Genomic DNA, 132785 nt, shown 5'->3' with positions numbered 1-132785 from the left:
ACAGCAGAATTAGCAGTATCTGTGACTGTCATCAATAGAAATCAGGTGCTTTTATATCACATCACCTTCCAGTTGCAGAAATCTTAAAATGTCATGTGTGCTCATCATTGCTTTATAGTTTTGATAGTGGTTAGACTTACCCTGAATGTTATTATCTATCACACATTTTTTAATTTATTTTTTATTTTTGCTGCTCGGAACTATGCCATCGCGTACAAAATAATCCCCACTTGACATGGCTTCCTATAAGGACTCTCAATCTGGTAGAGGAGATGAACTGTTTATTCACATGGGTCACCTGGGCTGCAGCTTACTGACAGCAAGCAGAGGGAGAAGTTGCTCCAGTGCAGGAGCAAGAGGATGTGTTGTCTGTAGAAAATGTTAAAATAATACTGAAACTCACTTTTTATTGTTCTCATCATGCACCAACAATTCTATAAACAGTGTTAGTGACAAAACACTTCTCTCTGTGGTCCTGCCCTCTTCCACTTCACCCCAGTTGGTATCCCACTGCACACACAGGGGTTTAACAATTAACAGTGTCTATTTTACACACACACACACACACACACACACACACACACACACACAGCCTTTTGAGACTTCTCTTTCCCTCCCTCAACCTCCCCATCCCAAATCTCATCTCACTCCACTTAGGGTGGGATCTGTAGGCTTTTGGACCAGTCTACTCCGGGGCTAGGATCCAAGCTGTCTTTGAGCCTCGTGTCCACCTGTCCTGAGTGATAATAATGTGACTGCCACATATCCAGGGCTTGTTCTTTACAAGGCACTGCTTTTCTCCCTCACTTTGTTGAATTTCTTCATCGGACATTGCTTTTTCTATTTTATTAATGCCATCTCTTTATTATTTCTTCAATTTGCTGTGTTTGGGTTTGATATGCTAGTCTTTTTTTTTTTTTTTTTAGTTAAGATGAATTTCGAATCATTGGTTGTCAGCCCCGTCTCCTTTTCTAACAGGACTTAATGCTATAACCTTTCCCTCTAAACACTGTTTAGGTGTATCTCACAAGTTCTTATATCTTTTATCTCTTTCTATTGTTATTCAATTCAATAGATTTCCTAATTTCTATTGTGAAGGCTTCCATAATCCAAGGATTATGTAGGAGTATGTGGCTTGATATCTGAGCAGTTCAGTATTTTTTTTATTATTTTTTTTAGTTCAGTATTTTAAAAATTTTATTCTTGATTTCTATCTTCCAGGAAACATATACTGAATGGGTTCAATCCTTTGACACTTTTTTTGAAGCTTGTTCTGTGACATAGCATGGGGTTATTTTTAGTAAGTAAAATTCAATATACAAAAGAATGTGGATTTTTTTTTTTTTTGCTGTTGGGGGAAGTGTATATTTGTCGAATAGGTCAAGTTGTTAATTGTGTTCTTCAGATGTTCTATATAGTTACTGATTTTTTCCTTGTGTTTTTTTCCTATCAGTTATTGAGAATTCCAAAGTCACACACTATGAACATGGATTTTTTTTCATTTAATTTTGCTGAATTCTGTTTTGTGTATTTTAACACACTTTGGGTGTACCTTACACTGGGTTTGGGGAAGGGAAGGAGTCATATGTCTATGGAACTGCAATATCCTATTGTCTCTAAAATGGAATTAGGATCAGAGTCAACTTTAAGTTCAGGATCAGATCAGAGTCAGAGGAGGTTGACACTGTTCCTGGGAGGTGGGCTGTGGTGGGAGAAACCCAGGACACAGCTACAGAGATAATCATCATTATTGGAGAAGCCACAAGTGGCCTTATGTGTAGCAATATAACCTCCTGTGATCTCAGGGAATGAAGCCTTCTCATCCAGATCCCACTTATAGGAGGTATCAGCCAGCTGCTACCTGAAAGAATCCATCTTTTCATTAGGATCTTCTTGATATCTCCATGTAATTCTTGCATTCCCAACTGCTCATGCAACTTGTCCTTCCAATCCAAGTGTTTGCCGCTTGTGCTTTCTACCTAGCACAGGGGCAGGGTCCAAGTGGGGAAACAGGGTGCTGTGCCAGGCTTGGGAGCTACAGCCAAGTGTATGTGAGGCAACTACCCAGAGATTTAGCACAGGAAGTCATTTAATCCCCACAGCAGCCCACTGAGGTCAGTACTCTTGTCATCTCCATTTTATAGAAGAGGCCCACCTACTCTACACTACAGCGTCTTTGTCTCCATGACACCCTGTACTCTGGTCCTGACCCAGCTCTCCACTTGCCCCTCCCTGAGCTACCCTCATGGGCTCTAATAAACTGCAGACCCCCTCATTCCTTTAGCTTCTCCTTAGAGGGCTCCCTTCAGTTCCCGGCTTTGGATGAAACATAACTCTCCCCTGGGGGCACTACCTCCTCTGCTGTCTTCTGAAATAAGAGCTGTTTATTTTCTTATAGGTGAGGGTACTTTCCTTGCTCTAGATGGCTGCCTCCAAACTACACCTCCTCCAGGCTCCAGTTTTGAGTTTAAAATTACCCTCTCCCTCTGTGGCTCGGGCATTCAACTAAATTGCCCTCTCCTCTCTGCTTACCATCTGCCACCTGCCAGACCACCTTACCTCGCTTTACCTCTCTCAAGGGGACACTGGCACCCAGTGGATTGTGTCTTCCCATCTCATTGCCCACATGGAGGACCCATTCCCCACCTGGCCTCTTAGCAACTCAATGACATCATCCCAGGACCTTCTGCACTCTAAACCAGCCACCACTCCCTTTGTCACACCCCAGACATCTGAAGGAGCCCCTCTTTGAAAATCCCTTGTTCAAGCAACCTGCATGACGTGGCCTCCATGTTCTGACCTTGCAGCCATCACCCTGTCTAGCCCCTCACCACTGTTTCTCAGCCTCCCAGTACCTTCAGGTCAATGATATTTCCCTCTTCCAACCCATCAGTCCGTCCTTTTCACTTTCAGCTGCATGGCCTTTCTTTTCTTTTCTTTTTGTTTTTAAAGATTTTATTTATTCATGAGAGACACACAGAGAGGCAGTGACATAGGCAGAGGGAGGAGAAGCAGGCTCCATACAGGGAGCCTGATGTGGGACTCCATCCCGGGACTCTAGTATCACATCCTGAGCAGAAGGCAGACATTCAACCACTGAATCACCCAGGCGTCCCTGCATGGCCTTTCATTTCAGCAACTGTCTTGACAATGTCCCGAACTCCCTTGCCCCTCTAATATTTTCACCTTTTGCTCCTACCTGGCAAAGCCCCACCCCTAGATGAGTCCAGGGATCTATTTTCTTCAGGCTTTTACTCTGATGGCCAAGAAACATTGAAGGAAGATGCACAACTGGGAAATAGTTACCATGCCTTATTTGTGGCCACCAGCCCCAGCATTCCTTAGTGATCCAACCACATTGCTCTGGTCAGTGGCTACTTTAAACTCCCGGATCTTGGGACCTGTGAAGCTCTTCTCTGTCTCACCTCTCTCACTTGATAATCTCACTTATGTCATGGGGGAAATTGAAGCCCTCAGAGGTGAACTCCCTCAAACATCTGTTACCAAATTTATACTATCCCCTTGTTCCTCACGTGAGAGCATAAGTTCAATTTCTGTGTGTCACAATTGCCTCGAGGGCATGTTAACCATGTATTTCTGTTTCATTAGTTTGGGCGAGGGGGGCTAGAATTTTCATTTATAACTAGTTCCTAGGTGATGCTTATGGCTGCTGGTGTGGGGCCCCCGCTTTGAGAACCACTGATGTAGAGGAGCTGCCTTTCTCCCACCCAAGGCCATTCTCTCTACCATGTTCTGGATCCCTTTCCCCCTCCTTTATCTTCAACTTCTCCCTCCTCCCCCTCTCCTTCCACTATTCCCAGCACCTCTTAATCACCTTATCCAGCCTGACTCACACGCAGTGTGTGTGTGCCTTGATTGCATCCCGGTTGGGAGGGGGGAACAAAAGACATTTGCAGATGAATTGGGGTGAATTTGAATATATTTTGCATATGAGATGATATTAGGGACCAATGGTGATTTTCCTGTTGTAACGATGGCATTGTGTTTACCATAGGAGAAAGTCTCCAGTTTAAGGATGTATATGCTGAAGTATTAAAGTGTGAAGGCTCATGATTTCCTAAATTTTCACAAGGTTCAAGAATATATATAAGTACTGGTGTGTCTGGGTAGCTCAGTTGGTTAAGTGTCCGACTCTTGGTTTCAGCTCAGGTCATGACCTTGGGGTTTTGGGATTGAGCCTCACATTGGGTTCTGCACTCAGCATGGAGTCGGCTTGAGTCTCTCTCCCTCCCCCTCTACCCCTCCCCTGACTTGTGTGCGTGCTGTCTCTCTCAAATAGATAAATAAACAAACAAAATCTTTTAAAAAAGTATATAAACACATAAATATTTGTATGTATGTATAAATAAGAACTGTTAAATCTAAAAAAAAAAGAACTGTTAAATCTAAGTAAAGTAGTGGACGCACAAATGATAATTGTAGTATACTTTCACCTTTTATCTATGTTTGAAACTTTTCATGATAAAAAATTGGGAAAAACTTATCCATTCCCTCACTTCCACTCATTCCTCAGCCCCTGCAGGTGAGTGTCCACCTCTCTCATGCCACTTGACTGCTTTTGCAATGATTTCTGCCATTAAATCCATTTTTCCCGTTTTCCCCTGCTTGAATTCATCCCAGTAGTCAACTGTGTTGACCAATTCTTTCTTGAAACGTTATCTTCATTTAGTTTCTAGGACTGAGCACTTTTCTGATTTTCTTCCTTTCCCTCTGGCTGCTCCTTGCTTCTTTGTGGGCTCATCCTGCACTATCTAGCCATAGTAGAATTCATCAAGGGCAGTGGGTCCCAAATCCCTCTTCTCATGCTATATCCTCCCTTCAGGGGACTCATCACACCTGACCCATGGCTTCAACTGCTATCAGCTGATCACTCTAAAATTTGTATTTTTCCTCTGATCTCCAGTCTTGTGTATCTGACTGTTTACATTGGGAACCCTACTTGGATGTCTCAAAGGTACCACAAACATAGCATATTTTTTTTTAATTTTTATTTATTTATGATAGGCACACAGTGAGAGAGAGAGAGAGAGGCAGAGACACAGGCAGAGGGAGAAGCAGGCTCCATGCACCAGGAGCCCGACGTGGGACTCGATCCCGGGTCTCCAGGATCACGCCCTGGGCCAAAGGCAGGCGCCAAACCGCTGCGCCACCCAGGGATCCCAAACATAGCATATTTGAAACTAAATCATGATCTTCCCCCACAGTGTCATCATCATATCCGGACCACAAGGGCCTTGCCCTGGCCCACATACTTTAGCGGTCCTTATCACACACAAAAATTATTAAATGACACCCAGGCACTTGGAATCTGGCCCTCAGTGCTGGCACAGCACAACCTGAAACCCTGAACATCTGCTCTCAATAATTAACACCATTTGGGCCCCAGGGAAATGTTTCTGCAATCTTTTGCCCTGTATCCTGGAAACAAAAGATGACCACAACCGAGTCCTGTGAAAATTTAGGCTATGCCTCTGCCAGATTCAGAGATGCACACTGGGTTGCTGTGTAGGCAGGATTTAAGTGGCAGAAACACTTAGGTAAGAGAAAATGCAACTTAATTAATTTGTCAAATATTAGCTTTCAAATGGCATGATAAAGTATCATTTCCCAATAGTGTTGAGTATCCATTTTTCTTGCTTCTCTTTGTGTTCCAGAGGTATTGATTTATATTATGCTGCTTTCACAATAGTTGCAAATGACAACTGAGGAACATTTTGCAATATTAAATGATTTTTATTACTGTTAAACTAGTATGCATGTATGTCTAGGCATAACTTTTGTGAAGTATCATATTGATTTTCTGTTTGGTAAGCGAATGAACATTGAATACTAGATTGCAAATAGTTTGATTTCTATAAAGCTATTTGATAGGATTTTTAAAGTAAGCAGAAAAGAGTTTATTTAAATTAGTTTGATTTAGAATATTAATAGTCATTAGTTATAATTTTTATTTTGCCTTTTTCAATCATAATTTTGATTATTTTAGAAGAAAATATAACATCTAAAATGATTTTAAGTTTTTTTACATTTACATATTTTGATAAAATACATTTAAATTTTGTAAACGTTGGCTATAATTATATGCATATATATATATTTAAATCATAGATGATTGAGAATGAGTACACCTTCAAATCATGATAGAAGTAGAGGGATGCCTGGGTGGCTCAGCGGTTGAGTGTCTGCCTTTAGCTCATGGTGTGATCCTGGAGTCCTGAGATGGAGTCTCACATCAGGCTCCCTGCATGGAGCCTGCTTCTCCCTCTGCCTGTGTCTCTGCCTCTCTCTCTCTCTGTCTCTCATGAATAAGTAAATAAAATCTTTTTAAAAATGATAGAAGTAGAAACTATGAATGTGGAACTCAAAGAAAAATGGAGCATCTCCAAGGAAGCAATTTACTGAGATTTTTAAAAAGTGAGAAAAGAGTACAAATGGAGACCATGTGTATCTTCATTGTTGTGATCTGTAACTAAATCAATAAAGAATATGAAGTTGTGTAATTTTATCTGATTTGTTCAAGCTGAAGATTTGATAAAATCATTTTCTTGTTCATTTTTCTCAAATCCACAAGCTGAACCAGAAGATTAAGTCCTTGCAACTTCATATTCTTTATCTGTACCCTGTATCCAGACCCCTCAAATGTCAGGGCTTCTCTCTCTTCCCCTCAGGAGGCTTGCTCCCCAGGAACCCAGCCATCAGGGGTGGGAGCCTACAACCTCAACTAAGGTTTCAACCAACTACCAGCATTGGCTGGCAGACATGCAAGCAAAAGCCTTCAGACAATTTTAGCTCCCAGCCGTCCAGTCACTTTCAGTGCAGTCCCAGGACATTGTAGGGAAGACACAGGAGGCCCTAGCTATGCCCTGCCCAAATTCCTACCTGTAGAATCCACAGGATAATGTATGGTTATTGCTGTTGTAAACTATTAAGTTGTAACCAGCTACTGTTTGTTACTTTGTTATGCTGCGTGGGTAACTAATACAACCTCCTCAATTCACTGTCATCCACTCTACTTCCTTCCCTTCCACTGAACCTGCTTTCACACAGTAGATCTTCTCTTTGCCAAATCTAATGGACATTTTTTCACCTTCGTTTTGTTTTTCTTTCTTGGAGCAGTTGACCCTGTTGACTACCCTATAAAATTCTTTTCTCTGCTGGTTTTTGTAAAATCACTCTGTTGCGTTCTCTCCCTCTCATTTGCCCTTCTGCCTGTCTTCCTGGCCTTTCTCAAGCTACTTTCTATCTCTTGGTCCAGGCTCTCTTCTCTCCTCATCTGCACATTTTCCCTAGGCACTCTCATGCCCATTGCTATGCTGGTTGACTCTGAAATGTGTATTTTTAACCCAGATCTCTCCTTTGACCTTTACTCTCAAATACCTGATTCTCATGAATCAGATTCTCATGAATCTTTCCATTTGACTGTCCCCAGTTGCTTAAAAATTAATGTTTCAGTTTCAACCTATTGAGCAGACATTCCCTAATTTGCAGTTTGTGCCTTCTCCCACACCTGCTCCTTCTTCCTTTTTTTTTTAATTTTTATTTATTTATGATAGTCACAGAGAGAGAGAGAGAGAGGCAGAGACACAGGCAGAGGGAGAAGCAGGCTCCATGCACCGGGAGCCCAATGTGGGATTCCATCCCGGGTCTCCAGGATCGCACCCTGGGCCAAAGGCAGGCGCCAAACCGCTGCGCCACCCAGGGATCCCAACAGAATCATCAACCACCTAGTTGCCCATGCCAGAAACCTGGAAGGATTCCCAAGTCACACTCTTTCTTGACTCACCTCATCCCACTCCCATTCTATAACCAAGTCCTAGTGATTTTACTGTCTAGCTAATCAGCATATCATTACATTACCAACGCTGCTACCACTGCCTGCCTACCAACCTCTGGCCTTCCCCAAGCCCCTAGCACCATGTGCCCACCCACTTCACAGATGAATCACAAGCTCTCCTTGGGCTTTGGGGCCTCTGCTTAGGACCCTTGCTGGTCATTTTTTTTTTAAGATTTCCTTTATTTATTTGACAGAGAGCGCATGAGAGAGCACAAGCAGGGGGAGCGGCAGGCAGAGGGAGAGGGAGAAGCAGGCTCTCCGCTGAGCAGAGAACTCAATGTGAGGCTTGATCCCAGGACCCCAGGATCCCAGGATCATGATCTGAGCCAAAGGCAGAAGCTTAACTGACTGAGTCACCCAGGTGCCCCTCTCCTACTCCTCCAGTCTTGCTTCTTTCCAGCTCCTAACTCTCAGCTCTAGAGCTCCAACCTAAATCTCATCTCTGGACTTCTGGATTCTAGGGCTTGACTCAGTTTTCACTGTTGGACTGTGGCATGGCTTTCAGTGTTCTATGAGCTTCGGAGACAATCTTCTTCCTACTTTTTCCCCTGAAACTAGCCCCCAACTTAGCCACTTGGTCAGCCACAGGTGTCCTCTGCTAGTCCCCATGAGGAAGGAAAGCAGCACTCCCCACCCAGACCTTTGAAGATGTCTCTTTACTGGTCCTCTGCTTCTAGTTTGCCACCCCCTCTTTAGCCCTTGCTCTTCCCAGCTGCTAGAGAGATGCTTCTAAATCATTTTTTAAAAAGATTTTATTTATTTATTCATAAGAAACACACACAGAGAGAGAGGCAGAGATACAGGCAGAGGGAGAAGCAGGCTCTATGCAGGGAGCCTGCATAGACGTGACTTGATCCCTAGTCTCCAGGATCATGCCCTGAGCTGAAGGTGGCACTAAACCACTGAGCCACCTGGGCTGCCCTAGAGAGATGCTTCTTTTTTTTTTTTTTTTTTTTTAAATTTTTTTTTAATTTTTTATTTATTTATGATATTCACAGAGAGAGAGAGAGAGAGAGAGGCAGTGACATAGGCAGAGGGAGAAGCAGGCTCCATGCACCGGAGCCCGACGTGGGATTCGATCCGGGGTCTCCAGGATCACGCCCTGGGCCAAAGGCAGGCGCCAAACCGCTGCGCCACCCAGGGATCCCTAGAGAGATGCTTCTAAAGTGAAAGCCAGAGCCTCTCACTTACTCACAGTTCCTTAATGGCTGTGTCTCCCCTTCAGGTAAAATCCCCACTTGTTCACCTGGCACACCAGGACCTTCAGGATCTGACTTACTATATGAAGTATGGTGGGAAGAGCACACTTTTACGAGTGGCTTTAAACCTTGCTCTGCCATTTCTAGGCTCTGTGATCTTTGGTAAGTTAGTCTGGACCGCAACCTCATGTGTAAAATGGAGATAGGGATGTTGTGAGGATTAATGATTTATTTATTTTTTAAAAGATTTTATTTATTTATTCATGAACGACAGAGAGAGAGAGAGAGAGAGAGTCAGAGACACAGGCAGAGCAAGAAGCAGGCTCCCCACAAGGAGCCCAATGTGGGACTCGATCCCAGATCCTGGAATCACACCCTAAGCCAAAGGCAGGCGCTCAACCGCTGAGCCACCCAGGCATCCCAGGACTCATGATTTATGATTCTGTGAAGTGTGTGTCACTGAGCCTGGCAGGTAGTAAGTGCTCAAGAAATGTTTGTGATTGTTCCCTGCCTGCCCGCCTCCCCCACCCCAGTCCTTGCACTTTATGTTCCAATCAGCAAAACTGACTTAATTGGGAATCACAGGGTATGTCATGCTTTTCGTTGTCCATGCTGTAGGCATGCTTTTTCCTCCTTCTGGAAAGTTCACTACTTTTGATTCACTCCCCCTCCGCAAAAAGGGCCAATGTATGTCTTTTTCAAGGATTAGCTCAAAACTCAAGTGCTATGAACCCATCTCTGACTCTTCTAGGTAAAGTGACACCTTTTTTCTAATGCTGCCTTGTTTTGGTTACCTATCCCTGTTCTGCAAGCCACCCTAAATATTAGTGTTTTAACAGAAGTGTATTGTTTCTCACAATTCTGCAGGTTGCCTGGGCAGTTCTGCTTCACTAAGTGTTGGCCAGGGCCCTGGGGTGGTTGCATGTTCCAAAGCAGCCTCATCACTTGGCAAGTAGTTGATACTGGCTGCCAGCTGCAGCTCAGCCACTGCTGGCATCTGGGGGCCTTAGGTCTAATTCATATGGGTCTCTCAGTGGCTGCTCTGGCTCCTCTCAGCATGTTGACTGGGTTGGTTCCAAGGAGAATGTTCCAGGTGGCAAAAGTGGAAGCTGCAGATCTCATAAGACCCAATCTCAGAAGTTACACATTCACTCCTGCCACATTCTGTAGGTCAAAACAGGTCACAGGGTCAGCCTGGACTCAAGAGAAGGGAAGATAGGCTGTACATCTTAATGGAAAGAGTGACAAAGAATCTGCTGCCATCTTCAATCCTCCATGCTCCAAGTGCACTCGTCACTTGCCTTTATTGTAGCTTTAATTACACTGTATTTTTTAAAGATTTATTTATTTTTTATTTATTCATGAGAGAGAGAGAGAGAGAGAGAGAGAGAGAGAGAGAGAGAGAGAGAGAGGCAGAGACACAGGAGGAGGGAGAAGCAGGCTCCACATCAGGAGCCTGACGCAGGACTCCATCCCGGGACCCCAGGATCATGCCCTGGGTCAAAGGCAGGCACTAAACCACTGAGCCACCCAGGGATCTCCCTAATTACACTGTATTTTTAAGACCTGCTCCTACATCTGTCTCTGTGGTAGCCTCCATCTCAGAGCCCAGAAACTGGCAACCCACTCAAATATTTCATCTGGTTCACAATGTGCTTTTATGATTCTTTTAAATTAACTGCAACACTTCAAAATGGAGAAATCTGGGATCCCTGGGTGGCGCAGCGGTTTGGCGCCTGCCTTTGGCCCAGGGCGTGATCCTGGAGACCCGGGATCGAATCCCACGTCGGGCTCCTGGTGCATGGAGCCTGCTTCTCCCTCTGCCTGTGTCTCTGCCTCTCTCTCTCTCTCTCTCTCTCTCTCTCTCTATCATAAATAAATAAAAATTAGAAAAAAAATTCTAAAAATAAAAAAAAAAAAACAAAATGGAGAAATCTTACAGAAAAATTGGGACTTATAGTATTGCAAAAAAAAAAAAAGTTTTAAATGTGGCAATGCTAGCTCTGAATTCCTACAAGGCAACACCGAACCACGAGCTGTTGCCTCTCTGGACAACCTTGCACTTGGCACATTACCTGCCTGGCTTTCACAGAGATGGGAGTTTGCAGGCCTTAATGTAGCTCCTTGAAGGCAGAGTCTGGGGCATCTCAGATAGCGGGCACTTTCATTGCAAGATAAGGTTCTTAAGAGACTTTAAAACCTGAGATTAGGGCAGCCCCGGTGGCGCAGCGGTTTAGCGCCGCCAGCAGCCCAGGGCGTCATCCTGGAGACCCTGGATGAGTCCCACATCAGGCTCTCTGCATGGAGCCTGCTTCTCCCTCTGCCTGTGTATCTGCTCTGCCTGTGTCTCTGCTTGTGTCTCTGCCTCTCTCTCTGTGTCTCTATAAATAAATAAAATATTTAAAAATAAATAAAACCTGAGATTAAAAAATAATTTACACATGGGCAGTCAGTGAATCCTCCAACTCTTGGTCTCAGCTCAAGTCCTGATGTTGGGATCCTGGGATGGAGCCTCACGTCGGGCTCTGCACTCAGCAAAGGGTCTGCTTCTCTGCCTCTCTCTCCTTCTCCCGCTGCTCCCCAACTCTACCCCCCCCACTGCTTGCATGAATACACTCTCAAATAAATAAATAAATAAATAAATAAATAAATAAATAAATAAATAAATCTTTTTTAAAAAAGAATTTATATGCAGCTGAAGGTGATCCCCAAGAACACTGATATCATCATCAACAGCAACAACCACCTTCTAGTGTAGTTACTCTAAGCTAGGAACTGTTCCAAGCTCTATTAACCTACTTAAATCTCACAGCAAAGCTAGGAGACAGGCACTTTTAACATGTGCATCTTATAGATGAGGAAACTGAGGCATGTAGCAAAGATCAACTTGCCTAAGATTACCAGGCATAAATAGGAGTGAGACCTCATGTGGTAAGAGAGGAGATGAGAATAGGTAGGGATGCCAGCTCTCTCCACCTACTTAGCATCAGGCATAAGAGTCTTGTTTTTTTTTTAATTTTTAAAAAGATTTTATTCATGTATTCATCAGAGAGACACACACAGAGGCAGAGACACAGGCAGAGGGAGAAGCAGGCTCCACGTAGAGAGCCCGACGTGGGACTCGATCCAGGATCTGCAGGATGACGCCCTGGGCTGCAGGCAGCGCCAAACCGCTGCACCACCGGGACTGCCCTCCACTCACTTTTCTTTTCTTTTTTTTTCTTTTTATTTTTTATTTATTTATGATAGTAACACACACACACAGAGAGAGAGAGAGAGAGAGAGAGAGAGAGAGAGAGAGAGAGAGAGGCAGAGACACAGGCAGAGGGAGAAGCAGGCTCCATGCACCGGGAGCCCGACGTGGGATTCGATCCCGGGTCTCCAGGATCGCGCCCTGGGCCAAAGGCAGGCGCCAAACCGCTGCGCCACCCAGGGATCCCTCCACTCACTTTTCTTGACAGTGAAATCATCCTGCTGTGCCTATTCTGATTCTTGCCTTTTTGTGCACGTGTAGAAATACTTTTCTGAGGAACACATATCAAAGCAAGGTTGCTGGGTATTAGGATATGTGTATTTTTAGCATTAAGTATGTTGACTCTTGAACAACGTGGGTTTTAACTGTGTGGGTCCAGTTACATGCAGATTTTTTTACATTATATACTGTAAATACATCTTCTCTTCATTATGATTTTATTAATAACATTTTCTTTTTTCTGGCTTACTTTACTGTAAGAAAGATTGTACAAAATATGCATTGATCAACTGTTTATGTTATTGGTAAGGTTTCTAGTCAACAGTAGGCTATTTAGTAGAGGTTAAATTTTGAGGAATCAGAAGTTGTATGTGGGTCTTCCGCTGTGTGGTGGGTCAGCAACCCTAACCCCTGTGTTGTTCAAAGGTCAACTATATTTATAGCCACATTTCTCTTCAAATGTCTCCTAGCTGTCTACATTTCAACCCAAAATGTGGGAGTTTCTAATTGTCCCACATTTTGGTCAATTCTTGGCATTTTCGGAGTTATTTTGTTTTTTCAGAGATTTTATTTTTAAGTAATCTCTACACTCAACCTGGGGCTCGAACTCATAACCCTGTGATCAATAGTTGCAAGCTCCATGGACTGAGCCAGCCAGGCACCCCTATCAGAGAGATTTTTATTTTGCTGAATTAGTATGTGTAAAATAGTGTCTCATGGTTTTGATTCGCATTTGTTCATTACGAATGAAGTTAAGCATCTTTTCATGTATTTATTAGTCATTTGGGTTTCCTTTTTTGGTGACTTGCCTGTATGTAACTTTTGCTCATTTTCTACTGCCTTGTCCTTTTCCTAGTGAGCTGCAAATGTTCTTTATACATCTTGGATACCAAACCTTAATTGATCTTTTAGGTTGTAAATATTCTCCAAGTCTGTGGCTTGCTTGTATTTTTATTTTGTTGTGATGTCTCTTGTAAAAGTTAAAAAAAAATAAAGATAGAGTCATATGTGTCTTTATTTCCTTTTATTTCTTCTGTTCTTTGTATCTTAAGAAATCCTTCCCTACTCTGATACCATTAATATATTATCTTAGAGTTTCTTCAAGCAGTTTAAAATTTTGTTTTTCACATATTTAAGCTCTCTGAAATTGGTTTTGGTGTATGTTGTAATGTAGGGATCTGTTTTTTTTCTATTTGGATAGTCAATTAACCCAAGATAATCTAACAGACAGTCCATCTTTTTCCACTGATTTATGTCACTTTTGTCATATACCAAGTTCTCATATCTTTGAAGGTCTGAGCCAAGAAGTTCTACTCTGTAACAGTAGTTTATGTACTTGCCCATGTGCCAGGACTACATGCTTTGATCACTCTGGCTTTCTATAGCAAAGTTGTGATATATGATATATGGCATGAGTAGCCCCTCTGGTATTCTTCTGCTTCAAACTCATGTTGGCTTTTCTTGGTCATTTACTTCTTTATAAGAATTTTAAGAACAGTTTGTCAAGTGCCATGAAATATATTGTTGTGGTTTCAATTAGAACTGAACTGACATGGGATCCCTGGGTGGCACAGCGGTTTGGCGCCTGCCTTTGGCCCAGGGCGCAATCCTGGAGACCCGGGATCGAATCCCACATCGGGCTCCCGGTGCATGGAGCCTGCTTCTCCCTCTGCCTGTGTCTCTGCCCCCCCCCTCTCTCTGTATGACTATCGTAAATAAAAAAAAAAAAAGAGACTGCCACTGAAAGCCCTCAGTGGCATCTCTCACTAAAAAAAAAAAAAAAAAAAAAAAAAAAAAAAAAAAAAAAAAGAACTGAACTGACATTTTTAGATTTGAGACAAATTCCCAGCTTTATATTGAATTTTCCTCTTCTTGAGCATAGAATATCTCTCCATTCTTTTTTGTCTTCTTTTCAACATGTTCTCCAATAAGGTTTTATAATTTTCTCCATAAAGATCATGCACATATTTTGTCATATATACTTCTCAGTATTCTATAGTCCTTGTTGCTATTATAAACGGCATTTTCTTAAGACAAAATCTTCTATTTGTTTATTGGTGTGGTATGGACAAATTGATGTTTGCATGTTATCTTGTCCCTGGAAAGGGATATATTAGTTCTAATTGTTTGTGGCTTCTCGTAAATTTTGTCATTAATTAATTATCTATGTATAATGACGACTTTGATTCTTCTTTTTCTTTTTTTTTTTAAAGATTTTATTTATTTATTCGAGAGAGAGAGAGAGAGACAGGCAGAGACACAGGGAGAGACCCAGGCAGAGAGAGGGAGAACCAGGCGGGACTTGATCCAGGGACTCGATCCCAGGACTCGATCCCAGGACTCCAGGATCATGCCCTGGGCTGAAGGCAGGCGCTAAACTGCTGAGCCACCTGGGGATCCTCCTGATTCTTCTTTTTCTTATTGCTCCATTTCACACCCGTTAGCACAAGTTGAATAGAAACAGTAAAAACTAGGGAGGCATCTGGCTGGCTCAGTCAGAAAAGCATGTGACTATTGACCTCAGAGTCATGAGTTCAAGCCCCATGTTGGGTCTATGTAAAGATTTCTTAAATTAATAAAACTTTTTAAAAAGAATTAAGTGTTTTGATATACAACTGATGAATCACTGAACACTACCTCTGAAACTAATAATACACTATATGTTAATTAATTGAATTTAAATTAAAAAAAAGAAATAGTAAAAACTAGTATACTTGACTTTGGAAGTTATTTTCGAGTCTTAGTTAGGTAGATTTAAGAAGAATGAATTCGTGTTAAACATTACCCAGTATGTTCTCTGCACCTACTGAGACAATCATATTTTCCCTTTAGTATGAAAGAATGTAAATATCATTAATAGATTTTTAAAGTACACCATCCTTGCATTCCTGCAGTAAAGTCTGCTTGGTCAAGCATACACACACACACTCTCTCTCACACACACACAGACTTGCACAAACTCCACCACATTCAGTTTGCTAATATCTTATTTAGGATTTTAGTCTTATAAGTGCTATTGTCCCTTTTTCCATTGTCTGTGACAGTTTGTATAAGTAGATAAACAAATGGTTCTTAAGAGTTGGCAAGATAGGGACCCCTGGCTCAGTCTGTGGAATATGTGACTTGATCTTGGGGTCGTGAGTTCAAGCCTCACATTAGGTATAGAGCTTATTTAAAGAAAAGAAAAGAAAAGAAAAGAAAAGAAAAGAAAAGAAAAGAAAAGAAAAGAAATAGGGATGCCTGGGTGGCTCAGTGGTGATCTTGGGGTCTTGGGATCAAGTCCCACATCCGGCTCCCTGCAGGAAGCCTGCTTCTCCCTCTGTGTCTCTCATGAATAAAAACATAAAAATCTTAAAAAAAAAGAGTTGGCAGGATAATACATCCATAAAACCATCTAGATGGGGGCATGTGTGTGTTTTAACCTCTCATTCAATTTGTTAGAATTTATAGATCTGCTCAGGTTTTCTAGTTCTTGAGTCAACTTTGATCACTTGTCATCTAATTTCTACACCTCGTCAGAACCAAGACCTCCGGCAGCCTGGGTGGCTCAGCAGTTTAGAACCACCTTCGGTGTGATCCTAGAGACCCAGAATCGAGTCCACATCAGGCTCCCTGCATGGAGCCTGCTTCTCTCTCTCTCTCTCTCTCTCTCTCTCTCTCTCTCTCTCTCTCTGTCTCTCATGAATGAATAAATAAAATCTTAAAAAAAAAGAACCAAGACCTCATCTCTCATCCTTTGGTGGCTAGTTAAAACACTTTTTGGTTAATAGAACCAATTCTCTCCCAGTCCCCTTCTAGCAACCATTGCCATGATCCGCTTATTCTCTGGCTTTCAGTTTTCTCTTTGTCTAGCACTTGGGATCTTTTTTTAGCACTTGGGATTTTAGTTTCCTTTTGAGAACTCAGTCTTGCTTACCTTTCTCCATATTTTATCCAGTATTTCCAGGTGATGGTGTGTTTAGATTTTTTTAAAAGATTTTGTTTATTTATTTATGAGAGACCTACAGAGAGAGGCAGAGACACACACAGAGGGAGAAGCAGGCTTCCCATGAGAAGTCCAATGTGTGACTTGATCACAAGATCCCAGGATCACACCCTGAGCCCAAGGCAGATGCTCAACCACTGAGCCACCGAGTCGTCCCTAAAATCTTTTTTTAAAAAAACAAAATAAGATGTCAGAAATAAATAAATAAATAGAAAGAAAGAAGAAAGAAAGAAAGAAAGAAAGAAAGAAAGAAAGAAAGAAAGAAAGAAAGAAAGAAAATGGCATATGGAACTCCTGGGTTGCAGCTGCTGGAGGGAAGGAAAATCATGGCCTCAAACCATTGTCTCTGAGATCCTGGAATATTTGGCCCTCTACTCCGGATCCTGGCACCCATGCCTCCGTTAAACCAATATTTTGACTCAATATTTATGGAGTGGCCAGTTCAGGGTCCCCCCTGTATGACAAGAGTGAGCATCTGCAGCCACAATCCCTGCCCTCAGGGAGCTTACATCCTCTGGGGAAACGAGGCCTCCATCAAATAATGAACAAATACAGAACTGCAATCGTGCCGAGTGCCTCTGAGGGAAGGTGCCCCTTGGTGTGGGAGCTCAGAAGAGGGGAATCTGATCCAGGAAGGAAGGGCAGGGTACCTTTCCTGAGGATGTGGCAGAGACGCCGAGATCTGAAGAATGAAGAGGAGCTAGCTAAAAGAGAAATGGGAGAAAGAGGCTCTCAGGCTGAGAGCCCAGCCTGCATGAATGCTCTCTGCAGGAGGAAGCACGGGGCAGACAGGAAGTGGACCCTCACACAGAGGGTGAGAGTGACGGGAGAAGAATCTGGAGAGACCAGCAGAGCTACACCTGACAGGGCCTTAGGGGCCAGGGTAAGGACTTGGGTCTTTAACCTAAGATCAATGGGAAGCCGCTGGCTGGGGTTAAGCGGAGAGCCTAAAACAATCAGATTTGCATTTCAAAAAGGCCTCTAACTCACGTGTGCGGCACGCGTTAGAGATGGCCATTCCCAGGCTCTCTCACTACCGCGGGGATTCAGAGGAGAGCCAGATGTTTCAGCTGGTGGCGGGACCAGGGAAGTGGAGGGACGGAGAAGGGGAACAGACTTGAGAGAGAGTATAGTGGATACAACTGATCAGAGTGCAGGTGGCTCACATCCCATCCCTCCAGGGCAGGGGCCAATCACACACCTGTTTGTAATCCCCAGGTCCCAGAACAGCCCCCTTTAGGTGGTGGCATCAGTAGAACTTCCTGAAAAGGTGAAACTGACTAGTCGTCTCCCAAGTGATCCTTTTACCTCTAAAGTTCTTTCAGTCCTTCTTGCCTGAGTCAGTAATCAGCCTCTTGGATGCCTCAGTAGGGAGAAATTTTCCAAATTCTAAAGAGTATACTTAGGGGCAGTTAATGCAAGAACTCAGGTCTACCTTATCTTTTAACATGAATAGTAACAATAATGTCACTGCGAGTGTTGCCCAAGGGAGTAACTCCTCCAACAGAACCTTCTACAAGGGTGAATGGTAATAGCACCCTCCCCGGCGCCAGGCTGGGGCCAAGGGCACCATCTGGAGGGACGCTTCTGTGGGACTCCCTGCTGACTGGCCAAAATCAGTTGCCCAGCATGAGAAGAGGACAGTGAGCAAACAATTTTGTAGAAGAAGTACAAATAGCAGGGCAGGAAGTGCTAGTTTTGGAGCGTGACAACATGGGGTGGGGGTGGGGAGAAAACAGAAGAAGGGATGAGCCGTCTCCCTGGCGACATTTGTACCCGAGGCGGTCCTAAGTTTTTCTGAGATGTCTCATGTGTGTCATCTCATACAGTGCTCTCACTGCCACGTCCAGACACATGATCTGCTATGGTTTGGGGACTGAGAAGCCCGGCGAGGGAAGAGGTGGGATTATGGAAGAGTAAGGGAGAGAGGGGCTCCCCACCCCCTCCAGACTCTCTTCTTCCCTTCAGGTGGATCCCGGCCGAATCCCACCTCCTCTGTGAGGCCCTTCCCAGCCACCCCAAGGGTTCCCAGCAATCCCCCTGCTCCAGAGGTGTGGAGCCCCTTCTGTATGGGGCGCTTGCGTTCACCCTTTAAGGACAGAGCTAACATGTCAAGGAGCATCTGCTCTACTGCTTCTCTCTGCCTTGGTGCACATCAGAATCCCCGGGAGGGGTTGTTATAATGTCCCCCCACCCCGAGTTTCATGCTGGCAGGGTGGAGATTTAATCCCAGGTCTCCCTGCCTCCAGTGACCTCTCTTTCTCTACCTTGCTCCTTTGCAACGTTATTCTCCTGCATGTATCTGGGTCCTCAACAAAATAGTCCAGTTCTTTTTGTATACTTTGTATTTCTGGCTTTGCCTCGCCTATATATGCGGGCTTAACTGACATGAGACATGAATGATTTGGGGAAACTAACCCAGGGAAGCTCAGGGTGCAAGAGAATCTGAGCTGCTGCTCCCCCCCCCCGCCCCCAACAGTTCCTTCTCCGGGCACTAGGGAAGGAGAACACCTGCTTAAGGAGGGTAGTTATTTTTCCTTCCTGCGTGGGTGAGGGAGACACCTAGGGCAACAGTTTGGGCTGTCTCCCACATGATGTCACGGAAATAAACGGGCGCATCTTCGAAGTGCAGTCCAGGAGGCTGCAGAGAAGGGACAAGCGGCAGAAATGTGAGAAGGGGAGGGTGGGGTGCTGTTGTGTGGGGTCCGAGGAGGGATCGAGGGCCGGGACAGGGACCAGGGGCCTCGGGCTGTTCCAGGACTCAGGGGAGGGCGGGGACGGAGGCAGAAGAGGCTGCGGGTCCGTCAGGCCTGGAGAGAATGAGGAAAGTGAGGGGGTGACGCCCAGCAGTCCCTGGCTCCAGAGGAGAAGCCGGGCTCGTTCCCTACTCTCCATCCTCCACCTCGGTATCCTTCCCGACTCCTCCGCGGCTGTTTCTCTCCGAAACTCCGGGAGCGACGCCCACCTCCCTCCCGCGCCCCACCGTCCCGGGAACGCTGGGCTTGGGCAGGAGGGGAGCCGGGATCAAGGGTCTCGGGGCGAGGGTATAGGAAGGGGCTCCTGCAAGGGTGAAGCGTGTGTCTATGTCTGCAGGGCAAGAGGGCCGTGGGGGTGAGCTCCGGGCCGCCAGGGCTGCGGGACCTGCGCGGGCGGGAGATGCCCGGTCGGTTCTGAAGGTCCTAGGGATCAGGGGAAAACCAGGAAACCCCAAGCGTGGGGTGGGGCGCCCTCGGGTCTGTGGGTCGCACCGAGGCTGACTCCTCTGCCAGCGGGGCAGAGAACTGAGGAGCCGCAGGAATTTGAGGCGGATCGGGGTGGGGGCACGAAGGGCGACGGAAACAGGAAGTGATGGGCAGAGAGGCTGAAGGGGGTGGGGGAGCATCGGCCTCCCCGACCCCCGCACTGCCCGGGGCCCGCGTGCAGCCGAGCTCCCCTGTCCCCCGGGAGGACCCCGCCGCGCGCCTCGAGGCGACGGCCTCCCCGGAGGCCCCCACCACCCCTCGGCTCTCGGCCGCGGCGCTCTGGCCGGGACAGCAGCAGAACCGCGCGGCGCGGCGCGGCGGGCACCCTCTCGCGCACTCCTGGGAGCTGTAGTCCCCGGCCCTGCCCGCCTTCGAAGGGCGGCCAGGATGCCCAGCAGGGAGGTTCGGCGGCCCTCCCCGCCTCTCTCCAGCTTCTCGCAGCCGTGAGGAATTACGCTTCCGAACTGCAGGTCCCGTTGGCGTCTACAAGCATGCCTTGCTGTCTTGAGCCACTCTCCTATTTTCCCTTTGATATCGAAACCCCGGGTTTCAGGCAGGGCGATTCAGGTTTCAGGGGACAGGTTTGAGATCTGACTTCAGACACCGCTCGGCTCTCCATCCTGTCTCTTCCAGCTTCATGGATTGTGCCCCACTATTTTCATACATATATGCTGACTTGGGATTCATAAAATTGGGATTTACACACCTGAATAACCTTTGACATTTCCTCCCCATTTCCCAGGCTGATTCCACATGATTTCCAGGCTTGTCTCCCCCACCTTTTTTCGTTTTTGTTTTTCCCCTTCTAGTACATCCCTGATGAACAGAGACACAGAACTGCAGGTTTCAAAGAGGAAAAGAAGCAAATTTGTTGTTGTTGGTAGGAGGGCATGAAGGGGAAGGTTCTTCACCTTCCCCAACATCTTAGATAGCTGGGAGGTTGGGGGGGGGGGCGATAGAAAAGGCAGTAGATGGGGGCGCATGCCCCGTTCTGTACAATATAGAAGAATCTGATATAGATACTTTGTATAAAAGCCACTTGTCCTCATTTGTGTCCTCTTGCTGGCTGGCCAGGTTGGGGGACCCTGGGGGACAAAGAAGCTGGGGGCGGTAGGCCAGGACAAAGGGACATCCCATGGTCCCCATCCTCTGGCTGTCCCTTTGTGGGGTCACTTTGGATCCTTGGTGGGGGCATAGCAGAGCTCCAGTGGCCGGGACACCTTCCAGAACTTCTCATTCACCAGTTCCAGGGTCAGCGAGCCATTCAGTGTCTACAGAGGGGTTGGGAGAGAGAGGCAAGGTAAGAAAAAAGAAAGTTGGAGAAGGTGGTAAAGGATATGAATAAGGCAGAAAGTGATCAAGGGAGGAAGAAAGAAAAAAGAGAAGCAAGAGATGGGGCAAAGCCGGGGCACAGGGAGTGATGGGGGGAGAAGAAAAGACAGAGATGGGCGACGCAGAGGGAGAGGGGAGGGTGGGCCAGTTAGAAGTCCGAATCTATGGTTCCGTGTGGCCCCAGGCCACCCTCCCCGCCTCTCTCCTCTTATAGCACCGCTCTCAGAGGCTCTCACCGTGAAAGCTCCGCCCCCAGGGGCGATGTAGATGGTGTACTGCTTTTCACTGACACCTTCCAGACTGGGCAAGGCAGGCTCCTCAGGGCCGTCACCACCTCTGGTACCCCCACCCTCCCCGCCACCCCCATCAGGTCCCCCGGCATCAGAGGCGCCCCCTCCAGGCCCTCCTGGCTCCCCGGCCTCTTGCTGCTGCCTCCGCTCAAGGGCAATACGCAGGGCCAAGTACTTGGAAAGATGGTCCACTGTGGCATTCCCGGTTGTCTTCACATACCTAAAGTGGGAAAGAGGGCAGGTTTAGGCCACAGAAGTCTTTAAATGGACAAGGGAAGCAGGGGGCTTTCCAGCAGGGCCTCTGAGCTAGGGGTCGTTGCTGGATTTGGGTGAAGCCCCCTTCCGATGGAAGGCTAGGCGCTGTCTGGTTTCTCAGAGGTCGGGAAGACAGGGCTCTCACCTAGTCTGGCAGTATTCTCCCTTCTCCACGAGCAGGGGGTGGGGCCGGAACACGAGCTCAATTTCTCCACCTGGCTCCGGGGGGCTGGGGGCCCCGGGAGGGCTCGGGGGGCCTAGGGTTCCCCCTCCCAAGGTCCCTCCTCGGTCGCCAGAGTCTTCAGAACCGGCGCCCCCACCCACCCCACCAGCGCCGCCTCCCCCCGTCCCTACACTGCTCCCGCCCGCGCCCCCGCCACGGGGTCGCTTGGGAGCAGGGCCTGGGGCAGAGTCAGGGGCGGAGTCTGAGCTCACATCCTCTCCATCCCCCTCTCCCTCCCCAGGCTCTCCTTCCCCCCCACTCATCGTGGTGGTCTGATCTGACCCAGGCATCGGCCGCCTCACACGCTGGGCCCTGTAGAAAGAAGTGGTTGAGGTTAGAAAGCGCCAAGGATAAGGAGTTTAAACTTAGGAGAGAACAAGAGATCAGGGACATCTTACAGATGACACCCAACGTTTATTAAACACTAACTACAGGCCAAGCACGCTGCGAAGTATTTTGCACTTATTGCCTCACATAGTACAAATCCTAGAAGCAGGTGATTATTATTCTATTTATGGTTGAGGAAACTGAGGCTTAGAGAGGTTAAATAACTTGGTTCGATCACAGCCCCTTGCCGCTCCTCATGAATTCCCAGAAAAAGTAGCATAGATTTGTAGAAATGCAGAATTTCAGGCTCAACTCCAGACCTACTGAATTAGAATTTGCATTTTTAACAAGACCTTCAGGTAATCTGGATTCACATTAAAGACTGAACAATGCTGGCTTCTGAGGTCATTTAATTCCCAGAGTTTATGCTCAAAGTCACTCCACTGTTCTAACTTCTAGAAAGTTAGAGGGTGAGATAATTTCTCCTTAAGAATAGTAGTGCTGGTTGCTAAGAAGCTTCAATTTGCATCCCTGACTTCCAGGCTTCGACAATCAGGGTGTGGCTAGCTATTAGGATGCTAAGGCTTAGAGGCTGGCAGGTGGCAGAGACAGCACCAGGTGTTTGACCCACACATCTGTCCCACCAGCCCTGCTACAGCCTCTCCCCCAGCTCGAACCTGTGCATGGCCTGCATGCGCAGCCCCTCCTCAATGCTGGAGCTCAGTGCCTGCTGGTTGTGCAGGCGACTGAGGCGGATGAGCACCCGGTCTTGATGGGCCTCGTATTCCTCCCGGCTGGGATAGATCTTAGAGATCAGGGCATCAAAGTTGGGGTCTGGCCGCAGAGACCGCTTGGATACCAGCTTCTTGCGGCAGGTGGGGCACTCCTTGTTCCTGGGGTAGGAGAGAGGAGGCTCTGAACAGTCAGTCACCGGGGCAATGAGGTTCCAAGTCTGTACCCTTCACCCCATCTCAAACACATCCCTCCTGTTACCCGCTCCGCAGGGCGGTGACAATACAGTCAGAGCAGAATCGATGGAGGCACTCCTTGGTGGTCATGGTATTCTTCAGCATGTCCAGGCAGATGGGGCACATGAGTTCTGAATGCAGTGACCGAGGGGAAACCGCGATCTCTGTGCCATCCATGATGGCTTCCTGGAGGCATCAGTGAGTGGAAATGTGATGGTGGGTTGGGGGGGAAGGGATTTAGAAAAAATGGTCCATGAAATGGGAATTTTGAGAAGTACAGTGAAATAGCAGAATCTGAGTACCCCATGTTGGCCCACTGGGGAAGATGGTAATTCTGAGAGGAGCTTTGACTTGGGAGAGAATGAAAACAGAAAGGATTAGTGTCCATTAACTAAAAGTAGGAGCTTCGAAACAGGAGGATCTGAGGTTTGGTGAGAGGTCTGGGGCTGGTGGTGGCACAGACTTGGAGTTTGGGGAGGACTTTTTCATTAGGATTTCTTATAGCATGGTCCAGGTTCAACCTATATTAAAATCCCCTAGGGGACTTGTTTAAAACGCAGATTCCAGGGCCCCATCTCTATAGTATCAGAATGTTGGGAGGTGGGGGAAGGCCTAGAGGCTCTATTTTCACTAAAATTGGAAGGAGAGTCTTCTGTGCGCTGACGTGTGACATTGAGCTGAGGAACAGTGAAGGTAATTTGTTTACTACCTTTCAGATGAAGGCAGTCATACTTGCGGTAAATCCGTGGGACTAGCTGATGGGAGGATTAAACGAGATAAATGTGAAGTGCTCGTAAAAGATTAAGATGATTCAAAGGTAGGGCCAAGGGAGTCTGTGACATCGGGCAGGGTCGGCAGAATAGGGCAAAAAAAATGGAAAAGAGGCCGTGAGATGGGGTCTGTGGATGGAAGGGTCTGGGAAAGGGAGTGAGCTGTGGAGGGAGAGTCCTTGTCACCTGCGGGGTCCGGTGGAGCTCGTACAGACTCAGTTCCCACGTTTTGCTGGCATTCTGGGCATTCGCCGGCGTCGTCATGGTGACCGGGCACAGACCCCCACCGGGGCTCCGCTGCGGGGGAGGAGGAGGAGAGGTAGGCTGGGGAGCGGGGGCAGAGGGAAGGGGTGTTAGGGGGGCCGCCGTCGCGCAGACCCCGCCCCTCCGGGGGCTCCCCCCGCCCCTCCGCCCCGCGCCGCGCCGCGCCGCCCCTCACCCGGCTCCAGCCGAACGCGCCCCGCTGCCGCAGCGCCTCTCTCCGGGCCCGGGCTCCCGGCCCCAGTCCGCTCGGTCCGCAGCCGCTGCTCAGACAGCAGCTCCCGCCGCCGCCGCCGCCATGGCCCGGGCGCTGGGGCCTACGTCACTTCCGCCTGTCCCTCCGCTACACCCCCCACCCCGCCGGCGGAGACGTCACCCGCAGCTCGGGGCTGGCGGGGTGGGGGTGGGGGACGCGACGTGGGCGCCGGGGTACCCCGCCCTCGGGACGCGCCTGCTTCGCGAGAGAGCGGGCGCCCCCGGAGTCCCGAGCTCCGTGGGGACCGCAGTCTCAGTCCCCAGGCCCGCACCGTCGCGCTGCCCACCCTGGCCGCCGTTCCCCGCCCGAGGTCCCCACCCGGGGCCTCCGCTCCGGAGGGCGGGGCCTGGGAGCTCTAGGACCCCGGGAGGGGGCCGAGGGGGTTGGAAAAGGGGCCACATCCCCCACTCCTCGTCCCCTAGCGGCCCTGGGGAGCAGCCGTCCTCCTCCCCACAACTTCTCCGTCACCGCAGCCCGGCATTCCGGGGAGCGGGGGGGGGGAGGCTGCAGAGGATCCCCTGCCGCTTCAGTCCTCCCGTCCAGCGAATGCCCGGGATTCCCCTCACCGCCCTGGGGACTTGCTCCACCCTCCGCTTGGGCTCTCCCTGGACCCTCCGACCCGCTCTCCCCTCGAGGTTTGGGGGCGGCGGCTCGGGACGTCCAGACTCAACTCTCGGCCAGAGCCAGAGACTCGAGAATTGCGTTTGGACAATCAAGAGCCGCGGCCCGGGGCGGGGGAGGGAGGCGCACGGGAGGAACGGGGGAAGGGAGACACCACGCGGAAGCGGGGACACACACAGGATGGGGCCCCTACGGGGGGGGGGTGTGCGCGTGTGGGTGGGTAGGGGCACAAGGGGCAGAATGTCTGGAGTGGGAAGCGGGCAGAGGCCTCCTCCGGGACTTTGCAGTAAAGGAAGGGGTCGGGGAGGAGAGAGAAGAGGAAGGGGCAGAGCGATCCCCATTGAGGGCAGGGGATGAGATACCAAGGGGAAAGAGGCCGCGGTGGGCGTCCTGTCTCCTCTAGCCTAAGCTGGGGTTCCCGGACTTGGGCTGCAGCTGCCAGGGGGTAGCCTGTTTCTGGGACAAGGCAGCAGTGGGTCCCCTCTCCCCCTCCCCCAGTTCCCCCCTACTTCCCTGTCCTCTCCTTCAGTCCGTGGCCAGTCCTTATGTGGGCTCCAGAGTCGATTAGCTCGGACCCCCTCCCCTTCCTCCTCCTCCTCCCAGCCCCCTCCCAGCCCCCTCCCTTCTGCTCTCCTCCAGCCCCTTTCTTCGGCTGGTCCATTCCCCTAATCCTGGCCCCCTCCCCTAATCCCCCCCACCCGACCCCAGGCCGGCTGCAGCTATTGTAAGGTGGAGAGAAAGGGGAGGGGGTACTGAGAGAAGGGAGACCGGTGGGGGAGGGCCACCTGTTCCAAGACCCCCTCCCAAGGCCATACTGGACACTGCGATGGGGCCACCAACAAACCACCCTTGGGGACCATAAGGACCCAGGGAATTGGGGGGAGGGGACTGAGGCTGCATGACCAGTGGAAGGGGGTGGGGCAGAGACCCCCCCTCTAAAAAAACCCCATAATGTCACACATACACAGTGACACACACTCTCTCCTCTCACACCCGGCGGCGGGGGTTGCCCTGGGAGACCAGGCAGTGAAAGGGAACAATCCTTTGGGAAAGGCAAAGGAGGGGGAGGTGGGAAAGGGTCTGAGGGCTTAGACACAAGAAGAACCGGAGGTGGCAGGGAAGAGGATTTGGAATTTATTAGGGTCACAAGCACCCCTGCCTCCCATATTCAGCATTCCAGAGCCATACACTGCTGCGCCTTTTGTAGCCTGGGAACTCAGAGTCCTCATCAGCAGGAGGCCGGTTGGAGTGGTGGGGGAGTGAGCAGAGTCCAGGGTCCGTGAGGCAGTTACATGAAAAGACCTCCTGGCAGGGGCAGAAACATTTGGACAGATGCATAGGTGGAGACAAATGGGCTGGGCGGCACCCACTGTGGTCCCTCGCCTGTGGGAACTTCTGCTCTTCCCTCTGGCTCCAGACTCCCTTCATCTGCTTTCTCTTATCATCTGGGTTCCACTTCTCTGCCCTCTCCCTCCCCACGATGGCCTCATACCAGTGACTTCCACTGAGGCGCCTGTGATGTATCCACTGTCTTCAGACGCCAAGAATGTGACCGCATCTGCGACATCTATGAGAATGGTGGTGGTGGGGAGGGGGTGGAATCCTACTCACTCTCATAGATCCAAAGTCATCACCTCCCACCAGAACCCCTCCCCACCAACACACACGCTCCCAACCACCAATCCTAGTGAAGTCCTCTCAGATACCACAAACTTTGGTATTTCTTCATTTGGGGCCCCTCCCTAGGGCCTCCTCCTCGTTCAGTGCTCACCCTCAGGATCCCCCAAATGTCCCATCGGAATCATTCCAATCACCTGTAAGAAAATACTCCTAAGTGACTGAAAGTTTCTTTTATGGAATTTTGTTGTTGTTGGTTAAGTTTGTGACTCTTTTTTCTTTTGTTTTCATTCCTTGTACACTTATTGAATATCTACTATTCGCCTGGCCCTGTGCCCAGATTCTCTCTGAAGCCCAGAGAGACTGAGTATCTGAATGATTCTGTCCTCTGCCCTCTACCCACAGCCTCCTACCTTGTCCAGCACTTTCTGTGGCACTTTCTGTGTCATGGGTGTTGTAATGAACCCTGGGAGGACAGAGTTACAGCGGATCCCGTGTCTGTGGAAAGGAGATTGGCTGCTGACTCTGGAAAGGACTGAGCACTGACCTGGCCCCCAGACCTCCCACATACCTCAGCAAATCCCTCTGTACCCCCAGGGGTGTCTGACCAACCGTCCAAGCTCCCGAGCTGCAGTCTGGGTCAGGCCAATCACTCCAGCCTTGGATGCTGCATAGTTTGTCTGTCCCACGTTCCCTACCTATAGGTAAGTCAGAGATTTGGGATGAGTCAGGAGTCCCAAGGACGGGTTCTTCTCTCTATGCCCAACTAGCTGACTGACCTCATCCCAGCTCAACCTGACCTTCCCTACGATGCTACTGATGTTGATGATGGACCCACGGCAACCACTGGACACCAGGGCTTGGGCTGCAGCCTGAGTGACTAGAAAGATGCCCTGGTGAGGAAAGAGTAACAAAACAGAAGGGATCAGCTGGGGTGACAGTCCTCTCCCAGCTGGTGGAGCAAGAAGTAACAGATTCAGAGGTCGCCACCTTGAGGTTGACAGCTATGACTCTGTCCCAGTCATCCTCAGACATGCGGAGCAGAAACTCATCCCTGGTGAGGCCTGCACAGGAGACGACGACAGATGGCGGGCGAGAAAAGCAGGCCTGTGGAAGGGGGCGGTTACACACCAAAACCCAAAACCCAAGCCCGGGCAGTGGAGGCCATGCCAGCTCGTTAAAGAGAGCGAGGTCGTGTCGCGTTCACCTGTACTTGTTCCAGCAGGCGCCTGACCGCCCCGGCCTCAGACACGTCAGCCTGGAAAGCGGTGTGGGCCCCGCCGGGCGCCACCTTCTCGCTCCCCTGCCCGCCCAGCAGCCACACCGTCTCGCAAGCCGCCGCCCGGTCCAAGTCGCAAGCGGCCACAGTGGCCCCCTCTTTGGCCAGGCGTACACTGACGGCCCTGCCGATGCCGCTACCCGCGCCTGAAGTGGGAGACAACACGCGGAGGGGGAGAAAGGGAGGAGTGGGCAGGGGTCACAGGTCAACAGGGCGCAAAATTAGGAAAATCTGGACCAGGGGCCAGAGGTCACAGAAGCTGCAGGCGCCGAGGGCATGACCCCGACAACACTCCGGCACCCCAACCCGCCCGGGGGTAACATCCCCTCAACCTGTGACCAGGGCCAGCGCGGAGCGGAGCCTGAGCTGAGACGCCATGTCAGGCGGGCGGGTGGGCGGACACCCAGCACTCGGCCAATCCCAGCCAGGGGGCGTGGCCAGGGCGCAGCCGCGCCAATCTAGGCCGGACCAGCGCGGGGCCATCTGCGGCCACCAGCGCAGGCCGACCTCCCACCGCGGGGGCGTGGCCAGACACCACCACTTGGGGGCCTGGGCAGTCGCGAGATGAGGGGCCCCCATTCTCCCAAAAAAGACAAAGACCGCATGTGGGGCGGAAGATCCGAGGACTTTATTTCCGGTCACCACCCCTACCCCTCGATTCTAACAGTGATATCAATAGAAAAAAAAAAAAAAAATCAGGCCATGAGATTAGCAACCCACCTCCTCCCTCAATCACTCCCAAATCAGGACACACGATTGATGTTCAATTGATGTATATCCCCGACTCCTCCTGCTACTCCCTCTTTCCAGGGCTCTGATCTTCCCTGAAGCTTCCACCAACAGGTGAGAGGGGGAGGCGGACCGTGGAGAAACCCGTGTGGTTGGCTTGGTCCTCTAAAACAGGTTGCGTAGGGTACACCGAGTAGGCTGTCAACACCCCCTCTCTTTTCCAGTCTTCATGGCCCCAATTAGCCTCAAACCCAAGATGGTCAGCACATTACTAACACTATGGTCGCTCTGACTTTTCACTCTCACTTCTGCAGCTCCTTTAAGACTGCAAAATCTTGATGGCCCAAATGCCAAAGTTAACACTTCCCTAGGATACAACTTCCTTCGGCAGATGTCCCTGGCCAGGGCCCCCAAACTCCACAGACCCCTGACCTGGAGGGCTTACAGAGGCTAGAGGTTTGGGATTGGGGTGGGGGTGGTTTACCCCACCTCTCACTCGAGGTGGGCAATCAGCACCATCATGACAACTCCTCCCAGCAGCCCCAGCACCTCCAGAAGTGACTGCAATGGTGATGCCTCCCTCAACAGCTCAGGCAACACAGACACCGTTGCTACGTAGATAAAGCCACCTGCAGTGAATGGCAGAACCCAACCAGAACCTGTTCCACTCGCAACTTCACTTCCCACTGCCCCTCCTTCAGTTAGGAGGGCACAGGCTGTGCCTGCCAGTGCCCCTATCGCCGTCAGTAGTTGCAGACGCATCGCCTGGTGGGCAGAAAAAAACAGAAGACACTCAACAACATCTAAAGATGATCAGTGGTTAGGCATGGCTGGTAGGGTATAGGTATATATGGACAAGGTGGATGTCTCTGGGAACTAAAGAGGAAGGCAAAAAGAGAAGGATCTAGAATAGACACTTTCCGTAAAATTTTAAAATACCAAGGAGATCCTTTCCAGACCTTCTGATTGAGTAGGTCAGGGTCGAGAGCAGTGTGAAAGACCCTCAAAGTATTCAGATGGAGTGTGGACCACAGTTCAAGAAATAGCCAAAGGACAAAAAACCAGAATTTATCTGCCCTCATTTCTGGAGAATTTGTTGTTCTTAACAGTACAACTTGTTTGGAACTACTGAGAGGCGATTCTGAGTTTTGGGTGGGTGAGTAGGAGGTGGAGTTCGAGGCAATCATGTCTGATGCACATCATCACCAACCTGCTTTTTGCTGCACCCAGATTGGACCAGGATGGCGAAATCCCCCACTTCATGGGGCACTTCGTGTAGCAGGACAGTCATTGTGGTCAGGATCCCTAGCCCCCGACCTCCTCTAAATGAAGCACCAATGGCCAGACCATCTGTGAAGTTGTGTGCCAGGTCAGCAGCCAGATTCAGGTACCCTGATACACGTAGGTCTTGTACAAGTGGAAAGGAAGACAAAATGATTAGAGGCATCAAACACCCCTAGTTGGGATCCCTGGGTGGCGCAGCGGTTTGGCGCCTGCCTTTGGCCCAGGGCGCAATCCTGGAGACCCGGGATCGAATCCCAGATCGGGCTCCCAGTGCATGGAGCCTGCTTCTCCCTCTGCCTATGTCTCTGCGCCTCTCTCTCTCTCTCTGTGACTATCATAAATAAATAAAAATTAAAAAAAAAAACCACCCCTAGTTCTAGCCCTTATCAGCCATTATTACCTCTTCCCCCCAAGAGACCACTTCACACCAGCCCCTTCATGTTTTCCAGACAGCTGCCATTACCCACAGTGCATACTCCAAGTAAAACATGATACACTTTACCCAAGTTTATCAATAACCCTGGCTCTCACCTGAACCTGTTTTTTCTTCTTCAGAATTCTGAGGTCTCAGTGGCCCATCTTTGAGCCTCGTGCTCCCTCCTTTCCTCTTCCGAGACCCATTTGCTTCCTTTTCTTCTTCCTCTGAGCTCTGTTTCTCCTTTGAAGGATACTCTGAGGGAAGAAGTTGTTTAAGAGTAGAGAACAGAGATCTCCAAAAATATCCCCAAAAAGGAAGTCTCTTCCCTTTTGCAGCCAAGGTGTTTTTCAAGGAAAGTTCTTCCTAGACTTACTCTGTGTTCCATGCCCATGACTTCCTTGTGTATGACCATGAGCGTGTCCATGTCCATGACTGTGTCCATGTCCTCCTTTCACATGTCTCACAAATTTCTCCACCACCAGAAAGGCAACAATTCCACTGAGGACCCACAGTCCCACAGACAGAATAGGGCCCTGGCCTGGAAACAGAGGCATTGAGACATTAAGGGAGATGTGGACTCCAGACTCTTCTTCCCCAAGTGCAAGAGGAGAATAGGGAGGGAAAATTGGCCCCATTCTGGGAGGGAAACATGGTCCTTATTCGGCAACATTCCAACACATCTTCATCCACCCCTTCCTCACCACTGTGGGAATGTCCATGTCCAGGCTGTTCCAGAGGGTGGTGTGAATGAGGTTCTAGAGAAAGGGGGAGAAAAGGCCAAATGAGGGAATAGCCTGCCCAAGTAGCGTGCATTTGGGGGAATATTGCAAAATCAGGGGTGACAAAGATGAAAGAAGCCTTTTGCCTAAAGAATAAAATACATTAAGATTTGCAGTAGTTGCCAAGGATCACTTACCCAGGGCATGAGGGATGAGGTGCAGAAAGGCATCTCCTAGGAGCCCACCCGAAGCAAAACTCAGCAAGATCTGGAGCAGAGAGCGGTGCCGGGGAGAGTTTGATTCCACAGGAATAAGGAAGAGGACAAAAAATGGAGCTGCAGAGATCAGAACTGTGGCCCCCAGTGCCTGGTGAGGGGAAAGTCAGGGGTCAAGTGGTGTGGAGATTCCCAACAATCCAGAACCAGCCCCTCTCTCCCCTATCCCTTGGGGACTCACATAGGCCCAGAGAGTGACAGTGTCCAGGTCCTGCTTGATGCCTGGAGCCCCAGATTCCCCATAGCCTCCATGGCTATGCTCATGGTCATGTCCATGTCCTCTGTGGTAGAGGCTCTCATGTGATTGGCCATGGCTATGGCCATGGTGCAAATCCTCATGTGCATGTCCATGTTCGTGACCGTGGGTATGCCCATGCCAGATGCTCTCGTGCGTGTGGCCATGGCCATGGGCATAACTGTGTCCATGGTGGAAATCCTCATGTGAGCGCCTGTGGCTGTGGCCATGGAAGTCCTCGTGCAGGTCCTCGTGCAGGTCGCCATGACCCCCGTGTCCGGCCACTAGCAGCCCCAGGGCCGCCCACGTCAGCAGTCCCACGGCCACCCAGTGGGGGGCCCCCAGGCCTCTGGCCATCACGCTGACCAGAGGGGACAGAGACAGTGACTCCACTTGACCCTCAACTCTATACCTATGCGGGGTCAGCTTTACTCCGTTCGTGCCCTCCGTCCACTTCTATGGGACGCTCCCCCATTCCGCTCTATGCCCACCCACATTGCTCCCAAGACTTGGTTTCTTCATCTCCAACCCCCTCCCGGATATAGGGCCCCCGGGACATCGCTCTAGGCTTCTTTGATCCTTCACTTTACGGACTCTCTGGGCCCTAGTCTCTATGACCCACTAGGTAGTGGAAAAGGCCTGGAAAGACAGTAGGGCAAGGCAGGGAATTCTCACCGGCTTCGGGATCCTCTCCTTTCCCGGTTTGCTCGGACGTGGCAGTCCTACCTCTGGCTCCCGCGAGAACAGGAAGTTCCGTCGCCCCTCCGTCCCAATACCTTTACCAATATGGCTGCACTCTGGAGGCCGCCAAGCCGCCCTACTCTGGCGCGCATGCGCAAGTCTGGAGGTTATTTGAGGGGAGGCTGGGCGAGGCCGGCTAACAGGGCTGAGGAGACCGCCTCCTCCGTTTCCAACTAGACGAGGGGGCGGGAACTAGCGCGGAGACTTCCCGTCTACACCAAGATGGCTGCCATATCGTCGCTGTCATTTTGGTACAGAGCCGAGCGAAGTGCTTAATTCGACCCGGTTCAGGCTAGAGTCTTTTTCTCTGGGGCTTCCTTGTGCTCGTCTGGTCCCCCGGTCAATATCTGGGAATCCCTGGTACCTCTTCGGTATCCTTGCACTCAGCCAAGAATCATGTCTTGGGCCGCTCGCCCGCCCTTCCTCCCCCAGCGGCATGCCGCAGGGCAGTGTGGGCCGGTGGGGGTGCGAAAAGAAATGCATTGTGGGGTCGCCTCCCGGTGGCGGCGGCGACGGCCCTGGCTGGATCCCGCAGCGGCGGCGGCGGCGGCAGCAGCCGGAGAACAACAAACCCCGGAGCCGGAGCCGGGGGAGGCTGGACGGGACGGGATGGGCGACAGCGGGCGGGGTGAGTGTCCTAGCGGACGGACAGGCGAACCAGTGACCGCGTTATCTGCGACCCCTCCCCCCCGTCCCCTGGCGCTCCTTCCCTGGCGCTCCCGCCTCCTTGTTTGTAAACACGCGTCCCCTCCCTCCGGAGGGCCCTAGCGCCCTCCCCCCCCCCGGGGCGGGGCGGGGAGGGGGAGCTTCCGCCCTCCTGGCTTTGGCTGTTTGAGGCCCTGCAATCCTGAGGTCCCGTGCGTGGGACACGAGTCCTCGAGTTTGGGGACTCTGGACGTTTGAAGGCAGATCCTGCGTCCGAGGAAGGGTCTCTTCCGCCCCTTTCCATTGTACGATCCGGCTTCAAGCTGGGAATGGAGGGGCTGTCCGTTCCACCCCACGTGCTGCCCCACCCACATAAGATCTGCCTAGCTGGGGGTGACCAAGTATATTGCTTGGAATTCTTTCTCACCCGAACTCTCCTGTCTTTTGTCAACCCCCTCTTCTCACCACAATTAGGAGTTAAACCGTTGTTTGACAACCGGGTGTTTCTGGACACGAGGATGGGTGGGGTGGGAGGGGTGCAGTGGGGGTTAGAGAATTAAAGTCTCCAGTTGGATGATCTAAGACTCATTTTCTCTTTTTGTCTTTCTGTCTGTGTGTCTCTGTGCCTCTATGTACCCTTCCCTCAGACTCCCGAAGCCCAGACAGTTCCTCCCCGAATCCCCTTTCCCAGGGGGCTCCTCCCCCTTCTCCCCCTGGGTTACCCCTCCCCCCTCCATCAGCCCCAACCCTTGGAGGCTCCGGGGCCCCACCCCCACCCCCGATGCCACCCCCCCAACTGGGCTCCCCCTTCCCAGTCATCAGCTCTTCCATGGGGTCCCCTGGTCTTCCCCCTCCAGCTCCCCCAGGATTCTCCGGGCCTGTCAGCAGTCCCCAGGTGAGAGGTCATGGCTCACTGACTGCCTCTCCACTTTCATTTCCTTGTTTTCCTTGTGACCCCAGATCCTTGTGTGAACTTCCCCATGGCCCACTGACCTTCCAGTCCTCTAATCCTGGCAGGCCTGTGGTCCTTGTGAGACCCCTTGCCCTTCCTGAGGTGACTGATCTTTCAGTGCATGCTTCCTTCCCAACCCTATAAAAGAACCCTGATATGCTGACGTCCCACTCATCTATCAGTTATTTTTGCCCTTTGTGACCCATCTGTTGTCCTGAGATACGTGCCCTTCAGGGCTCCTGTATTACACAGTCTCAGGGAGAACTGTATGTCTAATCTCTTTGGGGTTGTGCTCCAGGGGTGGCCCTTCACAGAGACTACAATGTAAATAATGTTCTCTGTAATGTGCAATGCAGGCCCTGCCTAGGTGGTAGGGGATGATTTCCATGACCTTTGAGAGATTCTCCTTCCCATTGAGTCTCCCTGTGACTTCCCTATTTCCCCCATCCCAGATTAACTCAACAGTGTCGCTCCCTGGGGGTGGGTCTGGCCCCCCTGAAGATGTGAAGCCACCAGTCTTAGGGGTCCGGGGCCTGCACTGTCCACCCCCTCCAGGTGGTCCTGGGGCTGGCAAAAGGCTGTGTGCAATCTGCGGGGACCGAAGCTCAGGTACGAGGCTCAGGTGATCACCAAAAAGGAAGAAAGAGAGCATCTGACATTTACCATCACCTGTGGGATTGCCACAGGCTCACAGGGTTGCATTGGAGCAAGTGGGTGGGGGGAAGCTTGATGATAGTTAAGGGACCTGAAGCTCAGATGTGGGATGGGGGATGGTCAGAGAAAAGAGAGGGCTGGTATAGGGTTTGAACAGTGAGGAGAGTGGAACTGGATCATCCCTCATTTCCAGGTTCCCCATCTCTCTATTTGGCAAACACAGTGGATTTAAACGAAGTTTGCTGAGGGGAAGTTGGTGAGAGACTTAATGGTGAGGGATCTACATGGCAGCCTTGTTGCTCTTCCCCTCTCCTCGTAGGCAAACACTATGGGGTTTACAGCTGTGAGGGCTGCAAAGGCTTCTTCAAGCGCACCATCCGTAAGGATCTGACCTACTCATGCCGGGACAACAAGGACTGCACCGTGGACAAACGCCAGCGAAACCGCTGTCAGTACTGCCGCTATCAGAAGTGCCTGGCCACTGGCATGAAGAGGGAGGGTAAGGGTCCACATCAGCCGGGCTTCCTTGGCTACCCTGTGGGAGAGGAGGGAGGAGGTGGAGGGAGACTGCAGGAAACCTTAGTCTACATCTCTCTGTAGGACTGGATTGTTCTCTCTCCTCCTCCAGGGGGCGATATTTGATTTCTCTCTCCCCTCCTCATCAGCTCTTCTTCCTGGTATCCTGCTCTGTTCTCATTTCCTTCTTCATGGGGGTGCTTTTCTGTGGCCTGCACCACTGACGTGCCCCCCCCCCCCCGCCCAGTACTAGGGTAGGATAGCTTTTCCTTACCTGTGATGGGCTTCTCTGTCTCCTCTTCACTAGCTTGAATAGTCCCTCCTCTTTGACCCAAATGATTGTTTATCTGTGGTCCTTCCTCCAAAGTCTGGAACTCTACTCTCTTAAGTTGCAGACTTTATTGAAGACCTCAGGGCTGCCTTCCCTTTTCTTTGTCTTGTCTTAAGTCTGATGCTGGAATTTTCAGACACTTTAGAGTATCTTAGTCAAATCCCTCCTTTTAGAGAAGATGGGCTTGAGGCCTGGTTTTCCTGAGGTCATGGAACAAAAGCGGGGCAGGGCTGGGATCAGAACCCATCCTTGAAGACCCAGGCTGGTGATCCTTTCTCTGTCTCTTCATTGAATCAGAAGAGCATCACTTTGGCAGTCAGGCAAACTTGGATTTAGATGGATGACTTGCCGGGCATTATGTGAACTTGGGCAAGCTATCTAACTTCTCCAAGCCCTAAATTCTTCATCTTAGCAACAGGGGTAAGAGATCACATGATTCTTAAAATAATTTGAGGGAACTTTAAAATGTTTCACATTTTACATTTCTTTTCACATTTCTTAGAACGTAGTTGGGCCTCAGTTTAAATGTTAGCTTTCTCCCTAATTCCTTTACCCTCCCATCCCCTCCTCCTTCTTGGCTTGTTTATCTGCACTTGTATAACTCCTGTTTCCAGACTGCTCCTAGTCCACTGTTGCTAGTAACTTCCCCAGTTCCTGTAAATATCTCCTAAGGGCCATAAGAACCCTGATGAGACCTAAGGACATTTCAGAACCCTTCGTGGCTGACTGTTGACTTTCCACTTTTTCTTCTCTTCCCCTTCCCACTTGCAGCAGTTCAGGAGGAGCGTCAGCGGGGGAAGGACAAGGACGGGGATGGGGAAGGGGCTGGGGGAGCCCCGGAGGAGATGCCTGTGGACAGGATCCTGGAGGCAGAGCTTGCTGTGGAGCAGAAGAGTGACCAGGGCGTTGAGGGTCCTGGGGGAACCGGGGGTAGTGGCAGCAGCGTGAGTGATGGGGTCAATCCAGTCTCTTTCCTGATGGGGGATGGGGGGGATGGGAGTCTAGGTTGGTTCTATTTCCCTCTCCACTCCCTTTCCCTCCCAACCCTACCCCCACCTCCCCCCGCAACACTGCTTGGGACTGGAAGTGCTGCCAAACAAGGTTTGTCAAACATCTGAGGTGGGTGTGATAGTTTTCTGTCCCCATCCCAAAACAACCCAGTGGCAGAACCACAGGCAAGTCCTAAATACTTAATTGTTTTCACAAATGCCAGAGGAGAAGCCTGACTTACAGGGATTGGTTCAGATGGTTTTGAAGGGAGACTCTGTATGAGGAGGTGATATCAGAAACCTCTTAAAACTGGGGGGGTTCCATTGTATTTCCAGACCTTCTGTAACTCTTGCACCCCCCCATCCCCTGCAGCCAAATGACCCTGTGACTAACATCTGTCAGGCAGCTGACAAACAGCTATTCACGCTTGTTGAGTGGGCGAAGAGGATCCCACACTTTTCCTCCTTGCCTCTGGATGACCAGGTCATATTGCTGCGGGCAGGTCAGTGACCTTGCATCCCCTTGAGCTCTTGACATTTGACCCCTACTTGACCTTCTGGCCTTCAGGTGACCCCAGTGGATACTTACTTACCAAGGGGGCCAGGTTCATTGACCTCACCACTTCTTCTCTTCCCCTGATATGCTTTGACTCCCATGGTCTGATCCCTGGCTCCTGACCCTTGCTGCCCCCTACCCAGGCTGGAACGAGCTCCTCATTGCTTCCTTCTCCCACCGATCCATTGATGTCCGAGATGGCATCCTCCTTGCCACAGGTCTTCATGTGCACCGCAACTCAGCCCATTCTGCAGGCGTGGGAGCCATCTTTGATCGGTCAGTGGCCCGTTGCTGGGCTGGCCTGTAGGTAGAGGGGGTGGGGCTATAGGCTGGTCCGTGTCCAAGGCTGGCTGAGCTGTGACCTTTGAGTGACCTGCAGGTCCCTCTCCAGGGTGCTGACAGAGCTAGTGTCCAAAATGCGTGACATGAGGATGGACAAGACAGAGCTTGGCTGCCTGAGGGCAATCATTCTGTTCAATCCAGGTAAGAGGAGGATTACCCTTGTCTTTTAAGACCAAGGCAACCTTGGAGCCTCCTCTTCTCCAGAGACTCCTAAGTTACCCAGCTATCCCCCCCCCCAACCTGGAAACCTCCCAGCTGACCAAGAAAAACCCACATCCACTGATACATTCCCTTTTTACCCCATTCCATAACTTGACCTGCTTCCTTGCCAGGCATCTGGTGAAGAGGCTTTAGGTGGGGCCCAAAGAGGGTATTGTGTGGGCCACATCTCCACATTTGTCCTGACTTGATTTGTCCTGCTGCTTCTTCCTCCTCTTTTCCTTGCCATCCCAGATGCCAAGGGCCTTTCCAACCCTAGTGAGGTGGAGGTTCTGCGGGAGAAAGTGTATGCATCACTGGAGACCTATTGCAAGCAGAAGTACCCTGAGCAGCAGGGACGGTGAGAAGGAGCTGTGGGGGCAAGGAATTGTGGGGTGCCATCAGAGCCCATGTGGTTCCAGCTGTCTTTTCCCACCTCTACCTCAGGTTTGCCAAGCTGCTGCTACGTCTTCCTGCCCTCAGGTCCATCGGCCTTAAGTGTCTAGAGCATCTGTTTTTCTTCAAGCTCATTGGAGACACCCCTATTGACACCTTCCTCATGGAGATGCTTGAGGCTCCCCACCAGCTGGCCTGAGCCCAGACCTAAATGTGGTGCTCCTCACACCTGAGGAGTATACATGAGGGGGACTCCAGACTTGGGGCATGGTGGGAGGGGCCGTGCCCTAGAACCTTGGTGAGGTGAGGAGTACAGGGCAGAACTGAGCCCTCCAAGGGGATCCATAAACCTTCCAGGGGATTTGCGTGATGTCCCAAATCAGAGGGGACCCCCGATCCTTGTGAGGGCTGGACCTCTCCCTTCAGTGGCCTTGAGTCTCTGAACTTGTGTGGGTCTGCCATGATTTGGGGTGAGTTCTCACGCCCTGCCTGGAACGATCTCTCCTTCCCCTAGCACAAAGCACTGGCCTTGCTCACAGGACCTTGCTTCCTTCTCATCTTGCCTCACTTAGCTACCCATGTGAAGAGAGAAAATGGGAACTCGCCCAGAGATGGATGTTGGGGGGCAGGCCCCTCAAACTGATGGACATGGGAGTAGCACTCTGACAGGCCTTCCTTGAGGCCTTGACAGCCTTGACAGTAGCCCGGCAGGTGGGGGCTACTCTGGTAGAAGGAGCCCTGTCACTGTCTCCTGTCCAGAGTCTGTCTCACACTTCACCTCCTGCTGCAGTCAGACTGAAAAATGAAAAGGTAGTAGTGGTTGAGGGGTGGGTGGAGATGTAGGAACCCATCTGCTATTTTTAATTTCCTCTGAGGATAGAGACTTGCAGTTAGACTCAAAGAAGTACTGTACTTTCCCAGATTGACTAAGAAATGCCAGTGGTGGAGGTGGTGTTTGGGAAAGGCTGGGCCCTGAGATGGTCTGTCCCTGGGGCCCTTCAAACCCTGGCTTTCCCAACCCCCTCCCCATCTCTTCTTGTCTAAGTAGAGGTAGGGGCCTGGGATGGTTTGGTGAGCAGTCCTCAGGCCCTTCCTTTGATAGCCTTCCCCCAGACCTGGGCACACACAGTGTAGACTGGGGTGGGGGGAGCACAGGACCCTGGCCTGAGAACTGAGGGGGGATGGTTAGCCTGCAGAGATGAGGTGCTGGGGCTGCATGATTTTTGCCCTGCAGGTCTTTTCTCTGGGGTTCCTTTCCCTTCTCTTTCACTCACACATACACTAGCTTTCAAATTAAAATCGCTGTTTTCTGGACTGAGGTGACTGTGTTGAGGGGAGCAGCACTGCAACGGGGCACCCGCCGCGTGGTGGGGGGCAGGGAGGGTATCCAGTCGGGAGCTCAGGCCGGCCGCGCTCCCTTGACGCTGCCGCCACCGAGGTTCCCTGGGGCCCGAGAGGCAGACACCGGGTGGGGGACACAAGGCGCGCTTTGTCGGGGAGGGGGGAGAGGGTGTGCCAGGCTGGGGGCGGGGCCGGCCGGAGGAGGAAGAGGGGGGCGGCTGATTCTCAAAGGCGCCTTGTTCGCCCGCGCCCTCCTAGCGCCAGCGGGCGGCGGCGCCTCGGCTAGCTCCAGCCCTCGCCGGCCGCGCCGCGGGCTCTGGGCAGACCCGGCGCCGTGCCCGTCGGTGGGGGCGCGCTGGGTGCGGAGAGCGGAGGCCCCCTCAGGCATTGCCCGCCCGGACCGGCGTCTCGTCCCCGAGTGACCCTGTTCCCCGCGCTCTTCCAGCTAGCTTCGACGGCCCCTCGTCTCTCCGCGGGGTCCCTTGCCACCTGGGCTCCCGGACTCCCTGGCCTCCTCCCGCCGCCGCCCTCTTCATCTCCTTGGACCTGATTATCCTGTGCGTGGCGGGCTGTCCAGCGTCTGGCTCTCACCGCCCCCACGCCGCACCCCCCCCCCTCCCCGCTTCCCCTGTAACCACCTGCCCCGCTCCCCACCACTCGCAGCTGTCGGGTAGCAGGTACCCCATTGCTATCTATAGCCTTGTCTATAAATACCCCATCCCAGGCCACCCCTGTAATTACACTGGGCGGGGCGAAAGGAAGTAATTATGGAGACTTGATTGGGGGGGAGAGAGAGACCCCCCCAGGCCCGCCTCTCCCCTCCCACTGTGTCCTAAGTCCCGCCCAGGACTGCTGAAAAGAGGCTCTGGGCAGCCAGGTGGGAGGGAGTTGAGGTGGGGGCTTCGACTGGAGGTCTGGGTCCTAGAAAAGGAAGGGGCCGGGGAAGAGATATTGGGGTTCCCAAAAAGGTAATCTTGGGTACAGGCCATTCAGTCTGCAAGGAGCAGAGGAAAGCAGCCCGAGGGGCAGGGAACGAGGGCTCCTGTCCCCCCACCCCAAACCAGGTGGAGATCGAGGGTGGGGTTTCCCCTCGGTGCCTGTGGGCGGGCGGCTGGAGGCGGGGGCTGGGCCAGGGACGGGGGCGGGGTGGGGGCTCTGGGCCGCAGGGGTGGCCGGGGACACACAGGAGCGGCGGCCACTGAGGAAGGAGCAGTGCTGAAGCCCCGACGGCGCCCGGTTGCATGGAGCTGGGCCACTGAGAGCTGTTGCTACCCGACAGCCCCTGATCTCTACGGGACCCCAGCGTCCGAGGCTCAAAGCCTGCTTTTCTCCCTTGTCAGCCTTGGGCCGTACAGCGCCTCTGGCCCCCCCTAGGTCCCTGGGACCCGGCGTTAGGGTCGCAAGCCATGGAGCGGTGCAGCCGCTGCCATCACCTCTTCCTGCTGGTACCGCTGGTGCTGGGGCTGAGCGTAGTCCCTGCCTGGGCAGGTAAGAGGAGTCCCGGCGCTGGATCCTCAGAGTCAGGCGGTAGCTCTCAGTAACCCCTGGCTAGGGGACAGCTGATGCTGGGGGCCAGGTTTTCAGTTTAAGAAGGGGATTTTGGGGGCCAAGGATCCAGGCTGGAGGGCAGGTCACCTTGGAACCACGGTAGGGATCTCTTTGCCTCCTTGCAGTGACTGGGCCAGAGCAGGTAAGGCTGAAAGGTGGAGGCTCACCTTAAAGAGTGGGACTGGATGCTGAGGGACTCCAGGGAGAGCCGAAGATGGCCAGTGCTGGTGAAGTCCAGCTGATGCTGGGGTGAGGAGGCAGATGTCAGTGTTGAAGGGTGAGGATTGTGTGTGTGTCTTCTGGGCTTTCTATGTCTGGGGTGAGAGGGGAGGAGCATCTGTGGGTCAGAGCAGAGCAGTAAGTAAGGAAAGAAGGGACGCCTGGACTATTTGTCCCCCTGGCTTCCCCGATAGGATCCCCTTCCCCCTCCCTGTGCCCTCGATGCTGCCACGCGGCTGGCTCTGGGGAGCACTGGGGCTGGCTGCCAACAGGACGGCCGCTGGACAGGCTGGGATCAGGTGTCTGAGGCGGGAGCCAACTCTTTGCATTCCTGCCTCACCCCTCCCCCTCTGGCCAGCAGGGCTCCCCTGGGACCCCGGTGTCCACATCCCAATATTTTCCTTCTTTTTTCTCAGGATCCAGAAGTCCTGGGACCTAGGTAAGGGATTTGATGCCAGACAGCAGGGGGCTGGGAGCGCCTTGGTCCTAGGCAGGCAGGAGCTAACCTCCCACTCCTGGCAATGCTGGAAGCTGATTTGCCTCCAGCTGATTTGCGTATAACTCCACTATTCATTTCTTCTCTCTTCTGGAGAGAAAATGGTCAGAATAGCAGCATAAAGGATTTAGATTAGATCACAGGAGGAAGAACTTCCAAGATGCAAGGAGCATGAGACTAAGGGACAGGAAATTGAAGCGTGTGATGTCTGTGGATTCTTGGAGCCTTTCTTAGGGAGGAAAGGAATCCTCTAGCATGGAGGCTTGGCATGGCTGAGATGATTCTCTTATTTTGGGGCTGAGTGGCCAGAGATGGGACTCTACAGGGAAATGGGCTACTGTGGAATTCATAAGAGTAAAAAAATGGGGCAAAGGTAGACTGATGGGGGAGATGGGGCTACCAGTGGGGAGCCCGTGGGACAGATTGAGGCCAGAGCCAGTGGGGCACATATGTGGCTTGAGGTTGGCAGATGGGTGGGCAGACCTGTGGGTAGATCGTCTATAGGATGGAACCATACTCCTGTGGGATTTGGTGAAGGGGCGGGGGCTCTGAGGTCTCTTTGGCCTGGGGTCTCTGTGAGTCTCTGTCTCTGTCTCACTCACCCTTCCTCTCTCAAAGCGGCCCTTGTGTGTTGGTGTTTGTGGAGCTGCCACACTCAGGGGCCAGGCTAGGGCGAGGCGGGGTGGTGGTGAAGGGGAGGGCAAGGCCGTGGTTTCCCAGCTCCTGGACTCAAAGGGCCTTTTCTCTGCCTCTCTGCTGCACCTCACCCACCCCACCCAGCCCTACTCTTCTGATCGCTCTGGCCCCTGCCCTGCCCACCCTGTGCTTCTATGAAAATTTTGCTGGACTTTCTCTGGGATTTTTCCAATCTGGAGCTGATGGTGTGAGGAGTGGGTGTATGGAGGAACAAGAGAGGGAAAGGTGACCTTTGTCTTCCAGGGAGTTTGAGCCTGAGGAAGCTGAATTCTAGCTGGATAGGACAGATACCCTGGGTCTTGAATCTTTGGATCCAAGAGTTGGGGGGGGGGGCAGTGTTGAAGTTCCAGGTGTGGGGAGCTTGCCTGGTTTTGGGCAAGGACTCTGATGGGATCCACAGATGTGTGGCTTGGGGCCCTGGACCTGCTCCGGCTCCTCGTGGCAGCTTCAGTCCTCCCCTCTGCCCCCGCCCCCCCCCCCCAGCCCATCTCCTGAGCCAGGGGTATAGGCTCCTGGGGTGGCTCTTTCTGCTATCTCTTTCCTCAGCATGGTCAGAGTTGTCCCCAACTCCCCAAATGCGGGAACTGAAGCAGCTTGAAGCCCCATCCCCATAGGTCTGCCTCTCCACTCTGCCTGGTGGTCCCTCTGCACCTCCTATGCCCAGGATGATCGATTTCCCAGATGTTGTTTCTGCTGGAGATACGGGAAGGAGGCCAGAGACCCAGAGATATGGAGAGGGAGTGAGAGAGGGAGAAAGGGAAGAGAAAAGCACAGACAGAGTGTAAGAGAGGTGGACGAAACCAGAAGACACAGGGAGAGAGGAAGATCTACAGAGCCAGAGACAGGAAGAGTGAGAGAGAAGGGGGGATGGTGGAGAGTAGAGAGGATTCATAGTTTGAAAGACAGAGATAGGGAGAGACTGAGCGAGACACACTGGGAGGCAGAGGGCCATGTGGAGCTGAATACACAGGTAGTGCCACCCTCTTCCAGGTGACTCTCGATTCCCATCCACTCAGAGCCCATTCAGAGGCAAGTTAAGGGAGAGGTGACCTTTGCCTTCAGAGAGCTTGAGCCCTAGGAGGTTGAGTTCCAGACTCCAAATGTCCCCATGTCTTGGCCCTCCTGAGGATGTGTCCCTTTTCCTGACTCTCATGGACTTTCCCAGGTGCACCCCCTGTGGATGTGCTCAGGGCCCTGAGGTTCCCCTCCCTTCCTGATGGCGTCCGGAGGGCCAGAGGCATCTGTCCGGCTGATGTGGCCTACCGAGTGTCCCGACCTGCCCAGCTCAGTGCACCCACCCGCCAGCTCTTCCCAGGTATGGGTGACATGGTGGAATAGAGAGAGCTGGGGCAAGGTCACGGGGTGGGGTCTAGAATCAGACACCAGGAGGGGAGGGTTTTATGGCTCTTTTTGCTCTCATTGCACCTGGTTGTGTCTCTTTCGGGTACCAGGAGGTTTTCCCAAAGATTTCTCATTGCTGACTGCTGTCCGGACCCGTCCTGGCCTTCAGGCTCCCCTCCTGACACTCTACAGTGCCCAGGGTGTCCAACAGCTGGGCCTGGAGCTTGGCCGACCCTTCCGCTTCCTGTATGAGGACCAGACTGGACGGCCTCAACCCCCAGCTCAGCCAGTCTTCCGAGGCCTCAGCCTAGCAGATGGCAAGTAAGTCAGTTTGCTCCTCTGGTCTGCCTGCACTGCCCCTTCGGGAGCTCCCCTCTGGCCACTGCCCCAGAACACCCAGTCCCTACACTAGGAAACCCTGCCAACCCTTTTGGCCGCACCTCATCTACCTACTGCCCAAAGTTCAGACATTGTTGGTTTAGGGTTTGGACTTCAGAGTTTAGATCCTTGCATGTGGTACTAGCCTGTGCCTTGGGCAAGTTAACTTTTTTAAGCCTCAGTTTCTATGGCTATAAAATAGGGATGGTAGGATCACGAGAATCAAATGAGAAAAGTATTGCCTGGTGCATTGTAAACACTCAATAAATAGTAGCTACTGTGATTCCTATTATCGTTATCCTTGGCTCCAACCTCTCCATCAACTAACTGTTCTCTGGCCCTGTTGAGCCCACCCCCTCAGTCACTTGAACCACTCCCCCACCCCCCATGACCAGGTGGCACCGTGTGGCTGTGGCTGTGAAGGGCCAGTCTGTCACTCTCATAGTTGACTGCAAGAAGCGAGTCACCCGGCCTCTCCCCCGAAGTGCTCGTCCATTGTTGGACACCCATGGAGTGATTATCTTTGGTGCCCGTATCCTGGATGAAGAAGTGTTTGAGGTAACCAGAACAGAGAACAGAGTGATTTCTTATCCCATATATTGTGTCTATTCCCCTTCTGGCCCCAGGTCTCCATCTTCTTATACCCTGGCCCTTCATTTGAGCTCTCATGAATTTATATTTCCATTTTCTATCCTCAAGGCTAATTTTCTCTGTAGGAGAATTAGGCACCCACTTCTATGGCAGGACAGCTGTCTTCATCAGTCCACCTATCCATTTATCCCTTCAACTAATCTCTCTATCTACACCCACCCATTCATGTACTCATCTAAAATCCACCCACCCATTTATGCACTTACCCACCAATCAAGCATTCAAGTTTGTATCCACCCATTGCCCATTTTCCTCTGCCCAGCCACTTTCTTCTTCACTCATCCGTCAATCTATTCACCTTTAACCCATCCATTTATTCAATCATTCATCCACCCATCTAGCCCATCTACCCATGCATATGAGGATGCATGTATTCATCCGTCCCCTCATTCACCCACGCACTCCCCATCTGTTTATTCATTCATTCATTCATTTATTCATTCACATATTCACTTCCACCCATCTACCTACCTATCAATCTGTTCTCTCTACTCCATACCTCCATTTATCTACCCACCAACCCTCTCATTCATTCATTCACCATCCATTAACCCTCCCATTCAGTCAGTCATGCATCTGAGCCCCATCCATCCATCCATCCATCCACCCACCTCGCTAGTCAATATTCTTTGAATACTTGCTGTCCCAGTCTCAAGAGGGAACACAGAAGAATACTGTAAGATCTCTGTCATCCTCAGGAGCTCCCAGGTCCTCTTTGAAGATGAGACAATAACTCCAAACTATAATATAAGGCAAGGTGTGCTAAGCACCACATGTGGGCACAGATAAATGCCATTGGAATTCAAAAGTGGCTTCCCTCTCCCCCATTTCTAGAGGTCCCGAGAATTCTCATCATTTCAGCCATTGGAAGGTTCAAGCAAGTAAGGCTGGGACACTGTTTTCAGAAGCCTTCTGGAAAGTTTCATGCATTACCACAAGGGGCCGGGGATAGGCAAACAATGTTGGATTTAGAGTTGGAATATTTGAATTTCTAGTCTGAGTCCATCATTGCAAGCGACCTTGTGCCAGTCATTGTCTCTCTGAGCTTTCCTGAGTGGAATATATCAAACAATAGGCATAAATATCCTTGCCCTACTGATTTACCCAGTTGTGGTGAAGGTCCAGTGGGATCATGGATGAGAAGGTCCTTTGAAAACTGAAAAGGGCTATGTACATGGGAGGGCTGATAATGATCTTCTCCCATTATGTTGTTTTACCTAGGATGGGCTGGTAGCCCTTGTTCCAGATTTAACCCTCTGTCTATTTCTGAACCCTCCTCTGCCTCCCTCCATTGATGTTCCTTCCTCATGTCTTTGCAGGGTGACATCCAGGAGCTTGTCATTGTCCCAGGGGTACAAGCTGCCTATGAATCCTGTGAACAGAAGGAGCTGGAGTGTGAGGGGGCTTGGAGGGAGAAACCTCAGAAACACAGAGCCCAGAGATCTCCAAAGCAGCAGCCATCAAGACTTCATAGGCCACAAAACCAGGAACCTCAGCGACAGGTGAGGGAGCTGGGTGAACCCCAGACTACAGCACACTCCAGGGAGGGAAGGCACCCAGACACCTCCCCAGGGAATTCCCCCAATGTCTCAGAGCTCCTCATCCTATTTTGGGCTCCTGTCCTCCCCTCCATTAGAGCCACTCTCCAACCATGCCTCCCTCTTCCAACCACCACTCCTCCTCCCAGTCCTCATTCATCAACCTTTTTATTTTCAATAAAAAATAAAAAGAGTCATTATGAAAGAATCCATGGCTGGGAGCTGTGTCCCCTGCTCATGTCTTCTTTCCTTTGCCATTCTTTTCTGTAACTGTGTCCTTGGGTTTCCCGTCCCTTTTTTTGGATTAAGAGACTGGGAGGCATTGTGTGTGTGGGATAAGATGCAGGGACAGAGGATGGGAGAGACAGAACAAGGGAGAAAAGTTGAAATGGTAAGACTTAGGAGGAGAAATGGGGAGGAGCAGGAGATAGGGAAAATCTTGAAAGAGTGCTGGGCCTGTGGAATTCTGTGGAATTCTATGGAATTCATGGGAAGGTACAGGGTAAAGGGCTGGGGAGAGGGGGAAGGAGGAGGCTCGGGTTCCAGATGGTTAGGGTGACAGATATGATCTGGGATCAGTGGTCTGAAGTTTGGAAGGTCAATCTCTTAATCATGTCTGCTTCTGTCCCACATGTGGGACCCACCCCCTCCTTTCTACCTCTCCTCTTCTCTCTCCTGACCCCTAACCTCTCCTTTCATCCCCAACTCCTACCCTATGTCCAAACTCCCACACCATCCCCTTGTCTCCCTCTCCTCACCCTTACACTCCTACCTCTTCCTACTATTCCCATTGCCCTTTCCCAAATCCTAGTCCACTGAGTCTTTCTACTATAACTACGAGACCCCCTATTACGATGTGATGACTACAGAGACGACCCCTGATTATCAGGTAAACATGAGGGACCCCTTAATTTCTTCCCTTTCTCCCATCACCCCTTGTAAAGATCTCCTAAGACACCTTCCTTCCCTCTTAACATGTAGGGAGAGACATCATTTATTTAGATTATGGGAGTTTCCTCACTGCCCCTTCCCATGTCTCTCTGCTGCAGAGGCCATCAAGCCCCAACCGCAGGGCTCCCCCTCCCCCAGGGGGTGTCGGACCCCTCCCAGAAAGCCTACCAAGAGATCAGCAGCCTGGCAGGCGCCCCCCTCACCAGGCCGGAGGTCCTCTAGAATTGGAGGTTCTGGCCCAGCACGGCACTTGACTACCCCCTTCCGATGCCCAGCTTGGCAGGCATCTTCCCCCCACTGCCCAGGCCCCACCCCAGGTCCAGAGGAAGCGGTTACTGGCAGGTAGAGCTGGGGCATCCAGATCTGTGTCCCCAGACACATCTGTGTCTATGACCTGGAGATTTACTCTCCCCAAACTGTCCCCCCTCCAAAGGGGCTGCAAGATCTGAGATTGCCCCCACCCCCCAGTACAGACAGATACTGCGCACGGTGGGGGACAAGATGCTGCTTTGCCTCCCCTCCCGCTAACCTCTCTCCTTCCTTTCCACCCCATGTTACTCTTCTCCCCACTCTCCTTGGGGTTAGGACCCCACCCCAGGTGAAGAGGAAGGAATCCTGGAATCAAGTCCCTTGCCATCCCCTGAGGAGGTAACTCCATCCCCCACCTTCACCCCAGCTGGGGGCAGTGGGCATCTGTGACCCACCCCCCTTGCCCCATGATATCTTGGTGAATCAGCCCTTCCTCTGGCCGGAGGGCTCTTTGTCATCTCCATTTGTGGCCTTCTAGTCACTCCAGACCTATTGGTCTGCTTGTCTTTCTAAGTACAGCCATTTTTCTTCAGTGTCCATGTCTCCTGCCATTATTCTTTGATTCTGGGACAACCTCCTTCCCATGTTGGTGTTTTTATCATATTTTTCTTCCCAGGAGTTATCTGCTGTCCAGTGCTGTTATCACTTTTTTTCTTCTCTGTTTTTTCCCTCCATTTCTTTGATTATTCTCTGGATTCCCTTGTCTCCGCAGACTGTCTGTCTACTCTGTGTCCAGCCCTCCGGCCACCCTTCTTCCTACTTGTAATTCATCATTTCTTCCTTCCAGGCCCAATTTTGGGGGCATCCCTCCTCATTTCAGGCCTTTGATGGCCCTCCCCTTTCTATACAACCACTTCCCTTGATCTTCTTGGGAGAAAATCTCTGGTCCCAGTTACCCCCAGAATCCTTTGGGCCAGAAATTGCCACACCATCGGGGTCCAGGGAAAACCTCCTCTCAGCCCTAATGCCCCCATCTACCCCTCTCCCTCCCCATCCCCGGGAAGGAGCAGACAGATCTCCAGGTCCCCTCCACAGCCGACAGGTTCCTGACAGAGGAATATGGGGAGGGTGGCACAGACCCCCCAGCAGGGCCCTACGATTACACCTATGGCTATGGGGATGATTATCGTGAGGAGACGGAGCTTGGCCCTGCCTTGTCTGCGGAGACAGCCCCCTTGGGAGCCGTAAGTGAAAGGAGCTCCTCTTCCATTCTTGATCTCCAGTGGGAGCTGTAAGAATTGCTTCCTGTTGTTTCTGATTAATGTCTGTTGGCTGCAAGCTACTTCCCATTGATGACTTGCCATTTTCTGTTCATGTAAGATGTATATGTTGCTTAAAAGGATAACTTCCTGCTTTCCCTCGCCAAATATCTTGCCCTGTATCACTTTGTGGATCCCTCCGCCCAGGGCAATTGGGATTTTTTTTTTCTTTTTTAATTCTATGGCCACTTCCTGTCTTTCTTGGCCACTTTCTATCTTAACCAAACTGTATTTCATAAAGCTTTTGGTCAATAAGCCCCTACTTTTTGTCCATTGTCAATCTGTCCCCATCATTTCTTCTTAATAAAAACAGTTTCTTATCCATGTTGCTGTCAAATATTCTAACTTCCTATGTCACGTTTTCTAACTGATAGGCCACTCCCTGTCTGTCCTTTCCTGTCTTTCTTGGCCATGGCATCCATCTTGGTGACTGTGACAGTTTGTACTGAAAGGGACTTATTTATGTTTTGGCTCTAGTTTTTCATGCTGTCTTGTAACAATTTCCTTTGCTAATAAGCCACTTCCTGTGTGTTTCAGGACATCCAAATCATGAAGTTTCCATTACGGGCCTAGATATTTATCATGGCTATTTCCTCTGTGTACTAGCCTTAATGTTTGTGTTTTCTGGAAGAATTGCCTTTCATTGTCATAATCCCCTCTCCAGGAGTCACTTTTTGTCTGTTTTGTGAGCTTTCTTCTTTCTCTTGGTCATGGTAGCCATGTTGTTGTTGAAGGTCCACTTCCTGGATCCTCTTTTCTTGGCTGCTTCCTGTCTGTCCAGCCACTTCCTGTTTGTCTAGTTCATTTTCTAGCCCTCTTGGCCATGTTTAATTTTTCTTGGCCCTGACCTCATTTTTGCTTCCAAGTGTTTGTCCCTTTGAAATGTCTCCCTTAATTGTTTTCCATGTCTTCAACCACTTCATCTCAGTTGGAATATTTCCTGCCTATTCCATTCATCTTTTGCTTGCCTTGCAATTAGAGCTGCCTCCTCTACCCTACTACCTCACCCTACACTTCCCTTCTCTAATATTGCCACCCTGACTCTATGCTGCCTTTCCCTTTTGCTGCCTTCTGGAAATTTGGGGTTGATCTGGGATATGGGGGAGTTTGGAAATTCATCATTGCTGTTGGGTCAGGATGGAGGTGGAGGGGACATTCTGAAGATCTTTGTTGGGAGAGTTGGAGAGTGGTGGAGAGTAATTTCCATTCTTCCCATCCTTATTTTGGTTCTGGCCTTAGTGTTGGGGGTGGGCATCTGAGAAGTATGAAAAAGAAAGAACTAGTTGGGTTTGGAATATAAATGAGGGCCAGATGAAGAGTGTAGTATCCTTGCTGGGAGGGGAACTAGGGAGTCTGTTCTGGGGCTTAAGCAACAGCCCAAGAGCTATATTTTTCCAAAAACTAGTTATGAGATCTGAGTTTGGGATATCAGTAGGGACTGCCCTCCAATTCTCTTACAGTATGGATGTTTAATTTCTGGAGAGTTTTTAACTTGTGAGCCCCTTGAAATTCTAAGAAAAATTCTGTGCATAAGGGCATATACTTTTTCTTTCCTGGAAAAGACTTCATGGATTATATCAGATTCTTTTTTTTTAATTTTTTATTTATTTATGAGAGAGAGAGAGAGAGAGAGAGAGAGAGGCAGAGACACAGGCAGAGGGAGAAGCAGGCTCCATGCACTGGGAGCCCGACGTGGGATTCGATCCCTGGTCTCCAGGATTGCGCCCTGGGCCAAATGCAGGCGCCAAACTGCTGCACCACCCAGGGATCCCTTATATCAGATTCTTATATGGATTCATGGCCTCCCTTTAAACCCCAATAAAAATCAATCCACAATCTTAGAGAAATGCTTATTTGGTGGCTTGCAGTAAGGTGGAGGAAGTTGATAGTTTCTTAAAGTTCTAAGGATTCCTGGACTCAGAGGGAGTTTGGGGAATAGGGTAAAGTTCTCCAGAAGAGAGTATGGGAAGGTTGAAGGGTTTGGGATTCCAGGAAGGGTGTGAAGACCTTCCTGAAAGAGGTCCACAAGGATATGAGGAAGTTTATTTGCTAAGATGGGACTGCGAATTGGGAGGTGGAGAGCCCTGTGGTCTCCTTGGAAGGCCTGAGTGGTCTGTGAAGAGGGAGTCTTAGGGGAGGGCTGGGGGATTTTATACGTAGGGTTGGAGAGGTCTCCAGAGGATCTGAGAGAGAAGGAAGGTGGGAGTTGGGATGGGGGCAGCCCTGGTGTCCTGGCTGCTCACAGGCCCCACTGGGGGTTACATGTGTGTCTCCTTCAGGCTGCCCATGGACCCCGAGGGCTGAAGGGAGAGAAGGGAGAACCCGCAGTGCTGGAGCCTGTAAGTCACTGTTAGTCACTAAAGGCAGGGGGAAGAGGAAAAGGAGGTGGGGGTGCTAGCCCTGTAGTCTCTGACTTTTAACCTTTGACTCTACAGGGAATGCTAGTCGAGGGGCCTCCTGGCCCAGAAGGCCCTGCGGTAAGTGTAGTTGTGACCCATTAGCCTTTTCTCAGAGACCCTTCTTACACACTCACCTATGCCTTCCCCCACATATACCCAGGCCTCCTTCTCAGAACTCTGGAGAATCCTTCCAAAGCTTCCCAGATCCTCAAATCTCTTTTATAGAGACCACCCCGCAGCCACATATCCCTCTTCTATCTGAATGCCCTCAGCTGACTCACTTGTTTTTTGTTCCTCAGGGGTTGATTGGTCCCCCTGGCATCCAGGGCAACCCAGGCCCAGTTGGAGACCCTGGCGAGAGGGTAAGAGAGTAGCCTCTGTGTCTGTGTGTCTCTGTGTTTGTGTAGGACTTCAGTGGAGCCTCTAGTACCCAACAGGGCACCAAGCTCAGCAGTTCCTCATTAGCTAGCTGATTAATGAACAAGGGTGCTCCCTAACACCCAGAAAGGAGGACAGGCTCTGGTTACAGAGGGGAGTAATCTGGTGTCTCACTCTCATTTTCTGTATGGGGTGGGGGGGTTTAGGAAAGATGTAAATAAGTCTATATTTATTCTGTAAGAGGCTCTTATAATGATGCCAGGACCCTAACATTAACATTCCCTAACTCTCACCTATGTTCATTTTCTCCCTATTCCAGGGCCCCCCTGGCCGGGCAGGACTCCCTGGATCAGATGGGGCACCTGGCCCTCCTGGCACATCTCTTATGCTCCCAGTGAGTTGTCTTCTGCGGTTTGGAATGGGAACAGCAGGAGAACTGTGTTCTATCACCAAAAACCAGGAGACCAGGAAACTAAGGAGGAATCTCTAAAGAACATCAACACAAAGAAATTGATCTTTGGGTTGGATGGACTAGGCCTCATTAGATGACCTAGAACAAAACATGGATCATCTAGAACTGGGCAGAAAACCCTATGTTTCAGGGACTCTAGAACCAAAGGAGAGTTTTTCTAGAGGAAGAAGCCAGAGAGTGGGGGAGGAAGACAGGAGTAGAGTTTCTGAAAACTGCTGCATGATTCTCCAAAACCTTCCATGGAGACACTCGAGGAGGGTATGGGGTGGGAGGTATCCCTGAACCTGGGAGATGGGGCAGAAGTGTTGGATGAAGCCTTGGGCTGGGAGGGTCACATGGGTTTCCTGGGAGAGAATCTGGACCTTTCTTTCTCTCTACCCCTCAGTTCCGGTTTGGCAGTGGTGGGGGTGACAAGGGTCCTGTGGTGGCAGCCCAGGAGGCTCAGGCCCAGGCGATTCTGCAGCAGGCACGGGTGAGCAAGGCTAGAAGGGATCTTGGTGAAGGGAGGGATATGGAGAGCAAGTGAAGACTTTAGGAGGGGTTGGAAGGGTAGGTTGGAGTCAATGTGGGGTAGGGCAAGGTCTGGGTTGATTTGGAGCTGAGGGAGGTTGGGGAGAATCCAAGACCGTAAAGTGAGGATTAGGAGTGAAGGGGTGAATTTGGAGGGTGTACTGGGGTTGGGAGTTCTCCTGCTGCCTCTTCCTCAGCTGTACTGTGTCCCCTGCTCCCGTAGCTGGCGCTCCGGGGACCCCCTGGCCCCATGGGATACACAGGCCGCCCTGGACCCTTGGTGAGTGAGTTGGGTATTGGGATAGGGAGTTCTTTATTTGTGTGTGTGGGTATGGAGAGTTCTGGAAAGGGACCAGTTTGAAAGTTATTTTGCTACTTTTGGGGAGGGCTTTGAAGTCCTTGTTGGGTGTGTCCTTCAACTTAGCCAACCTCTCTTCTTTGTCCCAGGGACAACCTGGGAGCCCTGGCCTGAAGGGAGAATCTGGAGACCTAGGACCTCAGGTGACAAGTCCCACCCATCTGATTCCCCCATCCAGTGCCTCCCTTTTGGTCCATGCTCTTTAACCCTGCTCCTGACTCTCCCTCCCCAGGGCCCCAGAGGACCTCAAGGCCTCTCAGGCCCTCCTGGCAAGGCTGGGCGAAGGGTGAGTGGGGTGTGGTGGGTATCGGTAGGAGACAGGGATCGGAGTGTGGGGGACTGTGCCTCTGTTTGCTCTGAGCCTTGCTTTGCATCCCTAGGGCCGAGCAGGTGCTGATGGAGCCCGAGGAATGCCTGGAGAGCCTGGAGTGAAGGTACCAGGCATGGGTCCCTTTCTGATGCCTGTGACTTCAGCCCCATCTAAGCTTATTTGTTTCTTTGGGGTGACCAAGGTTTCCCATGAAGTGGCACCTCTCCATGCAGGACACAGTAGGGGTGGATGGGGTGGGAAAGCGGCTGGGACCTCATTAGGCCTGCCCCTCTTTCCCTAGGGTGACCGAGGTTTTGATGGACTCCCAGGGCTACCTGGAGAGAAGGGACACAGGGTGAGTATCTTGGGGGTAATGCATTGTGAGTGATGAGGGGGTGAACTTTCTATGGAGTGGTGTAGAGGAGGGATCTCAAGGTGAGTGAAGGAGGCTGAGCATGCCAGCAGGAGCTTAATGGATGAAACTAGTTGGTTAATTTAAGAGGGTCAGTGTCTGGCTGTACTGGGGGCTCTGGGGTCCTTACCTCTTACACCCCATTTTCCAGGGTGATACTGGTGCCCAGGGCCTTCCTGGCCCACCTGGTGAGGATGGAGAGCGGGTAAGTATTGTGGCCAGGACAGGGGCTCGGTATGGGAGAAGTGTGGAGGGTGAAGCTGATTTACTATGTCCTCCTCCTCCAGGGAGATGATGGGGAGATTGGGCCTCGGGGACTGCCTGGAGAGTCGGTGAGAGGGGGTTGGGTTGGGGTTGGCTCTGGGGGCTGCCAGGGGAGGGGTATGGACACAGGAGGGACCCATTATCTCTTTCCCACACATACCATATCTTCCCCTCACCTTATTGCAGGGACCTCGAGGTCTCCTGGGCCCCAAAGGCCCACCTGGTATTCCTGGACCCCCGGTATGTGACTATCCTTGACTCCTGACCCTGGCCTCACCCCCTGACCTTTCCAACACTCCACCCTTCCTAGCTGCCTCTCTTCCCTCACCTCCAGGTCCCCCACCCTGCCCCGACCTAGCTCTGCTCCAGCATCTAAGCCCAGGTGCCCTTCTAGGGTCATATGATACAGTGCGCCAAAGGCTCTGAGCACAGCTTAAAACATTTTTTCAAGAAAAACAAAACAAAACCCTACAAACCCACAGACCCATAGACCTATGCCCTGTAGATCTGGGCTGGCTGTGTTTGCTTAGCTTTGGGATGATCTGGAGGTCTGACCAATGTAAGGCTGCCCCGTCCCACCCTCTGGAATGACCAGGTCTCTCAGAAACCACAGGTCTGCCCAGGGCCCTGGCCCCAGGGCCCAGGCCCCATCTTCCAGCCTGCTCATGCCCCTCTCCTGTTTCAGGGGGTCCGAGGCATGGATGGTCCCCATGGTCCCAAAGGGAGCTTGGTGAGTAATGGGCATGGAGGCACCACCTGAATGTTAGCCAAGGTCCTGTTTCCTTGGTGATCATTTTGACAACCCCCACCCCCCCACCCCCCGCCACCTGCTTCTGGTTCTTGCCCTCCTGCTGTCCCTGTTGGGACTCAGGTCTCTACCCTAAGTTTGTTCTGTCCCCATCTTCTTTTGACCTCTACCTGGTTGCTTGTTTTTAGGGACCCCAGGGAGAGCCAGGACCTCCTGGACAACAGGGCACTCCTGGAACCCAGGTGAGCCATCCTGTGCAACCTGTCCCCATCCGGGCTTCCCCAGTGGGTCAGACCTTGGATGGAAATTAAGGGTCTCAAGCCCCACCACTCATGCCCTGAACAGGGATGTTGGCTACAGGAGAGAGCAGCCCACCCCTGTGAGGCCCCCTGTAACCTCTCTCTCTCTCTCTCTCTGTCCCTGTAGGGTCTTCCCGGCCCCCAGGGTGCCATTGGCCCTCATGGAGAGAAAGTAAGTGACTAAGTGATTTGAGGGACAGGGCATGTGCTGGAGGGATGTAGGAAGAGCCTTAAATGTATGGCTAGGACTTCAGCCATGGTCTGATCTGATCCTTCCTGTGACCCTGAGCCTCCTTGTCTTCCTGCAGGGTCCTCGAGGGAAACCAGGGCTCCCTGGCATGCCTGGCTCAGATGGACCTCCGGTGAGTAGGCGCCCACCTCTTAATCCAAATTCGACTTGACTCTCCACCCCAGTGAATGACCTCCAGATGTCTTTGGTGACCATTTATGCAGTGTGTCCTTCACACTGGGGGGTCCACTGGTGGTGCCTGCCCGTGGTCAGTTGGCTTCATCAGGGTCACAAGGAGAAGTTGGGTTAAAGAAGTAAAGGGAGGCATGCAGGGAAGGTGACAGTGGCCAGTGGTCACATTCTCCTTTCCCTATCCCCAGGGTCACCCTGGGAAGGAAGGTCCCCCTGGAACCAAAGGAAACCAGGTGAGATCTTCCATACCTGCTTTCACCCCTGAGGGAGTTTCCACCCAGACTCTAGGGCCTCAAAGTCCTTGGAATTTCCTTGTTTTATCATTCATGTGGCTCTGAAGTATTCTAGGTATCCAGACTCCAAGGTTGTCTCTACTGTTTCTTCCACCCCTTGAGGGCTCCACCCCTTTTTAGATACCTTTCTTTCTTCTTCCAGGGTCCATCTGGACCTCAGGGTCCTCTAGGATACCCAGGACCTCGAGGTGTTAAGGTAATGGACAACTAGGCTGGGAGATAAAGGACTGTGTCGGGGCAGCCAGCTGAGATCTCAGGAGCTTGATCCTTCCAACCTAACCTCCGTCCTCAATCTCTCTCTCTCTGTCTGTCTCCCTTGTAACTCTAGGGTGTGGATGGAATTCGTGGTCTAAAGGGTCATAAGGGTGAAAAGGTGAGTGATGTGCCCCCAGCTACCCAGCACCTCCATCCTGCCCTATCACCTCTTCTGCCCAGCTCTTCCCCCCACTTCCTTCCATCCAGCCTGCCCTGCACTGCTCTCCAGCTTTGAAATCTACCCTTCCACCCATGTTTTCTGAAATGCTTCATTTTATCTCCTGACTGCCCCCTATCATCTCTGGTGACTTCTCATCCTTGTCTTTCTCAGGGCGAGGATGGCTTTCCCGGGTTCAAAGGGGACATGGGTGTGAAAGGTGACAGGGTGAGTAGAAACGCACACATGGCCCCCAATGCTAAGTCCTGATGTTCCTCCATATTGGAGCCCCCAATTACCAGCCTAGTTCCCAAAACCCCAGATTCCCCATCTCCCGTGCTCTTCTCCTCTTAGAGCCTGACCCTGCAGTCTTCATCTCACCAGCCCAATAGTCACAACACTCTTCCTGTTTCTGTGGGGCTTCCTGTCCTGCAGTAGCTTCTGGGACCCTACTCAGCCTCACCGGGGCCCACCTCTCCTCTTGGGGCCCAGCCAATGCCACCAATCCCTGACACCTCTTCAACCTTCTTACCCAGGGAGAGGTTGGAGTTCCTGGTTCCAGGGGCGAAGATGGACCTGAGGGGCCGAAGGGGCGTACTGGACCCACTGGAGACCCTGGCCCACCGGGGCTCATGGGTGAAAAGGTGACGGGAACGTGGAGGGGATGAGGGCCTAGGCACTGGATCAGGATGGGCGTGGGATGCCAATAGCTGGAGTCAATGAGGCATTTGAAGACCATTATATATTAATTATGCTCCTCTCTGTAGAAGGCATCGCCTTCCACTGACAGTTGGAGTGGAGGTGGGGTTATAGAAGAGGTCATGGAATAGTCTGTTGTGAGAATTTACGTGATACAGAGGTGGGGACAAGGCATGAAGCTAGCATAAGGAATGTAGGTATGAGGCAGAATGGAAATGAGTCCAGACTCAGAGCAGCAGGAATTCCAAGAAGGGGGAGTCAGAGGAGGTAAGAACACACCTGCAGAGCTGTCAGTAAGCCCTCACTGAGTGCCAATACTGCACCTGCTTGTCCTATGAGTCCTGTGGGGCAGCCACCCTACAGCCTCCTGTTGCAGACAGCTTTCACTGAAGTTCCAGCAAGTGAAGATGCTTCTTAGTAACCCAGCCCATGAAGGGCATAGCCTTGACCCCCAGTAGTCAGGCTGCAGAATCCCTCCACCTAACCTCTGCTCCGCAGCTGGCTGGGCAAGGCAGGCCCTGAAGCATCAGGAGGAAGGGGGTGCGTGCCAGACGTACTTGGGGTGGTATGGGGACATGGCCAGAGGCCATCCTGAGCATGGTGTGTGCGGGCCTGCCAGGGGACTGGTCTTGGTGGAGTAGGAGTGTGTGCCGGAGAAGGGAAGCTGAGGTCCACAGGTAGGCAAGGGCTAGATCACAATCCCCAGGAACTTCATGGAGCCACAGATCTAAAGACACAGAAGAGGTGAGATGCCCAGCATCGGTGGGGGAACATCCACTCTCAGGAAGGAGAGATTACCAAAGCCAGGCAGCCCGTGGAGTATGAGATGAGGGGCCAGGGGGCTGGAGGTTTGCTGGGGAGCCTTGATGGGTAGGAGCTGGCTCCTGTCTCTGGGACTTGGGATCTCCATGGATAGATTGTCTGTGACTCCTCTTGCCCCTAATTGCTCCCTGTCTCTCTACAGGGCAAGTTAGGTGTTCCTGGTCTGCCCGGCTACCCTGGACGCCAGGGTCCCAAGGTGATATGATGCCCCATGTGTGTCTCCTCCTCTTCCTCCCTCCTCTGACTCCTGATTCCAGGAAGAAGAGACTGACAGCAGTGGGGGGCCCTAGAGCGAATTTAGCCTAGCCCCATTCCACAGATGGGAGAATAGAGAGCCAGAGAGCAGCAGGGGTGGACTGAGGGTTGTCCAAGGCTGCCTAGTTACTGGTAGAGCCCAGACTTCCCACCCTGCTGCTCCCTTTTCAGGACTTCTCAAATCTTTCCTTCTCCACCTCATCAGGGGTCCCTGGGATTTCCTGGTTTTCCCGGCGCCAGTGGAGAGAAGGGAGCCCGGGTAAGCCCGGGGAAGGGAGAGGGTGTGGAGTGCAGGGCTGCTCTGTTGGTGGAATTGGCCCCGGGTGAGGTGTTGTTTCTGCTTCTTTCCCACCAGGGCCTGTCGGGGAAATCAGGGCCTCGGGGAGAGCGGGGCCCCACGGTGAGTGTGGAGGGCAGACATGGAAATCAAGAGCCAAAGAGGTGCATTTGGGTTTTTCTGACAACTCCCCTCCCCTCTCTTTAGGGTCCACGGGGTCAGCGGGGACCCCGAGGTGCCACTGGGAAGTCTGGAGCTAAGGTTAGTGGTCTTGGCAGGGCTCCTTCTGCCATCTGCCGCTTAATCCAGCTCCCTGTGGTCTCCTCTGACCTCCAGATGCTAGAAGGCAGTGCCTCTTTCCCCCTGACTCTCTTCCCCCAACAGGGAACATCAGGTGGTGACGGCCCCCATGGACCCCCTGGAGAAAGGGTGAGTGCAGCTGAGTCTCCTGCTCCCTAGCGCTTCCTGAGGGGCCTGAGTGAAGCCCTCATCTCTCACCCCTGGGGTAGGATGGGGGAAGCTGCACCCCCTGTTTATTCTCCTGATTCAACCCGGCTCTGTCTCTAGGGTCTCCCTGGACCCCAAGGCCCCAATGGATTTCCTGGCCCCAAAGGACCTCCGGTAAGATGACCTCTGACCTCTGACGGCCTCTGGTTCTATGAATCCTTCTTCTCCATCCTCCTTCCCAGCCCAGAGTTTGCTTGACATCTAAACCCCTTCCAGGGTCCCCCTGGGAAGGATGGGCTGCCGGGACACCCAGGCCAGAGAGGAGAAGTGGTAAGTAACGACCTGGCCCCCTCGGACCTTCACAGTCCAGAGCCGTCTAGAAGGCCCACCAGGGAGGTTGTTCTGGCAGAGTCAGAAGCTGGTGCTGCTCAGACCCATGACCAAGGACTCGGTGGTGACTCTGCCTTTCCTCCAGGAACCTGGGGTCTATCCCAGTGTCCATGCCTGATGTGCTTTGACTGCTCTCTCACCTTCCTCTCTCAGGGTTTCCAAGGGAAGACTGGCCCCCCTGGCCCTCCAGGGGTGGTGGGACCTCAGGTATGTCTACCCTCGGGGCAGAGTGGACCCCAGACTGTGGAGGTCATCTGCTCCTCTTTTCCCTTTTCCTGATCACATGGCCTAGCCCCTGCTCTACCTGCCCCAGATGCCCTGAGCGGGGATTTGGAGCAGGGATCTCAACTTCAGCCTGGTTCCTGGGCCAGTTCTCATCTCATTGTGTCCCAGAGGGGCAGTTCCGCAGTGGGGACCCTGGGTGGTGCAGTTATTGCAAACTGGCGAATTAGGCCCCAGCACAGCGGCCTAGGAGAGCCCCAGGAATTCCTCAATAGCCTTGGGGCAAGGATAAGGGCTCCAGGGGGCTTATCTTAGGGTGGCCTCTTTGGGCCGAGGGGCAGAGGATGAGCTTGGAGTCTTTTTGTCTCATCCCCAGGGAGCAGCAGGAGAGACGGGGCCCATGGGGGAGCGAGGTCACCCAGGGCCCCCAGGACCCCCTGGAGAGCAGGGACTGACTGGAACAGCTGGAAAAGAAGGGACAAAGGTGAGTAAAGGGTCAGGCAGAGAGGAACTTGTGAGGACTAGGGTCGGGGGTGGGGGGGCGTTGCTGAAGGGAACAGATAATTGGGGATTTGACAAAGGCCAGAGATCTCTCTGTCCAATTTGGGAGCATGGCTATGTGGCTCATCACATTTTGTTTCATTTTAGGGTGATCCTGGTCCCCCAGGGGCCCCAGGGAAGGATGGACCTGCTGGTCTGAGGGGCTTCCCGGGAGAGAGAGGCCTCCCCGGCACTGCCGTGAGTGTAATCCCCGTCTCCCAGCAGGAGAAACAAATCACTGGGCATCACCCCCACTCCTGTTTCCCTGAGCCTGTCTCCCCTCCCTCCCCTCGTCCTTCCCTGTGTGTCCCTTGGACCCTCATTCTTAAAATATCCCACCTTCCCATCTCATATCTGTTGCTTAAATCTCTGGTTCATAGGGTGGACTCGGTTTGAAGGGAAACGAAGGTCCGGCTGGTCCCCCTGGCCCTGCAGTGAGTCTGGGGGCTTTGGGGGGCAGGAGGGAGGAACCAGGAAAGAGTGGGTAAGGAAGGATGAAGAGTGGCGAGTGGCATCTGGATCTAGGCAGGCTGTGGGACTGGGCAGAGGGTATCTAGGATCAGCCATAGTGTGTTCAATTTTGGGCTATTCTCCTGGGAACCATGGTCAGGGCTCCTCTGATGTGGGTGGGCTGTGATGTCCTCTTTGGGGGTCTGACTCCATTTCCTGTCTCAGGGCTCCCCTGGGGAGCGAGGTGCAGCAGGATCTGGGGGACCCATTGGCCCCCCAGGGCGACCAGGCCCACAGGGTCCCCCTGGAGCCGCAGGAGAGAAAGGTGTCCCGGTGAGTGCGGGATCCCCAGGTTGGTGGGGGGAGACACTGGGGAGGGGTCTGTGAGCTGTGAGCTGCTGGGCCATGGAGGGTGAGTGTTGTCTCCGGGTCATGACTTCTTTCTTCATTTCCTACAGGGTGAGAAAGGCCCCATTGGTCCAACTGGCCGAGATGGGGTACAGGGTCCCGTGGGGCTCCCTGGCCCTGCTGGACCCCCGGGCGTGGCAGGAGAGGATGGAGACAAGGTGTGGGGACTTACAGACCCTGGGCCAGTCTTTCCAGATGAGATCATTGATCTGTGCACGCCTCCTACCCCCCCACCCCTGCCTTATTTTCCCTGCCTACCCAGATCCTTTTGCTAATATCTCACCTGCCTTGTCCCTGCAGGGTGAGGTGGGAGATCCCGGACAGAAGGGCACTAAAGGGAATAAGGGTGAACATGTAAGTGACCGTGACTTTTGACTTCTGACCTCTCGCCTTTAACCTCATTTCCACCTGGTCTCTCTCCCTGTCCTGGTCTCTCTGACTCTCCTTTTCTCCCCAGGGCCCTCCTGGACCCCCTGGGCCCCTGGGTCCTGTGGGGCAGCCTGGAGCAGCGGTGAGTGACTGATGCCTCATCCCCACCCTCAGGGGTGTGGGCAGCCTCCAATCTGCCCCCAGTTCCCCTTTGCCCCTGGGGCTAAGTGTGGGGACGGGGCTCTGGGCCTAGTGCACAGCTCGATGTGGGGTTTGGGAATAGAGATCTCCTGACCCAGGACCATCTCTGTGTCCTTGCCCCTGCCCTCCCTCCACCTCAGGGAGCAGATGGGGAGCCCGGAGCTCGGGGACCCCAGGGACACTTCGGGGCCAAAGGCGATGAAGGAACAAGAGGATTCAATGGGCCCCCGGGACCCATTGGCCTGCAAGTGAGTTGGGGGCTAGAGGCAGGGGCTGGGAGGTGAGGTCAGCATGGGTCTGCTGCCCCCTACTGGCCCCTGCTGCTGAGGACTGGGGGGCATGTGGGATGGAAGGGAAGGGCACTGCAAGGTCTGTCTACTTGGAGTTGTGCTCTGGTGGCTTGGTCATCTGGGTCTGTACCCTGTCCCCCTCCCCGCCCCCCGCACAGGGTTTGCCAGGCCCCTCGGGTGAGAAGGGAGAAACCGGAGATGTGGGCCCTATGGTGAGTGCGACCCCCTGGCCCCAACCCCACCTACTAGTCACCCCTATCCAGCACCTCCAGCATCCCCTGCTCCGTGCCGGCTGCTCTCTGGCGTGGCTGCCCCTCTCTCTTGCCACCCTCTCAAGATGTCTGCCTCCCCCAACCCTCTGGCATTCTTATGTGCCTAATGCTCTTTCTTTCTCTTCGCTTCCCCATCTTTGCTGTATCTGTTTCCCCAGGGACCACCCGGCCCCCCAGGACCTAGAGGCCCAGCTGGACCCAATGGAGCTGATGTGAGTCCTTTCAGCCTCTCTCCCTGCAGATCACCATGGCCAGTCCTGCCTCTCTTTCCCCAGACTATAAACTCTAGTCTCATCTCAGCTGCCACGAGAAGCCACCTGCCCTGGAAGGCCTCCCACTGTCTCACTGCTATGACTCGGGTGTTCATTCAGGCTCTGCCCCTGGAATGGCACCTCCTCCTTTAAGCAATGACTCCTATTTCTGTTCCTCTTCCAGGGCCCACAAGGTCCCCCAGGAGGTGTTGGGAACCTGGGTCCCCCTGGAGAGAAGGTAACAGGGAAGGGAATGAGTGAATGGACTTGTTTTCGGGGTGGTATGAGTGTTGGGTTTCTGCCAGTTTGGGCAAGAGAGAATAATATGTGAGAGACTGAAATATCAGGATTTTTTTGGGGGGGGTTGTGGAAGGAAGTGTTTGACCCCAGTCTCCTTGCAGGGGGAGCCAGGAGAGTCAGGATCTCCAGGGGTCCAGGGTGAGCCAGGTGTCAAGGTGAGTGAAAACTCTGAGACCCTGCTCCCTAATCCCCATCACCCTAATCAACCCCAGCCCCTGGCTGCTGTGATCTCTTGGAGCTGGAGCCCCTCTACAGCCTAGGAGCCTGTGCCCCTGACACTCTATGAGGCTCTGGACCTCTGGGTCTGAGTGAGCCCCACGCTCTTTCTTTGAAGGGAAGAGGGACCAGAGGATTCCCTATGGGCTTGACTTGATGTATGCATCCCGCTGTCACTGAGGGGGTAGAGGGGAGGCTGAAGGTGTCTTGGAAGCAGGGGCTGCATCCTTGACCTTCAAGAGCCCTTTGGGACCATCTGTACCCTCTACTCATCCTTCAGGGTCCACGCGGGGAGCGTGGGGAGAAAGGAGAGTCCGGGCAACCAGGAGAGGCAGGACCACCAGGGCCCAAAGGCCCCACTGGTGATGATGGCCCCAAAGGGAACCCTGTGAGTTTGGGGGGGCAGGGATGGAAGGGGGGGCTTGTGAATGAGAGACCTGGGAATGTGGGTGTGTTTGAGTGAGAGGATCTTGGAGTAGGGGGAGCCCAAGAGTGGGGGATACTTGGGTGGGAGGCTCTGGGAATGAGGTCTTCTGGAAGGGACATAGGGGATCTGAAATCCAGAGAGAGAAAGTGAGAGATGCCTTCTGATTGCCTGAAAGCATCGGAAAGCATGAAGTGCAGGAAGTGAGGAAAAGCAAGTGCAGGAGACCATCTTCGCAGGGCATGCAGGCGGGCACTATGGGCAGAGAAGGGGAGGTGTGACATGGGGGTCTGTGTTAGTTCTGGGTAGGCTTAGGGACTTGTGACCTTGACCTTGTTCTCTGCATTAGGGTCCTGTTGGTTTTCCTGGTGATCCTGGCCCTCCTGGAGAAGGTGGCCCTCGGGTGAGTCTTCCCGAGGGATAGAATGGGGGATAGAGAGTAGGTACCTGGACAGGACTTTGTGTGGCTGATGGGCTTGAGTATGGGAAGCTGGGGGGTATGGCAGGGCAGGCAGAGAGTTGGAAAGATTGGCACTTTTGGGGGTGATGCCAGCCAGGTTGTGGCAATCCTTGACCTTGCTTCGTCCTTGCAGGGCCAGGATGGTGCGAAGGGTGACCGAGGAGAAGATGGCGAGCCAGGACAGCCTGTGAGTGACTAGTGCCCTCTCCCTTCACCACTGAGCCCAAGCCTTCAGGCCCATTACCCCCTTTTGATGCCCTGCTCCTGAAAGTTCCATGGACCGGAAGCTAAATGCTCACGCATCCTTATTCCTCCCTCCATAGGGATCTCCTGGTCCCACTGGGGAGAATGGACCCCCTGGACCACTTGGAAAGCGGGTAAGTGAGGTGGACATCCAGGACCTTGAAGTGCAGTCCCTGGGCAGGGTGGATAGAGGGCAGTGGCAAATGGGATGGGCAGGGAGGTGCCTGGGATGGGGTGCATATGTGTGTGAACATTTGTATTTGTGAGTGTGCCCTATATAAGTGAGTTCATCCATTCCTGGGTTTTGCTATGTATCTTCTTGCCAGGGGTGGTGGGAATCACCAACTGATCAGAGTGGACACTGGAGGAAGGGGCTAGCTTTCCCAGCAGGCTTCCCCACCCCGCCCCCGCCCCCGGCTAGGCCCAGGATTAACTCTCCAGTTGCTGCGGTAGAAGGGCACTAGATGGTGTGGGGGCAAGTGGCTCTTCGCAGAATACACAGAACCCCTCAGTATTTTAACAAGTGGTACAGCTATACCAGCTTGTCTGTGAATCAGCTTCTGTGACTCTGCATGCACAAGTGTGTGTGTGTGGGCACAAGGAAGTCTGTGTGTGCATGCATGCTCACATGCGCACAGTCACTGGAGGCCAGAAGGACAGGAGGGGAAAGCAGTTGAGCCTGGCAACTCCCTACCTATCAACTTTTCCTTCTTGTCTTCATCTGCAGGGTCCCGCTGGCATGCCTGGTCCTGAGGGGCGGCAAGGAGAGAAGGGAGCCAAGGTGAGGGAGAGGCCATCCTGAATGCTGGAGTGTTGTTCCCTCTATCCCCTGGGACTTCTGGTTTCTCAGATTCCTCTCTCCAGACATCTATGGCATGTCGAGCTCCTCCATGTTGAGCCTCTTGCCCTGATGGGGGTTCCCTATACTTATTCCTGCTCCAGGGGCTCCTGGGGACTAGCCTCTCCTTTCTGCCTCATCCCATCTGCCTTGAACTCCTTACCCCCAACCATATCCCTTTCCTCTGCTTTTTAAGACTCATTCCGTGCACATGTTTCAGGGGGATCCTGGTGCTGTGGGTGCCCCAGGGAAGACAGGCCCTGTGGGTCCAGCAGGCCCAGCGGGGAAAACTGGTCCTGATGGTCTCAGGGGACTCCCAGGCTCAGTGGTAAGTCATGGAGTGGAGAGGCTTGGCTGGGGTAGGAGGGGTCAGGGGCCTTTGGAGGGTGTCCATGTGAGGACAGTTCTCTTGACCTCTGTGGTCCCTTTGGCTCTGCAGGGTCAGCAAGGCCGTCCTGGGGCCACAGGCCAGGCTGGACCTCCAGGTCCTGTGGTGAGTGATTGTGGATTGGGTGGGGAGGGTGGGGGTGAGGAAGGTGGTGCCGTCGCCTAGCAGTGGGCATGCAGCGGAGGCCTTGGACCAAGTGGGAAATGGCAGTGAGGAGCTTGGTCCCACCTTCCCATGGAGAGAGTGACTTCCTGTCTCCCCACAGGGACCCCCAGGGCTTCCTGGCCTCCGGGGTGATGTTGGAGCCAAGGGCGAGAAGGTGAGTGACAGACTTATGGCTGGGAATCTCCCCTCATCCACACCCTGAGTGCCCAGCACTGTGCTTCAGACCTCCAGCACTGAGTCTTTGGAGGGTCCTTACTCAGACCCTGGGCCCGAGTCTCTCTTGTCTTCTGGGCTCTGACCCTTGTAGATTCCTTCTTCTGCATCCCTGTGTCTCCTCTCTGCCACCCCCTGACCACCTGTCCCTCCTCCAGGGTCACCCAGGTCTCATCGGACTGATTGGTCCCCCTGGGGAGCAGGGAGAGAAGGGTGATCGGGGACTTCCTGGCCCTCAGGGCTCTGCTGGACAGAAGGGAGAGACGGTGAGGACATGGTCCTGGAAGGTCTGGGAGGATGAGTGTGGGGATTCATGTTGGGGGTGGGTGGGGTGGCAATGGAGACTCAGCGTAGGGGGACAGAGGGTGTGGAGGAAGACCCACTTGAACCATGCCTCTCTTCTTCCTAGGGTATCCCAGGAGCATCTGGCCCTATCGGTCCTGGAGGGCCTCCTGGCCTCCCCGTGAGTACCCCATCTGTTCCTCATTAAATCCTCTAAACCCCAATGCTCCCCGCTCCATAATCCCCCAATGGCTTCCATGGCAACAGCCAGCAAACAAGAATAGGCCCCAGTGTCCTCCATATGTCCTTACACCTGCAGTGTTTCCTCCCCCACCCTTCCAGGGCCTCCCATATGTCTCCGAGTCCCCCATGTCTGCCCATCCTGTAGGAAAGCCAGGGTCTTGTGGACTCATGACTTTGCCTCTCCATTCCTCCATATCCCAACCGTCCCCTGTGGTGACTACCTCTTTCTTATTCCTCATTTCATAGGGACCTGCTGGCCCCAAAGGAGCCAAAGGAGCCACAGTGAGTGATGCCCCAGCCAACTCTGAGCTCTGCTCCCTTCCCCCAGCTAGACTTGACACTTTCCAGGGCAAATGTGCTCTCTCCCAGGGAAACTCCTCATTCCCAGCCCAGAGATTGATTTGACCCTTCTGTGACCTTGATTGCTTGCTTGACCCCTTGACTCCGCCATGACCTCATTTACTCCTCTGGCAGGGCCCAGCTGGACCCAAGGGTGAGAAGGGCGTCCAGGGTCCTCCAGGACACCCGGTGAGTTACAAGTCAGGGCCTGCTTCTCTGACTGTGCCTCTCTGTCGTTTCCCCCTCATATCATTCTTGTCTCTCACCCTCTCCACCCATCCCTCCACCCAGGGCCCCCCAGGCGAAGTGATCCAGCCCCTGCCCATCCAGATGCCCAAGAAGACTCGGCGCTCGGTGGATGGAAGCCGCCTGATGCAGGAGGATGAGGCCATACCGGCTGGGGGGGCTCCGGGCAGTGCTGGGGGGCTGGAGGAGATTTTTGGTTCCCTCGACTCCCTGCGGGAGGAGATTGAGCAGATGAGGCGGCCGACAGGGACCCAGGACAGCCCTGCCCGCACCTGCCAGGACCTGAAGCTCTGCCACCCAGAGCTGCCTGATGGTCAGTGCCAGGCTCAGGAGACAACGGAATGAAAAGCCGAATGGATGTAGGGGCTCTTGGGGGAAGGTGTGGGGTGGGGGCTTGGAGCTCGGGGCTTGGGACAGCAGTTCTTTACCAACTAGGTCATAAGTATTTCAATATTTAACGGCTGATCTGGTCCTCCCAGTGTGCACCAGCTCATGATCAGCCCGCTGCCTACAGGAAGTAGCACACATGCACACATGTGCATGTGTACACTTGTGCTTGCATTTATACTAACGGGCACATGTGTGCATCTACAACCACCTATTGTACTGATGTGAGGGTGTCAGTGCTCCTGCCTCCCCTGTGGGAGCCTGGGGGTACTGCTGTGGGAAGGGGTCCCTCAGATGGGCAGAGTGTAGGGTGATGATGGAATTAAGTATGGGTGGGGGCGGTATTGTAGGGACTCTGGGGGAGAGTGGGGCCGGGAGACCAAGGGTGTGGTGGGGAGAAGTGGGGTTTGGAACAGCAGGGCGGGGAGTGGGAAAGGGGGCAAGGAGTGTCTTGAGTCCCGCCTATGGGGGCCCTGACCCTTCCTTCTCCCTTCCCTGACAGGGGAGTACTGGGTTGACCCCAACCAGGGCTGTGCTCGGGATGCCTTCCGGGTTTTCTGCAACTTTACAGCAGGAGGGGAAACGTGTGTGACTCCCAGGGATGATGTCACGCAAGTGAGAGCTGGCCCCTGACTTTCCTCCCCTGCTCCTCTGTGTAGCCCAGTGGCTTCTGGGTTTATGTGACAGGTGCCCTGGCCCCTACAGAGCCTTTGCCCCTTCTTTCCCTGGCTTTTATCCTCTTACCAGCCCTCTGCCACTCTGTCTCCTTCCCTTGACAACCCAACACAGAGTTTGCCTTTTGTTTGCCCTCAGTAAGTCCTCCCTGTCTCCCACTCTGGCCCATTTCTCCCCCAGGCTTTTCTGCCCAGTGAGTCCCCACCCAGAACCCTGGGCTGGGGACCTTGTGTCTGTAGATGCTTTGCAAGCCCTGCTCTGTCTGCCCCTCATCGCTGTCCTCTCTCCCCCCAGTTCTCTTACGTGGACTCAGAGGGCTCCCCGATTGGTGTGGTCCAGCTTACCTTCCTGCGGCTGCTCAGCGTCTCAGCCCACCAGGATGTCTCCTACCCATGCTTGGGGGTGGCCCGAGAGGGTCCCCTGAAGCTCCGGGGGGCCAATGAGGATGAGCTGAGCTTGGAGACCAGCCCCTATGTCAAGGAATTCAGAGACGGCTGTCAGGTGGGAGGCAGGAAGAGCTGGATGGGGCGCATCCCAGAGTCAGGCTGCAGAAGACCCGTTGGGCAGAGACACCTGGAAGACCAGGAGGAGTCCAGCTTCTTGGTGTCAGATGTATTCGAGGGAGCTCAGACAGGGGCGAGGAGGGTGGGAAAGATGGAAGCTGGGATTCACCTTTGGTGCACCCACCAGCAGCATGCAGAGTGAGTCATACAGGCTCGTGCACACATTTACACAGGTTGCCCGACAAGCACGCAGGTGTGCAAACCACCTCCCGCCCCCTGAAGGCACAGGAGTGCACAGACACTCCCAGCCTGTACAGACATCCCCAGAGTTGCCTGGACAGGGTCACACATGGACGTACACATGTGGAATCATGTCAGATATCATCACACAGTGACACCACAGACACGTGGGTTCGCACAGACTCGCACAACTACCACAGGTAGATGATCTCCAAGATGAACCCAAAGCTGTATAGACTGGCTCATGAGCACACATGTGTGCGTGCACACACACGTGCACACAAATCCAATCTTCCTAGCTTTCCTAATCCTGACTCTGGAAGAAATTTGAGGAAGAAAATCTAGCAAGTCTGACCACATGACAAGGATGGGCAGAGGAGTAGGGGGGATGGCACCTCAGGGCCTCAGAGGAGAGGGGAACCTGGGCCTGAGGCTGGGGGATCTGTGGGCTCTGTGTGTGCCTCCACCAAGCTCACTGCTCCCTCTCTTCCATCTTCCTCTCAAGACACAGCAAGGCCGGACGGTGCTGGAGGTGCGGACTCCTGTGCTGGAGCAGCTACCGGTGCTGGACGCCTCCTTCTCAGACCTGGGGGCCCCCCCAAGGCGGGGAGGGGTGCTGTTGGGGCCTGTGTGCTTCATGGGCTAGGACCTTCTCTGCCTGTCTCTGTCCGCCGAAAGCAGGCCCACCCGGAATCTCACAGCATCAGCTCTGTGCCACCTCCCAAGAGGGCTCCTCACCATCTAGAGGGCTTTGGGCCAGGGCACTGAGAGCCCCCAGTCTGGGGCACACCAGGGGAGGGTGAAGCGTTCCGGGCACCCCAGGGGAGGGGTGGCACCTGGGGCTCTTGGCCTCCCACCGGGAGCCTGTGACCTGTTAGGCAGCCGGGACCCTTATTTAAAACTCACCTCCCAATCGCCCCTAAACAAGCAGAAGAGAAGAGAAAGGACACTGTGTATTTTGTATTTAAAAGTAATTAATTAATTATTTAAAGAGCGGAAAACAAAACAAAAAAGATAAAGAGAGAAATGCCAACAGGAACCAGCAGACTTTGGAGACAGGGCTCACCCTACTCCTTGCCTCAGGGCTTCCAGGCCAACCCCCCTCCCTCAGCCTGCCTGTAGCACCCACTGTGAATGTTGGAATATATGGTCTCCTTTGCCTCAGGGTCTGACTCTCTCTGCCCAGGGGCTTTCTCGGCTCCACCAGGGTGTTTGGCTTCCCGACCCACACACAGGCTGTGTCTCACTTGGTCTGGGACTTGCAGGAACTGACTGTTACCTGGTGAGCCAGCCTCCACCACTTCCCACCCCTTCCCCCCGGGGCGCGGGGAGTGGAAGGGTGAGGGGTGAGAGCAGGGCTGTTTTCAGCACTGTCAAAATACCAAAACTCGTCCTTATCAGCTAGCCAGTCACCATGGCTCTGAGCCCCCGAGCAATCCACTACCACCCTGGCCACTCTGGTCCCACCCCGGAGTACCTGCTCCGTCTCACCTTCCCTGATCCCATAATGGAAGGGTTAATGTGTGGCATCTGGATGGAAGGGACTCCTGGGACCTTGTCCAGCCCTCCGACCAGTCTCCTTTCTGACTGATGGCTAAATAATGTGATCGTCTCCTCTAGGGCGCATGTGTGTGTGGTGCTTGTGTTGTTATTTCAACCCCAACCCCAACCCTGCCCAGTACCCCCTCTTTGCCAGCTGAGCCTTTACCAGAAATGGAAGGCTTAAACCTTTTGCCCAGAGGGCCTGTCCTTTTGTGGTGCTGGGGCCCAGAAAGAATTCATAAAACCTGGCTGACAAGTCCAGACTCACGAGCCCATCAGGCAGGAGCCCAGGCTTCCGTGTGACGCAGGTGCTGGGCTGTTTCTGGGTGAGGGTGTGCCCGTCTTCCTCGTGTCCGGGTCAAACACGACATCCCAGCACCCCCACTGGCCATCTTTAGGGACCTCAGGGTTGAAAGGGGGGCCTTCCCTGGTCTGGTCTAAACTCTGCAATGAGAGGACTGAGGCTCATGTCAAGGACAACGTTTCCTGCCCCTGTGCCTCTGGTCACCTCCTCCTTCCCCTTCAAGTATGCCATGGCTGCTGTATGGTCCAAGGCCACCTGCACCTGCATCATCGGCTACTCTGCGTCAAGGTGCCCAGTGCTTGTCCCACCGAGAGCGGCCCGGCCCCCACTTACTCCTTTCCCAGCGGCCCCTTTCAGGGCTGACTCAGTAGCTCTGTGCCCTCCGGGTCTGGGCAGGGCCCTTCTGTTCAGGGCAGCTGCTGGCTGGGCACCCCTAGCTGGCCTCCCACCTCTCCTGGGGCTTCCCATCCCCACAGCAGCACTTCCTGGCTCCTGCCCGTCCTGGCAGTAGAATAAAACTTATTTCAGGGTCTCCTCCCAATCCGGAGGCCCCTTCTTCGCTGGGAGCCGGGCTGCGCGTGCGCGGGGGTGAGCGTCGCGCACCTGCAGGGCCCGGGCCGGGCCGGTGGGACCCGAGTCCCTGGAGGCCGCGCCCCGCCCCCCCCCCCGCTCCCCCCCGCCCCGGCGGATCCCAGGCGTCACAGCCTTGATCGTCCCCGCCCCCAAGGACAGAACCCCAGTCTCTGAACCCTTGGAGGGGTGGATCTGGCTCAGTGTCGACAGGAGGAAACTTTTTTTTTTTAAGATTTTAATTATTCTAAGAGAGCAGCAGAGAGAGGCAGAGGGAGAAGCAGGCTTCCTGCAGGGAGCCCGAGGTGGGTCTCGATTCCGGATCCCGGGATCACGCCCTGAACCGAAGGCAGACGCTCAACCACTGAGCCACCCAGGCTTCCCCCAAAGAAGCTCTTTTATGGTCTGGAAGTGCAGCCTGTAATCCACGGTGGGCAGGAAAACCGTTTGCAGATAAAAACAAAAAACAACCCCTCCCTCTCCCCCGCCAGCGCATCTCTCCGCCTCTGCTGCCCCCTGGTGCCGATGCCAAGACTTCGGCCTCCTAAAGCGCAAGCGGAGTAAGACGGAGTAAGACGTTCCTAACTCGCCGTCCCTTCCTCCGTCACCCACTGAACCCTCCCGACCCCACTCCCCAAAACCAAGAGGAGTCCGCATGGAGGGGAAGCCCCCGATCCCGTCTTTCCGGGGTGAGGCGGTGGATGGGTTTCTGGATCCCTTACGTCCTTGGTCTCAGTCTCCAAGTCCTGATGCTCCGGGCAGACTTCTCCCCTTCCTTCTGGGCCTCCGCTGGACGGAAGGGCAGACCTACATAGATCCTCGGCCACACTCACTCCCAGCCTAGCTGGCCCAGCGCTCAGGCTTCTCGGGGCTCTCAAACTGGAGCCAAACCCACAGAGGTTGCCCCCAAAGCACAAAGGGAGTGTCCCCAAAGGTCACTTTTGGTCAGATGCTCTGAGCTCAGAGGGCTTTTCTCCATGGAAACAATGCCATACATTCACTCAAATAACATTTATACACGGCAGTTGGGTCCCAGGCCAATCCACAAAAGCCTATTTAGCTAGAATGCCAACCAGTCCCAGACAACAGTTTTACAAGCGATTCTGTGCCAAGTTGCTGCTGAGGATGCCAGAACCACAGCCCTCTCCTTGCAGCGGGATTTCTGCCTCCTCCGGGGCAAGCGGGGGCTTGGCTCTAAGGAAAGATGGGAGGATTTGAAGGGCAGGGCTCCAGAGGTGGGAATTTTGGGATGGGGCTGAGTGTGGGTAGCGCAGTTGCCCTGGTATCTAAACATGTGGGTGCTGGCAGTGGCTCCAGTGGATTGTGGGCATTGGAGGCTTCTGGATAGGGTGGGGAGGGCACAAAAAAGAGAGAGGCTTTGGAGAGCTACTTCGGGTCTGAGTGGGTCAGAACACAAACTCTTGCAGGAAGGGCTGGTTCTGAAACTCTTGACTGCCTCTCAAACAAGTTTAACTTGAACGCAGTGAGGAGGGAGTCACTACTGAAGTTTGGAGAGATAAGTGATATGACAGGTTTGTGTATTAAGGCCCCACCCAGGCTGGATAAGGCTGTGAAGGGCTCAGACACAGTTCCCCAGCCAACCAACCCCCGGAGGGTAGTGAGATTTAGCGAGAACGCCTGGGGATGGGTGCTCTAGCCCTTCACACTCTTGGAGCTGCATCTTAGCCCTGCGCCGACATTTTTGACGTGGTAACTTATGGGCAAAAAACAACTTGTAAAATTTGGACCACTTAGATCACTGTACCTGGGAGCACTACCTATCCCAGAAGGCCTTCCCCTCCTTGGCTGTGTTGCATGCTGGGATGTGTAGTTTCTGAATGGATCAGAGTGGTGTAGATAGAGACGGATAGGGAACGGAGTGGGCCAAGGTAAGGAAGGCTGTAGTTGCCTCAGAAAGAAGGTGGTGACCCAGTTTTGTGGTTATGAAGCCCCTATTCCTGCAAGTTTGGTGTCAGCAGGGACTGTTAGGGCCATATCCTAGTTTTTTCCCCGGCCAGCTGTGCAGGTCATAGGCCGCGGTAACGTTTCCTAGCTCAAACCTGTTCAGGTGAGCAGAAATCACCCCTGGGTGCTTGCAATTGGCTTTCTTTCATTTTATTTTTTTCTCATCCTCAGGGTAGTTTCATGGGAACTGGCAGTGCCAGCTGACTGCTATCTCAGTAGGGAAGACCTGTCCCACTGGTCCTTGAATGAAGACCAGCGACATCTAGGGCCACCCCCCCCCCCCTTAGGGCTGCCCTCCAGTATCCACGATGGCAGGATATGGCGCAGTGAGAGTCAGCCCATCACTGTGCCTTCCCTCAGGTAGCAGGTGCATGAAAATCCACGTGTCTATTTTGCTCTGGCTTCTTTTCTATTAGTAACATTATAAAAAAAAAGATTTTATGTATTTATTTGAGAGAGAGTGAGCAAGCATGAGTGTTGGAGGGTGCAGAGGGAGAGGGAGAAGCAGACTTCCCACTGAGCAGGGAGCCCTGTGAAGCTCTGGGATCACAACCAGAGCTGAAGGCAAATGCCCAATGGACTGGGCCACCCATACACCCCTCTATTAGTAACATCTTACTTCCAAGTAGAAGGCCTTTTGAATCCCATCAAATAGGTATGGAGTTTTCTAAACTATAACAGATAAAAGCCACATTGACTACTATGGCAACTGGTGGAAAGGTCATGTTCCAGGTCTTGCCACTGCATCTCTACAGGGCTAAGACTCCATAGAGTCTCTGACCGACTATGTGGGTCACGGTGACAACCTCTGCACTGGAAAGACAAGGGAGGGCAACTGGCCATATTGCCTTGGTTAAATCTTCTGGCTTTGTTACTGTGGACACACTGGTGTCTGGGGCACACTGCTTGCACCCTTCAAACTTCTGATCTTACTGCTGTCAAGATCCCATACTCCTGAAGTTTCTTTCCTTTTTTTAAATTTCAAGTTGGCGTCACACCCAACATGGGGCTTGAACTCATGACCTTGAGGTCAAGAGTCACATGTTCTACCAACTGAGCCGGTTTCTTTTTGTTACAAACATAAAATCTGATTCATAACAGCTTAAGCCCTAAAGGAAATTTATTATAGAAATATTGGGGTACTCAGTATTTGAAAGAAGTGTTTCCTCTTTGTAGGGGAGAGAGCAAGGGTGGTTCTGAGACCTCAGAGGTTCACAGACTTTGTCCCTGTGTGTGGACACAAACACAGCCCGAGCAATCCACTTTTCGCCTCTGTGTCTCTGGGCTCCATGGTTCAGGTTCCTGGAGTCCCAGTCTGATTGGCCTGGCTTTCTGGTCAGCTGTCCCCTCCGAGAACCAACACTTTCTGGCTGATGGCCCACAGTGACAACAGATAACTTATATGAGGCACTAGGATGGTGAAAGGGAGGTGTTGGGGGCACTCTTCCCACATAAGGTAGGGTTACTGAGAAGACACCCCAAGAGGTGCTTGCTACCTTTCCCTCTACACAGACCCCCTTCTGTACATTTGACCAGCATGATCCAACCACCCTGTTCATGACCACACTGGTACTTCCTGACTCACCCTCGCCTCAAAGGGCCAACCCAAAGTCATGTTCAGCAGTTGTAACCACAGTGTCATGAGTTGTCTAATCCTAGAGTCCAGCATCTCTGTTGTTTGTATCTTGTTGCTTTGCTCTTCAGCACATAAACATCTATGACCATGATAGCCAGGGCCACATTAAGACTTCTATAGACCCTACCACATTTGCCTTTCTGTACCCTTTCTTCAAAAACAAAATTCAGAACTGTATTTATGACTGTGTTGGACATGATAAATATATTCATATTATATATTTAGATATTTTCTTCAATCTAAAAGTTCATTTTCTATTTTAAAAGAAATGTAAACATTTTCATGAATCCCCAAAAGTACTGTGGACTTTTGTGTGTCTACTTTGCTCTGCCAAATGGATAAGTAGGCCCTGACTGTATCTTTATTGAAGATTTTATGCTTTATTAATAAAAAAATCCCTCTTCCTGTTTACTGAATTTTATCTTAATCAGGATATTTTGTTTAATGTCAAAAAACCTTGCTTTTTCTCATTTGCATTACCTGGTTTCTATATGATGCCTATTGTCTATTTTTAGAACATTTTTAATGGAAAATTTCAAACATACTAACATAGAGAATGGTAAAATGAATCTTCTGCTATCCATCAGCTGTGAGTTGATAAAAACTTTCAACTTATGGCCAGTCTTGTTTTGTCTCTACCTCACTGACTCCTTTCTCCTCATTGGATTATTTTGAAGTCGTCCCAGATATCCCATGATTCCTTTTGTGAACTTTTCAGTAGGTAGCACTGAGATAAAGACTCTTACAAATATGATCACAATTCTAATGTCACATCTAAAAATTAATAATCATTCTTATTATCAAATATCCACTCAGTGTTCAGATGTCCTAAGTTGTGTGTATGTGTGTGTTTGTTTAAATCATAATCCAAATGGAGTAGGTCAAACTCTATGAAGTCTTTTTTTTTTTATGATAGTCACACACACACACACAGAGAGAGAGAGAGGCAGAGACACAGGCAGAGGGAGAAGCAGGCTCTATGCACCGGGAGCCCGATATGGGATTCGATCCCGGGTCTCCAGGATCGCGCCCTGGGCCAAAGGCAGGCGCCAAACCACTGCGCCACTCAGGGAATCCCTCTGTGGAGTCTTTAAAAACATATTTCTTGGGTGCCTGGGTGGCTCACTAGGTTAAATGCCTGCTTTCAGCTCAGGTCATGATCCTGGACTTCCAGGATTTAGTCCCGCATCGGGCTCCCTGGTCAGCAGGGGTCTGCTTCTCCTTCTGCCCTCACCTTATTTGTGCTCTCTCTTACTCTGTTTCTCAAATAAATAAATAAATAAATAAATAAATAAAATCTAAAAAAAAAAAAACCACCACCACCATATTTCTTGGGACATCTGGGCAGCTCAGTCGGTTAGGCATTCAACTCTTAGCTCAGGTCTTTTAAAATTTTTTTATTTATATTCAATTTGCCAACATATAGTATATCACCCAGTTGAGCTCAGGTCTTGATCTCAGGGTCATGAATTCAAGCTCTGTGTTAGGCTCCACACTGGGCATGGAGCCTACATTTAAAAAAAAAGAGGGGGGAGCCCCCCTTGTTCCCTAAGTTATTTTTATTTACATTTTTTATTATGGAAAATTTTAAACATATAAAAGTGGCTTTTTATTTCCTTTTAAAAGAATTAATAACTATTACTTTTTTCAGTTTTTATTTTAAATACTATATATATCAATAACACAATACACACAAGGAAAGCCTTTTGGGATTCTCAATAATTTTTAAGCGTATAAAAGAGTCCTGAGGGGGAAAAAACATTAGTCATCCCTTGTTCCCACCCTCAGAGATGTGGATTCAATTCACCTGGCATGGGGCCTGGGCAAAGGTACTTTTGTAAAAATTCCCCAGGTGAATTCAAAGTGCAACCTGGGTTGTGAATCTCTGCTCAGAGACCTGCAGGAAATAAGCTAAAGGATAGAGTAAGAAAGCAGCCCTAGGACTGAAAGGGCCTCCTGTATCCAGTAGAAATGCCTGCAAGAGTAGGCGCGGAACCCCAAATAACAGTGGCTAATAATTGCACTACTGGGTATTTACCCCAAAGCTATAGATGCAGTGAAACACCGGGACACTTTCACCCCAATGTTCATAGCAGCAATGTCCACAATAGCCAAACTGTGGAAGGAGCCTCGATGTCCATCAATAGATGAATGGATAAAGAAGATGTGGTCTATGTATACAATGAGATATTAGCCCTCAGGAAGGACAAATACCCACCATGTGCTTCGATGTGGATGGAACTGGAGAGTATTATGCTGAGTGAAGTAAGTCAATTGGAGGAGGACAATCATTATATGGTCTCATTCATACTGGGAATATAAAAAATAGTGAAAGGGATTATAGGGGAAAGGAGGGAAAATGGGAAAAATTAGAGAAGGTGACAAAACATGAGAGACTCCTAACTCTGGGAAACCAACAAGGGGTAGTGGAAGGGGAGGTGGACGGGGGGATGGGGTGACTGGGTGACGGGCACTGAGGGGGCACTTGGCGGGATGAGCACTGGGTGTCATGTTATATGTTGGCAAATGGAACTTCAATTAAAAAAAACAGTGACTAAAAACAAATAGACATTAATTTTTCTCATATAGCAAGAAATCTGAGGAAGACAGGTGGTGGTGTTGGTTTGACCACTCGTTGATGCTATTGGACCCCGGGCTGTATCTTTGTACTCCACCATCTCACAACGTTACCCTTCCTTGCGTGTACTTGTCCCCTCATGTCCCCAAAGTGGCTGCTACAACTCACTATCACGTCAACAGTCAAGATGGAAGAAGTGAGTCACAGAGACAGCCATATCCGTTTCTTTAGCAGACTTCTGCTTTTGGGTCGCACTGCCATCCTTATTGCAAGGAAATCTGGGAAGGGGAAAGTGGGGTCAGGATGAGTATGGTGTGGGGTCAGCCAAACCACAGCGTCTGCCACACACCAGTTGGATCAGTATGTGGGAAGTCAGTGTCCAATTTCCTTCCCTGGGCAGGACTTGTAAAGCTGAACAATGGTGGTAATTTTAGACGGAGTTAGCCATTAAGTCAGCAAAGCAGGGCACCATGGGGTGAATTCTTACATATTTTCTTTGGCTAAACTGTAAGCACTTTTTTGTTGCTGTTGTTATTATAGCTGCTGTTCTGTTTCTGTCACCGTCAAACGTGACATTCATCAACTAAGAAAAGATGTGTTAGAAATATCTGACACAATTTAACTGTAAACATGCCCGATACTGCACTGTTGTGTCTTTAAAGAGCAATTTTGGGGATCCCTGGGTGGTGCAGCGGTTTGGCGCCTGCCTTTGGCCCAGGGCGCGATCCTGGAGACCCGGGATCGAATCCCACGTCGGGCTCCCGGTGCATGGAGCCTGCTTCTCCCTCTGCCTGTGTCTCTGCCTCTCTCTCTCATTCTGTGTGACTATCATAAATAAATAAAAAAAAATTAAAAAAAAGAGCAATTTTGTGGTGCTGCAAATTATTCTGAAGATACTAAATCTTGTATATGGCACATGTAGATGCAACACGGGAAACTGCAATGTGTGACTGCCACTGAGGTGTGATATTGATTGATTTCCACAAATAAGTCTATACCAGGTCCTTCCTGAAATCATTAGAGATGGCCCTACACTCACCACGCGCCCAGTGCCACGCACAGCGGCGACTGGTATCCTTCCTCGTCCCATTTCTGGGGTGCACAGAACCTCACTTGCTCCTTACTAACAAGCACCATGGAGATGTGTGATGTTGGACAAGGCACCACGTAAGGTGTGATTACCAAGAAGATAAACCGCTTGTGAGCGAGCTGTTAGTGAAGGGCTGTGCCAGGACTGGAGGAAACCATCCTGTCATTTCACTGTATCTGCTGCTTGAGGGCGGTGCGCACACCGAGAGCTCCACTTTATATTTCTGTGAGTCTGCTTTTGTTATGTTTTGGCTGTGAACCAGAGATGCTGTATATGTTGCTTAAGATTAGGTTGAACTGGGAGAGCAATAGTGGCTTAACCAAGATAGACATTTCCTTCTCACGTAGAACCCCAGGGCTGGTATGGTCTCCCACAGTGTCAGGGATTCAGGTTCCTTCTATCCTGTTCCGCCGGCTTCAACATGGCTCTTCCTGCTCAGGTCCAGTATGACTGACTGCTTGAGTTCCAGCTTTCATGTCTATATTCCAATCTGCAGAAAGGGGGAAGAGGAAAGAAGAACCCATCTCCTTTTTTCTAAGGTCATTTTCTAGAAGTTGCACACAGCTGTTTTGCATAAAGGTTATTGAACAGAATTTTTTCTGTGTATTTTTTATTGGAGTTCCATTTGCCATCCAGTGTTCGATTTGCCACCCAGTGTTCATGGGATGAACACCCAGTGCTCATCCCGTCACGTGCCGCCCTCAGTGCCCGTCACCCAGTCACCCCATCCCCCTTCTCACCTCCCCTTCCACTACTCCTTTAGTGAACAGAATTTATGTGTGACTGTACATAACTGGAGCGGAGAATGGGAAACTAGTACTGATTCTGGAAGTCCATGTGCCCTCGTAAAATGGAAAATTCTATTAAGGAATCAGGGATTATGGATATTGGGGAAAGAGTAGTGTTTTCTGCTGTGCCATGTCTCTAAACAATTTTTTGAGTAAGATCCAGAAATGGGGGATTGTGCAGCAGCTTTTATCAATAAGGGAGTCTCTTAATTTCCATAAGAATCATTAGTTTAAAAGCATACTTTTTGCCTTAATGAGGGGAGGGACAATCCAATGTAATCTACCCATCAATGGTGGCCTAAATGCCAACAGTTCTAGGCAAAGCATGAAACAGGAGATTAAAAACAAATAGGCTGCTTATTTTGTTTTGCTGGCAAACTTCCTACTAGGGATTTCTTTAAGTTTCTGGAGGCTGTTTTGGAGGCACCCAGACCAACACACTTTCCTTCATGACTCCACCATGGGTTGCCTCTATTGATTTGCCTGTCTCTGAGGTCATTGGCCTTATTGGAGCATCAGTAGAATAGCTACAATATGCATCCTTTAAAGATGATTTTAATTTGTTAGCAAGGCCATCCAGTTGAATTCTCAGAGACATATGCCATATAGTTATGTAGGTCTTTTTCTTTTAAAGATTTTATTTATTTATTCATTAGAGACACAGAGAGGCAGAGACACAGGCAGAGGGAGAAGCAGGCTCCATGCAGGGAGCCCAATGTGGGACTCGATCCCAGAACTCCGGGATCACACCCTGAACCGAAGGCAGATGGCCAATGGCTGAGCCATCCAGGCATCCCTAGTTATGTATGTCTTAAATCACTAGACTCCAGTGATCTGAAGATCTATTTAGCCTCTAAAGCCATATTATCTAATATAACTTTCGGGGATGATGGAAATATTCTACTTCTGTGCGATCCAGTATGGTGGCCACTGGCCCTAGATAGCTATTGAGCATTGAAATGTGATTAGCACCCCTAAGGAATTTTATTTTTTATTTTATTTAATTAATCTAAGTAGCCATACGTCACTAGTGGCTACTGCATTAGCACAGCGCAAAGGCATCTTGCTGTTTAAGGACTGTCTAAATTTGGATCCAAAAAATAATAATAAATTTGGATCCATTTTTACTAATTGGTGAAGAGCCCCAAGTTTAATTTGGATGTGGGATATGGAGAATTAAAACATACCAATTGATTCCTTTTCTCCTTTCTTGGGTGGAGAGTTTCAAGGGCAAAGGCTTTTGCCTGATCTCGGGAAGAATTTTTCTTCCCAAAAGTTTACTGAAATTTTAATCATAAAATCAATAAGGGAAGACAGAGTTTTTGGGTGCAGTACTTTTTAAAAATCAGTATTACTGAGATATGATTTATACCCAGTAAAATTTATCCTTCTTAGCTGAATTGTTCTAGGAGTTTTGACATTCATTGTGTAATCACCACAACAATCAAGGTAGAGGCTATGCTCCCTTCCCCCCAAAAAAGTTCCTCACGGGTACAATTGTTTTCAAGTGATTCCTGGTTAGTTTGTCATTAGTGTAATGAACAATTTTAATACCTGAATTGGATTTAGGTTATCTGTTTATTTTCTTTCTTTTTTTTTAAAGGCTTTATTTATGTATTTGAGATAAGAGAGAGAGAGGGGGGCACCTGGGTGGTTCAGTGGTTGAGCATCTGCTTTTGGCTCAGATTGTGATCCTGGGATCCTGGGATTGAGTCCCTCATCAGGCTTCTCATGGGGAGCCTGCTTCTCCTCTGCCTGTGTCTCTGCTGCTCTCTCTGTCCCTCATGAATAAATAAATAAAATCTTTTTTAAAAAGGGAGGGGGAGAGAGAGAGAGAGAGAGAGAGAGAGAGAGAGAGAGAGAGAGAAGAGAGAAAGCGAGCGCATGAGTGCAGGAGTTGGGGGAGAGGGTCAGAGAGAGAGAGAGAGACGGAGAAGCAGGCTCCCCACTGAGCAGGGAGCCCAATGCAGGGCTTGATCCCAGAACTCTGGGATACTAACTGACCTGAGCCAAAGGCTTAACCTACTGAGCCACCCAGGCACCCCTCTTTCTTTTTTTATTTTTAAATTAAATTAAATTAAAAAAAGATTTTATTTATTTATCCATGAGAGACACAGAGAGAGGCAGAGACACAGGCAGAGGGAGAAGCAGGCTCCTCACAGGGAGCCCAATGCGGGACTCAATCCCCACACCAGAATCATGCCCTGAGCTGAAGGCAGATGCTCAACTGCCGAGCCACCCAGGTGTCCCTCTTTCTTTTTTTTTTAATCTAAATTTTACTCAGTTAACACACAGTACAATATTGGTTTCTGGAGTAGAATTCAGCGATTCATCTCTTACATACAACAGCCAGTGCTCATCACAATGAGTGCCCACATTAATACCCATCACCAGGGATCCCTGGGTGGTGCAGCGGTTTGGCGCCTGCCTTTGGCCCAGGGCGCGATCCTGGAGTCCCGGGATCGAGTCCCATGTCAGGCTCCCTGCATGGAGCCTGCTTCTCCCTCTGCCTGTGTCTCTGCCTCTCTCTCTCTCTCTGTGTGTGTGCTATCATAAATAAACAAAAAAAAAATTAAAAAAAATACCCATCACCTATCAGGTCATCTGTTTAAATTCTGTTTTATTGGATTATGCCTCAGGGTGGAAGAAGTCACTGTGGTAATATAGTCAATGTGGCTTGTTGCGGCAGCCAAATGAAAGCAAACTGACGGTGAACGTAATTTATTGGTATTCAAAAGAATGCACCAGCCAGATGGATGCATGTATACTAGTCAAGGATAGATTTAGCAAGATCTTTTACTGAGGAAATGATAGCAGGTACAGTGCTAGCCATATTTTATTTATTTATTTATTTATTTATTTATTTTTACAACTAGATGAGTTAAATATTTGTACTTAGAACAGCCCCTGGCATTTATTAAGTACTACTTGAAGATTAGCTAATCTTCCTAATATTGCTATGATTCACAGTTAACTACCTTTTGACTGTCAATGAGTTCTATTGGTGGGATGGGTATCTCTAGGTTCTCCAACTATTTTATCATAATTGTTATTTTACATATTCTCCTAGAGACTTGACACTTTCTTCTTCTTCTTCTTCTTCTTTATTATTATTATTATTATTATTATTATTATTATTATTATTATTTTGTGTGGGGAAGTGGAACTCCAGAAGTTCGAAGTGGTAGCTTTTCCAATTTCCAGAATTGCATTAGTGAAGTCAAATAACATACCCAGGGACAGGTGAAATCACCACTGAAACTTTTTGGGTTTTCTGTAAACTAAACTCCTTCAATGTTACCTCTCTTTTTAAAAAATATTTTATTTATTTATTCATGAGACACACACACAGAGAGAGAGAGAGAGAGAGAGAGAGAGAGAGAGAGGCAGAGACACAGGCAGAGGGAGAAGCGGGCTCCCTGGGGGGAGCCTGATGTGGGACTCAATCCCAGGGCTCAAGGATCACGCCCTGAGCCGAAGGCAGGCACCCAACTGCTGAGCCACCCAGGCGTCACTCCTTCAATGTTATCTCAACTGCTGTCACCTTAGATGCTTGTCCTCCACATGTCCCAATATTAAAAATAGCCCTCTTATTAGATTAGATTTTCCTAATTAAAAGTTGCTGTTGATCCTGTATCCCAAGGTTCCTAGAATTCTGGGATATTTTCCTTGGTCCAAAGTGTTCTACAGAGTCTAGAGTGTCTCCAGACAGATCTAATATTGTAACAGGTCCGGAGGGACAGACCTTGGGCCTTTTTAGTGCTGTCCTCGGAGGGGATCTGGCTTGATCTTCAGGGCAAAACTCTTTAAACTCACAGGGGAATCAAAGGAGGTGTGCTGAAGCGCTCCCTTTCTGTACCAGGAGAAATGTGTTCGTCAAGTTTATGAGCTCTTTGTTTTTGTGATTTCCTTTGGCTTGGTTCCCAGCACTTTGAAACTGAGTGAGTTGAAAGCTTGCCAAGATCATTTCTATGGTTGAGGCGTCTATATGTGGTAGAATTGGATTGCTGGTGCTTCCTTACCCTCCTTTGTAATTTTATTAACTTGCTAGTGGGCTTGTTATGTTTTGGGGACTCTCATATCCCCAAATCTAATGAGCTGTGACCAGACAAGACAGTTTATTTCCATCTTCCCTTGCTTCTCTAATTTTTTTTCACTTTTCAATTCTCTAGCAGTTTTCACCTGCAGATGGTTCTGCCTCCACCAAAAGCTACTAAGAGAGGGCCTACATGTTTTTAGAGAAAGATTGTAGACTCTACTCTGCCTCTCCAGTAGCTATTAGTCACATGTGGCTAGGACAATTTAAATGTAAACAATTTAAAATTAAATGAAAAATTCAACTCCTTAGTTGCACTAGCCATTAGCATTTTCAATGCCCAAAAGTACCTGTGGCCAGTGGCTACTTGATGGGACAGCTCAGACACAGGACATTTTGTACCATAGCAGGAAGTTCTGTTGGACAAGCACTGGGTCTAGATGTTTTCTGATGATCACATTCACTTTACAGATACTAGCTCTCTCTAGTTATGTAGTCCTTCTTCTTTCCAAAGTTGATGTTGAAGGGTTTCCTTCTCTTGGTATGTTTTCTTTATATTCAGTCATGTAAAAATATAACTAGGGTTTGTTTAGTGACAGAGCAATGATTAGCATATTTTCGTGGCTGCTGTTAAAGGCAGAGCCAGACCACTGAAGCACTGGCGCTGCCAAAGCCTCTACATTTGGCCATATTTATTTTGGCTTTTGTGTGCCTAACTTTTTCTCTAACTTTTTTGTTAAAAACGCTGGCGCTTTCCCAAATTGACAAATTCCCTCACATCTTGTTCCAAGTGTGGATTCCACTGTTGGCCACTAGGTGATGACGGGATCCCACCTGATATTTTTGAGCTTTAAAGCACATTTAAAATTCAGATCCTTGCAATGCTTCTTCCTAAAAAACAAACACACAAACAAACAAAACAACAACAACAACAACAAACCGGGAGCATTTCTCACGAGGATTAAAAATACCCTACAGTTTTAATTCCTACAGTTGTTGAATAAAGCAGGAAAGGACAACCCCCTACCGTCAGGAGTCGGAAGTGAGCGGAGCTGGGGCGCGCTTGCGGCGAGAAGGCTGTTGACCGAGCACTTGGGCTCAGCTCCTTCGTGTACGACACGGAAGAAGCTTACACCGAGTCCCTGGAGCCTGAAAACCTATTCCAATGCCCCTGTGATGGGTTTCTAACCCATCAGATCGGGACCTGCTGGTTTCCTTATCATCAAGTGCAGAAAGAATCATCCTGATGAGGCAAATTGGCTGTTTGTCCTTCAATGCTCACCACCAGGTTCCTGGGGCTGAGATCAGTCATCACACCCTCAGGCTGTGGTGATAAAGGCTGTACTGAGCAGGATGTTGTCAACCAAATCAGGAACCTAGGACAAGAGACTGGCTGAGAGCACATGGCAGTGCCCTCCTTGCTATGAAGACTGGGATAAAGATCTGTGGGAACAGACCCACACCCCATTTGTCTGGGGCACAGCCAGCTACTGTGGCAACAACAGTCCTGCCAGCAATGTAGTTATAGGACAGAAGAGTAACCTGGAGTCAGGCATGCGTGTGGAAATGCATAGTAACTGAATATCTAGCTCATCAAATGCCAGACCCTGGAAGACTCTTGCTTCTTCCTGCTACCAGGGCGTTCTTCATTTTTTTCCTCCTAATTTAATTGTAGAAAGATAAACCGGGACTTTCAAACTGAGAAGTATCTTTTTTCTTTTTTTTCCCCTCCTTGCTTTGAGTTCTCACTCATTTGATCCAAGAAAGAACCCTTGGTGCCTGGCCAGTGCAGTCAGTGGTTCCTGGCTGGCTCAGCAGGTAGAGAGAGCATGGGACCCTTGGTCTCAGGGTTTGAGTTCAAGCTCCACTTTGGGTGTGGAGCCTATTTAATTTTTTTTTTTTTAAGGAAAGAAGCCTTAAACTCAGTAGAACTGTTTCAATAAAGCGTCAATGTAGGCTTTTTAAAAAGAAGGAAAGGACAGAAGCACTAAGTAATTTACCTGTTATGAAAAAGAAATTTTCTTATTATATTTCCAAATGACAATCCTCTACCCTCAAGAGGGCAAGCTTCAGAACCTGACTCAATAGTTAGAATTCTAAGTAACTCAGGCTTTTTGACTGTCCTCTGATGACGTCATGTGAGGAGGAATTCTTGGCAAACAGAAAATCAGAGAGACCCCCCTCCTCCTTGTCAAACCCTAAACTAATGTATTGGTTCTGCTCTATAAGCAGAGGGTGAGGGGAGTCTGGTGGCTCAGTTGGCTAAGCGGCTGCCTTCGGCTCAGGTCATGATCCTGGGGTCCTGGGATTGAACCCCATATCAGGCTCTACATGGGGAGCTTGCTTCTCCCTCTCCCTTTCCCTCTCGCCCTGCTTGTGCTCTGTCTCTGTCAAATAAATCAATAAAATCTTTAAAAAAAATAAGCAGGGACACCTGGGTGGCTCAGAGGTTGAATATCTGCCTTAGGCTCAGAGCGTGATCCCGGAGTCTGTGGATCGAGTCCCGTATCGGGCTCCCAGCGCGGAGCCTGCTTCTCCCTCTGCCTGTGTCTCTGCCTCTCTCTCTCTCTCTCTCGTGTGTCTCTCATGAATAAATAAAATATTTTAAAAAAATAAACAGAGGGTGAAATGTTTAGGACTCTAAGATAATAGGCAAATGTTTTAAAACTAAGTCGCTTTTAATTATGACTCAAGATAATATTAAATTAACTATTAGGCTTTAGAAATGCTGGTTTATCAGTCCTCTGTTGACAAATCTGAAGTAGTGAAATGTCTCTTATTTTAGGCAGTGCAGGCAATGACAGGCTCATTCAGAGTCAAACTTCTTGCATGTGAAATTCTTTGGGCACTAAGTGGATTGCCTTTCTCATTTTTCCAAGGCAATTGACAGTAGACATATGAACTACAACTTAACTTTCTCATTTGGGGCACTGAGAGGTGGGCTACCCATGTCCTCTACCAGAAATATCACAGGCTAGGAAGCACGTGTAATTTCTCATATCATTGAACAAAAGATAAAAGCTTCAAAGAACAGATTACCTTCATCTGCATCCTTTGCTTGTACTTCAGCTATTCAAAAACTGTTAAATCCAAGGAAACCAGGGTGGTTCTGACATTGGAGCGAGCAGCTCTTGGTCTCGGGATTGTGAGTTCGAGTCACCTGTTGGGCATAGGGATTACTTCTTAAAAACCCGCTTAAATGCTAATAGGATTCATAAAATATAATAATAATTTCACATAATAACTAATGAAAAATATTATATGAATTTAACTCTATGTCTTCCGCAACAACCCATGTTTCCAGAAAACTAGTCTTCAAGGGTGTATTCTGTATCAATGTATGTCTTTCTTTGATAAAAATGAATACTCATGGGGACACCTGGGTGGCTCAGTGGTTGAGCATCTGCCTTCAGCTCAGGTCGTGATCTCGAGGTCATGGAATCGGGTCTTGCATTGGAGTCCCCGCAGGGAACCTGCTTTTCCCTCTGCCTATGTCTCTGCCTCTGTGTGTGTGTCTCTCGTGAATAAATACATAAACTCTTTTTAAAAAAATGGGTACTCATGTTATTTTAAAAATTGTCAGCAAAACGGATGGCTTGCTCCTGTGCAGGAAAGATGTAACACAGCAGGTCCATCTACTATTTTTTTGGCCTGAGTACAAAGGTGGCCTCTGCCTGGCATCTGGGAACTTGGATTCTCAGATCTAATAAGAATGTTCCTAAATTGTACCTAAACTGTATAAAAATATGGTTTATGCTGAACACCTGCTTTCCTTCTGTGAGTCTGGAATTTTCGTATGTGCTAGGCAGATGGTGCTTACATGACCAGGTCCCAGTAAAAATCCCGAGTGCTGCGTGCTGAGCTTTCCTGGCAGACAATATTTGTGCAGTCACAACTCATGGCTGGAGGAATTAAGTGTGCCCTCTGGTTCCAAAGGGAGAGGGCTTTTGGAAGCTTGCACCTGGTTTTTCTGGGCTTTGCCACACGTACCTTTTCCCTTGACTGACTCTGCTTTGTAAACCTTTGCTTTAATAAATCTAAGCCATGAGTACAACTATATGATTCCTCCTAGTGAATAACCTAATCTGGGTGGTCATGGAGACCCCTGACACAGCCCCATATTTGATCACAAGATGGCTATCTTGTATTTAAAATCACCAAAAACTAACTTATCTTTTATAATATTTAATCAAATTGATTTTATGTAGAAGGTCAGTTAAGAAAGAAAAACTCCTTTTTTTTAAAGATTTTATTTATTTATTCATGAGAGACACAGAGGCAGAGGGATAAGCAGGCTCCATGCAGGGAGCCCTATGAGGGACTTGATCCTGGGACCCCAGGATCATGCCCTGAGTCGAAGGCAGACGCTTAACCGCTGAGCCACCCAGGTGTCCCATAAGCATTGTTTTTTCTTTTAAGATTTTATTTATTTATCATGAGAGACACACACACACACAGAGAGAGAGAGAGGCAGAGACAGAGGCAGAGGGAGAAGCAGACTCCATGCAGGGAGCCTGAAGTGGGACTCGATCCTGGGTCTCCAGGACCACGCCCTGGGCTGAAGGTGGCGCTAAACCGCTGAGCCACCCAGGCTGCCCAGAAAAACTCTTTAAGCTTGGCTAAGGCACTGTCATTTTGAAAAATGATACTAATCTATAAATATTACAAGAATTAGTTTCCTGATCCTATTATATAGTAATAGTAATGGTCTTAGGTGGCACACCATACCATGAAATGTCTGAAAAAAATATGATTTCTGTCTTAGTCTAAAACATTAATTAAAGAGATTTATAAGAAGTATAATGAACTGTATTCTAAAAGCTGGCCTATGTCTGAAAAATCTGGTATACATATATCTTTGACCTTTTTGGAACTAGAGATGTACTTCCTACTGAATGACTCAGAAGGGAAGGTGTTTTGGATGATCTAATAAACCTATTATTTACAATTCTGATCTTATGTTGACTTTTACACTTGGAAAGAATATTATTAATGATTGACATGCTTTATTAGTCCTATATAAATGTCAATGGGAAAATCCAGGCTCAGTGTCTGTTCCATCTGGGATTTCTAGGAGTAATGGTTCCACCCCTCGCTGGTAAGAATGCAGCATGAATTTAATCATCTACAATGAAGTAGAGCAAATTTTAGGAGATTCATTATCAGTTGGCCTTCTATTCAATAAGGTCAATCAATAACCCATCAAGAAGGTTATTTCTCCATGCCTGCGTGAAACAACAATGACTTGTCCAGTGATCATCGAACCCTTCAACCATAAACATGGTCACATGACTATATCTCCCTCCTCTCAAAAAAAAAAAAAAAGAGAATAATATTGGATTTAGATAGTTTATGTTCCTCAGGGAAAGTCACTTTATAGATTGGAAGAACTTGAGAAAGAAGTAAATTGAATGAAAATGCTGAGACTCGGAAACTGACATCAGGGGGGCACAATTTAGCCATAATCTCCTTTCTGGAGGTGGGACTTTACTGGATAACAGGAATAGCAGAACTGCTTGTTTCAAGGTTACACTTGATGTTTGAGATCAGTTCAGGAACCCTGCGAAGAAGAATAAGAATTTATTTATTTCCATTTATTTTTAAAGAATTTATTTATTTATTTGAGAGAGAGAGAGAAAGAGTATGGAAGCAAGCACCAGTGGGGGGTGGAGACTAGGGGGGTGGACGAAGGAGCAGAGGGAGAAGCAGACTCCCCACTGAGCAGGGAGCTCTACCCAGGGCTTGATCCCAGGGACACGGGGCTCCATCCCAGGACCCTGAGATCATGACCTGAGCCGAAGGCTGATGCTTAACCAACTGAGCCACTCAGGTGCCTCAGAAGAAGAATTTAAAACATCCCGAGCTCAAAGGCTACATTTTCTTTCCCTCTAGAGTCCCAGGAGAGAAAAAAATTACAGAGGTAGGCTGAATGTTGGCCTACTGAGCAATGGAAGAGAGTTTCTGAAGTTTCCTTCAGCAATGGAGCAAAGTCATGCTCTGTGGCCACACCCACCTAAAGAGGAAAATGGCATCAAGAGTTGGGGGCAATTTGGCTCAACTTGCAAGAAAGGTGGAGTGTTTGAGAGTTTCTCCTCATTCTTAGGGCACTTTCTATGATCTATCCTGAACACAGCATACTCATTGAATGCTCCCAGTCTTATGTTGCAATGACGTGAATTATATCCCAAGAAGGAAGAAGGGAGCAGAAATACCATCTGTTGGCTGAGGTCCCTGTCATCCTGAGGGAAAATGAATTTGGTCATCTAGAGAGTAAGGAGCAACAGCATCTTAGGAAATTATCCAAAAATTTCCACCACAGTCCCCATGTCACACTTTAGGTGTGAGTCTACCCCAGGCTGAAAAGAACACCCTGCAGGATAGGGTAACTGGCAGCCTCAGGTATCTTATTGGAGCAGACCTTGCTAGGCATCTTCTTTCCTCCAGGGCTGCCTTTGGCTTATCAGCATCTGATTTCAGTGGCCTCTTTTGGTCTCTTGTTTTGCTTTTCTGTCACAACTTCATCACTGAAGAGTAGTGAGACATGGAAAGACAGTATCAACCCCTTTCCGGAAGTTTCTTACCTCGCTGGCTTCTAAAACGGAGAATGAAGCTCACCAAGAGGGCAATGAGCCCTAGCACAAAGTCTCTGACTCCAGCCAGCATCTTGCTCCGGGCAGAATCAGAGGTACCCCTGGGGAACAGAAGTCAGGGTGAGTCTCACCTCCACCTGCCACAACCTCAAGGCCCTGTTTGACACCTGGAGCCTGATCGAATCTACCATGGAGAGAAAAGAAAGAGGATAAGGCCAAGCTTGGAGGCACTATGGAAAAGGGGTAGAGGCAGAAGGCATTCTAAAGTTCTGGGCCTCAGAGTGATGACTTCTACAGGAGGCAAATGCGAGTTTCAGATCAACCTATTAAGTCCAAACATAAGAGACCGAAGGGAGAGGTGTTGTCATGTCTGAGGGCCAGTCATGAAGGTGACTGCCTTTCTGAATTGTTGTTATTCGACAAGGAGAGATTCTTTAGACTTCCCCAGAGCAGGATAAATGTACGGGAGAATTGCTAGACCTTCACTGTTCCCAGCCAAGACCACAGTTGGGTGGATGAGGAACAACACGGGGTAGTGTAGTTGTAGTATAGTGTAGTGACACAAGACAAAATGAGCGGACCTCAGATCCTGGAGTCTGGAGGGCCAGCAGGGAGTAACTCACTCCATTCCACAGTGACAGGACCATCCAGGCTGGGGTGCTCTACTTGGCAGGTGTAGATGTCTCCCTGCTGAGGGGTCATTCCCAACATCACCAGGATCTGGAAGGTCCAGTCTCCATTGTGGATCAAATTGGTGGATAAAACCCCCGCTGTTTCCTCCTGTCCATTCAAGAACGAGCGGACTTAAATGTGGCCTATATAGAAATCTGACACGTGGCAGACAAGCAGGTTGTGATGCTGCAGGCGTCCCTTCTTGGAGGGGGAGACGTTCACTTTAGGCTGGACTAGGAGGGAAAGAGAATCTTGTTATGACAGCTGAGATGGCCAGAGCAGTGCATTTAGCTGTTTTCTTGTCACATTGACTTCTCAGATGTTAAAGATGAGTCCTATCACCTATGAAGCTACTTAGTGGGAGAAGATGGGCAACACAGTAGGAAAAATGGAATGAAACATTCCAATGTTCTAAGAATGACCTTGTAAATGACCAGTAGAGAAAGAGCAAAGAAGAACAGAAGAGGGCCAGAGGCCGTGCTCTATAACATTTTTGCCAGAAATGTAAGTGACAGTAACTAATATTCTTTGAGCAGAAATCTTGAACCAGCTATGGGAGCTCCCTGAATTTACATGTTCTCATCTGGGTCAAAAGGATGTGTAATCCTGAGAGATACTATCTTGGAATCCGAATATATTCAGCCTATAGATTTCCTTTGATCTAGCAGTCTGATCCTCTCCTTAAAAAAAGAGAAGAAATGAAGTAGCTTGATTTGTTCTTCATTTTAACCTAAGTGTTTCCTGGTTTCCTCTGGGGCGCCGGGAGGGGGGTGCTGGGGCGCTCCCCTCCTCTGCTGCCCAAGCTGCGCCCTCTCCTCCCAGAGTGTCTCCTTCACACCGACCCTGTCACCTCTGCGCTGCAGCGTGAAACCCTGGTCCAGGTCGAAGATGTGCTTGCACACTGTGTCCACGGCGCTCTGTCTCAGTGCCAGGAACTCCCTCTGGACGTTCCAGTTCCTGGCAGTTACTCGGCCCAGCTCGGACACGGCCGCGAACACCCCCGCCGCGCTGTCCAATTGCGCGAAGAGCTCTGCGTGTAGATGTATCGCTCTAGGAAGTGGGGCGTCCCGGGGAGCTCGCTGAGCCCGTAGCAGGTGCTCCGCCTCTGGTAGACAGTAAAGCTCTGTGGGGAGTAAACTATGAGGTGAACATAAGAATATAGAGGAGAATATAATAATGAATATGGGGCTGAGGAAGCCTTTTCTTCTTCCTTTTTTTAAAGATTTTATTTATTTATTCATGAGAGACACACACACACAGAGAGAGAGAGAGAGGCAGAGACACAGGCAGAGGGAGAAGCAGGTTCCCCGTGAGGAACCCAATGCAGGACTCGATCCCAGGACCCCAGGATCACGACCCGAGCTCAAGGCAAATGCTCAACCACTGAGCCACCCAGGCGTCCCGTGGAAGCATTTCTTTCTTTCTTTATTTCTTTTTCTTTCTTTCCTTTCTTTCTTTTTTAATATTTTATTTATTTATTTATTCATAGACACAGAGAGAGAGGCAGAGACACAGACAGAGGGAGAAGCAGGCTCCATGCAGGGAGCCCGATGTGGGACTCGATCCCGGGTCTCCAGGATCACACCCCAGGCTGCAAGCTGCGCCAAACCGCTGCGCCACCAGGGCTGCCCCCGTGGAAGCATTTCTTAAGCAAACATAAATCAAAAGGCAAAAAGATAATGAAATAAATTATATTAAAATCCAATGCTTCTATTATACAAAGGACCCCACTAAGGAGTTAATAGACAAGGACTAGATACACACAAGCAATGTCTAGAATTGACATGGGATTAGTATCTAAAATATATAAGCAACTCCTAAGAAACAAGCAAAATAAAAAGACTGATAGAGAAGTGGGTAAGGAGTAGGAATGGGAATTTATAGGAGTAGAAACCTGCAAGGCAGAATGCAGCTCACCAGTGGAAAGAGAATTGCAAATTCAGAAAGAAATGAGCCAGATCTATTAGACTCAAAACACTCTTAGTTTGTACTGGTTCCTGGAGGGTATGGAGAAAGCATCAGATGGAGAAAGCACCGCCCTCACCCCGACCGCCTCCAAGGTCAGAATAGCACCCAGAAGACACTTGGTTACATTGGAGATGTGTGCCATAGACCCAGCACCCCGTAACTTGTTAGACATCGAATGTTCACCTCGGTCCGTAACGGGACAGGTAGGGGCTGCTGCTGGCTGTGGCATTATTTGGAGGAGTTGGCAGAAATCAGTTGGTGTGATCATCCCTGGGACAGCAAACCTAAACTGTTGTCGATGTGCACCACGGAATCTTTCTTTAAAGGTATTATTTATTTATTTAGACAGAAAGCATGAACAGGGGGAGGACACAGGGGGAGGGAGAGAGAATCCCAGATAGACTCTACTAAGCATGGAGCTGGCGCCAGGCTGGATCTCACGTCCCTGAGATCATGACCTGAGCTGAAATCGAGAGTCTGGCCACTCAAAGGACTCGGCCACCCAGGTGCCCAAGCACCATGGAATATCATCTCACCATTAGAAGAAATCAAAATGATTGTACTCTTTTCTCCTTTGTCAGATCTTAAAAGCTTTATACTGAGGGACAAAAAAAGAAAACAATATACTTTATAACATTGTGTAGGAATGTTAAAAATATAAGCACGCGAGAAATACATATTTGAAAGCATGTATAAGAACAAAACTATGTAGGAAACCCATTAGAATGGGGGATACATTCTCTGTGTGTTTTAGAATCTTATCACAATGTGATAACTCAGGCAGTGTGATTTTTTTCCCTGTCTCCTGTCCTACTCTTTACACTTGAACATTTTAAAGTAAGTTAATCTTTTATTCATACTTGTATAACAGCACCTAATCTAAGCCTTAGTAAATACTTATGAGTCAGAGAATGAGCAGAGAGTTGATTTTGTTTTTTAAAATGTTTCCATGGGCAGCCCTGGTGGCTCAGCGGCTTAGTGCCGCCCTCAGCCCAGGGCGTGATCCCAGAGACTCGGGATCGAGTCCCACGTCGGGCTCCCTGCATGGAGCTTGCTTCTCCCTCTGCCTGTGTCTCTGCCTCTCTCTCTGTGTCTCTCATGAATAAATGACATCTTAAAAAAAAACCAAAATATGTTTCCAGCTTTATTGACATGTATTTGATAATAAAAAATCATATATATATTTAAGGTATAAAAACTGATGGTCTGATACATGTGTACATTGTGAAATATTCACAAGGCAATCGACATATTCATCATCTCATACAGTTACCAATTGCCTTTCTCTCTCTTTTTTTTATGTTGAGAACTGCTAAGATTTACCCTCTTAAATTTCAAGTATACAATACAATATTGTCGACTATAGTCGCATTGCTGTACACAGTTCTCAAGAACTTTTTCATTTTGCATAACTGAAATATAGTACTCCTTGAAAAATATCTCCCCATCTTCACCTCCCCCAGCCCCCAGTAACCATTTCTATGAATTTCACATATCTTACTTAAGACCATGCAGTATTTGTTTTTCTACAGGGCTAATTTCACTGAGCATAATGTCTTACAGGTTCATCCATGTTCTTGCAAATGGCTGAAGAGTATTGCATGGTGTATATATACATGATATTTTCTTTATTCATTCATTTATCCTTGGACATTTAAGTTGTGCCCATATATTGGCTATGAGAATAATACTGAAATGAACATGGAAGTACAGATATCTCTTCAAAATCCAGATTTCATTTCTCTTGGATATATACCCAGAAGTGAGATTGCTGGATTAATGGTAGTTCTATTTTTAATTTTTTGAGGAACCTCCATACTGTTTTCCACAGTAGCTGTGCCTGCTTACATCCCCACCAGCAGTGTATTGGGTTCTCTTTTCTTCACATCCTAGCATCATTAATCTGTCTTTTGGTATTAGCCATTCTAACAGGTGTGAGATGATGTCTCATTGTGGCTTTAACTTGTATTTCCCTGATAATTAGTAAAGTTGAGCACTTTTTCATATACATGTTGGCCAACCGTATGTCTTCTTTGGAGAAATGTCTATTCAGCTCCTTTGATGTTTTTTTAAAATCGGGTTTTTTGTTTGTTTGTTTGTTTTTTCTATTGAGTTACATGAGCTCCTATATTTTGAATATTAACCTCTTATCAGACACATGATTTGCAAATATTTTCTCCCATTCCATAGGTTGCTCTTTCACTATATTAATTGTTTCTTTTCCTGTGCAAAACTTTTTAGCTTAATGCAATTTGTCTGTTTTTGCTTGTTGTCTGTGCTTTTGATGTCGTTTCCATAAAAATCATCACTCAGGGGATCCCTGGGTGGCGCAGCGGTTTGGCGCCTGCCTTTGGCCCAGGGCGCGATCCTGGAGACCCGGGATCGAATCCCATGTCGGGCTCCCGGTGCATGGAGCCTGCTTCTCCCTCTGCCTGTGTCTCTGCCTCTCTCTCTCTCTCCCTCTGTGACTATCATAAATAAATAAAAATTAAAAAAAAATCATCACTCAGACCAATGTCAAGAGGGTTTTCCTCTATGTTTTCTTCCAGGGGTTTTATAATTTTGGATTTTACATTTAAGTTTTTAATCAATTTTGAGTTGATTTTTATATATGGTATGAGATAAGAGTCCTATTTTATTATTTTGCATGTGGATATCCAATTTTCTCAATATCATTTATTGAAGACTATATTTTCCCTATTGTATGTTCTTGGCACTCTTTAAAAAAAGATTTTATTTGTTTATTTGAGACACAGAACATGAGCAGAGGGAGAAGCAGACTCTCCACTGAGCAGGGAGCCCAATGCAGGGCTTGATCCCAGGACCCTGGGATCATGACCCTGAGCCAAAGGCAGACGCTTCACCAACTGAGCCACCCCAGTGCCCCTGTTCTTGGTACTCTTGTTGAGTATCAGTTGACTGTAGATGTGTGGATTTATTTTTGGGCTTTCTATTATATTCCACTTGTTCTCCATATGCCTGCATTTATGCCAGTGTCATACTGTTTTGATCACTGTAGCATTGTAATATATTTTGAAATCAGGAAATGTGATGCTTTGTTTTTCTTGCTTAGGATTATTTTGATCATCCAGGGTCTTTTGTGATTCCATATGAATTTTAGAGTTGTCTTGCTCTATTTCCATAAAGAATACCATTGGGACTTTGAAAAGGACGACATGGAACCTGTAGATAACTTTGGGTAGTATGAACATTCCTCTAGTCCATGAACATGGATGTCTTTTCATTTATCTGTGTCTTCTTTGATTTCTTTTACCAGTGTTTTATAACTTCCAGTGTACAAATCTTTCACGTCTTTGGTTAAGTTTATTCCTAAGTATTTTATACTTTTGTTGTTATTGTGAGTGTGATTGTTTTCTTAGCTTCTATTTGGATAGCTCATCAGAAAGGTGACTGATGTTTTTATTTTGATTTCATATCCTGCAACTTTACTGGATTTGTTAAGTTCTAATAGTTTTTTGTCTAGTCTTCAGGGTTTTCTGTCTATACAAGCATGTTATCCACAAACAGGGATCATTCTACTTCTCATTTTCTGATTTGGATATCTTTTATGTCTTTTTCTTGCCTAATTGCTCTGGTTAGGACTTCCATAATTATGTTGAAAAGAAGAGCCAAGAGTGGGCATCCTTGGCTTGAACCAGATCTTGGAAAGCTCTCTGTTTTCCCCCATTGATAAGATGGGCTGTGGGCTTTTCATATATGACCTTTATTGTGTTGAGGCTAAGTTACCTCTATACTTATTTTGCTGAGAGTTTAATCATGAATGGATGTCAAATGCTTTTTCTGTGTCTATTGAGACAATGATGTATTGTTTTTCCCTTTCATCTTGTTAATGTGGTATATTGCATTGATTGATTTGCTTATGTTCAACTATTTTTGCATCCCAGGGGTAAATCCCACTTAGTCATGGTGTATAATTCCTTTAATATGCTGTTGAATTTGGTTTGCTTGTACTCTTTTGAGAATCTTGAATATATATTCCTTATGGACATTAGCCTGCAGTTTTCTTTTCTAAGGTTGTCTTTGTCTGATTTTGTTATCAGGGTAGTGCTGGCCAGCAAAGAATTGATTATACATTGCTAGCTGCCTGGAATCTAATGAGGAGTCCAAATTGTCTGTTGAAGGAGTCTTTAAATTAAAGCTTCTCTATGTGATTTAAAGTGTGTCATAAATGGAAAATCCAGAATGAATTTATCACACAACTCCCCAGACCACAGAAATGAGGGCGATGCTGCACAGTGGCAGAAGTGAAGGATGTTTGAAGAGTATGTCAACACAAGGCTCATCCCACCATTTCAGAGTTGAGCTCAGGGAGTCCAAGCTCCAGAGGAAGTTCCTTTTACTGCTCAGGAGCCTCTCTGAGTGGCTGTTAAGGGGCCTTAGCAGGCCCTCCTAACAGAAGGAGGAGGATATGAGGGGGTCTGACCATCATCTCTGTCACTGCAGAGATGACTAGGGTTGATTTGGGATGGTCTCGACAGAGTCTTTGTCCTTTCTCAGGGCTCCATGTGCCCCAACTTGAAGTTGTTCAACTGGTTGCTCAGGCAGGGGGGAGTGGAGCTAGCTTTGGGAGCTACCACACAAACCTCAGGGAGCCCTATACAATTTTTAGTCCACATGGGCTGTGCTAAGGCAGCACTTCATTTCTCTCAGATCTCCCCAGCCTGTCTTTTTGCTCTGTGCTCTGCCTCTCAGCCTCTGAGCCCCTGGACCCATCCAGTTTGGAGTCTGTGATATTTGTTTCCTACCTGCCCTGCCTGCTGTACTCCCCTACATGGAACTCCATGTCCTGTTCCACTAAGAGGTTTCCTCATCTGTTTTTCAATCAGGACACAGTTCTGTTAGTTCTAAATAATGGTTTCAATTTTTCTTTTTTAAAAGCAGTTGATTAAAAATTTTTTTTATATAGTCCCAGTCCCAATAGTTTATTTTTGCTTTAATTTCCCTTGCTCAGGAGACATATCTAGAAAAATGTTGCTATGACTGTTGGTGGGAATGCAAATTGGTGCAGCCATTGTGGAAAACATCATGGAGGTTCTCAAAAAGATTTTTTCTGTAAAAGATTTTATTTATTTATTCATGAGAGAGACACAGACTGAGAGAGAGGCAAAGGCATAGGCAGAGGGAGAAGCAGGCTCCTCGCAGGGAGCCTGATGCAGGATTCGATCCCGGATCCTGGGATCCTGACCTGGGCCGAAGGCAGGCGCCCAACTGCTGAGCCACCCAGGCGTCCCTCAAAAAGTTAAAAATAGAAATATCCTATGATCTAGTAATCACACTACTGAATATTTATCCCCAAAATATGAAACGAATTCAAAAGGATATATGCACCCCTATGTTTAATGCAGCCTCATTTATATTAGCCAGTTATGGAAGTAGCCCAAATGTCCTTTCAACAGAAGAATGGATAAAGAAGATGTGATTTATATATACAATGGGATGTTATTCAGCCATAAAAAAGAATGGAATTTTACCATTTGCAACAACATAGATGGAGCTAGGGAGTATAACACTAAATGAAATAAAATTAGTCAGTCAAAGACAAATACCATATAATTTCACTCATATTTGGAACTTAAGAAATAAAACAAATGAACAAAAGATAAAAAGAGGCCAACCAAGAAACAGACTCTTAGGTGTAGAGAACAAACTGGTGGTTACCAGGGGGCAAGTGGATGGGGGGATGGGTGAAATATGTCTGTTCCAGAACTCAGAATTAGTCCTGGTACTTGTAAAAGCAGTCATGCAATATGTGTGGTGTGTAACTTTTCCTCTCAGGGATTCTGTAGATCTCAGAGTAGAAAGGATATGGACTGAAGTCTCAGGGTTTTAATACCAGATAATGCATAATGCATGGAAGTAGGTGTACAACATAACACAAATTACGTGTCCTTTCTGGGCCACAGTTTCTTCATTTTTGAAACAGAGATGGTAAGCACCTGCACATCAGTAATTCTGTGAGGGTGAAATGGAAGCATCCACATAGAATGCTTTAGAAATGTTCAGGTCTGAGAGTTTTGAGTAGATCAATGAAGTTATCAAGAACCATCCTTTTTTTTTTTTAATTCAACATCTGTACATATTTTTGCTAACTTTTAAACACCAAATAGTCCTAACAAACTATACAGAGAGTTCCTGAAATTAGGTAAGTTTACTCCCCCAGAACATACAACCTAAGAAAGACAATAATAAACGAATATAATTTTGAACAAATATATTAAGTACTTAAATAAAGTGTTATGAATTGAATAAAAGCACATAAAATTAGGGACACCTGGGTGGCTCAGCGGTTGAGCGTCTGCCTTCGGCTCAGGGCATGATCCTGGAGACCCGGGATCGAGTGCTGCATCGGGCTCCCTGCGTGGAGCCTGCTTCTCCCTCTGCCTGTGTCTCTGCCTCTCTCTGTGTGCCTCTTGTGAATAAATAAAATATTTTTAAAAAAGCATATAAAATTATTTAATTTAGGTTTTCTATGAGGTACAGGGATGCATTATTGCAAAGTGGTCAGGCACAGGTTTAGGAAGCCCCTTTCTGCTACTACCAGACTTTTTTAAAAAAATCCATTGTGACTTATTTGCTCTCTGTAGAATGAAGATTATTATGTCATTGGTTTATTGGGAAATCTAATTGGGATGATACTCAGAATTTGTGACTCTCTTAAAGCCTTGTACAGAGTAAAAAAATCAAGAAATGTTAATTATTATAATGCAGGATTACTTTGGAACACAAGAAATTCTTTTTCCAAGGAATGTATTAGTTAACCAACAATATAAATTCTATAATTTTAGCAATAAATACCAGTGGAACTTTCTGCAGTTCCACACCCCTTTAGTGTAGTTTCAAACCCTCTGTAATAAAACAGCATATCAGAGAAAGATCTACCATCAGAATTAACGTAAAATGATTAAGGAGGGTGCCTGGGTGGCTCAGTAGGCTAAATGTCTGCCTTTGGCTCAGGTCATGATGCCAAGGTCCTTGGATGGAGCCCCAAAACAGGCTCCCTGCTCAGTGGGGAGCCTGCTTCTTCCTCTCCCTCTGCTGCTCCCCCTGCTTATGCTCTCTTTCTGTCAAATGAATAAATAAAATCTTTTAAAAACCCAACAAAATGCAACCTTTAATTAAAAAAAAAAGATACAGTGCCTCGCTGGCTCAGTCAGTAGAGCATGTGACTCTTGATCTCAAGCTTGTGAATTTGAGCCCTACATTGGGAATGGAGCCTACTGAAAAAACAACCAAGCAACAAACAACAGGAAGATGTAAATAAAAGAGACTTATATCACCAAGTTCTGTATAAGAAGAAATAAAAGAAAAAAAAAAGAAGAAATAAAAGAGTAATAATTAGAAATGAAATGATGAAGTGTTTTTTGCCATCTGTTTATTTGCCTGGGAACATCAAAGAATTCCTGTAAAATTACCAAAGGTATAAAATTGTAAATATAGTATCATTTGATAACAAATGAATTTCAACATAATACTAAGAATAAACATGAAGGGGCACCTAGGTGGCTCAAGTGGATTAAGGGTCCAACTCTTGATTTCAGCTTAGGTCATGATCTCAGGGGTGTGAGTTTGAGCCCCTAAATTGGGCTCCATGTTCAGCTGATGAGTCTGCTTGAGATTTTCTCCATCTGCCTCCCCCCTCCTATTATGTGTGCACCCACATTCTCTCTCTCTCTCTCAAATTAATCTTAAAAAAAAAGAATCAAGAAAGTTATCCATTCACAGAAGTTACTACTCATAAAAAAATACAAGATCAACTTCAATGCCTATTTCAAAACAATCTCATTAAGAGGAAGATGATTTAATTTTTTAAATTTTATGTAGGCTCCATGCCCAACGTGGGGTTCGAACTCATGACTCTGAGATTAAGAGTCACATGCTCCACCAACAGAGTCAGCCAGGAGAGGAGAAAGATGGTTACGATGTCTCTGTTGTAGTTTTTCTTCCCTTATTCCCAAATCCCACACAAGCTGGGACTTTCTGGGCTATGTCAGTCCTGACAGCTGTCCCACCTCCTCTTCCAGCGGTTCTATAATTTTCTTTCCCAGTCAGAGATGCCCCTTCCTTCTAACAGTATCTGGTTGGGTGAGCCCCATTGAGCTGTTTCACATCCACGCCTTCTCCCTCCGCGGGATAGGGAAATGAGCCCTGGACTCAGAGCTCCTCTCTGCACTGCTCTGCCTCTTTCTCTCCTCACTGCCCGGCTCGCAGTGGCCTGCAGATGCACCTGGAAGACATAAGGAGCCGGATCCAAGTCATGATCTTGCAAGCCATCGCCCTGGCTGCCCTGCTGAGCCCCCATGGAACTGGGGCCATTACGGTGAGTGTTCTGGTGGGGACTAGGAGATTTGTAGCCCGCAGGTACTGTTTTTCTCTCCTGTCTCTCTTCTTTCTTCTTTTTTCTCTTGTGTGAGGTCTTTTGCTTTTTGTTTTTCTGATGACAGTAAGAACCACCATGTATTGAACACTGACCGAGTGCCCAATCTCATTTCATTTTACAATGGTCTTTTCAGGAGGCTATTTGTTATTCTCATTCTTGAAATGAAAAGACTGAAACCTGGAGAGATGTCTCAGGAACCTCATGTCACAGTGCCAATGGGCGAAGAGTCATGGCTCTGTATTCTCTGGAGAGTGTCTGTCTCTGTCACTCTTAGGTTTCAGAAGTAAACTTCTTGCAATTGGAGTCTGCAATGCCTGTTTTTTATTTTCTCATGCTTCATTTGGTCCTCAGCCCTCTGCCTTATCCCTTCTGTCTCCTCACATCTCTAATCCTGCTCTCAGTGTGGACACTAGTGGCATCCTTACATCCACAACCAATGGTCACTTCTCTGTATACCTTACCTGTGTCACTAGTAATATTTGCAACATGACCACTTCCTCCTTCTTGGAATTTTACTCTTGTTATTTGTCTTTGAGGAACATACTTCCTTCTTGTTTTCTTCCTACTTGTTAGTCCTCCCTCTTTCAATGTCTTAAAAAAAAGACACCCAATGTGGGGCTCGAACTCACAATTCCGAGATCAAGAGTCCTGTGCTCTTCTGACTGAGTCAGTCAGGTGCCCCTAGCATCCTTTTTTTAAAAAATGTCAATGTTTGCTGGAGTGCAGGACCACACACTCTGACCCTGCTATGATGACTTTATATACTTCTTGGGTGACCCAATCCAAGTTTATTACTTCACTTACTATGAGGACGCCTAGTCTATGTCACTAGCACAGTCTAACCTGGCATCCATCCGTTATTTCAACTGCTCTCAAATTGACTCTGCTTTATCCCCCAGAAATTCAAACTAATTATGTCCCCAAAAGAACATTTTATCTTCTCTCACTTCATTGTCCTTCATTACTTTTTCCATCACTGATGCCACAATTCTCCACATTGCCTGGGTATTCTGGGTTCCTTCATATCCCTACTTCTACCATGGCACTAACTGATGTCTGTGGCTTCTCATCTCTTCACTGCTACTCAAGCCCATCCTCCCTTCTCCTTACCCCAGGTTACTGCCCTATCCACACCCTCATCACTTGCCACTGGCCTACTGAAGCATCCTACTGGTCTCTTTGCAAAAAGCCTCTTCCAATTCATCTTCCCTAACAGCTGCCACCTTCAAGTACAAATCTGATCATGTTAGCTATCCTCTTGATTGAGATCCTTTAATGATTTTCCCGGAGCCACGGTTCAAATTCAAACACCTGCAATTAGCACACAAAGCATGTCCCAGCGTGGCTCCTCCACATCCTCTCAGCTCTAGTCAAATCCAAGGATTCTTAGTCCTCCAGAAAGTCCCATGGCTATCTGCTCCTACATCCCCTGCTAGAGATGCCACCTCCTTCTTTTTCTGCACTGCTAACGTCATATAAAGAACATCTCTAGGAAGCCTTACTTCAATCTCATTTTAATTCTCTCCTTTTGGTCCCAGATAGCATCTGTGTACACCTTATGATAACGCGATAGCGATAAATTCACATGTATACTAATTGTCTTTTCTTTGCCCTCTTGTTCTTTGGATTTTAAGTAGCTTGAGGACAAGGACCATGTCTTCTGAGTTATATCGCGAGTGCCTGGAGAATGAAAGTTCACAATAAAGGGTTTTTTGATTGAATGAAAATGAACATCTGTAAGCGTATAATTTGCTTCACAATGCACAGGCCTTTAGTTTTAAGAATTCGCAAAAACCATAAAAATGAGATACCATGAGGTGAACAAGCTACATAGGTATAGCCAAGTCTATACTCAGGTTTTTTTCTTTTTTCTTTTTCTCTCATCTTTTCTGTAAGCGAGTGATTTTCTAGCCACTGGATTCAGTGGAAGTCCCCAAGCATTTGTGTGAGACAATGAATCCTGTTAGTAGAAGCGTCCAAGGAGAGGGTAGGTTCTGCATGTGTTAGAGCTGCAGGGCGAATCTGATTAGGTAGTTGGAGTAGCAAGCCTCAGAGTTACTTCCTTTCCTTTTCTCGGCCCCAAACTCCCTCATTTTTATTGTTTTACTGTAATACTAATAGGTTTTTTTCGTTGTCAATCTTTTGCTCCTTCTTACACGTCAGTAAAACTAAGATTCTATCCCATAGGCATTTTGAACACATTTATTTCCAGTGGTAACTACCTTTAAAAACACAAAGTAACAAAAAATTGTGAATGTTGTGTGAAGGATAATACTTTAAAATTTAATATGCTTTAAATGAAGGTGTTGTGGGCAAAATTACATAATCCACCATTTTTATTCTAAGGCTAAAAAAGTAACTGGAAGTCTATAAATGGCACCAAGACTGGGGACATCTTTTCATTTCTTTCACAATTAAAAAAAACTTCCACTCTGAAAGATTTTTATTCCACTCTCTCCTCTCTCCCAACCCACTATGTGGCTTTATCACTCATTTTATATGTTTGGTCCCACAAGGATTCTGAGATATTGTGCATGTGGGTGGGGAGGATGATTCAATCCTTGCTTCTACGAGGAGTTGTGCTACCTTGGGCTGGTTACTTAACCTCTGGAGCTGCCTAACATGCAAAAGAATGCTTTACATGGAGGTGTGAAGATGCAAAGAATAAATTAAACATGTAGTAAGTCCTCCATAAATATTACCTTATTATTGGGTTCAGTGTGATTATTATTGTACTGGAGTGATGGATGCCTAAGTTTTCAGGAACAAGGGAAACAACCTGAATTTTCAGTAAGTAATTTCTCTCATTGTTTCTTCCCATTTCTTTTCTTTTATTTTGCATTTCTCAGTTGCTGTGTTATTCGTCCATGTTATTACTGTTGGCTCTTGTATTCTGTTGACTTTCCTGAATAATCACCTGTTCTCCAATCTTGCTGCTTCTTCTCCATGCAGAGGGCCATGTGTCAATGTATGTCTGGTTTGCCCAGACACACAGACCTTCTGGGGAGTATGTGTTTGAGTTTGATGAGGATGAACAGTTCTATGTGGACCTGGATAAGAAGGAGACTGTCTGGTGTCTGCCAGGGTTTATTCACGCCTTCGACTTTGATGCTTGGAGGGGTATTGCTGACATCATCATGGCAAAGAAGAACTTGAACACCCTGATCCAACAGTCCAACCACACTAGGGTCACAAATAGTACTGCTTCCTCTTGCTCAGTTTTCTACCACCCAGTTGCAGAGATGGGAGAGCCCCTCTAATGAATAGAGAATGGGAGGCTCAGGAAACTCTTCTCATGAGTGAGTAATATTCAGTCCACAAAGCTGGGTGCCTAAGTCATTAAAGGAGGAATTTTCTTCTCATTCAAGAACAAGGTTGGGCTGGAGGAGGCCAGTTGGGAGCGTAAGAAGCTATGAGTTTGATGTGGGAGGCATGGGGGGGGGGTCGGCATGAGAGAGGTGGCCCCTAACCTGGAGAATATAGGGGCTAGGATGGTGGGGACCTTTGAGATTTAGCCAAAGGCAGCAGACTTACCAGGTCCTGCCCCTTCTCAGAGCCACCTGAGGTGACCATGTTTCCCAAGGAGCCTGTGGAGCTAGGACAGCCCAACACCCTCATTTGCCACGTGGACAAGTTCTTCCCACCTGTGCTCAATGTCACATGGCTGCACAATGGGCAGATGGTCACTGAAGGTGTAGCTGAGACCATCTTCCTGCCCAGCACCGGATTTAGATTCCACAAGTTCCACTACCTGACCTTCCTTCCCACGGCTGAAGACGGCTATGTCAAGGTTTTTTTTTTTTTTTTTAATTTATTTATTCATGAGAGACAGAGTGAGAGGCACAGACATAGGCAGAGGGAGAAGCAGGCTCCATGCAGGGAGCCGGATGTGCGACTTGATCCCGGGTCTCCAGGATCACGCCCTGGGCCAAAGGCAGCACCAAATTGCTGAGCCATCCGGGCTGCCCTGAAGACGTCTATGACTGCAAGGTGGAGCACTGGGGCCTGGACCAGCCACTCCTTCGGCACTGGGGTATGGAACTCCCGCCCTTTGCCCACGCTGTCCTGACAACCATCTTTATTTCCAGGATCCATCTCTCTGCAGCATCTGCTTTCCTTAGTCTCATGTGTTTTATTGTCACTTTATCCAAACCTCACTGGTGATCTCATGGTTTCTAACCCTTCATACCCCTACATCTGAAGCCACCTCCTGCCCTCTGCACCTTCTAACTCTTTCCTTTGTGCCCCAGAGGCCCAGGAACTGATCCAGGTGCCTAAGAGAGAGAGACTGTGGTCTGTGCCCTGGGCCTGGTAACAGGCATGGCAGGTATCATCACTGGCGCCATTGTCCTGAAGACCAGGAGGCCTGAAAGCATTGCCAGAGGCCCCCGGGAGTCATCCCAGAGCTGGTACTAAGGACACAGTGCAAAGGAAGAGACAGCATGGTATGGGTGGTAGATGAGAAAGAGAAGAACTTCGACATGAGTTCTTGAGTACTTTGCATTTCAAAATCACCGAACTAGAGGAAAACAATACAATGATAATGAGCATCAGTTGAGGTGCTTACTATTTACTAGGCACCATTCTATACATTTCTTAGGTGTTGGACTGGCTGAGAGACAGGGGCACCCAAAATGGCGGACATCTCAAATTGGGTCAAAATGGCTGATCTTCCCGCCAAAGCGGTCATGACCACCACATCATCTCCAGTAAATCGAAGCCTAGACAAGAAACTGAAACTTTCCATCCAGGACTTTCCAGCCAGGGACCACCCCCCATTGTCTGTACTATCCCACCCCCAGTAAATCACCTAGGGACACGGTGTTCCCTTGCCTAATTTGGCAAGGGACCCACCCGGATCCAGACCTGGAACCAATAAGGCTTAAAACCCCCCACACTCCCCAACTTCCCTGACTCGGGCCACCTCTCCAAGTCACGGAACCTCCCCCGGGAGCGCTCCCCATTAAAGCACTCTCAAACCTACTGCCCGGCTCTGCCGTTTTATTTTTCCGCCATTCATTTGGAAAAAAACCTAAAATTAGGTATTCACTTACTTATTTTTGGAAGTTGATACAGAGGGGGAAGCTTCCCCATGATACAGAGGGGGAAGCAGACATGAAGAAGAGTGAAGAAGTGTGAAGAGTGAAGGAATCTGTCCAAGGCCACACAACTTGAAAGGCAGAGTCTGGATTTGAACTCAAATATTGGGGCTCCAGAGGCTCAGTCTTATCTAATATGCAGCCATTTTATCTCTCCCTGGCAATCTTCATAACCCTTGGTTTTCTTCAACAGAAGAAACTATGACAACATAGTGATGTCTAGAACCTCCAATATTAGATTAAACATTTATAATTATAAAAGTTATCCTACCTTTTGCAAAGGGAATGCATTTAATTTCTCCATAAATATATTTGCTATAGGTTTTTGGTTTATAATATTTACCATGTGGTAAAATTGATCAAATTGTTTATGCAATTATTGAATTCAGTTGAAATTAATATAAATGTTCTTTTTTGGTTTACTGATTTTTAGGGTCATATTATTGATTTTCTTACCTTGAAACTTCACTGCATTCCTAGGTATTTTGTGGTCCCAGCCTAATGATGGTGATGCAATCAGCTAGGAATGCCTGGGGGTACTCACCTGGGTCCCTATTATTTGTGGTGAGCTCCCACAGACACTTCTCAGACAGGAGCCAATGTTAGGGCCCAACTGGCCCTTGTGGTTCTTATGACTGCAGTTCATTCCTTAGCAACAACCATCAGGGAAATTTGAAATAAACAAGATTTATTAATTTATTACCCACAGCCCTGGGGGGTACAGGGCATGCCCAGAGCTACACAGTGAAGTTGTGAGGGGCAGGAGAGACCTGGGGATCTGCCATCATTGGGGTTGAGAAAGAGTTGCCTCGGAATTCATGAGGTCACTCTTTTTTGGTGAATTTAAAACATAAGAGCTGGAATTAAAAGCATAGGAAGGGAAAAGCAGGGTCACTCAAGGGGTCTGTTATCTAGGTCACCCAAGGCTTTCTAAAAGGGGGCAGGGTGCGTGGGGGCAGGGTGCAGCCTGACTTTATCTAGTTGTATATCAGGCAATATGTATCTTTTGATAGATATCTTTGAAATAAATACCCCGGCAATCAAAAGCTTAATGTCAGGCACTTACATTACAATAAAATAAGCTAATGGTCAGGCTCTCACACTATCCTAGTATTAGTAATCTTATTTGATTGAAATGAATCATGCTTGTAATACATTGTTGGATTCAGTGACATGACTGACATTAATCTATATCCTTAGCTGGCTCTGAAAATAAAGATGCACCAGCCTCATAAGATGATTTGGAAGACTTTTGTTCCTGTGTTCTAAAATGACATGTATAAGAGAAGAACGACTTGTATTTGAAATGTCCTAGCTGCCACATTTGGACAGGGGCTGTTGGGAAGGTGTTCTTTGCTTCCCAAGCTGGTGTCTTTGATGCTTATGACTCTCTCTCTTTTTTTTTTTTTTAAGATTTTATTTATTTATTCATGAAAGACACACAGAGAGAGGCAGAGACACAGGCAGAGGGAGAAGCAGGCTCCATGCAGGGAGCCTGATGTGGGACTCAATCCCGGACCCCAGGGTCATGACCTGAGCCAAAAGCAGATGCTGAACCGCTGAGCCACCCAGGTGCACCCAATTTAGACTTCAGTTGCATTATGGCCAAAGAACATCTGTGATAATTAATTTGAACACACTGAGGCCTTCTTTGTGCCTTAATAAATGTTATTTTTATAAATGTGCCATGTGTGCTCAAAAACGTGCATATTGTTGGTTGTGAATATCTCCATGTAGTTATTTGAGCCTTTTTGAGCCTTATGCTTGTATTATTTAGATCTTCTATATCTTTATTTTCTTTTTGCTTCTGCTCTTAGTTTTTTTTTTTTTAGTTTTTTTTAGTTTTTTTTTTTTAAAGATTTTATTTATTTATTCATGACCGACACAGAGAGAGAGAGGCAGAGACACAGGCAGAGGGAGAAGCAGGCTCCATGCAGGGAGCCCGAGGTGGGACTCAATCCCGGGTCTCCAGGATCACACCCCTGAAGGCGGCACTAAACCACTGGGCCACCAGGGCTGCTCCTGCTCTTAGTTTTTGAGGATATGTTAAAATCTGCACTTTAATTTTAAGATTTTCAATTGTTAGAGTCCTTCTCTGCATATTTCTGTCATTTGTTGTTCTTGTATTTTAAGGTTTTATTTTCAGGGGGATATATGTTCGTGTTCATTATAGTTTCTTGCTCTAGTTTTTTCACTTGCCTTTAATTTTTTTTTTTTTTTGGCAGATGTGAAATTTGTTATGTCAGTTATCTTTGCTTACCTGCCTCAAATCTCTTTTTCCATTATTTGGTTTTCAACCTTTTGATATTCATTTATGCTACCTGATCTTATTAGACTGTGTTGAAGATATAATCTGAGAGTCACTTCTTTTTAATTAATTGTTTAGCTCATTTGATTTATTGCAATTATTATTAGATTAAAAATGTACTATCATATTAAAATCCTTTATTTAATATACTTTATTCTTGTTCATTTTTCTCATCTCTCAGTTCCTAAAGGCTAGGCCAAATTCTGTTACTTTAACAGTTGTATTTTCTAATTATACTCATAAAATAGCTTAATGCTCTTAATTACTTTGATTAAAAAACACTGATAGATCCCTCTATTTATCCTGCCCTGCAAAAAGAGACAAGAACTTTGTAATACTTTCATTTCTCCTATTATCACTACCTAGCACCTCCATTATGTTAATACTAACTACATTTTTAGTTTTGGTTTGTTTTAAAGCTATTTTTTGAAAAAGATTTTATTTATTTATTCATGAGAGAGAGAGAGGGAGAGAGAGAGAGGCAGAGGGAGAAGCAGGCTCCGTGCAGGGAACCCAACGTGGGACTTGATCCCGTATCTCCAGGATCAGGCCCTGGGCTGAAGGCGGCGCTAAACCGCTGAGCCACCGGGACTGCCGGAGTTTTGGTTTGTTTTAAATACATTTTTCTTATTTAAAAAAATTCAGCCTCTGCTTTTTAATATTTTTTAAATTCAGCCTCTGCTTCAGCCTCTATTAAGTTTAATAATAAACTTAAAAAATTATTTGATCTTTCTTTTATTCCACATCTCTCTTAGATGTGTCTCTGTTTTTTTAAGGGGTGCTTTTCAAAAAAATTTTTAGAAGTGGTTTTTTGAATAGTAAAGCATCTAAGGTTGAAATGTTTGAGACTATTCATGTTGTATTAAAATGACCATTTGTTGTGGTATACATTTTGGGATTGAAAGTTCTTTTTCTTCAATTCTATGCAAGTAACATTCCATTGGCATTAAGTGCTGCTGTTGATAGGAATGATGTCAGTTTGTTTTTTTCTAGATGGATCTGCTCTTGTTCTTTTATAGGTGGAACTGCTCTCTCTGCAAGTGTTGAGAATTTTCTTTTTGTCTTTGACATTCTTACAATTTTCTTTCTTTTTTTAAATTTTTATTTATTTATGATAGTCAGAGAGAGAGAGAGAGAGAGAGGCAGAGACATAGGCAGAGGGAGAAGCAGGCTCCATGCAGGGAGCCCAACGTGGGATTCGATTCCGGGTCTCCAGGATCGCGCCCTGGGCCAAAGGCAGGTGCCAAACCGCTGCGCCCCCCAGGGATCCCTCTTACAATTTTCTTATAATGCATCTAGACATGTGTGCTTTTTAAAGAGAGATGTTTTTTTAAAAATTGATTTGTCATCAATGCACTATGTCAAACAGTCATTCCATCTTTCTTTAAAGCCTAGCAATCTGGGATCCCTGGGTGGCGCAGCGGTTTGGCGCCTGCCTTTGGCCCAGGGCGCGATCCTGGAGACCCGGGATCGAATCCCACGTCAGGCTCCCGGTGCATGGAGCCTGCTTCTTCCTCTGCCTATGTCTCTGCCTCTCTTTCTCTCTGTGTGACTATCATAAATAAATAAAAAAATTTAAAAAAAAAAATTTAAAAAAAAAAAAAAAAAAAAAAAAGCCTAGCAATCTATTCTTTGTTTCAGACATTTCATCTCCTTTTACTATTTTCACCACTTTCTAGGTATCTAATTATCAGGATGTCAGGATGTCAGTTTTGATCCTTTATATCTTATCATTTTTCTTTTGTTTAATCTTTCATTGTTTAATCTTTCGTATACTGCCCTTGAGAGCATTTCTCAGTCTGAGCTCTTGTTTATTAATTATTCTTCAGTTGCAGGAGTCCCACTAGTTTCATCTAAATATTCTTTATTCCAAACATTATTAAAGCTCATTATTTCTACTTGATTGATTGGTTTCTTGTTTTTGCCTCAAATTACCAATATCCTTCTTTGCCTCTCCTTTTAAACCATTTTACTGTGAACTAGCAGACATATGTAAGAAATACACAAAACATTAATGTACAGCCAATGATTATCAAGTGAACACCCATGTAACTAGTACCTAGGTCAAGGAAAAGAACATTGCTAACACCCCAGAGGCCCTCTTTAGGGATAATTTGTAAACCTTTTAGGAGCTAGAAGCTCCTTTTACCCACAAGACCTAGCATACTTCCTTACACATAGTAGGTTCTCAATACATGTGTCTAGCATAAGTGAGTAATATATCATTTATTTAATGTCTACTTATGGAATACTTTCTACCTCCACAGAGTCCAACTCTTTTGAAATTATCCATGTGATTTTTTTTTAAGATTTTTTATTTAGTTATTCATAGAGACACAGGTAGAGAGAGAGAGGCAGAGACACAGGCAGAGGGAGAAGCAGGCACTACGCAGGGAGCCTGACGTGGGACTCGATCCCGGGTCTCCAGGATCACACCCTGGGCTGCAGGCGGCGCTAAACCGCTGCACCAACGGGGCTGCCCTATCCATGTGATTTGCTTTGGATAATGAAATGTGAGAGGTGATTCACTATTTCCAAGAGGGATCATTAAGAGCCATTGTATGATTCAGTAGGGTCCTTCACTCTGCTTGGGAAATTATGGGAACAGGTGTCAAAGATCTGTCAGCCTTGCTCCCTGAGTAACTATAATTAGCAGAGCTATCTTGCTGACACACTGGACATGCAACATGAGTGAAAGCTAGACATCACACGATTTGTGCATCAGTACTTCCTATCTCATTTTTATTATATAAAATGCAAGAGGGTTCCTGGATGGCTCAGTTGGTTGAGTGTCTGACTCTTGATCTCAGCTCAGATCTTGATCTCAGGGTTATGAGTTCAAGCCTACACTGGCTCCATGCCCAGCACAGAGTCTACTTAAAAAAAATGCAAGAAAGAGAAGTGTTCAAAGAAACTTCAAAGAAGCAGAGAGGCAGGAGTGTTAGAAGAATGGTTCATCACCTAACCAAGGGAGCAGAAATTTCAGGAAGGAGTTAGTAATTAATGATGTTAGATGTTTATAATCTGGCAACTAAGGTAAATATCCACCGGGCCAGAGTTATTGGTGCCCCTTTATTTTTTTTTTAATTTTTTTTTATTTATTTACAATAGTCATACAGAGAGAGAGAGAGGCAGAGCCAGAAGCAGGCTCCATGCACCGGGAGCCTGACGTGGGATTCGATCCCGGGTCTCCAGGATCGCGCCCTGGGCCAAAGGCAGGCGCTAAACCGCTGCGCCACCCAGGGATCCCATTGGTGCCCCTTTAAAGAGCAGCTTTATATACTGTGCCTAATTCCTACCTCTGTTGACTCTCATTATCTAGCTGCTGGGCCTCACTGTCTCAGGAGTTTCAGAGCACTGTGGAGAGCAGGAGAGCAAAATGATATCTCCTTAGGGTGCCCTTGGACTTCTTACTGATTCTTCTCTGGGAGTAGCAACATCTGCTGGGAAGACCAGCTCCTGAGGACCCAGTGAAAGAAAAAAAGAGGCAGGTGTAAAGGACTAGAGCATGTAATGCTAACCCAAGAGTCCCAACCCCACTGTGTTTATCCTACTGCAGGTGACAACCCATATGTGACAGAAGAGGACATAGGGGAATCCCCAGCATCAGATCTATTTTAAAGCTCCAGTGCCTTTGAATCTCTGTGCTCCTCAACACCAATGATTGATGTCCCCAAAGACCTCTCCAATTCCTTCCTGTCTGTGATCCTACTAGTAGTTAGCACCTGCAAAGGGCCTGGTACATAGGAAGTACTTAATAAATGTTGAAATTTGATGTATGGTGACAATTTGGTCCCCACACTGGATGGTCTATAGGCCCTGGTTTCTTCTGTGACTCCTCTCTACAGAGTATCCTTTCTGAGTAATCCCAAGGACCAATAAATACCGTGTGTGCTAGACATCTCTGGTGCCTTCTTTGTGACTCCAGGGCCTTTTCTCTATCTTCAATTCCCTAGGAGCACATATCCTGGACCTGTAATGTGGATATAGTTACTGCAGTATCTGAGCCTGCCAGGTCTAGATAATGTTTGCTCTGCTCCCCAAGTACCCCAAGTTAGGGTACTTCCCTAACCTATAGCATGGGGTATAAGGCATAAAGATGGTGTACTGTGGGGTTGATTTACTCTAAACGATTCATATCATCTTCTCCATCCTGTTGCTAGCCTCCTTTGTCCACTCCCCTTTTATTTCACCCAGAACCCTGGCCACTTCTGGACTCTGACCCAAGGGTTCCTCTCCTCTTCCAGGCAGCAGAAAAGATCCATCTTCCAGAAGACACACTGTTTTGCAGGAGTTTCCCATAGTGATGATAAGCCTTTACTGACTTACTGTCTTCTTTTATACCACATTGTATTGTACTCTACCCACTAGTCTTCTGATACACCTGCCCCATCCTGCCAGGCTTTACTTTATTCCCCCCATATTTTTTCAGGGGCATCTGTAACCATCTTTGCAGATCACAGGATGTTAGCCAGTTTATGGATGTCTGAATTCCAATTGTCAATTAAGGTCGTGTCTCCCACAGGGTTCCTGGGCCTGGAGCAAAGTATGGGGCTATGGATAAATATGTTTCAGATGGAGAATTTTAACATAAACTGCTCACCATTCTATTATGTATGGTCTTGGTGGTGAATTGAAACTAGAAATTAAGAGGTGCTATGAGGATTTGATACAGAAAACTAGAAGTTATAATATTAAAGTATGCATAAGGGGCAGCTTAAGGAGAATGCCACTTCCTGTTTCTTGCTTCCTCTCTGGCCCTATCCTACTGTGCTGGATGTGGAAGTTCCAGACATGGGAAGGTGGGGGGATGGTTAGCTTCAGTATGTAACCTATGGGCTTTAACCATAGCTTGTCTTTATCACTCTCTTCTGCTGCTCTGGCCATCACTGGTTCCTCACTGGTTCCAGTGAGGGTTCCTGCCTGGTTCTGTGCAAGGGGCCCCTACCTGGAGCACTGATTCTACAGAGTCATCTTCAGTTCTTGGACAATGCAGGCTAACCATAATTTCCCCTTTCTGATTTCTGATGGGTGTTGACATGTCATTTTGATGACCTCTTTTTGAGAACCTTGTCCCTCCCAAATCACTCCAGACCACCAGGTACCATTGTCCCCATCACAGGCACACCCTGATCTTCTTCTCTTTCTGGTGAGAATAGTAGCCCTTGCACGATGTCAGGGCCCCAAAGTCTTTCTCAGACTTTCTCTTTTCCCACATGGAAAACCCCCTAAGTTCATTCCCCTGAATTGGATCCTTTAATGGCAGCAGCTCTGCACTTACCTGGCGTGTCTCTGCTCTGAATCAAAGGGGAGCTCAGCATCACTAAGGACATCATGAGAGCTGCCATTCCTGGGACCCCAGTGATCCTCAGGACCACTATCTTGGAGCCTGGGAAAGGCTCTCACTCAATGGGCCCCACTCCTAAAATATATTAATATATTAATTTATATACTATATACTATAATATTAAAATATTAGAGACAATGAGCCTGGACAGCCTCCCATATCCCCTGGGTGTGGCCGCATTCTGAGAAAGGAACCAATTAGTAGGAATTGTCACCAGACAGAAATTTGGTATAAAGCACATGATTCTGGGATCCCTGGGTGGCACAGCAGTTTAGCGCCTGCCTTTGGCCCAGGGCGCAATCCTGGAGTCCTGGGATCAAGTCCCACATCGGGCTCCCTGCATGGAGCCTGCTTCTCCCTCTGCCTGTGTCTCTGCCTCTCTCTCTCTCTCTCTATCATAAATAAACAAAGTCTTAAAAAAAAGAAAAAAAATAAAGCACATGATTCTTTAAGGTGTTAAGATTCATCGAAAACAGTATAATGAAAGGGATCTTCATTTTGAGCAACTGGGTGAGCTAAAAGTCTTGATTGTTTATATATTTTCCTCCCTAGGAGCAGATCGTAAGGAATGTCATTCCCTTTCCATGGAGAATGCCACCCCCCTTGCATGGACATGTTCTGGGACAGAGCAAGTTCTAAGCAGGGTGTTGAAAATCTAGGGGGATCAGACTCCCTACCTTTAACCTTTGGGGTCCATACTTTCTTTGCATTTTAATATTTTTTGGAGGATGTGGAATTTTTAAACATCAAATATAGTTCTCACAATATATTGTGAGAACTAATTTACAGGTGATTCCAGATATGTGTTCCTGATTTTTTTTTTTTTAACCCACTGTGACTAGTTTCCTCTCATGTAGAATGGAGATTACTATGGAGTGAATGTCATTGGTTTATTGGGAAATCTAATTGGGATAATACTCAGTATTTGTATAGCTCTTAAGACAGAGTCTTGCACATAGTAAGGAATCAAGAAATGTCCATTATTATATTGCAAGTTTAATTCAAAACAAAAACAGTTGAATAAATACAACATACAATTAATTTTAACAATTAAGTTCTATCATTTTGTTAAGAAGTATCAGGGGTTTTTACTACAGTCCTACACAAATTTGTAAAAAAGACATATTTATTTTTTAAAAATTTATAAAGCAAAGAATTAATTTTATACTAAGTAGTAAAATATTAGAGACATCTTGTATAAAGAAGATAAAAATTTCAAGAAGAAATAAAACAGAAAAAAAGGGCAGCCCGGGTGGCTCAAGTGGTTTAGCGCTGCCTTCGGCCCAGGGCCTGATCCTGGACACCCGGGATCGAGTCCCATGTCAGGGTCCTTGCATGGCGCCTGCTTCTCCCTCTGCCTGTGTCTCTGCTTCTCTCTCTCCTCTCTGTGTATTCTCAGAAATAAATAAATAAAATCTTAAAAAAAAATTTAAAACAGAAAAAAAGAAATAATATTTAGAAGTGAAATATTTTCTGCATTCTGATTATATGTCTGGAAACATCAAATTATTATCAGATTCCTCCAAAATTATTAAAAGAACAAAAGGGTAAAATATAACATTATTTAATAACAATCAAGTGGATTATTATATTGATACAAAAAATCAACATGAAATCATGAAGAAAATTATCTATTCACAAGCTACTTACAAATTAAAAATCGTTTTAATTTGATCAATTTCAAAGATGTATTTCCTATCAACTCCATTGAAAGGAAGGTGATTATCATGTCTCCATTTTTATTTTCTTCCTCTTACCCCTGAACCCCACATAGGTTGGGGCTTTCTCAGCTATGTTGGTTCTAGCTTGTTTCCCAGACACTGAGATGCCCCTTCTGATGTTTTCTGGTTGGGTGAGCCCTGTTGAGCGGTTTCACTTCCACCTCTTCTCCCTTCACCAGATAGGGAAATGAATCCTGGATTCAGAGCTCCTCCCTGCCCTGCTCTGCCTCATTTTCTCCTCACTGTCTGGCTCACAGTGGCCACTGCAGATGCACCTGGAACAGATAAGTAAAGAAAAAACCATGTCCTTATCCCTGAGTAATTAGAATTAAACAAAGCAATGCACATACATAATGAGTTATGGGAGTTATAGTTGGTTTGCCATGCTCAGGGCCTTTCTTCCTGGGCTCCCACACTTAATCACCCCAACCTTTCTGCAGACCCCAGCTATGCTAACTCCTGTGTCAGTAACACCCACTTCTGCATCTTCAGCCTCAACCTCTCTTGGAAATGGGGGAAGCTGGTCCCATGCAGGGCATGATGGGAGGGGAGCAGCGTGAGAGGAGCAAGCAGTGGGAATTGATGGAGCAGGGGGGCCCCGGGGCAAACAAGAGGCAAGAGCTGCTTGTGAGGAGGCAGGGAGAGAGGAGGCATCACCTGGGTGTGTCAGAGATCTTCTGAGTCCCCAGTATGTGCCTCAGGAGGTCATACTCCATGCTTTATGCAAAAAGAACTACTTAGAATCTAGCTCGGCTTTCAGGAAAATTTCATATGAAACAGAAAACCTGTAATCATTTTGGATTGTAAAAGCAGACGTATGTTTAAAAAAGAGAACTGCATCTATTTCTTTGAGCATTTTAACACTAAGTGAATTACTACGACAGGAAGCCTGGTGGTCTGATGACGCATCTTCTATAAATTGTTGCATTAAAAAGGCTAAGCCTGCGAGCGCCTGGGTGGCTCAGTGGTTGAGCATCTGCCTTTGGCTCAGGTTGTGATCCTGGGATCCTGGAATCGAGTCCCACATCAGGCTTCCTGCAGGGAGACTGCTTCTCCCTCTGCCTATGTCTCTGCCTGTCTCTCATGAATAAATAAATAAAATGTTAAAAAAAAAAAAGGCTAAGCCTTGTTTGGTCAAAGACTATCACGGTATCAAAGAAAAGGGTTTAGGTTTATTACATTATATTTCCAATTTTAAATTCTGATCTTAATTTGATTTTTTAAAAAGATTTATTTATTTATTTTAGAGGGGGGAGGGGCAGGAGAGAGAGAGAGAGAGAGAGAGAAGCAGAGAAGCCAAACCTCCTTGCCCCCTGCTGAGTGTAGAACCTGATACGGGGCTCCATTCCAGGATCCTCAGAGCATGACCTGAGAGGAAATCAAGAGTCAGATGCTCAACCAACTTAGCCACCCAGGCACCCCTTAATTTGATTTCTTAATGGTAATGGTAAAACAGTCTTCATGTATGTTGAGTTAGTGCTGTATTCACCATCTGCTCATCCTTGAATAACTAAGAATGGTCCCAGGCCTCCAGGAATGAAAGTATCAAATACAAATATGGGGCAGCCCAAAGATAGAGTGTGAATTCAGAGGAGGTCCATGTCAAATTTGCCACCCTTCCCAATAGTTAGAATATCCCCTTTTCACATTTTCTTTCTTGCCTGTGTATACACAACAATGAACTTCTTCATGAACTCCTACTGTTTACCAAAATCCTCACACAAAGGCAGTGGCAGAGATGACTTGGTATATATTCTTAAGAGAATATGCTTTAACATTGGCTTTTTATTACTCATGGAACTACCCTAAAGGAACTTGGATAGAAGCCCCGAGAGAAAGTGTGCATGGAATCAAAGAGAACAACTATAGAAACTAGTTTCAGAGCAATTACTTGGCAGTAACATGCTCTTGGAAGGCTGAGGTCTTTTCCGGAACCAGCCTCTGGGACTGAGGAAAGATAGAAAAATGCTTGTTCCAGGTCACATGCAGGTCTTTGGGTCAGATCAGGAACCCTAGAGGAGGTAAAAGGAAAAGTTATCTCAGGTTGTTGACATTTCTTACTCTAAATCTCAGGAAAGAGAAATTTCGTGAGAGATTGAGTCTTAGCCTGATGAAAAATAAGAGTTTCTCTGGGCTTCCTTCTTAATGGAGCAAAGTAATGCTCATTTCCACACTTGTATGCTTCTTCCCAGTAGGAGTCTCAGAGTCAGGATGCAATGAAAGGACTTTCTGCAACCCACTCCCAAGAAAAAGAAGCAGGAGTATTACCTGGTTTTCAAGATCCTCATCACAGAATAATGAAAGGAGAAAAGGGAATGTATTCACCTATTAACAGAATCTTAGACAATTAGATAAACTTTCCCATCTCATCTCCATTGCCATGGTCCAATCACTGGGAAGTAAGGCAGAGGCTGGCTGAAGACTAATTCATTACTAAATGAACTTAGACATGACCAGAGTATTTGGAGACTCCATACATCTGGTTGGGATAAAATTCCGGCCTGGGATTTCTCTCTTCCTACAAGCCATTTTTACTTCCCAACAATCTGATTTCAGTGAACTCCAGGATTCTCTGGTATTGTTTTTCTGTATCAGTTATTTATCATTGAAGATGGATGAGTAAGTCAGGGGAAAGCAAATCTCAGCCATCTCTCAGGTTTTCTTACCTCTCTTGCTCCTAGTATGCACTCAGATGCTCACTACAAGGAAGATGAGCCCTAGCACAAAGCCTGAGAGTAGCCAGTATTTCTCTGAGCAGAATCAGTGTATCTCAGGGAAACACAGACCAGGGGTCATTTTCACCTCTACCTGCTGCACCACCCCTCACGTACTGTCTGAGATTCTGGGGCTTAATATAGAATACCAATATGAGGTCTGTGAGAGATATAAAACTTGAAGGAAGAAATTTAGAAAGGACCCCCAAGTTCCGAAAATTAGGCTGTGACTTCCAAAAGGACACACACATGCTGATTCTGGTAGCTGCCTCTCAAAATAACTCACATAAGCTAAAAGGCTGAAGGCATTTAACAGTTCTCACATGTGAGGATAATTCAGGAAGGTGTTTGAGTTTCCTAGGTTTTCTGACATGGGCAGAGATCTATGAATCATTAGTATTTCCTAGGACAGGGTGGGCAAGTCTCTGCTGCGCCAGCTCTAAACTATTCTCAGGGACTTCTCTAGGAAAAAGATGGAGATAGGTATGACCCCCACGTATAGACATGTGACAAAATGAGTAGATCCCGGAACTAGAATATTCCCTGTTTTTCAGAATTTAGGGCCTAACTCAGGGAGTAACTCACTCCACTCCACAGTGACAGGACCATCCAGGCTGGGGTGCTCTACTTGGCAAGTGTGTCCATCTCTCTGGTGAAGGGTCATTGCCAGTATCACCAGGATCTGGAAGATCCAGTCTTTATTAGGATCAGGTTGGTGGACATAACTCTAGCTGTTTTCCTGCTGTCCATTCAGGAACCAGTGGGGTTGAATGTAGCCTGGATAGAAATCTGTCACATGGTAGACAAGAAGGCTCAGGTGCTATAGAGGTCCATTCTCTAGATGATGGTCTAGAGACCTAGAAATCTGTCAGAGGTCCATTCTCTAGATGTTCACTTTAGGCTTGACTAAGAATTGTAAAGAGAGGGCACCTGGGTGGCTCAGTGGTTGAGCATCTGCCTTTGGCTCAGGTTATAATCCTGGGGTTCTAGGATAGAGTCCTGCATTAGGTTCCCTGCAGGGAGCCTATTTCTCCCTCTGCCTATGTCTCTGCCTCTCTCTGTGTCTCTCATGAAATCAATAAATAAAATATTTTTAAAAATTGTAAAGAGAAAAGCTAATGGCACATGAGATTATTGTTTCTTAGACATTTTCATTATAGAGTTGATTTCTAGCTGTTTAAAATATAAATGATGTAATTAGGCTAGTAGATACAGGTGGTCTAGTCTCCTCGGGACTACAGAGAACAAGTGGTGGTTTTGAATAGGTCTATGGGCTCCTCCTATGGCTCCTTCTTCCCTGGTTCACTTGAGTGATAAAGCGCAGCATCCAACATCTCCCTGGAAGGAATTAGACTGCATATCTAGCATCCTGACTTTTCTCACTAATGCCCAAAGGTCTAGCCTCTAACTTACTTGTTTCTGGGAGCTGATAAGGCAGGTAATCACTAGTCTCCTGAAAGCTTGAATGAGGATGTGGGCTCTTTCTGCAGCTCTTCCCCCTGGCTTGTTCCAGAAGTAAAATCAAGCCTCCAGTTTCTTCCTGGAAGGAGATGGAATATATATCTAGCCTTGCAACTTTTCCAGATGCTACAGGAAAGACTCGCTTCCAACTCACCAGTCTCTGAGAGCTGACAGGGCTTGACATTCACTAGGCCACTGGGGGCTACAGAGAGCAAAGCAATGGTTTAAAAGTATGTGGTTGGTCTGAACAAGAATACAGACATTTGTCACAGCTCTTCTTCTTGGCCTAGTGCAGAATGAGTGATAAATTCTAACTCCCAGAATATCCCTGAGGAAAGAATGTTCCTTGGATCACTCATGCAGCACCCAACTTTTCCAGCTACTACTCAGGGAATTGGCTTCTACCTCACCTTTCTTGGAGCACTAATAGGACTTGTCACACTCTAGATTCCTGGTGGCTGCTAAGAACACAGACAGTGGTTTGGAAACACACATTAAGATTAGAAAGAGGGGATCCCTGGGTGGCGCAGCGGTTTGGCGCCTGCCTTTGGCCCAGGGCGCAATCCTGGAGACCCGGGATCGAGTCCCACGTCGGGCTCCCGGTGCATGGAGCCTGCTTCTCCCTCTGCCTGTGTCTCTGCCTCTCTGCCTCTCTCTCTCTGTGACCATCACAAACAAATAAAAAAAATTAAAAAAAAAAAAAAGATTAGAAAGACCCGGGCAGCCCCGGTGGCTCAGCAGTTTAGTGCCACCTTTAGCCTAGGGCGTGATCCTGGAGACCCAGGATCAAGTCCCACGTCGGGCTCCCTGTGTGGAGCCTGTTTCTCCCTCTGCCTGTGTCCTGCCTCTCTCTCTGTGTGTCTCTCATGAATAAATAAATAAAATCTTTAAAAAAAAAAGATTTGAAAGACCCTCCTAATCTTTGGTTGGGATGACTGGCAAGGGTCATCTCTTGTATGAAGCCAGTCTATGAAGACTAGGAGAGGTGGCTATTTTTTCTAAAGCACAGGCATCAATAGAGTCAAAGAAAATGAAGAAACAAGGAAATATATTCCAAACAAATGAACAATATAAATATCTTGAAATCAATCCTAATGAAATGGAGATATGTGATTCACTCCACAGAGAATTCAGAATAATGGTCATTAAGATGCTCACTGAGGTTAGGAGAGCAAAGCATGAAGAAAGTGAAAATTTCAACAAAGAGAAAAATTTAAAAGTATCAAACAGAAATCATAGAGTTGAAAACCCAATAACTGAACTGAAAAATTCAACAGAGGTGTTCAACAGCAGACTAGAGCAAGTAGAAGAAAGGATCAGTGAAATTGAAAACAAGTCACAGAAAAAAAAAAAAAAGAAAGAAAGAAAAAAGAAAACAAGTCACTGGAAATCATCCAGAGAAGCCAAAAGAAAAAAGAATGAATAAAGATAGCTTAAGGGATTTGAGACATCATCAAATGGCTCAATATACACATTATGGGAGTCTTAGAGGAGGAAGATAGACAAAGGGGCAGAATGCTTATTCAAAGAAATAATGTTGGAAACTTCCCAAAACTGGGGAAGGAAATAGGCATCCAGATCCAAGATGCCTAAAGAATATTAAAGAAGATGAACTCAAAGAAACCCACACTGAGGCACATTAAATTATCAAAGTCAAAGACAAAGAGAATTTTGAAAGCAGCAGGAAAAAGGCAACTTTCACATACTGAGAAACACCAATAAAACTACCAGTAGATTTTTCAGCAGAAATATGGCAGGCCAAAAAGAGTGGGATGATGATATATTTAAAGTGCTGAAAGAAAAAAACCCTGCCAACTAAGAATGCTTTATCCAGCAAAACTGTCCTTCGAAAAAGAAGGGAAGATAAAGACTTTCTCAGACAAACAAATGCTGAGGAAGTCCATCACCACTAAGACCTGCCTTATAAAAAATGTTAGAGGGAAGTGAAATGAAAGAATGCTATAAAAAATGATAACTTAAGAAAGTATGAAACATATTGGTAAAGGTGAAAATACAAATATGGAATGTTATATCACTGTAACAGTGATGAGAAAATATTTTTTTTAAGATTTTATTTATTTATTCATGAGAGACACACAGAGAGAGAGAGAGAGAGAGAGAGAGAGGCAGAGACACAGGTAGAGGGAGAAGCAGGCTCCATGCAGGGAGCCTGACGTGGAACTTGATCCCGGGTCTCCAGGATCACATCCTGGGTTGCAGGCAGTGCTAAACTGCTGTGCCACCAGGGCTGCCAGAGAAAATCATTTTTAATTCTGGTGTAAAAGTTAAAACACAAAAGCATTAAAATAACTATAACTAAAATCATATTAATGGATACACAATATAAATACATATAAAAATACATATAATCTATGATATCAATAACATACAATGTGGGGGCGGGAGAGGTAAAAGTGTAGAGTTCTTGTATGCAAGTGATATTAAGTTGTTATCAGCTTAAAACAGAGTGTTATAACTAGAAAATATTTTATATAAGCCCCATTATAACTACAAAGAAAATACGTATAGAAGCTACACAAAAGAAAAAGGAAATAACTAAAGCCTATCAATACAAAAAAAGATAAACACAAAGGAAGGTAGAGAAAAAGAGGGACAAAGAACTATAAGACAAACAGAAAGTGTGCTTGCTTCAGCAGCACATATACTAAAATTGGGACAAACAGAAAGCAATGAACAAAATGGTAACACTTAATCATTCTCAATCAATGATTACTGTAAATGTAAATGGTTTAACCCCCCAATCAAAAGACAAAGAGTGACTAAGTGGATTAAAAAAACCCAAGATCCAGGGATCCCTGGGTGGTGCAGCGGTTTAGCGCCTGCCTTTGGCCCAGGGCGCGATCCTGGAGACCCGGGATCGAATCCCACGTCAGGCTCCCGGTGCATGGAGCCTGCTTCTCCCTCTGCCTGTGTCTCTGCCTCTCTCTCTCTCACTGTGTGCCTATCATAAATAAATAAAAATTAAAAAAATTAAAAAAAAAAAAACCCAAGATCCGACTACATGCAGTTTACAAGAAACTTCCTTTAGGTTTAAAGATACACAGAAGCTGAAATGAAGGAATGAAAAAAAAAAAAGATACTCCAAGCAAATAGTAACCAAAAGAAAGTAAGGGTAGCTATGATTATATCACACAAAATAGACCTTAATTAAAACCTGTCTTTAGAGACAAAGAAGGTCATTACATTAAGATAAAAGGGTCAATTCAATAGGAAGATATAACAATTTTGAATATAAATGCATCCAACATCAGAGCACCTAAGTATAAAGAGCAAATATTGACAGGTCTGAAAGGAGAACTTGATGGCAATACAATAATAGTAGGAGACTTCAACACACTTTCAATACTGAATGGAATTTCCAGACAGAAAATCAATAAACAGTGGAGTTAAACAACACTATAGAATAAATGGACTTAAAAGACACACATAGTACTTTCTATCCAACAGCATAAGAATACATATTCTTCTCAAGCATACACAGAACATTCTCCAGGATTAAACACATGCTGGGTCAAAAAACAAAGTTAACAAAGTTAAGAAGACCAAAATCATACCAAGTATCTTTTGCAATCATGATAGAATGAAACAAACCCAAAAGCAATGAGAAAATGGGAAAATTCGCAAATACATGGAAACTAAAGACCACACTCTTCAACAACCATTGGTCAAAAGGGATTTTTAAAAATATCTTCAGAAAAGGAAAATGAAAACACAATATATGCTGTTCTCCACCATGGCACAGGATTAAGGTAGAAAGGAGAACCCCATGTGGAACTTCACATCTGCAAGTTCTGACTCAACATCTGTGTGGGGGAGAGTGGAGAGAGACTGACCCAGGCAGCCAAGGTGCTGGAGTAGCTCACAGGTCAACTCTGTGTTCTCCAAAGCTAGATACATAGTGCGATTCCCTGGTATTGGGAGAAATGAAAAGATTGCTGTCCACTGCACAGTCCTTAGGTCCAAGGCAGAAGAAATCTTGGAGAAAGGTCTAAAGGTGCTAGAGTATGAGTTAAAGAAAAATAACCTCTCTGATACTGGAAACTTTGGTTTGGGGATCCAGGAGCACACTGATCTGGGGATTAAATATGACCCAAGCATTGGTATCTATGGCCTGGACTTCTGTGTAGGCTAGGTTTCAGCACTGCAGACAAGAAGCGCAGGACAGGCTGCATTGGGGCCAAACACAGAATCAGCAGAGATGCCATGTGCTGGTTGCAGTAGAAGTGTGATGGGATCATCCTTCCTGGCAAATAAATTCCCATTTCTATCCAAAAGGCATAAAATAAAACTTTTCAGTGGAAAAAAAAAAAGAAAAAGAAAAAAGAGAACACAACACACTAAAACTTATGGGATGCAGCAAAAGTAATACTAAGAGGGAAGTTTTTAGTAAAAAAAAAAAAGAAGGTCTCAAATAAACAATCAAACTTTACACCTTAAGGAACTAGAAAAAGAACAAACCAAACTGCCAGTTAGAAGATAGAAAGAAATAATACAGCAAAAATAAATAAAATAGAGGATAGAATAAAAAAATTGATAAACCCTTAACAAGACAAAAAAGAGAGAAGACTGAAATAAATCAGAAACAAAAGAGCAGACATTAAATGGATGCCACGGAAATAAACAAGACCATAGGGAATTTTATTAACCAATTAATTAATTAATTAATTAATTAATTATGAGAGACACACACAGAGAGAGGCAGAGATAGAGGCAGAGGGAGAAGCAGGCTCCATATGGGGAGCCCGATGTGGGACTTGATCCCGCAACCATGGGTTCACGACCTGAGCCAAAGGCATAGATGCTCAACTGCTGAGCCACCCAGGTGTCCCAACCATAGGGAACTTTATGAACAATGATATGCTAACAAATTGGATAACCTGGAAGAAATGGAGAAGCTCTTAGAAACATATAACAATTGGAAAAAAAAAAGAAACATATAACAAGAGGAATTGAGAAGAAATGGAAAGGCTGAACAGACCAATAACAAATAAGAAAATTGAAGGAGTAATTAAAAACCTCCCAAAGAAGAAAAGCCCAGGACCAGATGGCTTCATGGGTGAATTCTATCAAACATTCAAAGAAAATTAGTATCAATCATCCTAAAACTCTTCCAAAAAAAGGAAGGAACACTTCCAAACCATTTATGAGCCCACCACCACCCTAATACCAAAGCTAGACAAAGACAACACGAGAAAAGAAAACCACAGACCAATATCCCTGATGAACACAGATGTTAAAATACTCAATAGAATATTAGCAAACCAATTCAACAGCACATTAAAAGGATTATACACCATGACCAAGTGGGATTTATCTGTGGGATTAAAGATGGTTCAATAATGGTAAATCAATGTGACACACCATATTAACAGAATGAAAGATAAACATCATCATCTCATCACAGATGAACAGACACAGAAAAAGCATTTGACAACATCCATTTGGAATAAACACTATAAGCAAAATAGATGTAGAGGAACTTACCTCAACACAATAAAGACCATATATTAAAAGCCCCCACAGCTAACATCATAATCAATGACGAAAACCTGAAAGCTTTTCTTCTAAGATCTGATATAAGGCAAGGATACACACTCTCTCCACTTCTACTCAACATAGTACTGGAAATCCTAGCCAGGGCAATTAGACAAGGAAAAGAAATGAAAGGCATTCAAAACAGAAAGAAAGATATAAATTTATCTCTGTTTTCAGATGACATGATCATATATTTAGAAAATTACAAAGATTCAACAACAACAAAACTATTAGAACTAATAAATGAATCCAGTAAAGTTGTAGGAAACAAAATCAACATATGAAAATCAGTGAGGTTTCTGTACACTAACAATGAATTATCTGAAAAGAAAATTAAGGAAACAATCTTAATCACATAGCAACAAAAAGACTAAAATACTTAGTAATAAACTTAATCAAAGAGATGAAAAACTTGGCCACTGAAAATTGTAAAACATTGATGAAGGAAACCAAAGCAGATGCAGATAAATGAAAAGACTTCAATGTTCATGGATTGGGAGAATACTGTTAAAATGTCCAGACCACCCAAGGTGATTTACAGATTCAGTGCAATTCATATCAAAATCCCAATGGTATTCTTTACAGATAATAAAAAAAATAATCTTAATTACATGAGGCACAGAACATCCCAAATAGTCAAAACAATCTTCCTATTTTTTTTCCCCACAGAAAGTGGATTATTGCTTTTAGGACAAAAAAAAAAAAAGATGCTTTCAGAATTTATTTATTTATTCATGAGAGACACAGAGAGAGAGGCAGAGACACAGGCAGAGGAATAAACAGGCTCCATGCGGGGAGCCTGATGTGGGATTCGATCCCAGGACCCCGGGATCACGACCCCAGCCGAAGGCAGATGCTCAACCACTGAGCCACCCAGGCATCCTGCTTTCAGAATTTTTATTAGTGAAGAAAAACTGTTAGAACTTTAAAACTTTTCTAAAACGTTATTTTGTCAGCTGATGAAAGTACTTCAACACAGAAAACTTGACATGGCAAATGTGGGAAGCCCAAACTGTCCAATTGGATATAATAAACTGCTTATAAACGGGACTTGCACTTGGGGCTGATGCAGTGAGTGTCAGGTCTGATTCTTTGTCCTGATGTCTGTGGTGCTCCTTCTCCAGCACCCACTCATGACTCTTCCTCACCATCCCGTGCCTCACAATGCTGTATGGGACTCTCTGCAGGAGACACAACTCTGAGTAGGTGGATGGAGTGGTCTGGTAACACCCAAGCTAATCCACACAGGGAAAAATGGTGACCCTCCCTGAGCGAGGTGGCCTCAGAAGCCTCTTTTACAACAGAAGTCCCCCACTTTTGGAGCCCTCTCCTCTCCCAGTGAATCCCCTGGGGCCAAAGAAGTTGTTTAGTAGGAAAGCAGGAGGTGAGAGGCCCCACTCCTTCACAGGCATCTTTGAGGTAGACGACTACCTGTTTAGGTGTGTTAGGTGTTGCCTATAGAGTAGGCAGGGGCCAAGTTACTTTTGGGGCAACACAGGCCAGGATCAGCTCATGAGAGCCTGGCACTATGTAAAGAGAGCCAGAGGCTCCATGCTGCCAGTTCAGACCCTAGTCTGGCTGTGGGGCTAGCATGCTTGATATAGATCAAGCAGGGGCTCCCAGCAACTACAGATGTCTGAGGCAGGAAAACAAGGCTGCCAGCTTGTGGCAGCCCTGACAATGATCCTCAAAGGCTGATCTTGGCCTCCATCCCTGGCTAAGGAGAAAAGGGACCTCTTAGCCCCATGGGAGAGAGGCCCCACCTAACTTCAAAATGCACCACAAAGTTATCAAAACAGTATGCTACTGGTATAAAAACAGACATATAGGTGAATGGAACAGAATAGAGGGCCCAGAAATAAATCAGTGCATCGATGGTGAATTAGTCTTCAACAAGAGTTTCAAAAATACCCAATGGGGAAGGGAGAGTCTCTTCAATATTGTTCGGAAAATTGGATATCTGTATGCAGAAGAATGAAACTAGACCCTTGTCTCATACCATATACAAAAATCAACTCAAAATGGATTAAAGACTTAAATGTAAGACTTGAAACCATAAAATTCAGAAGAAAAATGGGAAAAGCTCGACATACGAAGGGAGACAGCATCTCACATGTGTTAGAATGGCTATTATCAAAATACAAAAGGCAAGTGTTGCTAAGGAAGGATGTGGAGAAGAGGCAATCCTTGTACACTGGTAGAGGGAATGTAAATTGGTACAACCATTATGGAAAACACTGTGGAGAGTTCTCAAAAAATTTAAAAATAGAACTACCATATGATCCAGCAATCCCACTTCTAAGTATATATCCGTTGTATATACGTATGAATATATTTTGTATATTAAAATATTATGTTATTATACATAATACATATGCTAACGAGCTATATAGCTAACATTATGCTAAGTAAAAAAAGGCAGACACAGAAAGCCAAATACTGCATGATCTTAGTCACATGTGGAATCTAAGATAGTTAAACTCCTAGAAGCAGAGAGCAGAATGGTGGTAACTCGGGGTTAGAGGGAGGTGGAAATGGGGAGCAATTGGTCAAAAGGTAGAAATTTTCAATTATCCAAGATGATTAAGTTCTGGAGATCTTACCGTAGAGCGTGGTGATATGGTTAACAATACTGTACTGCATACTTGAAATGTGTTCAGGGTAGACCTCGAGTGTTGTCAACACACACACACACACACACACACAGACAGACACTGGCTACTGTCTGAGATGATGGGTATGTTAATTAGCTCGATTGCGTAATCATTTCACGATGTAGAAATATATCAAAACATCAAGTTGAACACCTTAAACATATATAATTAATATATTTATAATTCCTATTTGTCAATTACACCTCAATAAAACTGAAAAAAAGAAATCTTCAGGATCTGCCAGGTGTTACCTGGCTACATGGGAATCAGTTGGGAACTCATTAAGAAAACAGATTTCCAGACCTCGCCACCCACTGAATCTGAATCTCTGGGCAGTGATTTGGGGAATCTGTGCTTCAGGCAAGGTTTCTAGGAGATTCCGGTGAGCAGGACTTGGGACTCATTGGCCTAGAAGATAAATCCACACTCCTCAGGCTGGCATCCAGCACTCTGCTATCCGGAAGCTAATCACCTTCAAGAAAATGGCATTTAGCTCCAACACTATGTACCAGCGACGGGAAATCAAGGTAAAATGCCATCCCAGCCCCCAAGGGGCTTAGGCTTCACACTCCTCCTCACCGCCCTTACTTCTCAGCCCCCCTTGGTACTCTCCTGCTCCCCATCCTGCAGCCAGCCAGCCTCCCCAAGTCTCCCTGATTTCCAAACACACAGTTCAACCTGCCTTTCCTTCATCTTGTTAAGTCACTGTCACCCTCTCAACCTCAGCTTCTGGAACACTTCTCGGGGCGCTTCTCCTAGTATCTGCTCTTCACCTTCTGGTTTCCTTGGCAGGCTGTTCTGGGTTAAACAACACAGCTGTCCGGGTTCCTGCGATTCACTCCTTTGCTCTCGTCTCCCAGGATTCCCCCCTCGGAAACCAGCGCCTTCTCGTCGGCTCCAGATGCTTTAGAGTAACCTGGGGTCCCTCGAATATCTCAGATCCGCCTTCCCCACCGGCGTTTCTTCCCACAACGCTGTCCTGATGCGCCCGTCTGCACCTCCCAGCCTCCAGAGGCCAGCCCAGACAGCGCGGTCTCTCGGTCCCGCCCCTTCCGGTCTCGCCCTCGCTCGCCCCGCCCCTCAAGCCCCGCCCCACGCGGCCGCGCCGGCGAGCCCCGCCCTCGCCCCGCCCTCGCCCCGCCCCTCCGTTCGCGTCCGCCCGGGGACTCGCTCCGACAGGTCCTAGGCCCCGCCGCCGCCCCAGCTCGGTGCCCCGCGTGTTCTGCGCTTCCCCGCGGAAGCGCGCGCTCTCCTCTCGCGGTTACGACATGCCTGTCCACCGCGCGCCGCGCCCCGGGAGACGGCCGGGGCCCTCAGCGTCGCCGCGACGGGAACGTGCGCTGCGGGGAGCGGCGACCGAGCCGGGGTTGCCGGACCCCATTCCCCGCACACCTGAGCACCTCCTCGCGGCCCGCGGGGCGGATCGGGACGGCCGCCTCCGTCGGCCTCCCCTACCGCCTCGCCCGCCCACCCACGGCTCCCCGCTCTCGCCGAACGTCTAACGGGCGCCACCACCCGCCGGCGGGGTGCCCCTGGGGTCCTAGTGCCGCCCAGATAGCGCTGCTTTGTATTCGTGGAACTTTTGCTGGGTGCATTGCATTGACTGAGAGATTGGGTCTGTTACAGTCAAAACCGAAGGAGACCAGCTTTGAAAATTATAAGCAAACTAGCCAGTTTGATCATGCAAACAAAGCTTAATTTAGCCTATTTTGCATTTGCAAGGCTATCTTGGCCAAGATCATTTCTTGCTTGCTCTTCTGGAAGTAAGCAACATTTGACTGTTTCCCATGGTTGATGTGAAGAAACCACTGAAGATTATATTGTAGGCAATCTGGGAAAAACAGTCACCGCTTTCTCACGGCATAGGCTATTTTATAACAGTATACCCCTGAGTCTCATTCTGTGCTCTGGTTTGACAGCTCCCGGTTTGCTAACTATTTTTAGTATGTGTACAAAAGTTTTTACAAAATAGTGATTCATTGGTTTTGACTTGGCTATTTTGAACTTTAAAAAAAAGAAGAGTTTATTCATTTGAGAGAGAGAGAAAACGGAGCAGAGGGCCAGAGGAAGAGGGAGAAGCAGAGACCCCTCTGAGGTGGGAGCTCTTGAAGGGAGCTCTAACCATAGATCCTAATCTGAGCCAAAAGCGGACCTCAACCGGTTGAGTCATCCAGGTGCCCTTATTTTTAACCTTTGGCAATATATTTAATATGCATGGTTCTAGCTATTCTCGTCAAAACAGTTCACCTCAGGGCTGGATTTTTATTTTATTTAATTTTTTAAAAATTTTTTGATTTTTATTTACTTAGAGAGAGAGAGAGAGAGAGAGGCAGAGACACAGGCAGAGGGAGAAGCAGGCTCCATGCACCGGGAGCCCGACGTGGGATTCGATCCCGGGTCTCCAGGATCGCGCCCTGGGCCAAAGGCAGGCGCCAAACCGTTGAGCCACCCAGGGATCCCAGGGCTGGATTTTTAAAAACTATCTTTTGTAATAGAGAGTTAGGCACAGAACCTTTCTGTGTTCTCACCTATGAGAGGAGAGGATTCAACCAAATGATCTCTGAACATTAAGCAATAGGCCCTTCACAGGGAAAAGAAAAAAAGTAAACAGGCATAGATATACATAAGTATATAAAACGTGACTCAATGCTAAGGGGTGATTCAGTGATCTTTAGAGAGGGTGGAGAAAGCAATCAATCCTGCTGGCAGCTGGAGGAGGGGGGGAACATGAAGGCTTCCGTGGAGGTGATACTTCTTGTGGGGTCCAGGGAGGGGCAGAAACTCACTAGTGGGGAAGGCCTCAGGTGGAGGCATTGCGGAGACAGAAAACATTGGGGAAATGGAGAGTGTGCTGTTCTCTCTGACTCCTTTCCTGCTATTGGACAGTCTTAGCTCATATGTCACTCCTCCAGGAAGCCTTCCCTCATTTCTTTCTCTTTTCCACAGTTAGGTTCTCTCTCTTCTCTTGCCAGTATTACATCTTAAATATACCTCAGGTTTGTAGTGTTGCGTGCTGGAAATGTAGGAATAAACTTCACAAAGCTTTCTTAAACCCTGGTGTAAGAAAATCTTAGCTTGAAAGTTAACATGTCTTTTCACCTTTCAAGCATTGCCATAGATAGACTTGGCCTCAAAAGGTGTGGAATGTACCTTGACTGATCAATGAAAATTACCACAACCTCCAGATAGTGCATTTAACGTAAATACCAGCAGAATATACTTAAAAATGTGATGCATTAATTTAAAATATCATTTAGAGACAACAGAAGGCAAACTGAAACATTCACAAATTTGTGGAAATAAACAATAGATCAAAGAAGAAATCACAAGGGAAATTAGAATATACTTAGATGAACAAAAGCTAAGGCACAACACACAATGCTGCATACTGGCAGTAAAGGGTGTGCTAAGGGACAAATTAATCTCTGTAAACACATTAATTTCTTTTTTTTAATTTTTTTTATGATAGTCACACACACAGAGAGAGAGAGAGAGAGAGAGAGGCAGAGACACAGGCAGAGGGAGAAGCAGGCTCCATGCGCCGGGAGCCCGAAGTGGGATTCGATCCCGGGTCTCCAGGATCGCGCCCTGGGCCAAAGGCAGGCGCCAAACCGCTGCGCCACCCAGGGGAAGAGAGACCTCAAACCAATCACCTACTTCACAATTTTAGGAACTAGCAAAAGAAGAACAAGCAACCCCAAACTGTCAGATGGAAGGAAATAATAAAGATTAAAGCAGAGATAGAGAAGAGAAAAATATAGTGGAAATAAACCCAAAAGTTGCTTCTTCAAAGAGAGTGACATGATTGAGAAACCATTATATAGACTGAAAAAAAAGAAAGAAGATTCAAATTTCTAGTTAGAAATGAACCGGGGACATTTCTACTGAATCCACAGAAGCCAAAAGGATTAAAAGATGGTACCAGGAACAACTGGATAACCAACTAATTGGATAACCTGGATGGAATTGACAAACACCTAGAAACACAAAACTTACCTAGATTGAATCAATAAGAAATAGAAAGTCTGAGTAGAACTGTAGTAAGGTTAAATCAGTAATAAAAAACCTGTGGACAAGGAAAAGCCCTGGAGCTGATGGCTTCACTGGTGAATTCTACTAAATGTTAAGTAACTAATACCAATTGTCAAATTCAAAGAACTGAAAAGGAGAGAACACATTCTAACTTATTCTATGATGCTATTTTTGTCCTGATACCAGAGCCAGACAAAGACACTGCCAGAAAAGAAAACTACAGACTAATATCCTTTATGAATATCGATACAAAAGTCCTCATCGAAATACGAGAAAACTGAATCCAGCAGCATATTAAAAGAATACATACTAAATAGGATTTATTCTTGGTATGCAACCATGGTTCAACATATGAAAATTAATATGACTAATGAATGTCATATATGACACTAACATTATGACTAATATAATGTCATATATGCCACTTAAGTGGACTGAAATGATCCACTTCAACTGATGCAAAAAAGCATTTGATAAAATTTTGACACTCTTTTATGGTGAGACACTCAAAAAACTAGGAGTAGAAGGAAAACAACCCCAACATAATAAAGGCCATACATGAAAATCTGACAGATAACAGCATAATCAATGGTGAAAGAAAGTTTTTCCTCTAATTTCCGGAACAAGATAAGGATGCTTGATTTAGCCACTATTCAAAATAGCACTAGAGGGATCCCTGGGTGGCGCAGCGGTTTAGCTAGCGCCTGCCTTTGGCCCAGGGCGCGATCCTGGAGGTCCAGGATCGAATCCCACGTCGGGCTCCCGGTGCATGGAGCCTGTTTCTCCCTCTGCCTGTGTCTCTGCCTCTCTCTCTCTCTCTGTGTGTGACTATCATAAATAAAAATTAAAAAAAAAAAAACAAAAAAAAACAAAATAGCACTAGAAATTCTAGCCAGAGCAATTAAACAAACTGGGAGTGGAGGGAAGCCATCCTAATTGGAAAGAGTAAAATTATCTCTGTTCAAAGATGCATGATCTAATAAGTACCACACCTTAAAGGTTCCACACACAAAAAATAATTAAAAAAGAAATTCAGCAAAGTAATAAGGTACAGAATCCACACAAATCCACAGTTGTGTTTCTAATGCAAATCAAAACCACAATGAGATATCACCTCACACCTGTCAGAATAGCTAGTCTCAAAAAAATAAGAAATAACAGGTGTTGGTGAAGCTGTGAAGAAAAGGGAACCCTGTGCACTGTTGGTGGGAATATGAATTGGTGCATCCACTATGGAAAATAGTAAGGAGGTTTCCCAGAAAAATAAAAACAAATGCTGTATGATCTAGCAATTCCACTTCTGGGTATTCACCCCAGAAAATGAAAACACTAATTCAAAAGGAAATATGCATCCCTATGTTTATTGCAGCATTATTTACAATGGCCAAGATATGGAAGCAACCTAAGTTCATTAATAGATGAATAAATAAAGAAAATGTGGCATATACATAAAATGGAATATTACTCAGCTATAAAAAAAGAATGAAGTCTTACCATTTGCAGCTATGTGGATGGACCTAGAGGGTATTATGCTAAGTGAAATAATTTAGACAGAGAAAGACAAATAGCATATGATTTCATTTATATGTGGAGTCTAAAAACAAAACGAATGAGCGAAATAGAAACAGATTCATAAATACAGAGAACAAACTGGTGGTTGCCAGAAGAGAAGGGGGTGAGGGGATGGGTGAAATAAATGGAAGAGAACTAAGAGGTACAAACTTCTAGTTAAAAGTCATGGGGAGGAAAACTACAGCATAGGGAAT

At 47.9% G+C, this 132785-nt stretch overlaps 7 protein-coding genes, 1 long non-coding RNA gene, 1 other non-coding gene and 2 pseudogenes across 20 annotated transcripts; 5 read left to right on the top strand and 6 right to left on the bottom strand.

The window, feature by feature from the left end:
- Positions 1-20591: 20591 nt before the first annotated feature.
- Positions 20592-24490, bottom strand: RING1 (ring finger protein 1). 3 transcript variants are annotated; one of them, XM_055329862.1, is made up of 7 exons: positions 24358-24490; positions 24105-24242; positions 23174-23334; positions 22858-23073; positions 21776-22165; positions 21322-21595; positions 20592-21024 (listed from the first exon to the last, which is right to left on the bottom strand). In XM_055329862.1, exons 2-7 carry the CDS (start codon positions 24180-24182, stop codon positions 20923-20925), a joined length of 1221 nt encoding a protein of 406 aa, XP_055185837.1. In that variant the 5' UTR covers positions 24183-24242; positions 24358-24490; the 3' UTR covers positions 20592-20922. The 3 variants fall into 3 exon arrangements, with proteins under 3 accessions (XP_055185837.1, XP_055185835.1, XP_055185836.1); XM_055329860.1 differs by having other exon boundaries at positions 20592-21595; XM_055329861.1 differs by having other exon boundaries at positions 20592-21595; positions 24105-24215; positions 24358-24482.
- A 1677-nt stretch (positions 24491-26167) lies between these two features.
- HSD17B8 (hydroxysteroid 17-beta dehydrogenase 8) lies at positions 26168-28370 on the bottom strand. Of its 2 annotated transcripts, none has more exons than XM_055329867.1 (9): positions 28285-28370; positions 27881-28098; positions 27664-27780; positions 27474-27566; positions 27265-27371; positions 27087-27171; positions 26828-26870; positions 26549-26623; positions 26168-26361 (listed from the first exon to the last, which is right to left on the bottom strand). In XM_055329867.1, the coding sequence occupies exons 1-9, from the start codon at positions 28328-28330 to the stop codon at positions 26345-26347; spliced, it is 801 nt and encodes a 266-aa protein (XP_055185842.1). In that variant the 5' UTR covers positions 28331-28370; the 3' UTR covers positions 26168-26344. The 2 variants fall into 2 exon arrangements, with proteins under 2 accessions (XP_055185842.1, XP_055185843.1); XM_055329868.1 differs by having other exon boundaries at positions 27286-27371.
- Positions 28371-28558: 188 nt separating this feature from the next.
- SLC39A7 (solute carrier family 39 member 7) lies at positions 28559-32379 on the bottom strand. 2 transcript variants are annotated; one of them, XM_055329863.1, is made up of 8 exons: positions 32288-32379; positions 31559-31973; positions 31300-31468; positions 31085-31138; positions 30757-30921; positions 30497-30637; positions 29892-30088; positions 28559-29446 (listed from the first exon to the last, which is right to left on the bottom strand). In XM_055329863.1, the coding sequence occupies exons 2-8, from the start codon at positions 31967-31969 to the stop codon at positions 29174-29176; spliced, it is 1410 nt and encodes a 469-aa protein (XP_055185838.1). In that variant the 5' UTR covers positions 31970-31973; positions 32288-32379; the 3' UTR covers positions 28559-29173. The 2 variants fall into 2 exon arrangements, with proteins under 2 accessions (XP_055185838.1, XP_055185839.1); XM_055329864.1 differs by lacking the exon at positions 32288-32379 and having other exon boundaries at positions 31300-31452; positions 31827-31878.
- A 147-nt stretch (positions 32380-32526) lies between these two features.
- Positions 32527-39246, top strand: RXRB (retinoid X receptor beta). Of its 2 annotated transcripts, none has more exons than XM_055329859.1 (10): positions 32527-32981; positions 33646-33893; positions 34403-34559; positions 34924-35103; positions 36223-36395; positions 36814-36943; positions 37140-37272; positions 37388-37479; positions 37792-37897; positions 37984-39246. In XM_055329859.1, the coding sequence occupies exons 1-10, from the start codon at positions 32750-32752 to the stop codon at positions 38129-38131; spliced, it is 1599 nt and encodes a 532-aa protein (XP_055185834.1). In that variant the 5' UTR covers positions 32527-32749; the 3' UTR covers positions 38132-39246. The 2 variants fall into 2 exon arrangements, with proteins under 2 accessions (XP_055185834.1, XP_055185833.1); XM_055329858.1 differs by having other exon boundaries at positions 37376-37479.
- Positions 39247-39937: 691 nt separating this feature from the next.
- Positions 39938-69556, top strand: COL11A2 (collagen type XI alpha 2 chain). 4 transcript variants are annotated; one of them, XM_055329843.1, is made up of 67 exons: positions 39938-40337; positions 40614-40761; positions 43398-43547; positions 43684-43894; positions 44347-44509; positions 45922-46104; positions 46952-47029; positions 47677-47739; positions 48405-48584; positions 50939-50998; positions 51095-51136; positions 51358-51420; positions 51756-51830; positions 52294-52380; positions 52642-52698; positions 52866-52919; positions 53009-53062; positions 53157-53210; positions 53388-53441; positions 53650-53703; positions 53786-53830; positions 53949-54002; positions 54448-54492; positions 54699-54752; positions 54937-54981; positions 55118-55171; positions 55419-55463; positions 55666-55719; positions 55852-55896; positions 56110-56163; positions 56472-56579; positions 57599-57652; positions 57917-57970; positions 58067-58111; positions 58196-58249; positions 58373-58417; positions 58556-58609; positions 58712-58765; positions 58979-59032; positions 59424-59531; positions 59696-59785; positions 59968-60021; positions 60263-60370; positions 60496-60603; positions 60746-60799; positions 60903-60956; positions 61156-61263; positions 61464-61517; positions 61736-61789; positions 62013-62066; positions 62230-62283; positions 62625-62732; positions 63118-63171; positions 63362-63415; positions 63552-63605; positions 64199-64252; positions 64530-64637; positions 64749-64802; positions 64963-65016; positions 65234-65341; positions 65485-65538; positions 65847-65882; positions 66075-66128; positions 66231-66498; positions 67075-67187; positions 67542-67748; positions 68496-69556. In XM_055329843.1, the coding sequence occupies exons 2-67, from the start codon at positions 40680-40682 to the stop codon at positions 68634-68636; spliced, it is 5202 nt and encodes a 1733-aa protein (XP_055185818.1). In that variant the 5' UTR covers positions 39938-40337; positions 40614-40679; the 3' UTR covers positions 68637-69556. The 4 variants fall into 4 exon arrangements, with proteins under 4 accessions (XP_055185818.1, XP_055185819.1, XP_055185820.1 ...); XM_055329844.1 differs by lacking the exons at positions 39938-40337; positions 47677-47739; positions 48405-48584 and having other exon boundaries at positions 40478-40761; XM_055329845.1 differs by lacking the exons at positions 39938-40337; positions 46952-47029; positions 47677-47739; positions 48405-48584 and having other exon boundaries at positions 40478-40761.
- An 8535-nt stretch (positions 69557-78091) lies between these two features.
- On the bottom strand, positions 78092-91958 carry LOC129512800 (HLA class II histocompatibility antigen, DP beta 1 chain-like). The gene is given in 6 exon segments (XM_055330344.1): positions 78092-78165; positions 89081-89190; positions 89709-89994; positions 90612-90788; positions 90791-90898; positions 91913-91958. Coding segments are annotated over 6 exon segments (801 nt in total).
- An 8010-nt stretch (positions 91959-99968) lies between these two features.
- LOC129512799 (RLA class II histocompatibility antigen, DP alpha-1 chain) lies at positions 99969-104543 on the top strand. Its single transcript, XM_055330342.1, is given in 6 exon segments — positions 99969-100073; positions 103082-103325; positions 103682-103906; positions 104101-104160; positions 104378-104404; positions 104407-104543. Coding segments are annotated over 6 exon segments (798 nt in total).
- Positions 104544-113876: 9333 nt separating this feature from the next.
- LOC129512551 (uncharacterized) lies at positions 113877-128445 on the bottom strand. 4 transcript variants are annotated; one of them, XR_008665052.1, is made up of 6 exons: positions 127666-128030; positions 118730-118852; positions 116494-116614; positions 115905-115970; positions 114639-114877; positions 113877-114297 (listed from the first exon to the last, which is right to left on the bottom strand). It is a non-coding gene; the product is annotated as an uncharacterized LOC129512551 (long non-coding RNA). The 4 variants fall into 4 exon arrangements; XR_008665053.1 differs by lacking the exons at positions 115905-115970; positions 127666-128030 and adding an exon at positions 128380-128445 and having other exon boundaries at positions 118730-118856; XR_008665050.1 differs by lacking the exon at positions 115905-115970.
- Positions 122532-123294, top strand: LOC129512548 (60S ribosomal protein L11-like; annotated as a pseudogene).
- Positions 125964-126092, bottom strand: LOC129513208 (small Cajal body-specific RNA 20). The gene has a single exon (XR_008665188.1). It is a non-coding gene; the product is annotated as a small Cajal body-specific RNA 20 (non-coding RNA).
- Positions 128446-130074: 1629 nt separating the features above from the next.
- The window catches only part of LOC129512798 (60S ribosomal protein L26-like), a 3473-nt pseudogene continuing 762 nt past the window's right edge, over positions 130075-132785 (top strand).

Source organism: Nyctereutes procyonoides, unplaced genomic scaffold (assembly GCF_905146905.1).
Source record: "Nyctereutes procyonoides isolate TBG_1078 unplaced genomic scaffold, NYPRO_anot_genome, whole genome shotgun sequence".
NCBI lineage: Eukaryota > Metazoa > Chordata > Mammalia > Carnivora > Canidae > Nyctereutes > Nyctereutes procyonoides.
The sequence above is the reverse complement of the archived record's forward strand: the minus strand, read 5'-3'. Positions and strand labels throughout refer to the sequence as shown.

Bases quoted from the DNA above. Each gene is read 5' to 3' on its own strand.
- SLC39A7 (XM_055329863.1), bottom strand. From the start codon at position 31,969: ATGGCCAGAGGCCTGGGGGCCCCCCACTGGGTGGCCGTGGGACTGCTG. The intron at 31,139-31,299 runs GTAAGTGATCCT...CCCTTTCTCTAG, and splicing joins CCTCATCCCTCATGCCCTGG to AACCTCATTCACACCACCCT. The intron at 29,447-29,891 runs GTTGGTGATGAT...TCTGCCCACCAG, and splicing joins CTGGGTGCAGCAAAAAGCAG to GCGATGCGTCTGCAACTACT.
- RING1 (XM_055329860.1), bottom strand. From the start codon at position 24,182: ATGACGACGCCGGCGAATGCCCAGAATGCCAGCAAAACGTGGGAACTG. The intron at 23,074-23,173 runs GTAACAGGAGGG...CTCCTACCCCAG, and splicing joins GTCACCGCCCTGCGGAGCGG to GAACAAGGAGTGCCCCACCT. The intron at 22,166-22,857 runs GTTCGAGCTGGG...TTCTTTCTACAG, and splicing joins CGCATGCAGGCCATGCACAG to GGCCCAGCGTGTGAGGCGGC.
- HSD17B8 (XM_055329867.1), bottom strand. From the start codon at position 28,330: ATGGCGTCTCAGCTCAGGCTCCGCTCCGCGCTGGCCCTGGTCACAG. The intron at 28,099-28,284 runs GTTGAGGGGATG...CTCCCACTTCAG, and splicing joins CGCGCTGGCCCTGGTCACAG to GCGCGGGTAGCGGCATCGGC. The intron at 26,624-26,827 runs GTGAGCACTGAA...CCATTCTCATAG, and splicing joins ACATTTGGGGGATCCTGAGG to ATGTCGCAGATGCGGTCACA.
- COL11A2 (XM_055329843.1), top strand. From the start codon at position 40,680: ATGGAGCGGTGCAGCCGCTGCCATCACCTCTTCCTGCTGGTACCGCTG. The intron at 54,982-55,117 runs GTAAGTGACTAA...GTCTTCCTGCAG, and splicing joins TTGGCCCTCATGGAGAGAAA to GGTCCTCGAGGGAAACCAGG. The intron at 61,264-61,463 runs GTGAGTTGGGGG...CCCCCCGCACAG, and splicing joins CGGGACCCATTGGCCTGCAA to GGTTTGCCAGGCCCCTCGGG.
- RXRB (XM_055329858.1), top strand. From the start codon at position 32,750: ATGTCTTGGGCCGCTCGCCCGCCCTTCCTCCCCCAGCGGCATGCCGCA. The intron at 32,982-33,645 runs GTGAGTGTCCTA...CCCTTCCCTCAG, and splicing joins GATGGGCGACAGCGGGCGGG to ACTCCCGAAGCCCAGACAGT. The intron at 36,944-37,139 runs GTCAGTGACCTT...CCCCCTACCCAG, and splicing joins GGTCATATTGCTGCGGGCAG to GCTGGAACGAGCTCCTCATT.